Genomic DNA, 144179 nt, shown 5'->3' on the forward strand with positions numbered 1-144179 from the left:
GCCTGATTTAAAAAAAACACAAAAAAACGCGCATACGCAAATGGCGGCGCCCATGGGCGCCGCCATTTGCGTTCCTTGTTTTGGCACGTCTTAGTCTACGTAAACATTTACGTAGACTACGGTGAAAATAAGGGAAACGCAAATAGCGTAGCGTCTACTATGGCAAACCTAGACAGCATAGTAAGAAGCAGAGACATCACCTTGCTGACAAAGGTTCATATAATCAAAGCTATGGTTTTCCGAGTAGCAACGTATGGCTGTGAGAGCTGGACTATAAGGAAGGCTGAGCACCGAAGAATCAATTCTTTCGAACTGTGGTGCTGGAGAAGACTCTTACAAGTCCCCTGGACTGCAAGGAGGTCAAATCAGTCAATCCTAAAGGAAATCAACCCTGACTGCTCACTGGAAGGACAGATACTGAAGCTGAAGCTCAAATATTTGGGCCACCTAATGCGAAGAGAAAACTCCCTGGAAAAGACCCTGATGCTAGGAAAGATTGAAGGCAAAAGGAGAAGGGGACGGCAGAGGATGAGATGGCTAGATAGCATCACTGATGCAATGAATATGGACTTGAGCTCACTCTGGGAGAGAGCGCAGGACAGGAAGGCCTGGCATGCTATGGTCCATGGGGTCACGAAAAGTCGGACATGACTGAACGACTGAACAACAACATATCACAATGTATGATGATCTGAGGAAGAGGACTGAATCCAGACACACTATAGTCAGAAGGAAAATCTTGACAGAAACAGTATATGCTGAATTATGTTCAGCAATAGGGTTAGATTGCCTTGCAGACACATACCTTAGGACTAGCAAAATACATTCATTTTAAAAGAATCCCTTTTCTGTGGGTTATTAGATATTGAACATAAAAAGTGATGGGTGTCCTCCCCTTGAGAACATCAGATTGAAAGATTCTGGAATAGGGGTAGGACCGACAAGCTTTGATTGCAAATGTTCTTTGACCAAGTTGCTTTGACCAAGATCAGGTGTTGCTTTGACCAAGATCAGGTGTTGCTTTGACCAAGATCAGGTGTTGGAGTGAGAGACGGGTAAGGGTGCAGGCCACACAGGGGATCCAGTGTGAGGGACGGGCCCACATTCTCCTCAACAATCTCATTGTGCCACCAACTACCCTGCTTCACTAAGGTTCCATTGAACCAAGCAGTGGGCGAAGTCCAATGACCCAATACTCTAGTGTGGTTGTATTGGTTAACTAGTCTCAACTATGAGCACTATCCAAAAATGGGAATGGGACGTAGCTCAATGGTAGAGTACATGCATTGCGTGCAAAAGATCCCACCTTCAGTCTCTGGCATCTCCAGGTAGGGTTGGGAAAGATTCAGGTAGGGTTGGGAAAGACTCCTGGAACCCAGGAGAGCTGCTGCCAATCAGTGTAGACCAGGGGCTCCCACCCTTTTTGGGCTGGTGGGCACATTTGGCATTCTGAGAGAGTAGCATGAGTGCTCTCATGAAATGGGTGCCATGGGGGTGGGGCTTGCCCATTCATAAAATGGCTGCCATGGAGGGCATGGCCAGTCACAAAACACTCACTTCTCAGAAGGTAAACTAGTGAGACTAAAAGAAAAGTAACTTGTCTGAAGATCTAAGTACAAAGCAGAGGTGGGTGTAGTCTTCAGAACACAAAGCCACTGTTTTGAACCCAAATAAAGATGGTGCTGATGGGCAGCCTTTCACCTTACAGCATGCTAGCCTCCCAGTTAAAAAAAAAATAATTAAAAATTTAAGAAAAAATAATCAGGAGAGGCAGTGAGTCTTGTGGGCACCAAAAGATGTGTTCATGGGTACATATTGGTGCCCATGGGCACCACGCTGGACACCCCATGTGTAACTAATACTATGCTTGATGGACCAATGGCATAATTGGTCCATCAAGCTTCTATGATTATGCTAACTTTTACTCTGAAACAGAATAGGGGCAACAGAACCCAATTTTTGGCTGTTACACAACATGTCAACCCACCCAGAGGACAAAAAAACTACTCTGGCCATTTCCCCCCAGTTGGCTGTCAACCCTACCTGGCTGGACAGCGAAGGACAGAATTCTCACCTGTTGGACACAGTGCTTTTTCTGTTCTGTTGGAGAACAAGCTCCCTCTCTTACAGCCTATGTGATACATATTATTACCAGTATGAATGACATACTACTATTTTCAGGTATGAAAAGTGTGCGCAATGAATACACATGAAGGCAAGTGGGTGGGCTCCCTATTAGACCATCTGTAGAAAAATCCTCCCTCTGCCCTGCCCCAGCCACCCATATATAGCTATTCACACTTTGAATCCTTGATGAGTGTTCAAGTTTTGCATAGTGACTTATCTATCCTAAGCCCTGCTGGGAGAAGCCAGGAAGGGCAGGAGGAAAGACAGAGGTATTTTTGACTCTGTTTTAGCATTTTTAGCTAGGCAGGCCTCTGAGACCGCCTAGCTTGCTTCCCTTGCTGTGGGTGCAACTGGGAATAGAGAGCATTCTGGATCTGATGGAGCTGTCTCCTCTTCTCTCCCTGCCCACCGGCACAGCCCCTTTCCCTGCTCCTATCCTCTTCCAATGTCACAACAGTGACGGCGGTTGAGGAGGTGTTGCAGAGCAGGAAGATTGCTCTCATAATCAGAATTTGGATGAATAACTATCAAGGTAAGCTAGGAAGGGACCTAAGAGTAGGGACAGGTGAACCTGCAATGTTTGAGTTCATTCAAACTCTTCTTCAAAGCTCATTTCACTTTATTTGTGCTCCTGGACATAAGCGTCTTTTTTTTCAATTGGGAAAAATGTGCATTTTTCGATGTGCATTTTCAGAAGTGCGCATTTCCGCAAGTGCGCACTGTTGAACATGAATGCAGCTTTGGGAAATTGCAAAACATTTCCTGAGAATTGTGTTCCTGCTCACGTTCTTGTTCAGGGTTGTGAACAGGACATGTTTGCATGATTTGTGAGCAGGAGTAAAATTGTCTTACATTTTCTACCTAAGAGGGAGTAATATTCTGCATCTGGTAAGAGAGATGAAGCAACTTTGATTCTGGGCAGCACAAGAGCAATATGTTTTGAGTTTTATAGCTGGTTAGCCTTGGGGAGTTGCAAGAGTGTGCTGCTGCTTTGGGGGAACAGATGCTGGGTTAAGGACCTTCTCTGCCTGTCCGAGTGCCACCTGCTCCCCACTGTTACCTTGCATGGTTGCAGATAAAAAGCTAGTACAAAAGCTCGTGCACTGAGATCTTCGGGGGAGGCTCTTCTCGTCGTCCCACCTCCATCACAGGCACATCTGGTGGGAATGCAGGAGAGGGCCTTCATGGTGGCTGCCCCAAGTCTCTGGAACTCCCTTCCCAGGGAGGCGAGAGAGGCACCCTCCTTGATAGGCTTTCACAGGCACGTAAGAACGTCTTTGTTCTGGCAGGCCTTTGGGGATAGCTAGTCTGGACCTGTGAGAATATGACTGATGGATACTGTATTTCTTGTTGTCTTTTAACGTCGTGATATTTTACACAATTTTAATACTATTGATGATTTAATTGTATTTTTCACTTTTGTATACTTCTATTCATATTTCTATTTTTAGGTTTTAATTGTACACGTTTGAATGTTGTAAAGTCACCTTGAGTCCCAGTATTGGGAAAAAGGCAGGGTATAAATATGATGATGATAATGATGATAGTACGACCCTGCCTCCCCTCCACAAATACTCTCTCCTCAGGATGCTATAAAAGGCTGCCTGTGGAAGTTCCTACCATACAGGGAAGTGGGAAGCGTGAAACAATAGATTAAATGGAAGCACATCAGCAGATGTTATAAAATGCAGGCAGGCTAAAGAATGAATCTGCAACTAATAGAGAAGGAGTTGCTTGAATCGGTAGTCCCATCCCAATCTATCTTTTCCTGACTATTAGGCTGATAATGGGAGACGGTGCAACACAGTCATTATGCACTGTTGTCATTCTTGAGCCAGTTTTATGACCTGTGTCCAAGATGTACCCTCATTCTCATTAGAAAGCCTAAAATGATCCATTAATCTTTTACACTGTCTCAGATTGTCAGGGGTTCTTCTGTGTTTTTTTAAGCAGAGCTTTAAAATAAGTGCAGTATAGATTAATGTTAACGATGCAACCAGAGCTGCAGGCTTGAGAGAACATCTTTTCTTTCATTTCATTTTCTAGCCCACTCCTTCTCTAGGACTCAGGACAGGTAGGTGATATGTTAAAAAACCAGATAATAAAAATAAGATGCCCAATTAAAGAAATCAAAGATCTTGGGTTGGATCCAAAGCTACACATGTTATTCTCATTTAAATCGATGGGAAGGGTCAGTCAGACTAATTTAAGTCCCATTGATTTCAGTTAGGGAATTTGTCAATTTGCAGCTGATGTTGCTTTCATGTGTCTTTACCCGTAAGTGTGTTCTATTCTGTTTCCACATTACTCCGCATTTTTAAAATATGGCAACGAAGCCCAATTTTTGGCCCTTACACAAAATATTCAGTCAACTCACTTAGAGACCAGCATGTCTATTGAGGCCATTTCCTCCCTGGTTAGTTGTCAACCCTACATGGGTTGACAACCAACCAATATTTATTTACTGCATTTTTTTAATGACTCAATGAGTGAAGTTGTCTGGGTGGTCATAGATTAAAAACATAAAATACTAAATACTTAAAAAACAAAACAAAAATACAACAGCTCAGGATAAAATTAAATTAAAACCAGCAGCAAAGGCTAGGGATGGGCGGATCACTTACCCGATTCTGGGTAGGGGGGTCCGCGGGGGGGGGAAAGCAATCCGTCCCTCCCCCCTGGAATCCATCCAGGCCTGCTCTGCTCTGTGGTGATGCTGCGGAGCTGGCTGCTGGCTCCACAGTGCTGGCAATATGGCCAGCTGCCATTGCCATGCTGTATCGCTGTGCTAAGTCTGGACGCAAATGGCACCCACTATGCCATTTGTGTCCCTGTTTTCACGCGATAGGCTACGCATTTGTATTTATGTAGATATTTGCATAGCCTATCATGTGAAAACAGGGACGCAAATGGCATAGTGGACGCCATTTACGTCTAGACTTAGCACAGCGATATGGCTTGGCAATGGCAGCTGGCTGTATTGCCAGTGTTGTGGAGCTGGCAGCCAGCTCCGAAGCATCACCACATGGAGGAGCTGGCCCGGATGAATTCTGGAGGGGCATGGAGGTGAGTGCTCTGTTCCGCCACAGACCCCAATGGGGCTGGATTCTTGGAATCCGGCCTCATTGGGGTCCATGGCAGAATTCTCTGACATCCCTAGCAAAGGCACAGTTTTATCTTACACAAATAAGATTTTACAATGGTAAAAGTTAAATTTTAGTATTTCAAAAGAGCTGTCTATCAATTACTCTATGAACAAACCAGTTTCATTTCATGATCATTTGGATTTACAGTGTGTCTGTAGTAACAATGTCTGAGGATTTTGTTCTGTCCATATTTTAAAGGGAACCAAGCTGATTTGCACAACCTGGACTAATACCAGGAACAAAACACAAGTATCTTTCAGTTTTTGCTCTTCTCCTAATTTTGTGATATAGTTTTTTTACTAAAAAAAAAAGGTATTCAAATGCATATTACAATACACATTCTAGGTTAAAAAGCACACAACGATGCATATTTTAGGATAAAATGCACATTTCACGAAAAACTAATTCAAAAATAATGCAAATTTTCATTTTTAAAAAATTGTAAATTAATATGGAAACCAACCAGAAGGACCTTATGAGCATAATAACATAAGAAGAGCCATGCTGGATCAGACCAAGGGGCCATCCAGTCCAGCATTCTGTTCACACAGTGGCCAACCAGCTGCCCACAGGAAATCCACAAGCAGGACATGAGTGCAAGAGCATATTCCTGCCCATGTTTCCCAGCAACTGGTGTACAAAGGCATTATTAACGAATACATGCAAAACTAATACAAACCAGAAATAGACTGATCCTTCTATTCCTAGTCTCTAGCAATAATGTATAGAAGCCAAAGTGGTGCAGTCACTGTAATTCTTAGGGTGTTGGACTAGGACTGGGGTGAGCCAGGTTAAAATTTCCACTCAGCCATGAAGTTCAAAGGTGACCTTTGGCTAAACACTGTCTCTCGGTCTAAGCTACCCAGAGGGTAAAATGGGAGAACATAAGCCACCTTGAGCTCCTTGAAGGAAAGGCAAGACAAAAATGTAATAAATCTTTTTATTTTATATAATTTAATCATGGTGAAATAGGAGTACATTAGTAGAATAAGGGATGGACGGACTCACTGCAGTCCGTCCTCGCCAGGCTCTTGTCAAACTGCAGCCACCCCCCTCCCCACTTACTGTGCTGTGCGAACAGCTGGACTGCCCAGTGAGCACCTGGCGAGTGCCCGATGCCTGCCTGTCCCCTTAGCAAGCCACCATTTTGCGTAAAAATGGTGGCTTTTCCCCCCCCCGTAAAAATAATGTTGCATAAATGGTATCCGTAGAAGGTCCAATGGGCATTTACACCTGTAATGTTGCATGAACAGCCCCTTTACAGCTGCCATTTATACAACATTACTTTTACAGAAAAACCCGAGCCACCATTTTTACGCAAAATGGTAGGGGTGGACGAAAGTCACTTACCTGTCGTCGAAGGCCGTTCGCGGTGGGGGGGAGGTGCTTCGCTGCTCCCCCCGCGAAGTTCAGGCTGGGGGGGGGAGGCTTCCTGCCTCGCCCGGCTGAAATTCAGGCCGGGGGGAGGCTTCCCGCCTCGCGCGGCCGAAATTCAGGCCGGGGAGGAGGCGCCTCGCCTCGCCCGGCCGCGAACGCGAAAGTAAAAAAACAAACAAATGCCCCCTGATAGGCTACGTGACGATTCATGTAGCCTATCACGGCTAGATCTGAAAAGTCAGCCATGATAGGCTACGTGAATCGTCACGTAGCCTATCACGGGTGACTTTAAAAAAAAAAAAAGCGCGTACGCGAATGGCGGCCCCCATAGGGAGCCGCCATTCGCGTTCCTTATTTAGTCGCTGTAGTCTACGTAAATGTTTACGTAGACTACGGCGAAAATAAGGGCAATGCAAATAGCGTTGCCCTTATTTTCGCCGTAGTCTACGTAAACATTTACGTAGACTACAGCGACCAAATAAGGAACGGGAATGGCGGCTCCCTATGGGGGCCGCCATTATCCATACACTCTTTTTTTTTTTTAAGTCACCCGTGATAGGCTACGTGACGATTCACGTAGCCTATCATGGCTGACTTTGCAAATCTAGCCGTGATAGGCTACGTGAATCGTCATGTAGCCTATCAGGGGGCGTTTTTTTTTCTTTCTTTCATTGCAATGGCGGCGGCGGCAGCTGGTCGAAAGACCGGCTGCCGCTCCCGCCTCGCTCGAACACCTGCCGAACCGCCGGCCGGACCAGCCACCGGGAGGGACATTCGTCAAAGGTAAGTCCCGTCCCGGGGGGGGGGTGCGGGGGCGGGGGGGGTGCGGAGGATTTCTCCCCGAAACTTGTTCGGGGGGCCGAACACGTTGGCGCTCGGCCCCCCAAAGTTTCGGGGAGAAATTCTCCGCCATCCCTACAAAATTGTGGCTTGACGAGTGGGGTCTGGGAGGCCAAGCGGTGTGGGGAGTCTGCTGCACTCCCCCGCCCCAGACTCCTGCAAAATCTCTAAGTAGAATAGCAGTAGTTTCCAGTTTCATTACAGAAAAACTTTTAACAAATCAAATCTCACCATTCGTTTACAACTCATGTTTCATTCACAACATTTCAACAAAGGTAGAAGAAGATGACCACTTCACTGGCCCAGACATGACTCATTATGTTAGGCTTTTTGAGTAAAGCGACAGATATACAGTTGCTATATAAGCATCATGAATGCATATTATCCACACATGGAATTGTTCATGTGGTTGGTAGGTGATAAACACCTTTTCAAAATATACAAAGATTTTTTTTTTGTCATTTTAAACAACTACATTGTACATGAAAGATATTTGTACACAGTCAGGTAAATCTCTCATATTAGCATATGAAAACAGTTTTTTTCTAATGCCAGCACCGTATTTTAATCAACCCCTACAATTATGTTTGGAGGTTTGGGTGTGGCGCACACTTGCCTCCACTCCACGCTGAGGACAGGCCAGCTGGAAATGAGTACAGGTGGGGTGTGCAAGGCTTGTGATGGCATCTGGCACTCTTCTGCCCTCTTTACTGGGATTTAAACTCTGAGTAAAGCAAGCAGCAGCAGCAACACGGACCGGAGGTGAGGTAACTGGCCATGGTTTGTGTGCATAGAAAGAGGAGAAAGGAGGTGAGAGAGTCTGGATTCAGAGGTCCAGTGGTGAACCAAGTTTGGAAAGAGAGAAAAGATGAACATCAGCATTCCTTGGAAAGGGTGAGAAAGAGGCATAGCAGAAGCAGGTGGTTCCACATAGACCTATGGCCTGATTGGAATCCACCTGGAGAAGAGCCTTCAATGTGGTGGCCCCCTTTCTTCAGAATTCCCTGCCTCTGGAAATCAGGCAAGCGCTGACACTGTGTTGTTTCCAGGGCATCCTGAGAACATATTTATTCTAGGAAGCCTTCCTTGACTGACCAGCAGCGGTTTTTATTGGTACTCTGTCTTTAAAAATAATAATTTTGAATATGGCGTTTTATTTGTTTTATCTTTTTATCATTTTATCTTTTAATGGTCACAGCTCCAGAATCTGTTTAGATGTGGAGCAGTATATAAATGCTGTAAATAAAATAAATACATAAGTGATTGAAGGAGGAGGGGCTTTATTAAGGTTTTAGAGTTAGTTAAAATTGCTGCAGGAAAGTCCCGTTGATGAGCCAGGCTTCTGAACCCTGTGGAAGGGTGAGGACAACCTACACACACTCTCCCTAAGTTAAAGAGTGCAGGTGGGCTCTGAGGGTTTTTCTGTAAGAGTAAGAGCAGCTAACCCTCTTCCCCTTTCCACTGGGAATTTGAAACTGACATAATGTTTCAGTGTTACTGCTGTAATGTTTTAAAGACAGGAGGTGGGCTCTGAGGTTTTAAAGAGAGAAGGTGGGCTCTGAGGGTTTTTCCATAAGAGTAAGAGCATCTAAGCCCCTTCCCCACTTCCCCATTGGGAATTTGAGACTGAAATAATGTTTGTGTTAGTGCTGTAATGTTTTAAAGAGAGAAGGTGGGCTCTGAGGTTTTAAAGAGAGAAGGTGGGCTCTGAGGGTTTTTCTGTAAGAGTAACAGCATCTAACCCCCCTCCCCTTCCCCATTGGGAATTTGAGATTGACATAATGTTTCAATGTTACTGCTGTAATGTTTTTGGTAATTCATTTTTCTTTCATTGTAATCCACTTTGAGAAGAAATGCTGAGAAGCGGGCTACAAATCTACCCAAAGATAAAATAAAAAAGCCTGACAGTTCATCTGTGTTTAGAAGAGTGTGAAATTCTGGCAGAGCCATCTTAATAAATGGTGAGCAGGGGATAATATCATCGACAGGAAAAGCATGATAATTCCACAGGACCATTTTTTAAAGGGTCTCCTATGGAATGCTGGACCTTTACCCGGCAGCAGCCCAACTGCGCCGCTTGTGGTTCACTCCCTGCAAAGAATACTTAAAGGGAAAGAGGCTGTCCAGCTGGTAGGGCTGCTTTATAGCTGAACCAGTAGCCAGGTTGAAGACTGGCTGTGAAAGGGAACAGACGGTCGTAGTTTCTGGAAGCCTGGCCAAGAAAAGAATTGGGCCAGGAATTTCAGGAGCAGAAGAAATATGTCCTTTAGTGCAATCCAGATACATCATAACGGACTAATGGAAAGTCCTACTGAAGAGCACAGCAAATTGAGAGAGTCAGAATCCTGTAGGATCTTCCTTTTGATATCTTTAAATGGCCCCTTCTTTCACCAGCCCATCATCGTCATCGTCATAATTCTTTTGCCTTTTATCCCCATTGCTGTTCTCTTTTCCTCTCCCATGTCCCATTGCTGTAATAGTGAATCACTGGTAAAGCTTTTCCTGGCCTTTACCATTTCAGGATGCAGGTTCAGGGAGGTGAGGGGGATATCTCTCTCTCTCAGTGTGTTTAAACACTCCCACAGAAAATACCACCCTAACAGCATTATAGGGCTGTATGAGAAATTTGTAGGGATGTCAGAGAATTCTGCCACGGATCTCAGTGAAGCCAAATGCCAGTGCATTTGGCTAAGGATGTACGAAAGTGACTTACCTTTCGCAGATTATGTTGATGGTGGGGGGGAGGCATTCTGTCCCTCCCCCCGGAATCCTCGACGGGGGGGGAGGCGATCCGTTCCTCCCCCCCGGAATCCTCGATGGCTGGCTGTGTTCCGCGGCAGCTCCGCGGAGCAGCCGGCCAGGCCCAGCCCAGCCCAGAGCCGTCCGCAGCCGGATTTCCGGCCGAGAGGGCTCTGGGGGGAAAAAAAAAAATCGCTTATGCAAATCTGGCCAAAATGGGGAAGCAAATGGCAGCCGCCGCCACCATTTCCAGTCTTGTTTAAAAAAAAAAAAAAGACTTAATAGGCTACGTAAAGATTTACATAAGTGGTTCCCAACCTTGCAGCCCCGGATGTTGTTGAAGTAGAACTCCCATCATCCCTGACCATTGACCATGATGGCTAAAGATGATGATAGTTGTAGTCCAACAATATTTGGGGACCCAAGGTTGGAAACCACTGTTGTAGGTTAATATACAGAATCCTAACATGCATTCTGTAGCTAGAATCTAGTAGGGATGTACGAATCCCCTACCTGCCAGTCCGGGGGGGGGTCCGCAGGTCAGGGGAGGCGATCCGTTCCTCCCCCAGAATCCTTTTCAGCTAGCTCCACTCTGTGGCAATTCCACAGAGCTGCCGGCCGGCTCTGGATTGCCAGCAATATGGCTGCCATGCCGTATCACGACGTGATAGGCTACGTAAATCTTTACGTAGCCTATCATGGCTGGGTGGGTTTAAAAAAAAAACATGCATACGCAAATGGCAGCGGCTGTAGCCGCCGCCATTTGCGTTCCTTATTTTTGGCCATCTGAATCTACATAAATATTTACGTAGACTATGACGGCAAAAAATAAAGGGGAATGCAAATAGCATAGCAGGCACTATTTGTGTCTCTTTTTGGTTCACCCTTTTAGCCTACGTAAATCTTTCCGTAGGCTAAAACAGTGAATCAAAAAGGGACGCAAATAGTGCTCGCTACGCTATTTGCGTTCCCCTTTATTTTCACCGTCATAGTCTACATAGCTCTGTGGAATTGCCACAGAGTGGAGCTAGCTGAAAAGGATTCTGGGGGAAGAACGGATCGCCTCCCCTGACCTGCGGACCCCCCCCCCCCGGACTGGCAGGTAGGGGATTCGTACATCCCTACTAGATTCTAGCTACAGAATGCATGTTAGGATTCTGTATATTAACCTACAACAGTGGTTTCCAACCTTGGGTCCCCAAATATTGTTGGACTACAACTATCATCATCTTTAGCCATCATGGTCAATGGTCAGGGATGATGGGAGTTCTACTTCAACAACATCCGGGGCTGCAAGGTTGGGAACCACTTATGTAAATCTTTACGTAGCCTATTACGTCTTTTTTTTTTTTAAACAAGACTGGAAATGGTGGCGGCGGCTGCCATTCGCTTCCCCATTTTGGCCAGATCCTCCGGCTCTGGATTGCCAGCGATACGGCCGCCATGCTGTATCGCTGGATGAAGGGGACTGACTGCAGATGCAAATGGACACCATTTGCAGTCGTAAAGGCCATAGCCGCCACCGTTTGCGTCCATGTAGTCAGCCATGGTAGGCTACGTAAATCTTATGTTCCTTATTTTGGCCCGTCTTAGTCTACGTAAATATTTACGTAGACTAAGACGGCAAAAATAAGGGGAACGCAAATAGTGTAGCAGATGCTATTTGCATTCCCCCTTATTTTCGCCGTCTTAGTCTATGTAAATATTTACGTAGACTAAGATGGGCCAAAATAAGGAACGCAAATGGCGGCAGCCATAGCCGCCGCCATTTGCATACGCATGTTTTTTTTTTTTTTTAAAGTCAGACATGATAGGCTACGTAAAGATTTACGTAGCCTATCACGTCGTGTTTTTTTTTAACCTAGCCATGATAGGCTACGTAAATCTTTACATAGCCTGTACGTCTTTTTTTTTTTAACACTGGAAATGGTGGCGGCGGCAGCTGGTCAGAAGACCGGCCGCCGCCACCGCCGCACCACCGCCGCACCGCCGCCGGAGCCGCCACCGGAGCCACCCCCAGAGCCGCCGCCGCCCGGAAGAACCGCCCCAGGTAAGTCTTATCCCGGGGGGGATCTGCGGGGTGTGTGTGTGTGGCAGGCCATTCCTACGCGGAGTTCGGGGGGCCGAATGCACTGGCATTCGGCCTCACCGAGATCCGTGGTGGAATTCTCTGCCATCCCTACTCCTGGACCCCATCTACACTGGGTGTGAGTTGAGGTCCCTCAGGATAGATGACACAGTCATGACTTCGCAGCCATCTGTGGTTTTTGCCCGGAAAAAGCAGAGTTCCAACTTGTTTTACTGTGACTTGTTTTACTGCGATTTTTTGTGTTTGCTGTGGGTTCCCCTGCAATTGCGGGCCGTCTGTTCCTTCCTCAATGTGACTTCGCATCTTACAGTGGGCAGGTTGTAGGCATGCATAGTGCCTGCGTCACTCTGTGATGCCCCTTTGCAGCTGCGCAGTGACAGAGGCACAGAGGGGCGTTTTCATTTATGTAATCACACTTTCGCACCTTTTTGCAGCTTCGTATCTTCGCAACAGCTGCTTTTGGACTCAGTACTCAAGGGATGTGTGTGTGTGTGTGTGTGTGTGTGTGTCTTTGGGGAGGAACAACATCACTTTGGCCACCATTTCAGAGCAATGGCTAGGCACGTAGCGCTCACGCTTGTGAGTGCGAACCATCACGAGACTCTCAGGCTGGGGAACTGATAAAATGATGCTGCAGAAATGAAGGAGCACAAAATACCCATTTTTTTAACCTAAAACAGGGTCAGAAAGACACAGCAGAGCTCCTCAAATATAAAACAGCCACTGAAGTTTCGCACCCCCATGCTCATGGGACTGCACAGCTGTGCATTTCAGTAAAATGGCAAAAAAAGGGCACAGCGAGTCTCTTAGGGGAGTGCGCAGTAGATCACGAGGGTATCGCAGAGCATGGTATTTCGAAGCTGCATTGCTGCGCAGTTGCAATGGGGTCGGGGGTCCTAGCAGTGCCGTATAGATGGGGCTCTGGTGGCATGTCAGTGCATTGAGTATTCTAGTGCTAAACTGGACATGGAGGAAAGGTACCTCCAGGAGAAGGTATGAACTAACACAGTGTGCGTAGGCATGATTTCAGAGATGGTGCCAGCTGTGTTGATCCTAAATTAGACAGGAAATGAAACCAATTTATAGTTGAATTATTTGGCAAATCTATATAATTCAAATGGATATTCTCCTAATTTTTGATTTCCCTCAGTGGCCTCTGCTATGGATGCTATTGTATTGATGGGTTTAAGCCTCAAGACAAGATGCAGAAGTATTGCACTTGAGAAGTAGATATTTAACGTGATTGCCTCAGATATCATCAACACAAGATTTAAGGTCTCTCTTTTTAAATTCGTATCCCTTAAAGAGGATTCAAAATCAAAATTTGTATTTCTGTTCTCTCTCGGACTACCAGTGGTCACTACAGGGATCAGCACAGTGCCTCTGAGGCTTGTGGCACAGGGCAACAAAGTGACACTTGGAAGAACTCTCCATTTGGAAGCACCCTTAGATGACCTATTGGGTATATTCCAACACTATGGTTCTGTGGTTTCACTAATAGAAAAATACACTGGGATAACTGTGAGAGATGGTCAATGAGACAAAAGAATCCCACCTTTGAAACTGTTCTATGGTTCCCCTTCTATGGATTGTGATATGGTTAAATACAGAAAAAAATATAGGGCCTAGTATTTTTGTGTCTGATTGCTGGCCACAACCTGCTGACAGTGGAATTAGAAACAGCCTGCCTACCCCACTTGCTATTCAGCTGACAAAATACTAACTGAGCAAATTATAGGTTGTTATTCTTTTGCAACACGGCCCTCAGGAATTTATCTTTTGCAACATGGTCTGTCAGCCCCCAAGTCTCTTGATGGGTTGGGCATTGGTCAGTGTTCCCTCCAACATAGGCCGAGAAAAAGAAAATGAAGGAGGACAGGAAGGGAACTTTGTATCTTTCCTGACAGCTGGGTACTTAGCTTGCCATTTTCCTGGAGTGCTTGGTCATTAGGATGATCACTATCTCTAGCCCCAACATTCCTACCTGCTGGGTCTGCTGTGTGACTAAACTGGCACTCTGACTTAGGAAATTGGGCTACTTACTCTGGGCAGGGGAGGAGGGAATAGTTCATATTCTGTGAGCCAACATCAACTCTAAATAGTGAGAAACATCAGCTCTGAAGAGAAATATACATCATGCTCACTGTGCCTATTTATTTAATTTACTCAGGGCACAATCGTATGCATGTTTAGACAGAGAAAAGGCCTACAACTCCCAACATGCCCCAGCCAGCATGATTGAATGATCAGCTAGATCATGGATGGCGAACCTGTGGCCCTCTAGATGTTGTTCGACTCAAACTCCCATCAACCGCACCCAGCATGGCCAATGATCAGGAATCATGGGAGTTCTAGTCCAACAACATGTGGAGGGCTACAGGTTCCCACCCATGCGAGATTACCCAATTTTAAAGGCTTTTGATGTACTAGAAAAGGCATCTCAGATTAAATCAGGCAGCATATTGTGTGTGTAATATTTATTATAGTATATATTTCTTTTTTCATACAAGCATTTATAAAAACTGTAGTTTGCAAGCGCCATCTTAAAAGAGACATTCTCATTTCTCTCTGACACAGACACACACACACAGGAGGGAATGCTTCTTCTTCTGAGATGATGCCCTACTGCAACATGTGCGTGCATCAAAACAAAGAAAATAGACTTCTTGCATCAGAAAGATTGTTTTTACCAAGCCAGCATGGCTGGCTGGGGCATGCTGGGAGTTGTAGGCCTTTTCTCCGTCTAAACATGCACAGGATTGCACCCTTATCTGTTTAAAATTTGACCTGCAGGGCTGGTTAGCAAAACACTAAAGAAAGCAGTGCAACAAAACCAAATCAAAATGCCCCGATCTATATGTCTATCGGCAAATGTAAACTTACATTTAGATAATGTTCTGGAGTATTTTGCTGTGACAAGACACATCAAATTAAAGCACAAAACATACAGTAGACAGTAAAATAGTAGCTTGGCCAATTTACCTCCCTGAGTTAGATAATTTCAACAGCAACAAAAGTAAGTCAATGCAGGCTGCAGCCTTTGAAACCTCTGTTGTTAATCTGGTACTAAAAGGGTTAATGTTGCTTACAAAGACTGAAGATGGCCAATTTGATCTGGAATGGCTGAATGACCTGAATGAGGGTTTTGGGGAGACCTACAAGAAGAACCTCTAAAAGACCCCAGGCTTGTATTTAAGAATCAGTCTTATATTCCAGACTCTTGACCCCTGGGTGACAAGACCTTGAAGTTTTGATTCTATGCTAATTGATGTTATTTCACATTTTGTCTGTAGTGATGTTTGTCTGTTGGGATCAGCTTGGTTACCAACCAGGATGCTTTGGACCCATTTGGTGAAAGTTCTGTGGTTAAACAGCACTGAATTTACATCTGTGGTCATACTTGGCTAGAGCACAGGCTTCAGTGATTCATATGAGATAATTTATTATTTATTATATTGATATCCTGCTCCTTCTCCAATGAGTTCAGGGTAGCGTATCCTCACCACAACCCTGTGAGGTAGGCTGGGCTGAAAGGGAGAGACTGGACCAAGGTCACTCAGTGAGCTTCATGTTTGAGCAGAGATTTGTATTTGGGTCTTCCGAGTCCTAGTCTGACTATACCAGCCTTCCACAACCTGGTAACCCCCCCCCAAATGTTTTGGAGTCCAACTCCTATCATCCCCACTCAGCATGGCCATGAAAGGCACCAGGTTTGGATAGCTGGACTACACCATGTGTATGTATGTATGTATGTATGTGTGTGTGTTTATTTATTTATTACATTTATATCCTACCTTTTTTCCCTCTTGCAAGGAAAACCCAAGGCAGCTTACACGATCCTCCTAGGGATGTACGAACTGGGTAAAATCCTCTCCATCTGTGTTTTGTGGATTGTCTGGTGCCTTTTGTTCCATCATCCGCCCACAGATGGATGTGGGTATTTTTTTTTCGTCATGCAGAAAAATACATAAATAATTATGTAAGTATTTAAATAATTTACCCTAGTACATAGCATTTAGCGTATTGTCGTTCATTCCATCCAACATTTCCTCAGCAAAAACGTACGTATTTTCCTACGAATTTATATGCATAAATTTCAGGAAAGTAAAAAAAATCATGCGGAAGTCCACAGACTCCACGCAGCCTGAGGGGATTGCTCTGCAGAGGTTCCTGGAGGAGGTTGGATTCTTAGAAATCTGAGCTCATTTTAGTTCCTCTCAAATTTTTCCAGCATCCCTAGACCCTCCTCCTCTCCATTTTATCCTCACAACAACCCTGTGAGGTAGGTTAGGCTGAGAGTCAATGACTGGTCCAATGTCATGCAGTGAGCTTCATGGCTGAGTAGGGACTAGAACCTGGATACACACACACACACACACACACACACGCACACACACATACACATGCACACACTGAATGTAAGTTGATTTCCTCTTATTGAAAAACAAAGAGACAGAGTAGGGAACCTGTTCAGAACTACCCCATACCAGTTTAGCCCCAATAGGTTAAAAACCAGCCCAAGAGCCAAAATGTCTAATTGTGTTTCAGGGGAAAAAAAATATTCTGTTTCAAATTTTAATAGATTCCTCCTCAACCATTTCCCTTTCCCTGTTCCCATTGCACGTCTCTTAGATGAGCTCTTCACATGACAATTGTGTAAAGGTAAATGAAGGAAAGAGCTGTTAGCCAATACATTATAGAAACATATTACCCTGATAGGCTGTTAACATCCATTCCATCACAAAAAAAGTTACAAGACGACAGCAGCCAAAGACGTATCCTAAAGCTGGAATGAGGGCACGAGATGAAAATACTAATTTCCAGCTATCTTGAAACTATAGGTGGTCTTGGCATGAAAAAGAATCTACTGCCTCCAAATATGAATCTCTAAGGCATAGCAGGAGGCAGGTTTAACCAGTACTGTCACCATATGTGTTTGGGATTTCTCACACCATAATTAATATTCATTCTGTAGAAATGAATAATTTAATGCAACATTCTGTGCTAGGAGATACAGACGCACACTAGGAGAAACGTATTGCCGTACCAACATCAGTCTAATCCAGATCAAGTCTGAATAATCTGGAGGTAACTTCGAAACAATTGGAGTACAACTAAGACGAAAGAGAACAAGGTCCGACTTTATCAACATGTGCAATGATGATTGTGTGTGTGTGTGTGATCTCCCCTTTTTTCCTTTTGTTTCCTTCTCCCCCCACCCTCCCCACTCTCTCTGTCTTTCTCCTTCTCCCAACTTTATCTTTATAAGACTTTATTTACAATATGGTGGATGTTTGTGAGTGTTAGAAAAGCTCGCTGTTTTGCATGACCCTCCTGACTTGCCCTTTCAACCTCCTTTTTACTAGAGATGTTGCAAGCGTAGTTCGGGGTTTGGGAATTTGTTGAGCAGCCCCCGCTCGCACCTCCAAACTACGCCCGCCGAGACGCTGTCCTTGTTCGCCCCCTGCTCGTGCTTGCTCGCACTCCCCAGTACTCACAGGGGGGATTATACCTCTAATATTAGAGTGATTATACCTCTAATATTGCACTTATTTAGCTTTCCCAGCTCCAAAATGTGCATATTTGAATATGCACATTTTTAAACTTCCTGTTTTACGCAGACGTCAAAGGCACGAAAATGGCGGCGCTCACCAAATGGGTTCGTGGTGAGCCTGGGGAATTCACCAAACTCGTGGGTGGCTCGAGCACAGGTTCGGGGGGATGCGAGCAGGGGCGCTGCTTCGGCAAGTTCCCGGGGAAACTAAACTTGGGTGGGTTCCCACATCCCTACTTTTTACCAGTTCCATCATTTTACAGATGTTTCCTCTTTTGAAGTCAGATGTGACTGTGTCAGACTTCCTGGCACTTTCCCATTTAAATATAAATTAAGGGAGCAACCCTATGCCCCCTAGACAGCATCTGGGGGGCAGGGGCATAGGATAGTTCAGATTCCTGAATCTGAGACTGGAGACAGTGCTCCAACCTCAGATTTGGGAATCCGTGCTCCCCCCTTCCCCCTCCCCCTCCCTAGGGATGTACAAATCCCTTACCTGGTTCCGGTCAGGGCATCCGCTGGGGGGGGGAGGCGATCCGTTCCTCCCCCCGGAATCCTCGACGGGGGTGGGAGGCGATCCGGTCCTCCCCCCTGGAATCCTGCCTGGCTGGCTCTGCTCCACGGCCATGCCGCGGAGCCGCCGGCTGGGCCAATCTGCAGCAGGGCCTCTAGCCGCTGCCGGGCTGGTGCTAGGGATGTACGAAACCGCTTACCTGTTTTGTAAGTGGCATCCCGCAGTGGGGGGGAGGCGCTCCGTCCCTCCCCCCGAAATCCTACCCCAGCCGGCTCTGCTCTGGGGCGATTCTGCGGAGCAGCTGGCCGGGTGCATCCGCAGTGGCAGGTCTGCAGACGCAAATGGCGGCTGGCGTAGTGGCCACCATTTGCGTCCCTTCGCTGAGCCATGATAGGCTATGTAAATATTTATGTAGCCTATCACGGCTTGCCAGGGATGCAAATGGCGGCCGGTGTAGCGGCTGCCATTTGTGGCCGCAGCCTGGCAGTGGCTGGAGCTGCTGCTGTCGCCAGAGCTGCTGCGGCCGCTGGAGCCACAGCCAAGTAGGCTTTGTTTTGGGGGGCTTCCGTGGGGTGGTGGGGCAGGTTGCTCCATTCCACCATGAATTCTGGGGGGCCAAATTCAAAACTGGAATTTGGCCTCTCTGGGATCCGTGGCAGAATTCTATAACATCCCTAGCTGGTGCGGACACAAATGGCATCCTGCGTAGGGGACACCATTTGCATCCCTACGGTAGCCCGTGATAGGCTACATACAGTCAGGACCAGAAATATTGGAACAAGGATAACTGTTTTGGCAGTTGGCCTCTGTACACCACCACATTGAAGCTGAAAGGAAATACACCGAGATGGGAGCAAAGTCAGGACTTTCAGCTGTAATTCAAGGGGTTTGGCAAAAGTGGGGCACTGATCATTCAGGAAGTACAACCAGTGGCATACACACACACCCATCGTTGGTGGCTCATAAGTAATGGAACAAACCAACATCATTTCAAACTTAAGGGTCGCCTTTAATACCTGGATGAAAATCCTTTGCAGTCAATGACTGCCTGAAGTCTGGAACCCGTGGACATGACCAAATGCTGAGTGTCCTCCCTCGAGATGCTTTGCCTGGCCTTTACTGCAGCTGCCTTCAGTTGCTGCTTGTTTGTGGGTCTTTCTGCCTTCAGTCTTGTCTTCAATAAGTGAAAAGCATGCTCTATTGGGTTGAGATCAGGTGACTGATTTGGCCATTGAAGAACATCCCATTTCTTTGCCTGGAGAAACTCTTGGGTAGCTTTTGCTGTATGTTTTGGGTCATTATCCATCTGCAATATGAAGTGGCATCCTATCAGTTTGGCAGCATTTGGCTGAATCTGAGCAGAAAGTATAGCCCTATACACTTCAGAATTCATCCTGCTGCTTTGATCAGCAGTCAGGTCATCAATAAACACCAGTGAACCAGTTCCATTGGCAGCCATACCTGCCCATGCCATAACACTGCCTCCACCATGTCTGACAGATGATGTGGTATGCTTTGGATCATGAGCTGTTCCTTTCCTTCTCCATACTTTTCTCTTCCCATCATTCTGGTACAAGTTAATCTTGGTTCATCAGTCCAAAGAATCTTATTCCAGAACTGGGCAGGCTTTTTTAGGTGTTTGCTGGCAAAAGCTAATCTGCCTTTCGGTTCTTGAGCATTCCCAGTGGTTTGCACCTTGTTGTGAAGCCTCTGTACTTACATTCATAAAGCCGTCTCTTGACTGTAGATGTTGACAATGACATGCCTACCTCCTCAAGAGCATTCTTGACCTGGCTAGATGTTGTGAAAGGGTTCCTCTTCACCATGAGCAGAATTCTGCAGTCATCCACTTTAGTTGGCTTCCGTGGTCTTCCAGGCCTTTTGCTGATGCTGAGCTTGCCAGTTAATTCCTTCTTTTTCAGGATGTTCCAAACTGTTGTGTTGGCCTCTCCCAATGTTTTTGCTATCTCTCTGATGGGTTTATTTTGTTCTTCAGCCTAATGATGGCCTCCTTCACTCGCATGGACACCTCTTTGGTCCTCATGTTGGGAGTTCCAGTGAACAGCTACCAAATGCAAATGTAACCATCTCCAGAACCATCTCCAGGCCCTTTATCTGCTTGATTGGTCATGGAGTACCCAGGAAACAGGCCACATGTGGCCATGCAGCTGCTTGTCAGCTTTTCGTTCCATTACTTATGAGCCACCAACAATGGGGGTGTGTGTATGCCACTGGCTGTGCTTCCTGAATGGTTAGTGCCCCACTTTTGTCACACTCCTTGAATTACAGCTGAAAGTCCTGACTTTGCTCCCATCTGCGTGTGTTTCCTTTCAACTTCAATGTTGTGGTGTACGGAGGCCAACTGCCAAAACAGTTGTCCTTGTTCCAATATTTCTGGTCCTGACTGTAAATACTTACATATCCTATCACAGCTGCCTGCAAGCATGCAAATGGCGGCCGCTACTGTAGCCACCATTTGCGGCCGCAGCAGCCTGGCAGCAGCCAGCTGGGAGACCAGCTGGAGCCACTGCCGCCGCCGGATCCACCAGAGCCGCCACTGCCGGAGCTGCCGCCGCTGCATCCACCCCAGGTAATCTCTGTCCCGAGGGGATTCCGCAGAGTGGCGGGGGGTGGGAGGCTGTTGCACCACGGATTCTGGGGGGCTGGATTCTAAAGAATCTGGCCTCACTGGAGTCTGTGGCAGTATTCTCTGACATCCATACCCCTCCCCCTCACAGCTGGCATGGAAAGAACTGCGCTGGCTGCCTCTCTGAGGTCGGGAACTCAACCTTAGAGAGTGGGTAAAGGGGGTGGGGAGGGGGGTGGGGAGGGGAGGAGACCAGACAGGCTTGGATACGAGCTATCTTGAGACTCCTTCCTGCCCCTCCGAAGTGCCCCAGCTAGACAGGCAAAAAAGCCTGTCTTGCAAAAATGCAGATTGAGAGGATGCGGAGGTGAAGATCACTTCTGCCACTCCTCCTGCACTGCATTGGATGACATAAGCCTCCAAGTTCAGAGGCTTACAAGCATCAAGGGCAGAAGTCATAGGAATGCAGCCCAAATTTGATAGCACCATGGTCAGTGTTTCTCATTGTTCCAACAACACTCGCATCTAGATGACACCACTTAGGATTAAGTGCAGGGTGACCTCCTTTCTGCTTGGTTCCATGAACAACTGTTCTAGGGCACAGAAATGTAGGGATGTATGAAAGTCACTACCTTTTTGAAGGGTGACATTCACGGTGGGGGGGAGATCCTCCGTCCCTCCCCCTGAAATTCTCTCTGGCTGGCTTTGCTCCGTGGAGACTCTGTGGAGCCGCCGGCTGGGGCCGCCTGCAGCCGGACATCCGTCATAGGCTACGTAAATATTTACGTAAATATTAGCCATCATAGGCTATGTAAATATTTATGTAGCCTATCACGGAGAAAACGGAAACGCAAATGGTGTAGGGGACGCCATTTTCGTCCCTGCTTTAGCCATGATAGGCTATGTAAATATTTACGTAGCCTATCACGGGCTACCATAGGGACGCAAATGGCGTCCCCTACTCAGGACGCTATTTGTGTCCGCAGCAGCCCAGCAGCGGCTGGAGGCCCCGCTGTGGTTTGGCCTGGCCGGCGGCTCTGCGGCCTGGCCATGGAGCGGAGGTGGCTGGGCAGGATTCCGGGGGGAAGGAATGGATCGCCTCCCCCCACGTCGAGGATTTCGGGGGGAGGGACGGAGTGCCTCCCCCCCACCGTGGATGTCCCTGGATGAAATCATTGACATCCCCATCATTGAGACTAGAAAAAAACAAACCAAGAAGACAGAAATGCCACTGACTCCCAAGAAGAGATGAGATTAAAAAACACCACACTCATTAGATAAAGAGCCTTACTGGATGGGACCAAAGGTCCACATCGCCCACCATCCCTATTCCTTACTAGGGATGGCAGAGAATTCGCCATGGATTCCAGTGAGGCCGGATTCTAAAGAAACCCGGAATCCATTGCAGAACAGCCTCCTGCCCCCCCGCCCCCCCGTGGAATCGCCCCAGGATGGCACTTACCTGGGGCGGATGTGGCGTATTCGGTGGTGGCGGTGGCAGCTCTGGCAGCTGGTCTCCTGGCTGGCCACGGCAGGGCTGCTGCCACCACCACTGCCGTCCTTGGACCATGATAGGCTATGTAAGAATTTACGTAGCCTATCATGGCTAACCTAAAAAAAAAAAACCCAAAAAACGCAGCGTACGCAAATGGCAGTGGCTGCGGTGGCTGCCATTTGCATTCCCCATTTTTCGCCGATTTATCTTACGAAAATATTTACATAAGATAAAACGGCGGAAAAAAGGGGAATGCAAATAGCGTAGTGGACGCTATTTGCGTTCCTTTCTTTTTTGCCGTTCTAGCCTATGTAAAAATTTACGTAGGCTAGAACAGCAAAAAATAAAGGAACGCAAATAGCGTCCACTATGCTATTTGCGTTCCCCCTTTTTTCGCCGTTTTATCTTATGTAAATATTTACGTAAGATAAATTGGTGAAAAATAGGGAACGCAAATGGCGGCCGCCATAGCCGCCGCCATTTGCGTATGCTTTTTTTTTTTTTTTGAGGTTAGCCATGATAGGCTACGTAAATTCTTACGTAGCCTATCACAGCTGTCTGGCTGGATGCAAATGGTGGCCACTACGGCGGCCACCAGTTGTGTCTGCACCAGGCCATCCACGGCTGGAAATCCGGCTGCGGATGGCCCTGGCCAGCTGCTCTGCGGCCTGGCCACGGAGCGGAGCTGGCCATCGAGGATTCCGGGGGGGAGGAGCAGATTGCCTCCCCTCCATTGAGGATTCCGGGGGGAGGGATGGAGCGCCTCCCCCCCCCACAGCGAAAGATTCCGCAAAAAGGTAAGTGACTTTCGTACATCCCTATTCCTTACGCCAATGGTGGCTGCCAGATGTTCTTGGGATGGGCATTCTCTTTGGTCAGACCTCATCTAGAGTGCTGTGTTCACTTTAGCACAGTTTGAGATGCATACCGACAAACTGGAATATGATTAGAGGAGGAAAAGAAAGACGATGAGGGGCTTGAAGACCATGTTCTTGTATGAGGAAGGATTGAAGGAGTTGGTTATCTTTAACCTGGAGAAGGGATGATTAAGAGGCAATATGGAAGCTGGCTTATACTGACTGGCAGTGGTTTTCCAGGGTTTCAGAGAGGATTCTTTCCTAGCCCTACCTAGAGATTCTGGTGACTGAACCTGGAACGTTCTGCATGCAAAGCAGGTGCTCTCCACTCAGCTATGGCCCATCCCCTCATATAGCACCCATCTCCAAATACCTGAGGGGCTGTCACATAGATGATAGAATGAATACATTGCCTGTGTTTCCAGAGGGTAAGACCCAAATCAATGGGTTCAAATGACAAGAAAAGTGATTTTGACTAAACATCAAGAAGAACTTCCTGATGCTATGAGCTGTTTGACAGTACAACAGACTGCCTCAGAAGGTGGTGGGTTCTTCATAGTTAGAGGTTTCCAAGCAGAGGCTGGATGGCCACCTATGGGGGATGCTGTAGCACTGGATTTTCCTGTATCAGCAGGAAGTTGGGCTGGATGACCTTTGTGATCTCTTCCAGCGCTTCCATTCTATAAGCGGGGCATGAAGGCAAGAGAACCCCTCTTGCTGTGCAACTCCAACACCTGATATACAAGTAACCTGGCCCTGAAGGTTCCATGTAGCTATCTATGCCCTCCAGATCCTTTGTATCACAACTCCCATCAGCCCCCACCAACATGCCCAATGGTCCAGGATTATGGGACATGTAGTCCAAAACATATGGAGGGCACCTGGTTGCCCATCCTTGATATATGCTTACATCGTATATGTACCCTGTGTGTGTTGTGTGAATGTGTATCTATATCTATATCTATATGAAGTATAGAATCACCCAATTAAGCCAATATACTTGGATTAAAGTCTGTATTCAGCTGTTCATTGAGCTGAATCAAGTCAAGCCAGCTAAAGTCCAATTAGTTTGATTTAAAAGATACCCCCAGTGCTATTCCCTTACCATCTCTTGATATTTGATAATTAATGTAAGCCCTTACACAGAGAAATGCAGGGTGATATATAGTGTAACCATGGAAGGGGGGGGGGACCTTGCCATTTTGCGAGGTCTCCTATTTTTTGTACTGACTCCTGCAGATGAAGCTGCAGGCTGCTGTCTGTCCCTGGTTTCCTGTGTCTGGATTGGTTTGAGGTCGAGAGCGGTTTCCTGTTTCTTTGAAGCTCAGGGTTAGTCTAATTGAAAAGATATGTCTTGCGAATATGTGTCCAGTATGGTTAAAAAAGTAGCCCAGCTTTTGGTGTTGATAGCCATTATGTAAATGGAGAAGGCCCTGAAGGATAATTAATTAAAGGAAATGACTGAGTTAATGTCTGAGGCGAGATACAAAATTCCTCCATTTCTCTTGAGATGGCTTGGAAGCACCGCTGTCCTTTGGTAAGATGTGAGGCAAACAGGGACAAACAGAGAACATTAATAGGAGCTAAATAAAAGTAGTAATTCTTTCCATTTGTTTTTCTGGCAGACTTGGTGTGTGCGCCTACAAGGAGAATGGTGAGATTAGTGTGTAAGTTAAGGATATACATTCTTCAGTGCAGGAGGGCCTTCAAGGATATCTCCCAAGTTCAAACCATAATTGGAGAGGATTACTGTGAAAGGAGGGGAGGTCACAAGACGATTTTATTGCAAAATGGTTTCCTAAGTGCTTAAGGAAGTCATCACTGGGAGAGGGATGTGGTCTGAGTGCTAGCCCAGTGATAAGGAAGTGCACTGTTCTGGTCTGGAGGAGAACTCAGCTGAGCAGAAAATCGGTCTGAAGCATGGAGCTCTGAGAACAAAGGATGTGTACATATGCATGTTTGTGCACATGTGCTTGGGAGTAGGGAGGTACAAGAATTTTGTTACTGTTCTGAAATCATGAGAACATGTCACATTCACAAACCTGGCTGCGAACAGGAGCAGGAGTGCTGTTTTCCAAGTTTGCAAATTCCCAAATTTGCGATCGAGTTTAAAAAATGTATATTTTTAAAAATGCACACTTTAAAATGTATTAAAGTTGTTACATTTCTATACTGCCCATTAGCCAAAGCTCTCCAAAATAGACATATTTGCTTTAGTCAATAGGGGAAAAGTGCACACTTTTGAAAAATATGCTCAGAACTGTGCACTTTTCCTGTTCAAATGAGCTGAAAAAAGAGGTTGAAAATAAAAACAGGAGTGAGCCATAATGAGCTTTGAAGTGATTTTCAGAGTATTTTGGTGACCTTGAAAACCGCTAGTTCTCTCATACTTGGGAGTACTATTTATGATCTTCATTTTTCTGGGGTAACAAAGCCCATGATTCTTTCCCCATGCCTGGCACATTGTACAGCTATCCATCTCTTTTGCTGACCTAACTTTCCTGTTGTCATGTCTTAGAAAGAAATCTAACACTTGGTTCCTATGTTTTACCCCAGCCCCTTTGCTCATATTCATTCGTAGATATCGGAATGTAATGTAATGTCCTATTTATGTGCTCATTCCCTCATTTCTCCTTTCCCTGCTGCTTGAGGATTTCCTTATAACAGCGAAAGCCCTCACTCTATACTACTAAGCCTAGGAGGTCTTCCATGTTGGTGGTTATTCTCCCAGTTGCTTGGGGGATTTCCCCACTATTATTTATTTAGCAGTCAAACCAGCTGTGGTGCCTTTTTAATGAGAGATATACAGGGCAAAATGAATCATCATTCAGGAAGAAAGTTAACAGCCAACGAGGAGTTTTGGAACTCTCATGAAAAATGTAAGTAGATCAAATTTCCATGAGCAAAACATAGAGCAGGGAACTACCACAGGCTGCAATCCTGTCTTCTGTGTTTAGCCAACCCAAATGCATTTGCTAGGCCTCTTTTCTCTTCACAAGAGAGATGACAATTAACCCTTTATTTGAACAAAGACTAGTTAGTAGTATACACACTAACATTCAATAATGATTAAAAACTAAGGGATAGTGTACCACTGTTCTCTTTTTAGGGAAAGGTGCCCACTTACGCTCCCCCCCAAAGGAAATGCATAAGTGGGCACCCCCAAGAAAGAGCATAAAAGAGGACTGAGGGCTGTATAAAATTCGAATATCCATATATATATATATACATACATACATACATACATACACATACACACACACACACGCACACATACATACACACACACACACATATATACATACATACATACATACATATATACATACATACACACTCAGCTGCATATATTCTCTCAGATTTACAATTGCTTCCAATTGAACAAAGGACACCGACATGCTTGACAGAAAGGAAAACTTCTGGATTTACAGTCTCAGAACTCTTAGTCCACATGACCTTAATCTTGAGGACAATCTGTAAGGTTTACGCCAGCCATGCCTCTGTTTTTATTCTCTTTAGGTTTTTTCATCTCTCAGCATTCCAAATTGCAACGCTTGGTATTCATTCAACATCACTGCTACTGATGAGGGTGGAAGTCGAAACGTTCAGCTCTAAATTTATTTTATTTATTTTAAAATTACTGTGTTGTTAGTCAGTCTCTCTCTCTCTCTCTCTCTCTCTCTCTCTCTCACACACACACACACACACACAGAAACAATTTTAGAGAGCAATCCTATGGCCACTAGACACTGTCTAGAGAGCCATAGGATTTTTCAGTTTCCTGGCTCTGAGCTTGTAGACAGCACTCCAAGCTTGGAGCCAGGAAACTGTGCTCCCCTCCCCCTCCATCTTGTAGCCTGTGTAGGGAGATCTGTAACAGCTGCCTCTCCGTGCTCACAAAATGGAGTGCAGAGAAGGCAAAAATGGGGCATTCCCAGGGGTGGGGAGGGGAGGAGACTGTGGAAGCCCCTTTATGTTGCTTCCTATGGGGTCTCCATGCCCGTTCCTGCCCCCTCTCCGAAGCCCTGGCTAGACGCATGAATTTGCATGTCTATCCAAGAATGCAGGGTAGGCAGAGCATGGAGGAGAGTATCCCCTCTGTGCTCTGGTCAGCCTGTATTGGATAGGCATCAGCCTCTAGGTTTGGAGGCTGATGTCTGTCTCAATAGGCTTGTGCCCTTAAATAGAAATACAAGGTATATTATGGTGAGAAGACTGACAAGGTGGCCCATGTGCCTGCTCAGGTGCTAACTATTGATGGGTGACTTCAAGGCCCCTGATCTCCCTCCTTGTTGTTCTCTGAGTTCAAACCAGAGTTGGAACTGGACACCCCTTCAAATAGAGGCCTGTCCTCACACGCACACATGTTTCCAAATGGGTAGAACAAACAGGAAGCTCTTCCTTGAAAACCAAGTGTTCTGTTTTTCTATGGTAGTGAGGGGCTGTTCCAACCCACCAGGAAGTCTGCACTTAGCTTACATAAAGGAACAAACATGGAATAAAGCCAAAGGAGATCACTAGCTTGAGAGGACTGTTAGTAAAGGAACACATTCTCTAAAGGAGACCTGTACAAAGTGTGACTAAGGTTGGACAGATCAGTCTATTTCTGGTCTGTCTCAATTTCACACGTTAATTCATAAGTCCATCCCATTTCCACATTAATCTGCAAGGCTTTTTTTTTCTTTAAAAAAGATCTGCATGGAAATTTGAATAAAACTAAATACCAGTTTTGAACATAAGTTCTCACAAAGTACACATTTCTAAATTGATTTTATCCTATAATACACACTTGTATATGCACTTCGGTACACATTTTGAGCCAAGAACTGCATCACAAAATTCGAAGTGTGCAATTTATTTATTTATTATTTATTATTACATTTTTATCCCACCTTTTCCCCTCTTACAAGGAACCCAAGGTGGTGGCTTACATATTCCTTCTCCTCCTCTCAATTTTATCCTCACAACAACTCTGTGAGGTAGGTTAGGATGAGAATCAATGACTGGCACAAAGTCAGACAATGAGCGTCACGGCTGAGAGGAGACTAGAACTCAGAACTCTCAAGTCCCAGTCCAACATTCTAATGACTATACCACACTGGCTCTCATCTGAAGCATAACCATACTCCAACCCACACTTTAATCTGGGGAGCACAGATTAGTTTGGTTTGCTTCAAAAGGCAGACTGAATGAAATCTACAAGCATCCCTGCTTGTGACCCATAAAGGAAAATCAGCTCACCAGAAATGTATTGTGGCCTGGCAGCCAGTCCTTGCCAGCCTTCTGGTTTTGGGGGTCTCAGGCAGGCCACAAAGGCAAGAGGTTTATCATCCCCCTAGTGTTCCACTATATGTGTCTTCTCCCTGATGTACACATTTCTGTACACATGTTGTGATTTGAGAGCTCTATTGTAAAATTTGGAGAAGTACACATTTCAAAGGATAGCTGAGTTTCAGTTCGCATAGTGGTTCAAAAGTGCAAAATTTGGTAGATTCACATTCAAATGGAACTGAATGAATTTCTCCTTCATCCGTCAAAAGGACCACATGAAAGACACATAAGAGAAATAAGCACACATGACACGTTCTTTATATAATCTCACATGGATAGTCTGGTTGAGTTAATCTGAAACAATAATATGGGGATATTCTACATTGCTCCCCAATTGTAGCTGTACAGATCAACTAACCCCATCTTTAACTGTCCTATCCCCAGTTCTAGTATTAGGAAATAGCAGGTAGTCTGACCTATTTCCTTTAAACAAGGACATTGTTTCCTGCTCCTGCTGCAGTTTCTCTGCATCAGCCGCATTATCTTTGATTTGTTGCCTTTTTGTGGTATTCCTTAGCAAGTCCTAACATGCATGACAAGTTTTCTTTGTTTAGATGAGTACATGAAGGCACGAGTCAGACAAATGGCCCATCGAGCCAGTACTGTCTGTCTGCTCAGATTTCAGTCTGAAGTAGACAAGAATTTTGGGGCCCATAAAGCCTTTGAGGTGGGTTTAACAAACCCCTGAAGCTCATATCTGGTTGCAGAAAAGTCCAACCAAAATGATCAAGGGGCTGGAGCAACTCCCCCATGAAGAAAGGTTACAATGCCTGGACTCTTCAGCCTAGAAAAAAAAGCAACTAAGGGGAGATGCGTACAGAATTACACATCATGTGAAGGTGAATAGGGACATAATTTTCTCCCTTTCTCAAAATACTAGAACCTGGGGTCATTCCATGAAGCAGCTTGGTGGGAGATTCAGGACAGCTAAAAGGAAGTACTTCTTCACACAGCACATAGTTAAACTATGGAATTCACTATCTCAAGACATAGTGATGGCCACCAATTTGGATGGCTTTAAAAGGGGATTAGACAAACTCCTGGAGGACAAAGCTATCAATGGCTACTAATAATGATGGCTATGTGCTACCTCCACTATCAGAGGCAGTATGCCTATGTACACCAGGTGCTGGAACACAGTGGGAGTGTGCTATTGCACTCATGTCCTACTTGTGGACTTGTGGGTTTCTCACAGGCAGCTGGTTGGCCACTGTGTGAACAGAATGCTGGGCTAGATAGACCATTGGTTTGATCCTGCATGGCTCTTCTTATGTTCTTATATCTGAGCCCTGGCATCTCTAGTGTCAACTAGTGATGGACGGACTCACCCGAGTCTGTGTTGGCGGGTGCTTGAGGAGCTGCCATTGCTGCCCGCCCACCTGCAAGAGCCCCTGGAGGTATTGACGAGCAATCCAGGAGCATCCTGCAGCCATCTGCTTCTCCATGACAGCCACCATTTTAATTCAAGATGGGGGCTCTAGTTTTTTTGTATATCTAATGTTACGCACAACGGTGGCCGTAAAGAGCCATTTCTGCAACATTAGAGACCTGTAATATTATGGAAATGGCCCTTTACAGACAATGTTGTGCACAATATTAGATATATGAAAAACTAGAGCTCCCATCTTGCATTAAAACCATTAGTGCTTTGTATGGAGGATGGGCAGCCCTGAGGCGTGCTTCAGTCCCGGCTGCTTGCGTGGCATGGCGGGTGATGGTAGGGGATTGCCAAGACATTTTGGGGGAGGGCTCATGGGGGGGAGTCTGATGGACTCCCAGGCCCATTTGGGCACCCGAATATCCCTAGTGGCAACCCTACATCTCATAGCTGTGGAACCCTAAATAAGTGAGGCACTCTGAGAAAATCTAATCATTGGGAAGATAGAATTTGGAATTCCTAAGGAGTATCCAGGTCATTTAGCATATTGAGATAGTCTGAGCACATCACAATGCTTCCAAACCATTGTTACCACAATGGTACACTTTGTTACCACAATGGTACACTTGGGAGGGTATTCAAGTGAAGAATTTGCTGCTGCACCCACATTTGGTCAGACACAAATGGTGCAATTTGGTGATAAAGCTTTAAAAATGGTTCTGCGATGCACCAAATAATAGCAGCTAGTTGCTGACAGTCCTAACACCGACACTGTGCTAGAGATGTGGCTTTTTCATTTTGGCAGTGCTCGGACCTGAAGTACTTTTGCTAAAATACAAGTTTTTCATTTGCTTGGGCTGCCAGAGTTTTAATTTCCATGTCTCCATTTCTCTGTTGTGCTAAGTTCACTCTCCGCTCGCTGGACTAATGGGCTTTTGCAAATGTTCCAGAGATTTGCTGCTTATGAAAAGTGGCCTTCTGAAGGTCAGGAGAGCCCTTCTCTCTTTCCCTCTCTGTCTCTCCTTCTTTTCCATGGGAAGCGCCAAGGAGCAGGTGCAGCACTCTCAGCGTGGACTCCACAATGTTTCCACACAGTGCATCCAGAAAATGCATGCCTGCAGGGTAGTACAAAATTATCAGTGTTCCCCCTTGAGGGTCTTGCACCTCAAGAGGCTACTGTCAACTACAGAGCAGTTAGCTGCATGGCTGAGCACTGGCAGTAAATGCTTACTTCAATTGTGGCAACTGCCACTCAGAAGAGATGCATTTAATCTTGAAGGATAGATGTCTCAAGGTGTCGTCCCAGAGTGACACAGAGACTGGGGTTGTGCAGGAAGAAAGCATGACTGGAGGTTGACCATGAGAAGGAAAATTCCCTTCTCTGAAAGGGACGTGGGGGCAGTTGGGACAATTAAACAAAAGCAAAAAAACTTTTCAGTTGACTGCTTTTTGCCCCTAAAGCATCTGAGGCATTTGGAAATATTATCAACAGAAGGGGGTAGGGGGAAAATAGTTATGCCCTGGCTATGCAGCTTTCTTTTCTTTTCTTTTCTTTTCTTTTCTTTTCTTTTCTTTTCTCTTTTCTTTTCTTTTCTCTTCTCTCTTCTCTCTTCTCTCGTCTTTTCTTTTTTCTTTTCCTGTTCTATGTGTGATGGGTTGCTTTCATGGTGATTTTATACAGGAGAAATGAAGAGTTAATTTAATTTATTCACAATATTTGCATTGTAATGGTGAACATAAAAGGTAAAAAAGTAAAAGGATAAAAAGATTAAAACACCATACCATTTTAGTTTGCTGATTCCCAAGATGTCGATGTTCAATCTTGCCATCTCATGTTTGACCACCTCCAGCTTACCTTGATTCACTGATCTGACATTCCAGGTTCCTCAACAATATTGTTCTTTACAGCATCGGATTTTCTTTTCACCACCAGACACATCCACAGCTGAGTGTCCTTTCAGCTTTGGCCCAGCTGCTTCACTCTTTCTGGTGCTACTTGGAAATACCCTCTGCTCTTCCCCAGTAGTATATTGGACACCTTCCGACCTGAGGGGCTCATCTTCCGGCGTCATATCTTTTATCCTTGTGATACGTTCCATGGGGTTTTCTTGGCAAAAATACTGGAGTGGGTTGCCATTTCCTTCTCCAGTGGACCACATTTTGTCAGAACTCTCTGCCATGACCTGTCCATCTTGGGTGGCCCTGCACGGCATAGCTTATGGCTTCACTGAGTTACGCAAGCCCCTTCGCCACAACAAGGCAGTGATCCATGAAGGGGTTGGTAGCCTTATCTTCCATGAATTTGTCAAACCCCCTTTAAAGCCCCCTAAGCCCCTCTAGTTAGTACTGCCTGGTTGACATTTTGACATAGTGATGGCCACCAATTTGGGATGGCTTTAAAGGGGGTTAGACAAATTTATGGAAGATAAAGCTACTATTACTCCTGGTGGCTCTATGCTACATCCAGTATCCGAGGCAGTATGCCCATGGACACCAGTTGCTGGGGAACATGGGTGGGAGCGTGCTCTTGCGCTCATTTCCTGCTTGTGGTTTCCTGTGGGCAGCTGGCTGGCCACTGTATGAATAGAATGCTGGACTAGACGGACCCTTGCTCTGATCCAGCAGGGCTCTTCTTATGTTCTTATGTTCTTGTGCAAGTGGCTATGTGACTGGTTTTGCAAGTATCTGTGCAACCAGTTATGCAAATGGTTGAGCAAGCATACTGCACAAGCACTTCTTCTCATTACCTTTCTCAGAACTGGCATGTGCATGCTGTTGTTGTTGTTGTTGTTGTTGCTGTTATTCCTAAACCATCATATCCACCGTTCCATCTGCAACACTGACTTAATCTCGGGTATTTTAAAGATCAGAAAAGTGTTAGATATTAATTATATGCTCAAAACAATTCAAGCCAACATCGGTGTTCAGGACATTTCTAACAATGTGGTAAATACATGCTTCCAAAGGAAGAGTTGGTGCAGGAAGAGGCTAACAGAAGAAAAGCCAAGATGTTCTGAGTCCTGTCTATGCAGTCGCTTCCTGCAGGTCTGCTCTGGAAGGAAATGTGACAGCATCCCTTTTCCTTCAGTTCAATCCCTCTCCAAACCACCTGATTCTGTTGAGAGCCTTTGGCACACAGCCTCTTAGTTCCTTTACTCCACTGAAATTGAGCCTATGTAGATTTACCTGAAAGAAATGCCTATTCTTGCCCTTTAACCTGGCAACATTCCCCTCCACTTTGTTTTTTTGTCTCCCCTCTATCAAATTTTAGATTGTAAGTTCCTCAGTGGCAGGGACCTGCCCTCTTGTATTTTGGAAGGCATGGTGCACACTGATGGTACATAAAATAATATTTTGGTAACCAAAACCAAGGCTGCCAGGAAAAAATCCATGTTAACATGGCTTCCATGTCTAAGCACAGGTTGAAGTGAACTCAGGACTGCATCCATGTGTAATGCAGACATGTGTGTGTGTGTGTAGTTTCTAATGAAATCAACTAGTTGTATGAAAATGTAAAACTTGATGCATGATTGAAGCCTGTGGCTATTATCCTCAAGCCTCTTACAGACTTCATGCAAGGCAAGTTTTCTACATGAGAGTCCTGTTCAAGCTGAAAATTGCATGAATCCCACATAGTGAGCAATATCCAATGGTGTCATTCCACAAATTCAAATAGTGCTAGCGGAGCTCCGCTGAATCTTTCCATTGCTAGGGATGTATGAAACTCACTTACCTTTTCGCGGAATCTTTCATGGTGGGGGGGATGGGGGGGAGACGATCCAGTCCTTCCCCCCTGAATCCTCGACGGCTGGCTCTGCTCTGCGGCCAGGCTGCGGAGCAGCCAGCCAGGGCCGTCCGCAGCCGGATTTCTGGCTGTGGACGGGCTGCTGCAGACGCAAATGCATCCAGCCATTTGCGTCCAGCCAGGCAGCTGTGATAGGCTACGTAAGAATGTATGTAGCCTATCATGGCTACCCCCCCAAAAAACCCCAGCATACGCAAATGGCGGTGGCTACGGCGGCCGCCATTTGCGTTCCCTATTTTTCACCGATTTATCTTACGTAAATATTTATGTAAGATAAAATGGCAAAAAAAAGGGGAACACAAATAGTGTAGTGGGCGCTATTTGCATTCCTTTCCCCCCCGCCATTCTAGCCTATGTAAATATTTAAATATTCTAAAGAATCTGGCCTCACTGGAATCCGTGGCAGAATTCTCTGCCATCCCTATCCATTGCACAAGCTGTTTATTATGCTTGTGCAACTGGATGTGCAACAATTACAGTTACGTTTGTGGAAGCATAGAGCCTCGTGTGGTGCAGAGTGGTAGGTGGCAGTATTGCAACCGAAACTCCCCATGACCTGAGTTCAATCCCAGCGGAAGCCGGGTCTCGGGTATCCGGCTCAGGTCGACTCATCCTTCCATCCTTCCGAGGTTGGTAAATGAGTACCCAGCTTGCTGGGGGAAAGGTAGTCACGGCTGGGGAAGACAATGGCAAACCATCCCACTACAGTCTGCCATGAAAACGCCAGCATAAGCGGCAGCCCTCTAGGGGTCAGTAATGACCCGGTGCTTGCACAGGAGGAACCTTTCCTGTCTTTCCTTGTGGAAGCATGGTTGTGCAAGCAGTTTGCATTATTCTTTGGCAAGGCAACCCATTGTGCAGCTAGTTGGGCATAACTACTGTGCAATAGATTGCATGACGGGTTGTGCACACATAATGCACAACCGCTTGTGCAACTGTGCTTGTGCAAATGTAACGTTAATTGGAGTTTTCTCTTGTGCATAGTTAAGAATCTAGATTCCACTAATGCAACATCATTTGCGCTAATGGAATGACAGTTGGATACTGCCCATAGTTCATCATATCTGATAAAGGCCAACATTCCAAGCAAAATACAGTCCACTAGCCATGTGTTTTGAACTGGGTTTTTAAAATATATACTTATAAAGGCTATTAGCCTTTTTGTAAGCCTCTTTATGTTTATTTTAATGAACTAGTGTGTGTGTGTGTGTGTGTGTGTGTATGTATAATATATTATGGTGCCTGATGTTTTTGCCTGTTTTTGCAGTCGGAAGCTGGCAGAAAAAGGACCCCAGGAGGCTTACTGGGCCCTTCCCCTCCTGCCGTACATGGTAGCTTGTGTGTCACGACTAGTGCATACTAATGAAAAATGTTACCTTGGGATTGGTTATCCACACAACTACTTGGAGGGTGGGGGGACTCTTTGCAGAACGTGATGCAATTCAAGGTTCCCACTCATGGAAATGACCCTGGAAAAGTCACATAACTAATTTCAAATTTTCCATGTGTATTCGTGCTACAAGATCACTTCAGCTAGACATCCCCTGTGTGCCAAATATTAGGTCAGAATTGGCCTACCACTGGTTATAACAAACGAAGTAACCAGCAGAAAAGAAAAGAAAAGAAAAAGACAATGCACAGTGTCGGTTATTTAGGATTATAAAAGGCCAGTTTGAAAAAGCAATAAATGGAAGAGCTGCCTGACTTTAGATAACTTACTGTAAAGTTTCATATATATATGATTTCCCCCCTAAATATATTGGTCTATTTACTAGGGTACTTACCTGTTTAAGACCCGCAGTTATATTAAGTAAAACAGAGTGCCTGAACTAATACATTTACTGAGAGCCTATTTGTTTTACTGAAGAATTTATTGCAGCAGTAATAACTGTCAGAGAGAAAGCGTGGTTAAAGTGCTTGAGAAGGGACCAACTGCACAGGGTATCTATCACGCTATCGACTTCCTGACAGTGGTGTTGTGAACTCCTTTGTCATAAACTCAAGCACCCAGAGTCGAAACCTCGATCAATGAAAGGGGAAGCTGGTATCCAGCTTTCAGAGAGGGCATCTTTTCTCTTTGACCCATTAGGACACAAATAACAGAGGTTTCTCCCCCGGCACCCACCCCACACATCTCAGTGCAGGCTTGATTTATAACCAGCCTTCCGGATAGCTTCTAGCTACTGTTTATATTTGAAATGACAGCAGCAGTACTTAACAAGGGAAAGAGTTAATATACAGAGTTCCTCGATTACAGCCCAATAAAAAAGGCCTACCTTTGGAAGTTACAAACTGAAATTCCATTACATTGTGTAATTACTTACTATGCTGGTATTTTTCTTCCATCCTATTTCTCTTTTCCCTCACGTTCTTGGACTCTACCGTAAGGAACAGAATGCTGCCCTTGAAACGAATGTAGTGATTTTGAACTGCATTTCCCCCCTCTGGAGATAATTCATTGTGAGTATTATCAAAATGCAATTCATCCAATAAAACTTTTCCAAATCATTTTTTTCCCTTGTCTGCTCACTCTTTCATCACGTACACACAAATAATAGTAATATTAATGACAGTATAATCATGACAATTTAAATTCAAAGCCTTGGTACATATTCCTACGCCGAGAGCTAGATTTAAGTGCTTCCTTCTCATGTAGAAGTCCCTACAATACTACCTACTTCAGTCAAATCAAGTGGATCAGATGTCAAAATATTTAGATCCAAGATGGTATGAGATTGCTTTGTATTTGGTGCTAGAACAGATATACCCCAGTTGAGAACCTTTATTCTATTTTACACCGGGGCAGTTTTGCTGTCACTGGGAAGTGGTCAAAGAGAGAGACTATGAATTTCCTGGCACTTTTCACCAGTCAAGTAGTGGAGAGGGCCTGGTTCTTGTGGTAGTGGCACTGATACATTGCATGTGTAGAGTCCTACAACATTCCATGCCCAAATGTGCCTGGGCACAGGTTCAGTCACCATGACAGACCCTCCCACTCCATTTGCCTCTCAACAAAGTTGCCCCAAATGTGCAGTATGCACCCACCTGTCAGCTACAACTGTCCAATTCTTTGGTACAGTGACTGAAACCAGCACCCAATCTCACAGTTAGGGATGCATGAATGTGTAAAATCCATTCTGTCTGTCTTTCATGGGTTGTCAGGCACCTTTTGTTCATCAACGACATTTTCATTCCGAAATTTGCACAAATGCTCATTTGCACAAGTTTGCACATGCGAAAATACACAAATTCCCCCCAAATTTGCAAAATCCCTCCAAAATGTGCATTTTCACACTTTAGCCTATGGGGAAATGTGCATTTTTGGCTGTTTTTTTAAAGTTATAGAATCATAGAATCATAGAATGGTAGGGTTGGAAGGGGCCTACAAGACCATGTCCAACCCCCTGCTCAATGCAGGAATCCAAGTCAGAGCATCCCTGACAGATGGCTGTCCAGACTCATCTTGAACGCCTCCAGTGTGGGAGAGCCCACCACCTCCCTAAGTAATTGGTTCCATTGTCATATTGCTCTAACAGTCAGGACATTTTTCCAGATGTTCAGCCAGAATCTGGCTTCCTGTAACTTGAACTGATTATTCTGTGTCCTGCATTCTGGGATGATCAAGAAGAGATCCTGGCCTTCCTCTCTGTGACAACCTTTCAAGTACTTGAAGAGCGCTATCATATCTCCCCTCGGTCTTCTCTTCTCAAGGCTAAACATTCCGAGTTCTTTCAGTCGGTTCAGCGGGTGTTCAAGCGGGGCTGCTGCCGCCACCATTCCAATCAAAGAAAAAAAAAACGCCCCCGTGATAGGCTACGTGACGATTAACGTAGCCTATCACGGCTAGATTTGCAAAGTCAGCCGTGATAGGCTATGTCAATCGTCACGTAGCCTATCATGGCTAGATTTGCAAAGTCAGCCGTGATAGGCTATGTCAATCGTCACGTAGCCTATCACGGGTGACTTTAAAAAAAAAAAGCGCGTACGGATAATGGCGGCCCCCATAGGGAGCCGCCATTCCCATTCCTTATTTGGTCGCTGTAGTCTATGTAAAGATTTACGTAGACTACAGCGACCAAATAAGGAACGCGAATGGCGGCTCCCTATGGGGGCCGCCATTAGCGTACGCGCTTTTTTTTTTTTAAAGTCACCCGTGATAGGCTACGTGACGATTAACGTAGCCTATCACGGCTGACTTTGCAAATCTAGCCGTGATAGGCTACGTTAATCGTCACGTAGCCTATCACGGGGGCGTTTTTTTTTTTTTTTAAACAATGGAGTTCGCGGCCGGGCGAGGCGGGAAGCCTCCCCCCCGGCCTGAATTTCGGCCGGGGCAAGGCGGGAAGCCTCCCCCCCCAGCCTGAACTTCGTGGGGGGAGCCGCGAAGCGCCTCCCCCCCACCGTGAACAAGCTTCGACGAAAGGTAAGTGCCTTTCGTCCACCCCTAGCCACATATCCCCCATCTTGTAACTGTGTATTTTGTTTCTTTTTCCTAGGTGCAAAACTTGGTATTTATCCCTATTAAATTTCATTCTGTTATTTTCTGTCCAGTGCTCCAGTCTATCAAGATCACTTTGAATTTTGTTTTTGTCTTCCAAAGTATTAGTTATCCTGCCCAATTTTGTGTCATCTGTAAATTTGATCAGCATTCCCTGCACCTCCTCATCCAAGTCATTAATAAAAATGTTGAAGAGCACTGGCCCCAGGACTGAGCCCTGTGGTACCCCGCTCGTTACCTCTCCCCAGTTTGGGAAGCTCCCATTGATAAAGACTCTTTGAGTCTGATTCTGTAGCCAACTGTGGATGCACCTGATTGTAGGGATGTACAAAATGACTTACCTTTCGCGGATTATGTTGATGGTGGTGAGGGAGGCACTCGGTTCCTCCCCCTGGAATCCTGGCTGGCTGGCTATGCTCTGCAGGGATTCTGCTGAGCTGCCGGCCGGCTCCGCCAGCAGCCGGACATCCGGCCGCTGGCTAGCAGGGACGCAAATGGCGGCGGCTGTAGCCGCCGCCGTTTGCATCCCTGTAGTCAGCCATGATAGGCTACGTAAATCTTTACGTAGCTTATCACGTCTGACTTAAAAAAAAAGAACAACATGCGCATACACAAATGGCGGCGGCTATGGCCACTGCCAATTGCGTTCCTTTTTTTGGCCTGTCTTAGTCTACGTAAATATTTACGTGAACTAAGACGGCGAAAATAAGGGGAACGCAAATAGCGTAGCGGATGCTATTTGCGTTCCCCTTATTTTCGCCGTCTTAGTCTACGTAAATATTTACGTAGACTAAGATAGGCCAAAATAAAGAACGCAAATGGTGGCGGCCATAGCCGCCATTTGCGTATGCACGTGTTTTTTTTTTTAAGTCAGACGCGATAGGCTACATAAATATTTATGTAGCCTATCTTGTTGTTGTTTTTTTAACCTAGCCGTGATAGGCTACGTAAATCTTTACGTAGCCTATCACATTTTTTTTTTTTTTACACGGGAAATGGCAGCGGCGGCAGCCAGTCGGAAGACTGGCCACCGCCGCCGCTCCGCTGCCGCTGCCCCACCGCCGTAGCCGCCACCGTAGCCGCCACCACCAAGAAGATCCGCCCAGGTAAGTCTCGTCCCAGGGGGATCCGCGGGGTGGTGGCGGAGGGGTGGCAGGCCGTTCCGCCACAGATTTCAGGGGCTGAATGCGCTGGCATTCGGCCTCCCTGAGATCCGTGGCAGAATTCTCTGACATCCCTACTTGATTTTTGTTTCATCTAGCCCACTTTGAGCTTGTTTGCGCATCAGGCTATCATGGGGCACTTTGTCGAAAGCTTTGCTGAAGTTGAGGTATATTATGTCCACAGCATTCCCACAGTCTACAAGGGAGGTTACCTGATCAAAAAATGAGATCAGATTCATCTGGCAGGATTTGTTCTTGACAAATCCATGTTGGGTTCGAGTAATCACTGCATTTTTGTCAAGGTGCTTCCAGATGGATTGCTTTATCATCTGCTCCAGAATTTTCCCAGGGATTGATGTCAGACTGACTAGTCTGTAGTTCCTAGATTCCTCCTTTTTACCTTTTTGAAGATAGGGACAACATTAGCCCTCCTCCAGTCATCTGGCATTTCACCTGTATGAAAGTCACTTACCTTTTCGCAGCTTGGATTCGCAGTTGGGGGGAGGTGCTCCATCCCTCCCCCCGGAATCCTTGCTGGGCTGGCTCTGCTCCGTGGCGGCTCCATGGAGCTGCTGGCCAGGGCCGTCCACAGCTGAATTTCCAGCGATGGTCAGCTGCTGCGGACGCAAATGGCTGCCACCATAGTGGCTGCCATTTGCGTCCGGCCAGGCTGACGTGATAGGCTACATAAGTATTTACGTAGCCTATCACGGCAAAGAGCAGGGGCGCAAATGGCAGCCACCACCCCATTTGCGTAGCTGCCTTTGCTGTGATAGGTTACGTAAATACTACGTAAATACTTACAGCTTGGCAGGATGCAAATGGCAGCTGCTATGGCGGCTGCCATTTGCGTCTGCAGCAGCTGGCCGAGAGACCAGCCACCACCACTGCCGCTGGAGCCGCTGCCGGAGCTGCCACCAGTGGAACATCCACCCCAGGTAAGCTTTATCCCAGGGGGGATTCCACGGGGGTGCGGGGGGTGGGAGGCTGTTCCTCCACGGGTTTCAGGGGGCCAAATGCCAGTGCATTCAGACTCACTGAAATCCGTCGTGGAATTCTCCGCCATCCCTACCTGTCCTCCATGATTTCTCAAAGAGAACAGACAGTGGTTCTGAGAGTTCTTCTGCCAGTTCCTTTATTACTCTAGGGTGCCGTTCATCTGGCCCTGGAGACTTGAACTCATTCAAAGTAATTAGGTGTTCCTTGACCATATGCCTATCAATCTCAAGCTGCTATCCTGCCCCTTCAGCCTGTACTTCACCTTTGCCAGGGGGCTCATACACCCTCTTTCAGGAGAAGACTGAGCCAAAGTAGGAATTGAGGACTTCTGCCTTTTCTTTGTCATCTGTTATCATTTTGCCATCCTTATTTAATAGCTGAACCACAATTTCTTTCCTCTGTCTTTTACTATGCATGTAGCTGAAGAAAGCTTTTTTGTTGCTTTTAGCATCTCTCACTAACCTCAGCTCGTTCTCAGCTTTAGCCTTCCTGATGCCATCCTTGTACCAACTCCATCTGATAAGGTGGCTGCTTCCCTACCTTCCTGACCATCTGCTCCCATTGGTAGTACATGCCCTGGTCTCCTCTCGTTTAGACTACTGTAATGTGCTCTACATGGGGTTATCCTTGAAGACTGTTCGGAAGCTGCAGCTGGTACAGAACGCGACGGCTCACCTGATTAAAGGCAGCTGGCGGCGAGATCACATCACTCCAGTCCTGAAGGAGTTGCACTGGTTACCAGTTGTTTTCCTGGCCAAATTCAAGGCGTTGGTTTTGACCTTTAAACCCTATCTGGTTCTGGCCCAGCCTATCTTAAGGAGTGCCTCCAGCAACACCAGACAGGCCGCTTAACAAGATCAGCCTCGGATGGCCTTCTCTCTGTCCCATTAGCCAGGACAGCTAGACTGCTGAGAACGAGGGACAGGGCCTTCTCTGTGGTGGCCCCCACTCTGTAGAACTCCCTCCATAGGGAACTCCACCATGAACCCTCTTTAATGAGCTTCCACCACACATTAAAAATGTGGTTGTTCAGGCAGGCATTTGGGGTGGGTTAGGGTAATTTTAGAAATACGATGTTTTTAATGTAGAATTTTATTGTTTTAAACTGTTTCTATTATTGTACATCGCCCAGAGTGGCTGGTAACCAGCCAGATGGGCAGTTAAATAATTAAATAAATAAATAAATAAATAAATAATAAATTCTGTGCTACCTGCCTGTACTCTTCCTTTGTTGCTTGGCCTTCCTTCCACTTCCTATATGTGTACTTTTTTGTTTTCAGGCCATCATCTCTAAGCTTTTTGCGAAGCCACATTGGCTTCTTCTGTTGTCTTCCACCTTTTTTTCTTGTTGGAATTGTTTGTAATTGTGCCTTGAGAATTTCCTTTTTTCAAAACTCCCACCCATCCCAACAAGAAAAGGACTCCTTTTCTCGTTAGAGTCACTTGTCACGGGACCTTACTGATCATTGTTCTGAGTTTATTAAAATCAGCTTTCCTAAAATCCAGGGTACGGGTTTGGCTACACTTGGCTTTTGCTTCCTTTAGAACCAAGAACTCAAATATAACATGGTCGCTTTCCCCCAGAGTTCCTGTAACTGCTACTTTATCCACTAAGTCATCTCTGTTGGTTAGGATCAAGTCAAGGATAGCCAATCCTCTAGTTCCTTCCTCTACTTTCTGTAGGAGGAAGTTATCCACCACACAAGTCAGGAATTTCCTGGAGGGGCCATGTTCTGCAGAATTTGTCTCCCAACAAATATTAGGGAAATTGAAGTCCCCCTACATCATGCTTCCTTGAAACATTGGCAATTTGCTTTTCAAAAGTTTCATCCTCGTCTTCTCCTTGATTCTCCTAGACTCCAACCACTAGGTTATTTTTATTCTTTGCTCCATTTATTTTAACCCAGATGCTCTCAATGGGGCTACCAAGCTCATCCTCCTGTATTTCTGTGCAGAGATATGTATTTTTCACATATAGGGCAACCCCACCTCCCTTTCTGTTCCTCCTGTTCTTTTTGAACAGGTTATATCCTTCAATTCAATTGCTGTATTCCAGTCATGAGAGTCATCCCACCAAGTCTCAGTTACACCTATCAAGAAGTCATAATTTCCCTCCTGTATTAAGAGTTCAAGTTCATTGTTTGTTTCCCATACTCTGGGAGTTAGTATATAGACATCGAAGACCATGTGCTTCATTGTCTGGCTTTCTTCCTACAAGTTTGTGAAGACTATTATTGGGCGCTATTAGTAGGGATGGCGGAGAATTTCTCCCCGAAACTTTGGGGGGCCGAGTGCCAACGTGTTCGGCCCCCTGAAAAAGTTTCGGGGAGAAATCCTCCGCACCCCCCCGCACCCCGCACCCCCCCCGGGATGGGACTTACCTTCGCCGAATGTCCCTCCCGGCGGTGGGTCCGGCCGGCGGTTCGGCGGGTGTTCGAGCGGGGCGGGAGCGGCAGCCGGTCTTTCCACCGGCTGCCACCGCCGCCATTCCAATAAAAGAAAAAAAAAAAAAAACGCCCCCGTGATAGGCTACGTGATGATTAACGTAGCCTATCATGGCTAGATTTGCAAAGTCAGCCGTGATAGGCTACGTTAATCGCCACGTAGCCTATCACAGGTGACTTAAAAAAAAAATAAAAGTGCGTATGGATAATGGTGGCCCCCATAGGGAGCCGCCATTCCCGTTCCTTATTTGGTTGCTATAGTCTACGTAAATCTTTACATAAACTACGGCGAAAATAAGGGCACCGCTATTTGCGTTGCCCTTATTTTCGCCGTAGTCTACGTAAACATTTACATAGACTACAGTGACTAAATAAGGAACGCGAATGGCGGCTCCCTATGGGGGCCGCCATTAGCGTACGCGCTTTTTTTTTTTAAAGTCACCTGTGATAGGCTACGTGGCGATTAACGTAGCCTATCACGGCTGACTTTGCAGATCTAGCCGTGATAGGCTACGTGAATCGTCACGTAGCCTATCACGGGGGCGTTTTTTTTTTTTTAAAAAAACAACAATGGAGTTCGCGGCCGGGCGAGGCGGGAAGCCTCCTCCCCGGCCTGAATTTTGGCCGGACGAGGCGGGAAGCCTCCCCCCCGGCCTGAATTTTGGCCGGGGCGAGGCGGAAAGCCTCCCCCCCCCGGCCTGAACTTCACGGGGGGAGCCGCGAAGCGCCTCCCCCCCACCGCGAACAAGCTTCGACGAAAGGTAAGTGTCTTTCGTCCACCTCTAGCTATTAGAGCTGTTCTCTCCATTGCGGTGCATGAGTCTTTATCCATTGTTACCCCCAACTTTACATCTCCTTTCCCTGTAGGATTCAGTTTAAAGCACTCCTGATAAAGTTCTTCATGCTGTGGCCAAACACATTCTTCCCAGCCTTTGCGATGTGCTTTGTGATGATGATCCTTGCCATCAGCCCATCTTCCAGGAAGTATAGCCCGTGGTCCCAGAATCCAAATCTCTCTCGTTGGCACCACCTTCATAGCCAGTCATTCACCCAGAGTATTTTTCTTTCCTTTTCTATCCCTCTTCTGACTACTGGAAGGATGGATGAGAAAACTATCTGGGCCCCAAAATTCTTGAGTTTCCTTCCCAAAGCTTCAAAGTCTGATGTGATTTCTTCGTAGCTCTGCTTGGCGATATCATATGTTTCCTCATGGATGAGAAGAAAGGGATACCTGTCAGCCTCAGTGGGCTTTATGAGTGCTGGCAACCCTTCAGTCACATCTCTAATCCATCCTCCTGGGAGACAGCATACCTGGCAAGTCCACAGGTCTTCGTGACATACTTGGGTTTCAATCCCACGCAGCAAGGAGTCTCCCACTACTACCACTCTTCTCTTCTTGTTGTTGTAGGCCTTGGTTTCATCACCTCTGCTTGACTGACCTTCAGCCTCTTGCTCGCTCTCATGCAGGTTCCCCTGTGACTCTTCCTCTGTCCTCCAGCCTCATCCTCAAGTACCTGGAAATGGTTCCCTAGTTCCACTGCCTCCACTGGTGCAGAGTGGCTTCTAGTTCTTCTGCTCCTAACTGTCACCCTTTTCCAAGGAGTATCGTCTACTGCATTTTTCCTCACCTCAGCATTTCCCTCTTCTGCCTCAGCTTGCTGTTGCTCTTGTAACTCCTGTACTTCATTTTGCTGCTGTAGTTCCACCGTTCTGTCCAAGGACTCTTTGTGCTCTCTTATTCCCTGGAGGGTTGACACCTGCCGCTCCAGTCTTCTTACTTTTTCTTCCAGCAGCGTGATCAACTTGCACTTGTTGCAGGTGTAGGCTATGTAATGTTGTTCTCAGGCAAGAAAACAAACATGGTACACATGCTTGCAGGTCACCACCACTGGACAGTCTTGTCCTTCCATAGTCTCTTTTCCCTTTTTGTGGTTGTTCTAGAGTAGCCTGTGCCTGGTCCTCTACTCAGTGCAGGTAGGGTTGGCGGAGAATTTCTCCCCGAAACTTTGGGGGGCCGAGTGCCAACGTGTTCGGCCCCCCGAACAAGTTTTGGGGAGAAATTCTCCGCCCCCCCGCCCCCCGCGCCCCCCCCAGGACGGGACTTACCTTTGCCGAATGTCCCTCCCGGCGGCGGGTCTGGCCGGCGGTTCGGCGGGTGTTTGTCCGGGGCGGGAGCGGCAGCCGGTCTTTCGACTGGCTGCCGCCCCTGCCATTCCAATAAAAGAAAGAAAAAAAAAACGCCCCCGTGATAGGCTACGTGACGATTAACATAGCCTATCACGGCTAGATCTGCAAAGTCAGCCATGATAGGCTAGGTAAATCGTCACGTAGCCTATCACGGGTGACTTAAAAAAAAAAAGCACGTACGGATAATGGCAGCCCCCATAGGGAGCCGCCATTCCTGTTCCTTATTTGGTCGCTGTAGTCTACGTAAAGATTTACGTAGACTATGGTGAAAATAAGGGCACCGCTATTTGCGTTGCCCTTATTTTTGCCATAGTCTACGTAAATCTTTACGTAGACTACAGCGACCAAATAAGGAACGGGAATGGCAGCTCCCTATGGGGGCCGCCATTTGCGTACGCACTTTTTTTTTTTTAAAGTTACCCGTGATAGGCTACGTGACGATTAACGAAGCCTATCACGGCTGACTTTGCAGATCTAGCCGTGATAGGCTACGTTAATCGTCACGTAGCCTATCACGGGGGTGTTTAAAAAAAAAAAAAAAACTTTTGAGTTCGCGGCCGGGCGAGGCGCCTCCTCCCTGGCCTGAATTTCGGCCGGGTGAGGCGGGAAGCCTCCCCCCCGGCCTGAATTTCGGCCGGGCGAGGCGGGAAGCCTCCCCCCCCGGCCTGAACTTCGCGGGGGGAGCAGCGAAACGCCTCCCCCCCACCGTGAACAAGCTTCGAGGACAGGTAAGTGACTTTCGTCCACCCCTAACTGCAGGTTAAAAACAGAGTCCCCCTGGTATGGACTTGCGTGTAACAAGACAAATAAATTTTTAAAAAATGAAAAAAAAGTTAAAATAAAATAAAATAAATAATAATAATAAAAATGTTAGGGGCCTCCCCCTTGACCTCCCCTGCTGAACTCCCCTGGCCAACTCCTGTTTGCTCCCTCTGTTTGCTCGCTCTGGTCACCTGCTCTCTGGGAGCTTGCTTGCTTCTATAGTCCCAAGACCAGCTGGAGAAGCTTCCTCTGCTCTGCTCAGCTGGGAGGCGGGAAACAGACAGTTGTGTAGTTTCTGATGACAAAATTTGCACAAAATAAGGAAAGTTGGAAAAAATGGTCCACAAGTGGGTGGAATCCACCCAACAGGGGAAAAGCCAGTCTGCTGTGGAATCTGCTAGTTGGATTCATTAAAATCTAAACTCATTTGGTTCCATTGTCGATTTCTCCAACATCCCTACAAGGATTGGATGGACTCAGCTGCGGCCAGTTTCCTTGGGTGCTTGCTGAGCCACTGCCCGCCACTGCTTGTGGAGCTGTGCAAGTTTCTAAATGGCCCCGGGAGGCACCCAAAGGAGCCACGAGGCCACCCGCCCTTGTAGTGAGCCACCATTGTGCACAACATTGGCGGCTCTGGAACGTCTGTATTTTTAATGTTGCACAATTGGTGGCACCATAAAGGCACGATTTACCCAACATTAAAAATATGGAAATTCTGGAGCGCCATGGGTGCACACAGTGGTGGCTGCCAGAGTCCCCATTGGGGAGAACAAGGGGTTAAGGGCGACTCCTGTCTCTGCCACCTTTGAAGGCTTGCCAGGTGGGAGGGGCAGGAGTTGCACCTCCTGATCCTTCTCTGCCTCTTGCAAGGAGGGGAGAACATGCTGGACCTGCTTGCCAGGCACGGGGCTGCTTGGTGAGCAGGTCCAGGTGCACACATAGTCTCAGCAAGCTGGTCCGGGATATGCAAGTGAGGGGGAGTCTGCTGGACTCCATCTCATGACATCCCTAATCCCCACTCACAGTAGGAAAAGAGACATCCCATTTAAACGTAAGATGAAGCCTGCTGGATCTGACCAAAGGTCTATCTAGTCCAGCAACCTCTTTCCCACTGTGGTCAATCAGTTGCCAATGGGAAGCTCACAAGCAGGACATGAGGCAATAGCCCTATCTTGCTGTTGTTCCTGAGTGAGTGGCATTCAGAGACATGCTGCGCCTGATCCTATAACCATCATGAGTTGTAGCTATTCATAGCCTTCTTCTCCAAAGCTTTGTCAAACACCCTTTTAAAACCATCTAAGATCATGGTGGTCATCACACCCAGTGGCAGCGATTTCCATAGTTCAACTGTGCACTGTGTGATGAAGTACTTTCTTTTGTCTGTCCTGAATCTCCCACCAATCAGCTGCATAGGATGAATCCAGGTTCTAGTATTATGAGAGAGGGAGAAAAAGGTCTCACTATCCACTTTCTCCACACCATGCATAATTTTGTACACCTCGATCATGTCCTACTTACCATTTTTCTAAGCTAAAGAGACCCAAAGTTTGTAGCCCTTCATCACAGGGGAGTTGCTCCAGCCCCTTGATCATTTTGGTCACCCTTTTCTGCCCCCTTCCAGCTCTACAATATCTATTTTTGAGTATACCAAATGTGGTCAAACCAAACATTTGTATAAAGGCATTATGATATTGGCAGGATTCTTTATTTTTTTTTACTCTTTTCTTAATGATCCCTAACATGGAATTTGCTTTTTTCACAGTGGCTGCACAGTAGATGGATGTTTTCATTGAGTTATCCTCCATGACCCCAAGATCTTTTTCATGGTCAGTCACCCATCAGTGTGAGGGCAAAACTATACATTACATTAAATGCAGAGGGTGTAACTATGTGTAGTTTTTTTTTTTAATGCTGTGTGTGTGTGTGTGTGTGTGTGTGTGTGTGTGTGTTGGGACTGCAGCACAGAGGTAGGGAAGTTTTACTCTTCTCTCCTCAACCACAACCCCTCTGCAGAAATTAGACTTAGAAAAAAAATCTTCCATTGGCATCATTACCCATTAGGGGAGGGGGCCACCCATAGCTCAGTTGGTAGAGGCACACACTAGGCATGCAGAAGGTCCCAGGTTCGATCCTCGGCATCTCCAGGTAGGGCTAGGAAAGAATCCTGCCTGAAGCCCTGGAGAGCTGCTACCAGTCAGTGTCGGCAATGGGTGACTCAATAGTCTGACTCAGTACAAGGCAGCTTCCTGTAATCCTATGTCTACACTCATATCAATGAGAACTTTTATTCTAAAGCAAATTGCAGAGCAGGGGTGATTTTTTGCTGGGATTCCAGCTGGGGTGGGAAGGGTTAAAACAGCCCTCCCTGTGTGCTGTAGTCTCTGCGGAAATTTTCCCCACTGTGTTTAAGATTAAAAGCAAGTCCAGACCTCACTGTACACAGTACACATTTAACATAAAGTTACCAGAGCTGGCTAAGAAAACAACAATAAAAAAACCCATGTACTTTTGCTTAAGTGCAGTGCAGAAAGCATGTTGCTCTTTCCAATCTATGGGGAGACATAATCTATTTTACCTTTCCAACACAGATTATTGGGGGAGGGGAAATAGCACAAGCAGAACAGAAGGGTGGGCTCAATGGAAATGCGTTCTAATGGTGTCATAAAAACTCACTTCATTTTTATATGTTGCTATGAATGGCCACATATAAAGAATTATAAAAGCCTGAGCACCTTCCAGAAGAGTTGTTAAACAAACTTATTTGGCCTGCTCTTTTGGGCCTCCAGGTTAAGCTGGGAAAGGGCTGGGAACATTTCAGTAGATCTGGATAAAGTCAGATCAGGTACACAAAATCAAAACACCCCACTCCCTGCCAAATAGAAGGATGCTGCCTTATTTTGACCTCAAAATGTTGCATTTAGTCTGACATGTTTTCGGCATTGCCCTGTTCAGGAAGCATTGCCATCACTCTGAATTAGCTTTGCTTGTCTTCAGAGATATAGTCACATAGTCCACTCTGATTGACTATGTGATGAAGTTACTGTTCACAGTAAGAAAATGTATGTAACCCTTGGAACATTCAAGTTCTATTTCATAAGCTACAAGCAGTGTGGGTTCTAACAGGCAGATCCCCCATCGCAAACCTGGACCTGGGAACCTATCTGACTGTGCGCCTTGCCATACCATACAAGGTGTATAATATCAACCCAGTATTTACTTCAACAAATGGAGCAAAAGATAACATAGTCAAAAAAAGACGACAACAAAAAAACAAAACACCACCACCACCCAGTTCCTTTTGCCCCAGATGTGGAAGAGCCTGCTGCATTTCTTGCAAGTAAACGGTTACAGCAATCCAGGTAGTAGCTCAGTGGCTCAGCAGGCTGGGTGTTCTTACACTTTGAGTAGTTGGCCAGCCAATCTGGAGTGGGTTTGGGAGCATAGCCCAGGGTTGTTGCGGTCCTAAGATTCAAAACCTGTGCAGGTTCCATCGGGAATTCACTTTGGTCACGGTTCAGCAAATAAATAGTTTCTTTTGGGTTATCTTGTCACTTTTATCTTCTCGGTGCAAGTAGTGCACCCAATCTTTCCTGCTATCTCTTAAGAAACCAATTGACAGTTTGCAGAGCATTTTCTGAAGAAAATCCTCTTCCCTTTCTACAAATGTTTCTGGCCTTCTTTCGTCACTAGTACTGAAGATTCAGTCAGGAGCCAGGAAAAAAATAATATCCCTCCCACTCCAAAACTTCCAACAACTCTTTCTCTCTCTTGCTTCTCAGAGCTAGTTTAGTTTACAGACTGTAGGCCTCTTCAGGCAGATCCTTCTCTAGGAAACTGAGCCACATTCTGAACATCCCAAATACTGTTTACTGCAAAAAAAGAGTACAGCATGTTCTTATATGGGCCACTTGCTGTTCCGTAATCCAGCTTCAATGATATTTTTGTAATCTGTCCCAGAATGCAAATCAAGCTATTTTGGGGCTCCGTACAGTATCATTGGTTCTTGCTCCGCTAGGGTGGCTATCTGTCCCATTTCGTAGAAGACAGTCCCTTTGAAGGCACCCTCATTTTAAGGGATGCTCAGTCCAAATTTGGTTTAAAGATATAGAACAATAAGAAGGGAGAGCAAGGGCCTTGAAGCTGACCATCCATGGCACATGAAAAGAAGATTAGAGATGGGTGAGAATGTCATTTGGTTCCTTTTTTAAAAATAATAATTTAGCAAAATTTTCAGTTTTCTTCATAATGGGAAGAATTTGAGATTTTTAAAAATCTCAGGTGGAAAAAGTGCAGAAAAGGGCAACTAAAATGATCAAGGGGCTGGAGCATCTCCCCTGTGAGAGAAGGTTATAAATATAGCTGAGATTGTTTAGCTTGGAAAAAAGGAGGTAAAGGGAGACATGATAGTGGTCTGCAAAATTATGCATGGTGTAGAGAATGTGGAGAGACTCCCTCTCTCAAAATACTAGAACCCCGGGTCATCCTATGAAGCTGATTGGTGGGAGATTCAGGACAGATAAAAGGAAGGACTTCTTCACACAGCGCATAGTTAAACTATGGAATTCGCTGCCACAGCATGTGGTGATGGCCACCAATTTGGATGGCTTTAAAAGGGGGTTGGACAAATTCCTAGAGAAAAGGCTATCAATGGCTACTAGCCCTGATGGCTATGTGCTATTCCCAGTGCCAGAGGCAGTGAGCCTATGTACACCATTTGCTGGGGAATATGGGTGGGAGGGTGCTGCTGCACTCATGTCCTGCTTGTGTGTTCCTGGTCAACAGCTGGTTGGCCACTGTGTAAACAGAGTGCTGGACTAGATGGATCCTTGGTCTGATCCAGCAGGGCTCTTCTTGTGTTTGTGTCTTCTTAAAATCAAATATGGGAGAAAGCAAAACTGAGAGAGTCATCCATCCAGACAAAGAGCTTTGAGTTCTTACATCTTAAAATTCTGGCTTTGAATCCCTGTGTATCCAACCGTGTTTGTGATGCTAAATTACGGTTGCCGCCTCCTTTTCTAGGGTTGCTCCCCATCTTTAACTGCTAGGTGGCAGGCAGGCACAATGTGGTCCTCTCCATGCTGGGAACAGCCATACCTATTCCATTTGCAAATGAGTGAGAATTTTGTTCAGTCTGGTTTTTAATAAGAACTTACCAAAATGTGCATTTTTTTTTTTTCATAAACAGGATTGAAAAAAACTTGATTTTTTTAAAAAAGAAAATCGAATGCAGGAGAAAGTGAAACTGATTGATTCATTCATCCCTAGAGCAGACTGAGCAAGTACACAGGTCACCTACTCCAAATCTTCCCTACTGTGTGAAGATGCATTGTATTTCTGTTTGAATTATAAGTTTCTTTCTTTCTTTCTTTCTTTCTTTCTTTCTTTCTTTCTTTCCTTCCTTCCTTCCTTCCTTCCTTCCTTCCTTCCTTCTTTGTTTTAGTAATGTATATCTACTTTTTTTGGTGTGGCATAAGGAGCCACCCTAACCAGTGGAGGCTGGTGTCTCTGATTTTGGTGGGGCTGTGATCCATTCTGGGTTTTAATCAGAGCCAGACACAACTCTAAAGGAGCTATCCAAGGTGCTGATCCTATCCCCAAGATAGGTTCAGCATCTTGAATATCTCCTTTAGAATTCTGGCTGATTCTGATTAAAACCCAGAATGGATTCACAGCTCCACCAAAATCGGAGACACCAGTCTCCACTGGCCCTATGTAGGGATGCTGGAGAAATTCGAGATACATTAAAATGAGCTTGGATTTCTAAGAATCTCTCCTGCAGAATCCGCTGCGGAGCACCGCCCTCAGGCCGCGCAGAGTCCGGGGACTTTCGGATGTTTTTTTTTACTTTCCCGAAATTTACGCATATTAACCCGTAATAAAATATGTAAGTTTCTGCTGAGGAAATATTGAATGGATTGGGGGACAATGTACTAAATGTTATGCACTGAGGTAAATTATGTAAATACTTACATAAATACGTATGTAAATATTTACGTAATTATTTCCGTATTTTTCCGCACAACGAAAAAAAATATTCGCATCCACCTGTGGGTGGATGACAGAATGAAACAACGAAAGATGCCTGACAATCTGCGAAACACAGATGGAGCGGATTTTACACGGTCTGTACATCCCTAGCCTTAACTAATTACTCAGGCTGGTTCTTCCCTCAAATGCTTATTGTTAAGTGAAGAAAAAAAAAGTGGTGGCCGCACCACAGCTAATGGAGAGTTGCAAAGAGGATCACAACAGAGCATGGTGATGGACAAGGGACACACAGACCACCTGAGGATGTGTCTGGGGACAGACAGGGAAGCCTTCTTTCTGCAGTGCCCCAGTCATGACAAACAAGCCACTCAAAAACTCCTCAGTTGTCAAAGGGGGATGGTTTTCATGGGGAGAAGGAAGAAGAAATTCGGGATGGATAACTCTGTCAATTTCAGTTTCTCCCGGTTTCTCATTTTTCCAGTCTAAAGTTCAGTTCATTCTGAACTGTGAGTTTTTTTTTAAAGTATGCATGAAAAATCATAAGCATTTTTGTGCACATCTCTTAACACATGCAGTTTAATGCCTTTTTGCCTAATATATGCCTTTTTAAGCGATTTTCCAAATAGAATACGTTTCTGAATGTCATTTTCCCTAATATATGCATTTTTATATACACATGCTTTAATTGGAGAGCTCCATTGCAAAATTTGGAGAAACACATATTTTGAAGGATAACTGAGTAACTAGAAAAAATATTTTGCACAAACCACCCCTTATTTTGGCTCACCCCTCGTTAATTCTATTGTTCACCCCCATTCCAACCTTTTCCAAGCATTGTCCTAAACTGAGTTGTCTCATATATTCTCAAAAGTTTCAGGTTTGTTTGATTAAATATCATGTTCATTTGTATCGGACTGGGATGAAAGCAGGCAGTCTGCATCTATATTGCCAAGCCACCATGGTGGAGAGGAGAGGGGCTGTATCTCTACCACCATCACCGTGGAGTGGCACCTGAGGGACAAAATCCCACTTGGAACAGTTTGCAGGTTACTAGAGGCCTCTTAGACCTCATGAACCTGGGGAGACACCCTCCTCTTCTCAGAGGTAGCGGGATTGATGTCCATATTTTCCTGCTGGATCTCTAACCCTCTTCCTTGTGGGAAAGGGCCATAGCTTAGCCATAGAAGAGATGCTTTGCATGCAGAATGTCCCAGGATCAATCCCTGGTGTTTTTAGTGGAATGGTCAGGTGATGGGAAAATCCTGGAGAACCATTGTCAGTCAGAGTAGACAATACTGAATTAGATGGACCAGGGGTGTGATACATTCAGTATAATGTAGTTTCATATATTTATATGGCCACTTGACAGTAGTGGTGGTAAGTACATGTTTCCCCAGTTGCTACTTGGTGGTGGCAGTCTCTGGAAGTGCAGTGCACACCTCCACCCAAGCTCCTCTTGATAGCAAGGACAGTATGGGCTCCCCTTCCAGCCTGGTCCAATGGCAGCCATATTGTGCCTTCTTTTTCTGATGACTTTTCCTGAACTGTCAGTTTCATGTAAAACAATTGAACACTTGAACAACTGAGGGCCAGTGTGGTGTAGCGGATAGCATGTTGGACTCCGGAGATTCAGGTTCTTGTTCCCATTCGGCCATGAAGCTCACTGGGTGACTTTGGTTGTCAATGACTCTCAGCCAAACCTACCTCACAGGGTTGTTGTGAGGATAAAATGGAGAGGAGGAGGTCTATGTAAGCTGCCATGGGTTCCTTGCAAGAGGAAAAAAGGTGAAGTATAAATGTAATAATAATTAAAAAATAAAATAAAAACACAAAGGTGGGTTAAATTTTTATGCAAAAACTGAAGTTTCTGAGAAGGTTCCATTCCTCTACAGAAGCTGCAAACAGTTGAAGTACAGAGTAGAGCACTAAGGGATTCAGGCAAGCAGGCTTTGTTTGCTGGGGTTTGAATGTGCATGGCCATAAGCAATACCTTCTGAAATTTCAGAGAATATTAACTATCTTTGTTTGCTTGCTTTAATACAAAAATGGGTAAACTATTGCTTGTAAACTTGCATGTAATATTTTTTCCCCCGTGCACGCTTGAGGTTTTTATGGTTTGGCTTAAATGTACTCAGTTAAGAATCAATAAAATTTACTTTGGGCTCAGTAAAAACTAAAACTAATTTTAAAAATCCCATCTGTAATTCAGACTTTCTGTAAAACAGGCATCCCTTTTAACGTCTCCTCTTAAATCATTGTGGGAGAGATGGTGAAGGAAAACAATCCCATAATAATCAGAACTGCCATATATTCACGAATTTCCCTTCCTCCGCCTTGTCTGCTTAATCTGTTATAAATGAGATACATATTGGAAAGCAGTGTGCATTACAAAAAAAGGTGTGATCAGATCTCTTTTTTTCTTCTGAGTGGAAAATCAGCTAGGTAGGTGTAGTTTTGACCTTAAAATGCCTTCCAGAGCAAGGGTTAAATTTGCATCCCCCATGACTGCATTTCAGAATAAGAGAAAATAAATAAATAGGGAGATTAATTGCAGCTGTCCACATTATATACAGTTTGTGCCTAAGCTATTTTATTAACTAGGGCTGCAATCTTATGCACATTTACCTGGGAGTAAGTCCCATGCACTCAGTGGTACTTACTTCCAAGTAGACATGCAAGGATTGAGCTGTAAGATTGCAACCTTATGCACATTTACCTGGGAGTAAGTCCCATGAACTCAGTGGTACTTACTTCCAAGTAGACATACATGGGGTTGTGCTGTAAGATTGCAATCTTATGCACATTTACCTGCGAGTAAATCCCATTGAATGGAGTAGACATGTATATGATTGCATGATAAATAACACAAATTCTCCTATAATCACAATAATGTTTTCCTTTTATGAAAAAAGAATGCCATTCTTTTCAGAGTTTTGGCTGACAAAAAATAGGAAAAATAGGCAGATAAAGAGAAGAAAATCATATGATGATGAAAAGTTGTAGCTTCTATTTCCATTCTGGAACTCATAAGGGTTTTTTTTCTTTGTACAAAATTCCACATAAGTATCCTACTCTCTCATTCTGTGATTATATCCTTTGAATCAGTCATGGCTGCCAGATAAAATAAAACTATTCTATGTGTCCTTGCAGAATTATGCCAAACCTAACAATGTATGACAGTTTGGTATGCATTTCTCAGAACATATGATACTAGCCAGTTCTAGCAGACTAATGTATAATCAATACATCTTTTACCGGTGACCAGAGGCCTAGTCAGGCATGCAGAGAAGCAAGTCAATAAATAATAGCTGGAGGTCATTGTCATGACGACGCTAAGCTCTAGGGTCATATTGCCTCGCTTTGGACCTGACCATGACTCTTAGGACTTCATGACAGCTACAGGTCAGGAGTGGGTCAAGTTTATGCCCAGCGGGGTATTGGCCTCTTACATGCTGCTTCTGTCTCTTTTGCCCTGTGACCCCATCCACTTATTTTACTCTGGAGCTGAAGTTAACTCTTTCACTCCTAGCTAATGTTCTGCTTCCCCCATAAATTAAGAGCTCGAATGGTAATTATTCAGTACATTAATTTTCATAATGATGCTCCTCCTCACTTTTAAGGAAGCTATAGTCATCTTGTCAACTCAGTCTTTGTTTATGGGTTGCACTGAACAGATAGAAAAAAAAAAGAATCAGAAAAAGAAAACCAGCAAAATCATATAAAGACACCATGGATCAGTATTTAAAAGAAAAACAAAACACCTCACCAAAACTATGCACGCACAAATGATAACTCAAAGATTGTCTTTGAAGGTTTTCACGTAACCTGATCATAGGTCAGTTTACCCAGAGGTAAATCCCATTGGGCTGGATCCAGAAACAGTCAGGCTTACAGTAGACTTAGAGTGCAATCCTATGGAGGTAGTCGGCAGCCAGCCTCCGAAGTCAGAGGCTGACGAATATCCAATGCAGGGCAGCCGGAGCACAGAGGTGATTCTTGCCTCTGTGCTCAGGCTGCCCTGCATTTTCCCTGGGTGATTTCACCTGTCTAGCCACAGAGCTTCCTAGCTGGAGGGAGGGAGGCTGGGGCGCACATAAGAAGCTGCGTAATGCAGCTTCCCCTGTCTCCTCCCCTCCCTGCCCCTGGGAATACCCCCTTCTCCTAGTCTCCGCACTCCATTTCAACTCGAGCTCCTAGATGTAGCCAGCGAGGAGACAACCACATTGGCTGTGAAGGGTGGTGGCAGGGAGTGCGGCTTCTGGGCTCTCAGATCGGAGACCTGGTTCTGACCTCAGATCCCAGAAACCAAACAATATGTCCCCCCAGATGCTGTCTATGGGGCATATAGATGCTATGATGCTCTCTCCATCAAATCAATGGGACAACTTAGTAAGGCCTAACAAGTCCCATTGATTTCAAGGGTCTACTCTAAGCATAACTAAGTCTGGATCTATTCTGTTCAATGAGGCTTGTCCCCAGGTAAGTATACATAAGTCACAGCCACAATCAATGGAAGTAGTCATGGGAAACTGAGAGAAAATCCAGTGATCTCAGTTCCCACTTATTCATCTAGTCAAAATCTAACCTCCGGTATTGGAGGCATTATGCTGCTGAATACCAGTTTCTGAGGGACATGAGCAAGAGGGTGCTGTTGCACTTGTGTCCTGTTTGTGGGCATCTGGAATCCAAAGAGAATCCACACATGGCCTTGAATAGGGATGTATGAAAGTCACTTACCTTTTCGACGGGGTGATTCGCGGTGGGGGAAGGCGCTCCGCACCTCCCCCCGAAATCCTAATCCGGCCGACTCCACTTTGTGGAGATTCTACGGAGCTGCTGGCCAGGGCTGCCTGCAGCCGGACATCCAGCCACTGGGCAACCTTCCGGACCCCCCCCCCCGCGTACACAAATGGTTGCGGCTACAGAGGCCGCCATTTGCGATCCCTTTTTTTCGTTGTTTTAGCCTACGTAAATATTTACGTAAGCTATTATGGTGAAAAAAAGGGGAACGCAAATAGTGTAGTGAGCGCTATTTGCGTTCCTTCCCCCCCCCTGCTGTTTTAGCCTACGTAAATATTTACGTAAGTTATTATGGAGAAAAAAAGCGGAATGCAAATAGCGCCCACTACGCTATGTGCTTTCCCCTTTTTTTGCCGTAATAGCTTACGTAAATATTTACGTAGGCTAAAACAGCGAAAAAAAGGGAACGCAAATGGCAGCTGCCATAGCCACCGCCATTTGCGTATGCTGTTTTTTTTTTTTTAGCTTGCTGTGATAGGCTACGTAAGTATTTATGTAGCCTATCACGGCAAAGGCAGCTACACAAATGGCGTGGTGGCCGCCATTTGCGTGGCTGCCTTTGCTATGATAGGCTAGGTAAATACTTAGGTAGCCTATCATGGCAGCCTGGCTGGATGCAAATGGCGGCTGCTACGGTGGCTGCCACTTTAGTCCGCAGCAGCTGGCCGAGAGACTAGCTGCCATCGCCGCTGGAACCGCTGCCGGAGCTGCTGCCGGAGCTGCCGCTGCCAGAACATCTGCCCCAGGTAAGCTTTGTCCCAGAGGGGGGATTCCGTGGGGGGCGGGGGGTGGGAGGCCATTCCGCCATGGGTTTTGGGGGGCCAAATGCCAGTGCATTTGGCCTCACCGAAATCCATGGCGGAATTCTCCGCCATCCCTAGCCCTTGAAACTGTTTTAGGAAAGTGGAGGAGAAAGGTATTTTATACATTTTTCATCTGTATTGTTTGGATTTATTCACTAGAGTTTAGGCCCAGTGTTCTTGTAGGCCACCGATGAAGACTGAATTTGGTGCATTATGGTATAGCTTTTAGGTTTTCTATATTCAGGTTTTAATTTTTTATATATAGACATATGTGCCATTGCTATATTGTATAACATTTGTATTTATTTGTATTAAACATTATTTGGAGGTATACATTTTCCTTAACTTTGGTTTTTGTTGATGGCACTGCTGGGGGCTTCCCATAGGAATCTGGATAGCTACTATGAGAACATAATGCTGGACTAGATAGGCCTTTGGTTTGATCTAGCAGGGCTCTTGTTAATATTCTTAACCTGATCCATAACAGTTCCTTTTACAGTTGGTCACAAATACAGCAAGACATACACAAACTGACTTTTAACTGACTGCTTTAGGACTCATTGCACCACCATGTAGAAATCAACATAAATAAATGCACCACTATGTAACCACCCATTTTTCTCCAGAGTTTTACCATCTTACATTATTCCTTTTGGAATTAATGGGAAACAGAATTAAATATTGCCCATTTACATCTATTTCCATCCTTTATGAAGTTAATGCAGTGACGACTGAATGGGTACAAGTGGAAGTCTCATTCATGTCCATTCATTTCATTTGAGGGTGGGCGGGGTCACCTTTTCCGCTGATGGCAGGAACTTCCTTCAGCAACTGTTCCTGGTGGCAGCCTTTTGCTTTCCCCAGAAATTGTGTTCTTCTGCAGTATTCTGGGGCATGGGAATTGGTAGCTAACAGTGAAGACCAACGTATATTTTTAGCCTGGGCCAAATATCCCCCCCCCACATTTCAGTTCCCATTCAATGCCTGAGAAAGTATGTGTGTGTGTGGTGATATTCCGTGACTTTCAGGCAAGGACAAATTTTTACAACCTTGGGATGGGGTGGTGGTGGTGGTGGTGGTGGGGAGAGCAATTTTACCTTTAAATACAATGTGGCTGTTTCCTCCTCCTCCTCCTTCTCCTCCTCCTCCTCCTTTGACTAAAAGAAGAAGAAGCTTTGCCACTATTTCAAGCAGTGGCTTGGATGTTGGTAGGTAGCAGCTTGGCCATGTTTCTAAGACAAAATGCCCCTGGGAACAATGCTGTATCATGATGTAATGTTGTTCCCAGGAGCATTCTGGGGAAAAAAAGATGGCTGCTCCCACTAGCCACCACTTGGTCCAGTAAAGCCCCAGAATGACACAGCATTCTGGCAAACACACAATGGGGCTTTTCACACAACTCGCTAACCCATGGTTGGTGTTGAACCATGGGTTGTTTGTTGAACCATGGGTTAGCATGTCATCTGAACCCAGGACATTTTCCTTAGGGTGGCTTGTTAACCATGCAGTGTGGCTTGGTAACCACCCTGAACAACTCAACAACAAACCACAGGTTCTCAAGGTGGCTTGTTTGAGAAAAATAAGCCACACTGCATGGTTAACAAGCCACACTGTGAAAGATGTTCTAGGCAGTCACCATCAGCTACTGATGATGAGAGCTCTCCTGCCACTTCCAGAGGTGGCAGTGACAAAGAGAGATGTTTGATGACAAATGTGTGAACTGAAATAAACAAGATGTCAATGAACGAAACAAAAAACGAATAAGGCTTTCAATTAGAACAAACTGAATCCTGACATCCCCCCAAATGCATACCTTTAATACATATATTCCTGTAGGTAGGGGTGGGAGGATCAATGAGGCTTGAGTTCATTGAGGGTCTCCAAGTTCTACCTTGAAGCTTGGTCTACCTTGTTCCCATTCTGAATGTGAGCTCCACCTGCCCCATTCGAAAGGGAAAAGCACACATTTTTGTGCATTTTTTTTAGCGTGTACCCAAATGTGTACTTTCCTCTCATTGACTAAAGCGTGAACATTCATGTTTCCCCAAAATGCACATATTTAAAGCACACATTTTTGTGCATTTTTTTTTAGCGTGTACCCAAATGTGTACTTTCCTCTCATTGACTAAAGCGTGAACATTTATGTTTCCCCAAAATGCACATATTTAAAGCACACATTTTTCTAAAGTATGCATTTTGTGAGCAAGTATCACAAGCTCAGGGATGTGTGAACTTTGCACGCAAAATGCACTTGCATTCGCATTTACGTCCAGGGGTACAAACGAGGCAAGTTATGATATTAAGCAAATGGAAATGAAATTTCCATACATCCCTAACTACAGGTGTCAGTGGAGTTTTCTGAGGAAAAATGCAGTATTGGGGATAGAAATGGCCATCGCAGGGAAATCTGGCCCTTTTTAGGCTTCCTGGATTTCCCTGCCCCCCCCCCCCGGCCCGACTTGTATTTGTGAGGCAGCCTGAGGCTTTCCCCCAAAATCTGGGAACTCTTCTTGCTTTTCCTCCCCTTAAATCAACATTAAATTGCAGCTGCAATTTGTGTAATTTGCACAAACTTTGCCTGTAATTTGCTTAATTTGCACAAATTGCAGGTGCAATCTATGCAAAGAAGGCATATTGCTGATGAAATTTGCGCAAAATTACACAATTTTTGTTTTGTGTTGATTTAGGAATGTTGATTTAAATGTTGATTTAAGGAAAAAACACCCCCCGCAAAATCCATGACCCCCCCCCGATATTCATCTAATCGGGCCAAGGCACAGGTAAGTGAGCCAAAGTCCAGGGGACCAAGCGGATGAAAGCTCGGTGAACTTCACCCCCTGGATGGATTCTTTCAACATCCCTAATTGGGGAGGATAGGAGAGTGGCATTGGTAAGGACCAATTCCACCCTACCCCCTGCTGGAGTCCACTATGAAAGTACATTCACTGCTGGGTAGTAATCTTATTACTTCTCAGTTATACATTGTAAAGCCAGGAAGCTGGATATGTATGAATCTACTCTCAAATAAGCATCTGTGTGCTAGGCTATAAAATTCTACCATCTTTGTAAAAAAAAAAAAAAGTCTATTTATAGATCCTGAAATATTAGGCACGTTTCAGCTGTGTCACATGGATCCAGCCTACTGAACCCAGAACTGCAGGTGGTAATCAAGGCAAACATGTTGCTGGGATTAAACAAGGGCAGCTTAATTTTATGGTCACTAATAGCATTTTAACAGCTAATGTATTCTAAGGTAGTAAAATAATTCAGTCAGTGAGAGAAGATATTAATGACTTGGATATCCCTTCTCTTTTCCTGTTTGATCCCCAGATTTTCTCTAGCCCTGTTCAGCCACTCTGAAAGTGGGAAATGTAAACTTGTGAAAAGTGGGAATGAGCTATCCCAATCCCCTCCATTGTCATTTCTGTTGCTCTCTACATGTGGAGGGTGACTTTCTGAAGGGGAGAGCTCATGGAGGCTCTCCATGCATTTTTGAGTGCTTATTTTTCCAGCTTTTGAAATTGCATGGAGTGTCTCCACAGATACAGGAGACTTTCCCCTTCAGAAAGTTGTCCTACTTATATAGAGGGTGTGAAGAAATGCCCTTTACATAACTCTTGCTGTTACGTAATGTGTATTTGTGCCTCTGTGAGGCTACAACGTATCTGAGTAGGCCTGAGGCCTTGTTTTGTTACTGTCAAAGGCCTGTGTAGTAGTTGCTTAGTGATGTTCTGAAGGGGGAGAGAGAGACAATTTCTTTGAATATTGTTAGATGGGGCTGGGATCAGGTAAATTCAATTCTGATTGGCTAGGGATTCTAGTTACATGGAAAAAAGCAGTTGGGACATGACAGTTAAGGAGGAACAGTTGAAAGCTAGAGTTAGTCTGTGGTAGCCAGTGAGGGAATATAAGCATTTGCTAAAAATAAGAAACCCCATAGATGGGATTGCTCAGTGAAGGAGCAGTTCTTCCATAGGTGGTGGTAGTGCTGGGGAGTGAAAATCCCCCAGAAATTGTGACAGAGGGGGGTGGGCTATAGCAGTCCCCCTCCTCACATGTTTACTTTTTTTTCATTTTCAGAATCTCTAAACAGGCTTTCAATTTTCCCTGATCGCATAGGTATGGGCCAATGTCTGCACTGAGGAAGCTGGTGCTGACCACTTAATATCCATGTTTCTCAGACTTCTGATTGGTGAGGTACACTTGTTTCTGGAATTAAAATGGGTGGCATCCTGTAATCATGATAACTCGCCCCCAAAGCACACACTCTTAGGAAGTGTTGAAGAGTAAGAGAGGAGGGACTTTACCTCAGCAGTAGACCACATACTCTGCACATAGAAGGTTCCAGCTTCAATTTCTGGCATCTCTAGTTGGAAGGATCAGGCAGAAAGTGATAGAAAAGGGATCGCTTTGCCTGAGACCTTGGAGAGTCTCTGCCACTTAAAGTAGATCAACCTGCCCCAACCTGGGGCCCTCCAGATATTTTGGACTACAATTCTCATTATCCCTGATGATTGGCCATGCTTGCTGGGGCCAATGGGAGTTATAGTCCAAAACATCTGGAGGTCACCAGGTGGGGTAAGGGCTAGATGGATGGATAATCTAACCTCATATAAGGCAGCTTTCTATGTTCCTAAGTGAGACACCTTCAAAGGAGTCCAACTGCTGTGTTTCTCCATGAGTCAGTGATCTGGCAAGCCCTGACCAGAGACTCATGCAGAGGTGCAATAAGGATCTATTTTCTAGATCAGGGAATTCTGCTGCACCCATCACTACACTGAAAGTAACTGAATGATCTAGTCATACTCAATGCAAAGAGATGCAAGAAAGACTCACCCAGAACAGTGGCGGATGGGAAGAAGCAAGATTGGAGCAGTGTGTTATGCAGAGACACAATAGGCTACCTTCTCCTTGTTTAAATACTTTGTGACCACAGGAACATTTCATGATTTCATTGATTTATTTCTTATAGTGCATTAGACATTCACTCATGGATGCTCATGTACCTGAACCAATAGTTTGGGAATTACTGGTTTAGGCTCATCAGTTAAGAACATAAGAAGATCCCAGCTGGATCAGATCAAAGGTCTAGCAGTTTAGTCTAGCAGTCTCTTTCCCACAGTGGCCAACCAGATCTCTGGAAAGAAAGCCCATAAACAGGACATGAGCACATTAGCTGACTCCGGCTGATGTTCTCCATCAACTGCTATTCAGAGCCATAGTCAATCCAGGACAGAAACTCATAACAGAATTAGTGAATCTGTTTCATGCTTTTTCATGTTCCTCTTTTGATCCAAATAGATGTGCCCTTTTGATCAGGGGTGGGGCACTTGTGGCAGAAGGGTCATGTGCAGCTCTTGGCCTAATTTCATGCAGCTGGGGGAAAGCCCAGTGTGAGAGAAGAAAGGTGTGGGGGGGAAATGGAGGGAGGGCAAAAATTGATGGAATGATGGAAGGAGAGTGTGTTGGGGCTGGGGGGAAGAAGCACTCTGTAACTGATCAGTGTAGACCTCCGATAAGTGGGAGGAAAACCCCCCTGAAATGAACAAAGTGATGGAACGAGGTGGAGAGGGAAGCTTTTTTCTAGTGATCAGTTCAGACTAGGGATGTCAAAGAATTCTGCCATGGATCTTGGTGAGGGGGAATGCCAGTGGTTTCGGCCCCGCAAAATCCGTGGCGGAACGAAGCCCCCCCCCACTCTGCGAAATGGGCCCGGAATGGAGCACCTACCTACTGCAGTCCAGGCTGACTTGTGACATTCGCGTCTTCCATATAGCCGTGATAGGGTATGTAAATTCTTATGTAGCCTATCACGGCTAATGCAGGGACGCCATTTGTGTCCCTGCGGAAGCCGTGATAGGCTACGTATGTATTTATGTAGCCTATCACAGCTTAACTAAGGGCACGCAAATGGCGGCGGCTACGGCAGCCGCCATTTGTGTTCCCTTTTTTTTGCCGTTTTAGCCTACGTAAATATTTTTTTGCGTCCGCTAGGGTTTTTTTTTTGCCATGATAGGCTATGTAAATATTTATGTAGCCTATCACGGCAAAATACAGGGATGCAAATGGCGGTGGCTACGGCAGCCTCCATTTGCGTCCCTGCAGGCTGCCCAGCGGCCAGATGTCCAGCTGCGGGCGGCCCCAGCCGGCGGCTCCGTGGAATGTCAGCGGAGCGGAGCTGGCCGGACAGAATTTCAGGGGGAGGGACGGAGCATCTCCCCCCCACTGCAAATGTCACCCTTCAAAAAAGTAAGTGACTTTCGTACATCCCTAGTTCAGACCTCTGGTGAAAAATATTTGTTCCTGCCCTGGAAAGAGTGATCCAGCAGCTTGCTGGGCAGGGAGGAAGAGGGAGAGAAAGAGAGAGAGAAGGGGGAAAATGGAGTGTCAGAAAGCAAGAGAGTGATCTGTTCCTGCCCTGGCAGCTGCTGGGCAGGGAGGAAAAGAGAGAGAAAGTGTTCTGTCCCTGCCGTGGCAGGTTGCTGGACATGGAGGAAGAGAGATAGAAAAAAAGAGAGAGAAGGGGGAAAATGGAGTGTCAGAAAGAGAAGAGAGTCTGTCAGAAAGAGAGAGGGAAAAAGAGGTAACCCTACCCCCTTTTAGCTCCAGCCCCACTTGATTTTGACTCTGGTCCCACCCACCACCATCATGCAGTCCTGACAGGTTACCCCAGAAAAAAGGGTTCCCCAATCCTGCTTCAATGTAGTGTTCAAAGGGCACATGGAGGGGGAAACAAACTAGGTCTGGACAGACCAAAAGAAGTGAACGGACATATTTGTTGAAGAAAATCCTTAAAGATGGAGCTGAAGCAAATTTAAAGCATGGAGAGAAAGGAATCTCAAGTTAATTCTAACTTGCACTTGCCTTTGAAAAGAGAGAGTTTTTCTAATATGCATTTCCCTACTTTCCGAAATCATAAAAAGATGGCAAAAAGTTCTAGCAAAGTCCTCTCCCTGACATGCTCATTTTCTGCATGCAGGGTGTTTGTATGTGTGTGTGTGTGTGCGCGTGTGTGTGCATGTGTGCGTGTGTGTGTATGTGCACAGGTATGGGACAACCACACAATCTGGAATTCCTATCTACAGTCTGAAGTGGTATAGTCCCAACAGAGAAGTGCTGTACGTGATTATCCTGAATATGTAGATTGGCTCTTCAGGGCATAAAAGAAAGCTGATTTTCCATTTTCCTCATCATTAACAATTATATGTGAAAGGAAAAAAAAAAGTTATTTAACATGCCGAGCATTAACTATTTCTACAGACACATTCCATGTGGTTGGATTTCAGGTCGACTCAGTGCTTAGTTGGTAGCTGGATACCACAAGTTAGTTCCAAGAAGATAGCATTTGCAGACACTTGAACCACAAGACTGAAGGATGTAACCATGCATTCCTGTCTCCAGTTCAGCACTTAAGCATACGATTAACTTTAACATCATTAATAATCTTGTAATGGATCCTTGTCTGAAAAAGCGAAACTTCATCAGACCATTTGTCATTTGTAGCCACTAGAAATCTTAAGATCAATGTCCAAATGCAAATGTAATGTGTTAAAAAAATCCCACAAGTGTTTATACAATTTCATGTTGGTGCCTTTTTATTTTACCCACACAAGGCACACGCTGGCAGGAGATATCTCCATTTCCCAGCACAGTTGCTTTGACTTGGCAGAAAATCTGTCTCTACCAAGGGAGATTGCACCCCCTGGAGCAGAAAAACTGGGGCAGGCAAGGACTCCTGCCCACATCTCTCTGGCTCCCATCCAGGGCAGGCCCTACAATTAGGCGGAGTGAAGCAATCACCTCAGGTAGCAGATAATGGATGGTGTGGAGAGGGCAGCAGTGGCAGCCTCTTCACCATTCCCTGCTATTGGAGGACAGAGCTATGTGTTCCTGTATCCCCTAAGCTAGCCTGCTGTCCCTCAGCAGAGGTGGAGATGTTGTCCTACCACCAGTGTAAGATTCAACTGCCATTCTGGTTAGCTGCTATAAGTAGAATGGGGTGGGGCACCATCTTGTCCTTCATCTCAGGCAACAAAATATATATTATTCTTTGGCCAGAGTTGAATCCTCACCTGACTGTCAGGTGGATCTAGTATATTCCCCTTTATGAGGGCCAAAACAAATCCATATCTAGCAGCTATGTCTCCCCCTCCCCATTTTTATTCTAGAGTAGGTGCAGGGCCCTGATCCAGATTGGGACTCTAGCTTATGTGTGTGTGTGGGGGGAGGGGGCTTTTAAGATCCAGATTGGGTCCCCTACACCTACTCTAGTGTAAAAAAAGTAAGAAATACATAGCTGCTAATTTCAAAATTAAAGTAATGTATATTTTGGTCCTGAGATCCTTCTGCAAGCTTTGGGAATGGGAACTGCTTTTAGTTCTATAGGCAGAAAGGGAAAACAGAAATACATAAACATAGACAAAGATTTATATCTCGCCTTTCAGCCATAGCTCTCAAGGTAACTCACAATTTTGGTTTCTAAAAAGAAAAAAAAAAATCATAAGACCAACAGTCAGTACAATAAACAACACCATAAAATGAATTAAAACAATAGCAGTAAGTTGAAGCAGCAGCAGAATTATCATAATATCTCATCTGTATTTACACAGTGTAGGAACCACTTCCTCATGTTCTGTTCCCATAATTCTCTGCTACCATCTGTAATACGGAGGAATCCCATGCACAGGACAAATTATCGGGTTCCTTTCCATGCCAGCATAATGGAGACAGGTGGGCTCATTCACCTAGGTAGCTACTGATTGAACAACACTTGTCAATTTATTTTCTTATTTATTTGGGGCCCTGAATTTGGAGGTTGGAGGTTGGTACTTTAGGTTTGGAGGCGATGTTAATGACTGATTATTATGCCCTGCCCATCAGCATCTGGGGTGGGGCTAATCCTGGGCACATATCCTCCTTCCCACCATCTGAGAGCTCATTTGCAGCTCCATGCACAAACTCAAGAGCTGGCATAGAGAAGAGAAAAAACCTGAGCTTTTGCTTTCTCCCCTCGCCCAAGGGACAGGAGTGAAATGGATGTTTTTAGGAAATTAATTGAAGGGGAAATTAATTTGGGGTGGAACTGGGAGGGAAATATATTATAAGGGCAACCGGAAGGAAATGAATGCTTGGAGGGAATTAATCAAAGGACTAATTATTTGAGAGTGTTTGGGAAAGAAATGAATTTAGGGTGATCTGGGAGGGGGAACCTATTTGGGGGGAGATCTGGACAGGAAATGTGTATGGGAAATAAGGAAGGTTAAGACTACAACTCTATGTACGTCCAATCAGAAGAAAGTTCCAGTGAGTTCAATGGGGTAAATGTGTATGGTGTGGGCTGGGGGGGGGGCACCTCTTTCAGTCCAAGGACTGAATATTATCTTTAAGCCAGACTTGGACTGGGCAGCTCCTCAAAGAGAGGACACCTTCAGTCCTCTGGCAGCCCTAGAAATAGACTGTCTGCTGTAAATAAGAACACATGGCAAACCTATGTTGTGGTTGGCATGGCCTCTTCTTCACTGGATGTCTTCAAGCAGAGGTTGGACATCCGACTGTTGGGAATACTCTAACTCTGGATTTCCTGCATTGATCAAGCAGGAGGTAGGATAAGACCACCGACAATTCCTTTTCCAACTCTATGATTCTATAAAACAGCAGCACAAACCCTGCATCTTTACCATGGAGATTCAGGAAACGCAATAGCTAGCTGAGCATCTTGCAACCCTGCCCTTGGCTGCAAATTCAAAGTTCACTTTAATACATCTAGGCCCTTGTTCCAAACATACTTGTGACCGAGTGCCATTGATTGAAATGTGTGAGCCAAATCTGAGGCTCAAGGATTGCATTGCAGCCTAACTCTAAAAAGTCTGATGAGCATGATGTGACCTTCCATAGTTTCTGTGATAGGCAAGGGCTGTGGGAGGTACATTTAAGGCAGGAATGAGAGCTGTCTTTTAAAGTTCCATTCAGAACTTAATTGAGTACAGGAAAGAATAGGAGAAAAAAGCAGCAGAGGGTTCTTGATTTCGATCTCAAAACAGATGGGCAGTTTTATCTTAAAACTGATGACCAGGCAGTTCATCTATACACTACCAGCTATCATGCGTGATCTATATCATTCATGTTTATCCCAGCTAATCAAGTACAGGAGGTTTATTAAGATGATATCAAGGGAAGTTATCAACAGCTTAGCTCTCTAATCTCAATGCACTTTTTCTTTTATTTTTTGCAGAACAGTCTTCAAGCAGGCTGAGAGCTAACGAAGCCTAGGGATTGAAGAGTATCATTTACACAACTACAGTGACACTCTACTCAAGAACAAGCAACTTTCAAGCTCAGTTGAAATTGATGGCAATAGGTTACAGACATCCCAGATCTTACATGCTGAACCTGGATGCTCAAATTTTGTGTAGCTGATGGAAATGCCTGGAAAATGATCTGTTTGCTGTGTTTTGCAGTGACCTCTGGCACCAGGGTGACCACTGTCCTGAAGGGGCATAAAGTAGCATAGTTCCCTGGTCATTGTTGGAATTATAGAACTGGTACCAGCTGAGCAGCTGGTCAACTGTATGAGGTTGGTTTGTTCTTTCACTCTCTTTTTATTGATTTATTCGAAATATTCTAGGCTGCTTTCAGAGCAGGAGCCCCCCCAAGGCAACATTAGAAGCCCATATAATAAAAACCGATACAATAATAAAACAGAAAAATCATAAAAACAATACTAGCAATAAAAATATCTGGCCTAGACAGTAATAAAAACCTACAACACAATTGCAGCTGCAAACCAGAACAGTCCAGTAAAACATAATCAGGGGAAGGCTGGAGAAATAAGTAAGTCTTCAGGGTCTTCCTAAAAGCCAATAATGGAGTCTGACAGACTCCTGATGGCAACCCCTTCTAGAGTTGTGGGGCCACTGTGGAAAAGGCTTTCTTTATATGGGACATACAGGTACAAAAACATGTATATGTAATGTATTCTGCAGTGTGGCGTGTTGTGGTACCTGTGGTATGGAAAAAGCAACATTCAGATCAATAAAAACAGCACTGTGCTGAATTTTTCAACTATTTGTTTTTGACCATTCATTATAAGGAGGGACAAAAAGAAAATTTTGGGAAGGGGTGAGAATTTTGACAAAATGTCTCGGTGTGCAGGGCTCCAGTGTTTACCTTACTGTAAAGAGATGGCTGAGGGTGTGTGTGTGTTCACTCGTTCTTTTACCATTTTCATCACTTTCTGTCTATGATGAAATTCAGGAAAGTTAGAAAACCAGTCTGCAAGTCCACAAAATCTATCCAACAGGGGAAAAGCCGGTCTGCTGCAGAATTTGCAGGTCGGGTTCATGAAAATCCAAACTCATTTGGTTCCATTGTGGAGTTCTCCGACATCCCTTGATCAAGCTATGCATGATAGGTTTGTTTAAGTGTAAGTGCATGCTTCCCTAATTCAGATTGGGACATGATGGTCCAGGTGTGTATGGGGGGCTAAACTTTTCCCCACCCATTCTTGTCCTGAAATTCCACCCCTGCTTTTTTCTTTAACCTCCACCCCAAGAGGGGTGTGAAATTTCAGGATGAAAATGGGTGTGTGTGGGCAAGGTTTAACCCCCCACCACACACACACACACACACACACACTCCTGGAACATCATTGTCCCAATCCGAATCAGGGCTGCACGTACTTACACTGGAGTAAACATACATATCACACATAACTTCAGTATTTATTACATTTCTACACCACCCAATAGCCGAAGCTCTTCTAATCTAATGAAGTGTGATGAGAAGAATGTTTAAACTGGCCCTAGGATTACAGAGGGGATATATAGAGTTGGGCCGATGGTAGAAGCTTTACACTGCTCCAGAAGAGTTTTTGCCCAAGGATGCCATCTTCTTCCTGGTTCTTATATTCTTTCTCCAACTATGAGATCAGTTGCCCAAGCCTTCTTCTTTCACACTCTGTGTTGATACCATCTCATCACAGTGACACCAGTTCTCAGCTGGTGGTGTCTCAGGTTGTTCTTTGGTCAAAGGTCACAAAAACTGGGGTGCTAGCTGGGTGCTATTCCGTGTGGTTCTCGGGAGATCGTTGTTTAGCTGACCTTGAAGCAGAAGCTACCACCAGGCTTTCTTAGCTGGTTTTGCAATGTTTGCAGCAAATTTCCTGCCTCAGATATGCAAACTGTGCGCTGGAACAAATGTCACAGTCCTTCTTTCCCTGTGGCAGAGTATCTTTCTCAAGGTATCCATTTATTCTTCACACTCATCGGGTTTTATATTTAAATCTACTACATTGAGACAATTTTAAAAAATAGGTATACAGTACGGTAGGACTGTAAATGCAGTTTAGATAAAGCATCTTGCTTTTCATAGTGGTCAACCAGATGCCTATGGGAAGCCCAGAAGCAGAACAAGAGTACTAGAGCAGAACACCCCCCCCCCATACACACACACTGTTGTTTAACAGTGACTGGTATTTAGAGGCATGCCACCTCTAATTTTGGATATAGAGCAGTATCCAATTGGACACTAGCACTACCATAAATTACGTAAGTGTCCTGCATAGCACAGCACCTATGGCGTTAGCTGGCATGACGGGTTTTCTGAGGAATCCCATTGTGCCTGGTAACGCTATTGGCATTGCACTAGAGTTTCCTTATGCTAGTACAACAGAATTTACATTAGCGCTATTGTGCAGTTGGAAACTGCCCATAGTATATAGCCCTCATGATGCGACATTATGGATGTCGCAACTGCCCAACTTAGTTGGGGAGGCTGGCAAAATACCTCATGCACACCTACCCCCGCCCCCCCGTTTGCCAAACTCCAGGGCACTGATGGGCCTGGCCGATGAGTGCCCTGGAGCTCGGCAAGCGGCTGGGAACAGCTCGGACTTGGCTGCCCAGTCAGCTGTCCTTGACAGCTGACCAGGCAGGAGGAATAAGAGGCGACACCCCATCCACTAGCTGTCTCCTGCTTGGGAGCAAGAGACGGCTAGCGGCTGGGGTGTGCCCCGCCCCTCCTCCTGCTGTTGCCCGGGTGGCTGTCCTTGACAGCCAACCAGGCAGGAGAAAGAGGCAGAGGCACCCCATCTCAGGCACCCTCCCGGATGTAGGGAGGTACGAAAGTCACTTACCTTTTACGAAATTTGATTTGCGGTGTGGAGGAAGCACTCCGTCCCTCCCCCTGAAATTCTGGCCAGGGGGGAGGCGCCCCGTCCCTCCCGCTGCGAATCCTGGCTGGCCGGGTCTGAAAATGGGTCTGAAAACGTATGCATCCCTGCAGCCAGCCGTGATAGGCTATGTAAATGTTTATGTAGCCTATCATGGCTGAGTAAAAAAAAACAACAACTACACGTACGCAAATGGTGGCGCCCATGGGTGCCGCCATTTGCGTTCCTTATTTTGGCACGTCTAGTCTATGTAAACATTTACGAAGGCTACGGCGAAAATAAGGGGAACGCAAATAGCGTAGACACTACGCTATTTGAGTTCCCCTTATTTTCGCCGTAGTCTACGTAAATGTTTACGTAGACTAGACATGCCAAAATAAGGAATGCAAAATAAGGAACGCAAACTCAGCCTATCACTTTTTTTTTTTTTTACTGGAAATGGCAGCGGCAGCAGCCAGTCGGAAGACTGGCCGCCGCCGCACCGCCACCACACCGCCGCCGGAGCCGCCGCCGCCAGAGAGATTCGCCCAAGGTAAGTCCCATTCCAGGGGGGGCGGGGGGTGGCATACCGTTTCGCCACAGATTTCGGGGGGCCAAATGCGCTTGCATTCGGCCTCCCCGAGATTCATGGTGAAATTCTCTGACATCCCTACCTGGATGCTCCCCACACTAATCTGGGCCCCATCCAGTGAGCACCAGCCATTTTGCTGACTAGTTGTTGTCATTTTTTTAATGCAAAAAGGGAGCTAAAAGAAACTACACATATTTAAATGTGCACATTTTTTAAGTTCCCTTTATTGTTAAAAAAAACGCGGCAAAATGGTGGGCGCTCGCTGGATGGGCTGGGGTGAGTTTAGGTGACTCACCAAGCTCCTGAGGCCTTGAGCACAGGTCGGGGGAGGTGGTGAGCGGGGGTGGCACTTCAGTGGGCAGCTGAAGAACCTGGGCGGGGGTGGGTTCGCACATCCCTACTAGTAGCCTCATCCTCCATGACTTTGTCTAACCCCCTTTGAAAGCTGACTAAGTTTTTGGCCATCACTACATCCTGTGGGAATGGATCCCATAGTTTAAACTATGCGCTGTGTGGAGAAGTACTTCATTTTGTCTGTCCTGAATCTTCCACCATTCAGCTTCATAGGATAAACCTAGGTTCTAGTATTATGAGAGAGAGAGAGAGAGAGAGAGAGAGAGAGAGGGAGAGAGCGCACATGCATAATGTTATGCACCTCTATCATGTCCACTCTTACTCATCTTTTTTTTTCCTAAGCTAAAAGGCCACAAACATTGTAACCTGTCCCACCGCCTCTTATACGAGATTTACCTCAGCCCCCGATCATGCTGGTTGCCATTTTTTGGCATGTGTTTCAGCTCTACTATACCCTTTTTGAGGTGCAGCAACCAGAACTACATCCTTGCTGGCCCCTGACAGATGGGGACTTGGTTGTTACTTCTCAGTGATGGCCTGCCAGAAAAACCTGCCATCGCTGCCACCTGCCATCTCATAATTAATGATGTCACCAAACTTTGTAATTACCTGATCAAGAATATACAATGGTCCAGCTTGTAATGCCAGAGTCTATCATGAAGCAAATGCCATCCCCTTCCCCTCACCCATACATCTTCTTTCATTCAGATTTTAATCCAAACTGGTATTCCTCTCTCCCTGACAGCTAGAACGCTGCAGCATTTGAGCCGCCAGGGAATATGGAGAGGAAGAAGGGAGGCCTCCACAAAAACCTTCCTGTTGCTGTTGCTATTGTTCAGGTAAGCTTGAGGGAAAAGAAGGAGCAGCAGGGCAGAGTTAAGGAGATCACAGGAATATTGAGGGGAAAGTAGTACATCATCAGGAGTGCAACAGGTTCCAAATGTGGTGTTGGGTTATAAAAGAATGAAACTATTTTCAGATAGACATACAGACAGACAGACAGACAGCATGGTTTGCTGATCCCTATTTCAAATGGATCTTAGGGTCTTCTTCACCCACAATAGCTGTCTGATGCTTTAATGTAACAATGTAGCTTGGGAACAACATCCAGGCTGTTTCAAAGCCAGAAACATCACATGGCAGCTCATTGTGGGTTAATTAACCCTCAAGGGGTTGCTGCAGCATGTGCTGGCCAGGGTCGCTATGGCTTGTTGTGTCATGCCAACCCAGCTGCCGGGGGTTATCTGAGGGCTAAACAACCCTAGCATAACCCACAGTCTGTTGTAGGATTATCAGAGGGTTGTTTATCCCTCAAATAACCCTCGCTACCAGGTTTGCATGGCATGACAAGCCACAACAACTTCTGATCAGGGGTTGCACATTCATAATGGCATCCAGCAGCCCCTTGAGGGTTAATTAACAGATGATGGGCTGTCATATTATTCGAGCCAGCCCAATGTGTCTGCCAATGTGGATATGAACCTGGATCTGGTCCTCTTCACACCCCCAACCCCAGAATCATGGGAACTACTTTTCCATTGTGTGATCCCTTGCCACAGAGCAGCGTAAGTCAATATTCCTGCCTTGTGGGCAGGAACAAATGTGTGGGTCTTTTCCACCAGGTGAGCACTTCACTGGGAAGGAGGGTGTTAGTTGGGCAGGAAAAACCCACATGATTACTCCTGACCATCTGGTTGGAATTTCATAGGATCACATCAAGACAGGAAAAAAAGCCTGCTAACAGGGTTGCAAACAGACTAGGAAGAAATCTTGGCAACAAAACACCCAGCCGAGAAGGTTTTTTTTAAAAAATCTGTTGGACAATTTACAGAATTTGTAGTGTAAAGGCCAGAAATTTGTTCTGCTTGTTTTTTTTTTTTTTTTAATGTTTTGAATAAAAGCCAGGAGCTTTGTTTTCACTTAGGGTTGTATCCAATGTTGGTCCTACTTAGAGTAGACCCAGTGAAATAAATAGAACTTAAGCTAGACTGACATTGGATATAAACAACTGGATGCAACCCTTAGTGTGCATCCTTACATTGTTGTTGTTGTTGTTCAATCGTTCAGTCGTGTCCGACTCTTCGTGACCCCATGGACCATAGAACGCTAGGCCTTCCTGTCCTGCGCTCTCTCCCGGAGCGTGCTCAAGTTCATATTCATTGCATCGGTGATGCTATCTAGCCATCTCATCCTCTGCCGTCCCCTTCTCCTTTTGCCTTCAGTCTTTCCCAGCATCAGGGTCTTTTCCAGGGAGTTTTCTCTTCGCATTAGGTGGCCCAAATATTGGAGCTTCAGTTTCAGTATCTGTCCTTCCAATGAGCAGTCAGGATTGATTTCCTTTAGGATTGACTGATTTGACCTCCTTGCAGTCCAGGGGACTCGTAAGAGTCTTCTCCAGCACCACAGTTCGAAAGCATCAATTCTTCAGTGCTCAGCCTTCCTTATAGTCCAGCTCTCACAGCCATACATTACTACTGGGAAAACCATAGCTTTGATTAGACGGACCTTTGTCGGCAAGGTGATGTCTCTGCTTCTTACTATGCTGTCTAGGTTTGCCATAGCTTTCCTCCCAAGGAGCAAGCGTCTTTTAATTTCATGGCTACAGTCACTGTCTGCGGTGATCTTGGAGCCCAAGAAAGTAAAATCTGTCACTGCTTCCATTTCTTCCCCTTCTATATGCCAGAAAGTGATGGGGCCAAATGCCATAATCTTCGTTTTTTTAATGTTGAGTTTCAAACCAGCTTTTGCACTCTCCTCTTTCACCCTCAACAAGAGGCTCTTTAGATCCTCTTCGCTTTCTGCCATTAGGGTGGTATCGTCTGCATATCGGAGGTTGTTGATAATTCTCCCAGCAATCTTAATTCCGACCCGTGATTCATCCAACCTGGCATTTCTCATGATGTACTCTGCATATAAGTTAAATAAGCAGGGTGACAATATGCAGCCTTGTCGTACTCCTTTCCCAATTTTGAACCACTCGGTTGTTCCATGTCTGGTTCTGACTGTTGCTTCTTGACCCTCGTACAGGTTTCTCAGGAGACAGGAAGGTGGTCTGGTACTCCCATCACTTTCAGAATTTGCCACAGTTTGTTGTGATCCACACAATCAAAGGCTTTAGTGTAGTCAATGAAGCAGAAATAGACGTTTTTCTGGAATTCTCTTGCTTTCTCCATGATGCAGCGAATGTTGGCGATTTGATCTCTAGTTCCTCTGCCTCTTCGAAACCCAGCTTGTACTTCCGGTAGTTCTCGGTTCGCATACTGCTGAAGCCTAGCTTGTAGGATTTTGAGCATCACCTTGCTGGCATGTGAAATGAGCGCAATTGTGCGGTAGTTTGAACACTCTTTGGCATTGCCCTTCTTTGGAATTGGAATGTAAACTAACCTTTTCCAGTCTTGCGGCCATTGTTGAGTGTTCCAGATTTGTTGGCATATTGAATGCAGCACTTTAACAGCATCATCTTTTAGGAGTTTAAATAGCTCAGCTGGAATACTGTTATCTCCGCTAGCTTTGTTGTTACTAATGCTTCCTAAGGCCCACTTGACTTCACTCTCGAGGATGTCCGGCTCAAGTTCTGTGACCGCACTATCATGGCTATCAGGGACATTCAGATCTTTCCTGTATAGTTCTTCTGTGTATTCTTGCCACCTCTTCTTAATCTCATCTGCTTCTGTGAGGTCCCTGCCTTCTTTGTCTTTTATCATGCCCGTCTTTGCACAAAACGTTCCCTTGAAATCTCCGATTTTCTTGAAGAGATCTCTAGTCTTTCCCATTCTGTTGTTTTCCTTGATTTCTTTGCATTGTTCATTTAAGAAGGCCTTCTTGTCTCTCCTTGCTATTCTCTGGAACTCTGCATTCAGTTGGCTATATCTTCCCCTTTCTCCCTTGCTTTTTGCTTCCCTTCTTTCCTCAGCTACTTGTAAAGCCTCATCAGACAGCCACTTGGCTTTCTTGCATTTCTTTTTCTTTGGGATGGATTTCGTTGCTGCCTCCTGAACAATGTTACGGACCTCCGTCCATAGTTCCTCAGGCACTCTGTCTATCAGGTCTAATCCCTGAAATCTATTCCTCACCTCCACTGTATATTCATCAGGGATATGATTGAGGTCATACCTGAATGGTTTAGTGGTTTTCCCTACGTTCTTCAATTTAAGCCGAAATTTTGCAAGAAGCAGCTCATGATCTGAGCCACAGTCAGCTCCAGGTCTTGTTTTGACTGACTGTATAGAGCTTCTCCATCTTTGGCTGCAAAGGACATAATCAATCTGATTTCGATATTGACCATCTGGTGATGTCCATGTGTAGAGTCATCTCTTGTGCTGTTGAAAAAGAGTGTTTGCTATGATCAGCATGTTCTCTTGGCAAAACTCTATTAGCTTTTGTCCTTCTTCATTTTGTACACCAAGGCCATGCTTGCCTGTTATCCCGGTGATCTCTTGACTTCCTACTGTAGCATTCCAATCCCCTATGATGAAGAGGACATCTTTTTTTGGTGTTAGTTCTAGAAGGTGTTGCAGGTCTTCACAGAACCAATCAACCTCAGCTTCTTCAGCCTCAGTGGTTGGGGCATAGACTTGAATTACTGTGATGTTGAATGGTTTGCCCTGGATTTGTACTGAGATCATTCTATCATTTTTAAGATTGTACCCCAGGACTGCTTTTCCCACCCTTTTGTTGACTATGAGTGCTACTCCATTTGTTCTAAGGGATTCTTGCCCACAATAGTAGACATGATGGTCACCTGAATTAAATTCGCCCATGCCTGTCCATTTTAGTTTGCTGATTCCCAAGATGTCGATGTTCAGTCTTGCCATCTCATGTTTGATCACCTCCAGCTTACCTTGATTCATTGATCTGACATTCCAGGTTCCTCAACAATATTGTTCTTTACAGCATCGGATTTTCTTTTCACCACCAGACACATCCACAGCTGAGTGTCCTTTCAGCTTTGGCCCAGCCGCTTCACTCTTTCTGGTGCTTCTTGGAAATACCCTCTGCTCTTCCCCAGTAGTATATTGGACACCTTCCGACCTGAGGGGCTCATCTTCCGGCGTCATATCTTTTATCCTTGTGATACGTTCCATGGGTTTTCTTGGCAAGAATTAGGGATGGCAGAGAATTTCTCCCTGAAACTTCGGGGGGCCGAGCGCCAACATGTTCGGCCCCCCAAACAAGTTTCGGGGAGAAATTCTCTGCACCCCCCCGCACCCCGCACCCCCCTCGGGACGGGACTTATCTTTGCCGAATGTCCCTCCTGGAGCCGGGTCTGGCCGGCGGTTCGGCGGGTGTTCGTGCGGGGCGGGAGCGGCAGCCGGTCTTTCGACCGGCTGCCGCCGCCGCCATTCCAATGAAAGAAAAAAAAAAACGCCCCCGTGATAGGCTACATGATGATTAACATAGCCTATCACGGCTAGATTTGCGAAGTCAGCCGTGATAGGCTACGTAAATCGTCACGTAGCCTATCACGGGTGACTTAGAAAAAAAAAAAAGCGCGTACGGATAATGGCGGCCCCCATAGGGAGCCGCCATTCCCGTTCCTTATTTGGTCGCTGTAGTCTACGTAAATCTTTACGTAGACTACAGCGACCAAATAAGGAACGCGAATGGCGGCTCCCTATGGGGGCCGCTATTAGCGTACGCGCTTTTTTTTTTTAAAGTCACCCGTGATAGGCTACGTGATGATTAACGTAGCCTATCATGGCTGACTTTGCAGATCTAGCCGTGATAGGCTACGTTAATCGTCACGTAGCCTATCACGGGAGCGTTTTTTTAAAAAAAAAAAACTTTGGAGTTCGCGGCCGGGCGAGGCAGAAAGCCTCCTCCCCGGCCTGAATTTCGGCCGGGCGAGGTGGGAAGCCTCCCCCCCGGCCTGAATTTCGGCCGGGGTGAGGCAGGAAGCCTCCCCCCCCGGCCTGAACTTCGCGGGGGGAGCAGCGAAGCGCCTCCCCCCCACCGCGAACAAGCTTCGACGACAGGTAAATGACTTTCGTCCACCCCTAGCAAGAATACTGGAGTGGGTTGCCATTTCCTTCTCCAGTAGACCACATTTTGTCAGAACTCTCTGCCATTACCTGTCCGTCTTGGGTGGCCCTGCACGGCATAGCTTATGGCTTCACTGAGTTACGCAAGCCCCTTCGCCACAACAAGGCAGTGATCCATGAAGGGGATCCTTACATTGACCACATGTCAATGCTGCCGGAGGTAACGGACAAAATGTTGTCACTTTCCATCCATGTATAAAACCTGACTGGACCGACAGTTGTGGGACACCATCCTCCACCACACCTTAAGGCAGCAGGGTAGTTTAGGGGGCACAGGACAGGCTGTGTGGCATATAACTCTCTCCTCCAACACCTTGCTGCCATCTCCCAGCATCTGCCGCCTGAAGCAACTACCTCCCTCTGCCTAATGGGAAGGCCAGCCCTGCACATATGCATGAGGCTGCCTTCCATGGCTGCCTTCCATAGGCTTTGTTGAGCCAATGGAGGAATGGGCAGATGGTGGGAAAGCAACTTGGAGACATGGCGCCTTGTGGCCCCATCTCCTGACCTGCCACAGGGCTTGCAACTGGCCATGCCCAGAATTTTTGAAATAAAAATTGGCAACCTTGCAGTATGTGCCCTATGTCAAGGGCTCCTTGGAGGCCTCTCTCAGTCTAATCCAGTAGCCAAGTCCAGACACAGACAAATGGATTATTTTCAAAGCTTTATTCCTCTTTTACAACTTAACAACTCTACTGTTAGCAACTAGATATGAGCAGCAGAGTACCTATGCCCTATTTTGGAACAGTCCCCGTTTGAAAGGGAATTACTGGCAGACCCCTGAACTTAAGGACTAGGGATAGTCCCTTCTCTTTCCCCTTGGATCCTCTGGGCGCAGCCATTGTTTGCGCGCCAACCGGGCACTACGCCTCCTTTCTGCGCCCTCCATTTGGCGCCGCTCTCTGTGTCGGCGCCGCGCGTCCATCAAGTCTGCTTCCTGTGCTCTCTCTCTCCCAGGACTGCTATCTAAGCTAGGAATGCTGGTGGGAGGAATCTCCGTCAGCTGTTGGCCCTGGGAAAGAGGAGCATGCTCCTATCCCAGGAGCAACTCCTCTTCCTCAGAATCATAACTACTCTGGGATTCTATGGGCTCAGTGTCCACCCTGACACCCTGCTGCATGGGGAATCATGCATGCAAATTATTATCCGTTTGGGAAGCAAACAGTTTTTGGTGTTGGATTTACCCTCCCCTGTTTCTCCCCTCCTCTCCTCAGTGATTGGTGCTATTGCCAATTTTCTGCCACAGCTACCAATTGGATCAAGGCCATGCTTCCTCATGCGGTGCAGAGTGGTAGGTGGCAGTATTGAAACCGAAATTCTCCCCACGACCGGAGTTCGATCTCAGTGGAACCCGGGTCTCGGGTAGCTAGCTCAGGTCGACTCAGCCCTCCATCCTTCCGTGGTTGGTAAAATGAGTACCCAGCTTGCTGGGGGAAAGGTAGTCACGACTGGGGAAGGCAACGGCAAACCACCCTGCTATGGTCTGCCATGAAAACGCCAGCGAAAGCGGCGTCCCTCTAGAGGTCAGTAATGACCCGGTGCTTGCACTGGAGGAACCTTTCCTTTCCATGCTTCCCGCCTCGGAACTGCAAAAAACAAACAGGACCCTCCTCCATGACCACAGATCATGCTTTTTAAAGTGCCTCTTTTGTACTGATACGTTTTGGGGGGTGGGAATCAAGGCTGATTACAAGTTGTTAGCTTTGCCGCTGCTCCAGTTCTATTTAGGAAAAAAAAATATGGCTTTATATTTCCCTCCCACTGATTTTCAACTAAAACAGAACTTAGTTGCCTGCTGATCCTGCTGGCTTTTGAAAATGAAAAACTTGTTCTTCTTAAACTACTGGAAAATTATGTTTAAAAATCAGCATAATTTCATTGCCTTTTATTTCTGTCTGTCATGAAAACTGCGAGGCTGCTTTCTGGAGCAGCCCAAGGTAATTTAATGCACAAATTTAGTCATAGTTATGAATATACTGAGTGAAAAATATATTAATGATCCAAAGATATTAGTCACTCTACAGGAAAATTGGCTGTGTGCATACATTGGGAAAAAAAATCTGTTTCTATAGGTGCTTCTATCTTTATAGAAGATAATTGTGCAAGATTGAGACTTGGCAGGGTTTGTAAGGAACGGATGTGTTCAAGCAATGTACCAGCTGTAGTTCAGCCACTTAAATTGCAGAGGGGTGTAGAAATTAATTTGAAGTGATGATATCACACAACCTATTATTTTTAATTGGGGGTGGGAGGGAATTAAGCCCTTGTGCTCAAGGTCTGAGTTGGGATGACAACATTTCCAAATTTCTAGACCACGTGAACAGATTGAAATAGTTCCAACATAATTTCCTAGGGGTGTGAAAAGTGCCAGGGAAGGTGGGTTGCAGGAAAAAACAACAACTTTGAATTGGAGATCAGGTTCAAGAGAGGTAAAAATTATTCTGGTTATTTCCCAATTTCTATCCTGGAATGTTAGTGTATTTCTTTTTCAAGAACAGGTCTTCAGCAAAATACAGCAGCATTGCTGGTTCTTCTAGACTGAATCTACACATAGCAGTTATACCGTTATCATACCATTATCATAACTGTTGGTACACATGGCACCAATGGGCACCAATAGTTATGATAATGGTATAACTGCTATGTGTAGATTCAGCCTCTGTCACTTCTGAAGGTACATTTGTATGGGTTTAACTTTTCCAAAATGCTTTGGAACCATGGAACTGGTTTTGAGCATAGCTCTAACATTAATTTGTGCCACTGGGCACCAGATATTCTGGAGTTCTAGGTTTTGAGGGTCCTTCAACATGTATTAAACAGGGAGCTGATCATGTATTAGGGCTCATCCTTAAGTTACGGGAAGATCGTGATTTCCCATAACTTGCCCATAACTTTATTTTACATCACTCTTGTAATGTCTGCAAACAGCAAACCATGTGGACGTGCTGTTCAAGTGACTTCCCATATACATATGTAGTGTGGAATGGAGCCATGTGGAATTGGCAACCAGTCTACCTTGATAGACAAAAGAATGAAGGTCGATTCCCACAACCAAACTGGTGCGCTGAGAGTATAGGGTGAGTGAATCTGAGCAGAGCTGGTCGCACAGTAAAACATTTGTGCTTGCTTCATCATGCAACCACCTCACAACAAAACTCTACTGCAGATCACTAATATGGGGTTGCATAGTGAGTGTGGTGAAATTCAGACCTGTATGTTTAGGGATGCAAACCCACACCCTTTTCCATGAATGCTGATCGAACAGATGCTGAACATTTTGCACATATCTAAGGTAATGTGAATTGACCATCATTAGCTCAATCTCCCTCCAAGGTACATTAAAAAAGAATCTTGCTGATCTGAGAATATGTGAAAAACCACCCTGTTATATTATGAGGAATAGCTGTTGCTGACATTTGGGGGATGTTCCCTACCTATACCGTTAAGTAATTTTGAAATAGCCCCTTAGGGATTAGTTTAGTTTCAGGCTTTAGTTTATGTTCACTTTCTTCTCTGTTTGTTAGTTCTAGTTACAATTCTCCTAATGCAGGAACAAGGAGAAGCCTTGCCTTTTTCTCTAATGACATTCTCAACTCCTTTTCAACTGGGTGTTTGTGGAATTCTTCTACAGCCCTAATCATTTTATGTGCCTCATTCACTGGATAATGGAAAGCTACTACACTAATATGTACAGTAGCTCTAGATAAACATTATAAATGTACTATTCCTTTCCTGCCAAGTTTGTAACTCTGAAAGATGTACAAGTGAAATGCCAGAGTTATGAACTTGCCTGTTATTGCAGATGTTCCTGACATGAGGAAACATACATTTCTGGGATCTTACACATTGTTACTCTCCTGTTAAGACTTGTATGCCCTCGCATGACACATTTCAGATTTATAAATAATTTTCAGTGGCCCATTCCTCCTCCTCCTCCTCCTCCTCCTCCTCCTCCTCCTCCTCCTCCTCCTCTTCTTCTTCTCCTTCTCCTTCTCCTTCTCCTTCTCCTTCTTCCTTTTTGTCCTCACTGTCCTTGGCCTCATTTACCTTCAGTTAAACTGTTTGGCTGTGACATATCCCTCATTATTTTCTCGCTGACATCATGGCACTATGTTTGACATGGTGACATCATAAGGGTTGTCACCTGGAGCACTTCAAAATATAAAATGTAACACCATTAGGAATGGAAAGATCTCTCAGGGTTTTTCTTGTCTTCCCATTTTTTCAAGTTTTAAGTTTATTTTGTTCAATTTCCACATCCGTTTGAGGTTTTTTTTAAAGTTCATATGAAAATTCATAAAATTTCTGTACACTGTTTTGCCTAATATACTAAGTTTTTGCAAGCAATTTTCCTAATATCCTGCATTTTGCATGTTTTCATGAATATGTGCATTTTTGTGCACACTTTCCCTTCATTTGTACACAGTTTTTAATTGGAAAATTTCATCACAAAATTTGGAGAAGTGCAAATTCTGAGGGATAAATGAGTTTTGGTTCATGCTTTGGTTAAAAAAAATGCAAAATTAGGTAAGTTTGCATGAAGAGGCAACCTGCACAATTTTCTCCCTTATCCCAAGACACCAAAAGAAAATGATGTATTCCGTGAATCAGAATATTAACACTATTTATATTTATATACCATCTTTATGTTGTATTATATTAAAGTTGCCTTTTGCAGTGATGGTGCATCTCAATACTACATTTTAATACTAAATAAGGAACTGTTCCTTGAAACCAGGAAGAACTAGGGATGTATGGATTTTATTAAATCCATTCTGTCTGTGTTTTGTGGATTATCAAGCATCTTTCATTCCATCATCCACTCATTGATGGAATCAGATTTTTTAGGGATGTACGAGAATTTTGTTCCGCTTGCACAAATGTGCATTAGCACCAATGTGCGTTAACAACCCCCCTGCCCAGTAAAAAAATAAGTCCACAAGTCTGCAGAATACATACAACTCAGAAAAATCCAACTCCGTTGGATTCATAGAAATCCAAACTCAGTTGATTGCATTGTGGATTTCTCCGACTTCCCTAGGAGCAACTTGCAACCTGTCGTCATTTAACTCAGTCAATCAGACCTGGCCATGGGTGACACTTGATCAGATCTCCTCCAAGGCTCTGTCTCCAGCTTCAGAGGAATGGGTCCATAACATCCTATGGAGTCCCAGGTGCTGTCTAGCGGCCATAGAATTGATCTGCTAATGATTTCTTATATATTTTGTTGTATTTTATTGCTAGCCACCTTGGCCATTCCATATGGAAACACTGGATATGCATTCAACAAACAAACAAACAAACAAACAAATGATAAGCTGCAGAATAAATTTGTCACCACCATAGATCGGATGTTTATGGGCACTAAGAAAGAGGAGACCCTAATTTCCTTTATTATCCAAGCACCCTATACACAGAAAACTGATTCTATGAGTGTGGATACTTATGAAGCCAAAACAGCACCATTTATGTATAAGAGGGAGTAGGGGCATGTATCAGAAGTACAAAAATATATTTAAAAATTATGGGTCACATACACACACACACACACACACACACACACACACAAATAGCCCAAAGAGTACTGAGCATGTTCAGGGGCCATGTATAATGGTGGTTTGACTGTTAGAGGGGGGAACACGGAAAACCAGGGATAGGGGTTATGCAATGCAGTATCTTGAAAAGGACATGGCTGGAGCACTCCACACTACAATATATTGTTGTATGTCCTACTTGTTTCTTCTGCTGTTCAAGCATTCTTTCATATTGTTGTCTTTGCTTCCCCAAGAGAAACCTCTTTCAGCAGAAGGCTTGCTCCGTTCATCTTTCTGGTAGATGTTGTGTTTCTGCTCACCCTGTTTATGAGACAGACTTTCCTACTCACCACAGGTAAGTTCTTGAATACCTCTTTCATTACAATGCAAATCTCAATTGGACAGATCACCAGTAATGCTGATTACTGATTCACAATGCTGATTCACAACACAGGTTTGCTATGTTTCACATCAATATGCAAGAAGAAACGAAAGAAAAATTTCCATTGGGCTTTTTCTCTCACTGATTTTCTAAGATATAATTTTGAAGTTAGAAAATTTTCTGATCACATAGACATCTATTTATAGTAGGTTTCAAGGGAGAATAACTGGGCATGTTAAAACGGGTACTGTGTTACATTATGTCTTGGAGACTTATAAGTAATTTTCAATGCGCTCTTTGGTTATTATAGCAATCTAGTCTTATGTGCTTGTAGGATTGCCAACTTTCATACTGGCCATGGTATGGGTGCCTTTGAGAGCAACTTGATGTGCAGACATGAGCTGGGGATATTTATCTGCATGCTTTTTCAAAGAGATTCACAGAAGCAGGCCAAGGAAGGTTTTTCATGGGGGTGGGGGGAGTTGATCAGTTGGTGATCCCATCTAGTGCTTCTTAAAACTGTAAAGTTTACTTTTCTTAGTTGTATGTCCCTCTGCTCTGGTGCTATAGGATAACAATATTTTCTAAATGATCTTAAGAAGAATCTTAGAATAGTTATAATTAACTAGAAGCTTGTAGCTGAAGGTTTGGACGGCTATTTACTTAATCTATACCCTGCCTTTCCACTAGAATAGAATCATATTTAATGCAGCTAACAATAAATATAGAAAAATGACAAACTTTATTAGAACTTATCAGTTGAAAACACATCCACTAAAACACACATCCAATAAAACAGGGGTGGGCAGAAAGTAGATTTCCAGATATTTTGGACTTCATGCTGGCAGGGCATTCTGGGAGTTGAAGTCCAAAACGTCTGGAGCTCTGCATGAAAGCAAAAGTAAAAAAATAAAAATAAAATAAGAAATAAGAAATGCCAATCAGAAAGAAATAACCGCAACCACCAGATTAAAAGCCAATTTGGCACGTACCTTCAGACCATTATAGTAACATCCCTCTATGTACTGCCAGTGGAGCCTTGCCAAACTTTCTTTGAGTAGGTTGCCTGGGATGATGGGAGTTGTAGTCCAACACATTGGGAGGGTAGCAGGTTGGGAAAGGCTGCATTATGGCATTTTCATTACAGCACTTCTGTTGCTGCTGGATTTCTGCCTGCTGTGCAGCTGGGAGGCAGAGAAAACCTGCCAAAAAAAGCTAGTTACCCTACCTACAGATAGTAGGAGAGAAACCCAGGATGTTTGCCATCATATTTGGTCACTGTTCCTAGAGTTATATAACTGGAGACAGATACAAGTAGCCCCGAGTCTCCCTCCCTATACTTTTCTTTTTCCATCCATCATTTCAGTTCGGTCTTCTACGTGTTCTTGAGGAAGTGATGGGAAAAATAGTGGTGGGAGAGGGAGGATTGTTGTAGCACACAGATTAATAAAGAAGCAAGGTCACAGGAAGAAGGGCGGTAGGATCAAGAGGTGGGGGATAGGGAAAGACTGAAGGGATGTTGGTTGCTATGCCTTTGAAAAATAAATAAAAACAAAAAAAGGTGGGAAGGGAGAGTGGGAGTTCAGGATCAGGAGGCATGTGGACTAGTGAACTGGGGAAGAAGAGGGAAGATTTTCATATGCTTTGAAAAATGTTTGGAAACTTTAGCTGTCTCGATTTCCTGTGGCTCCTGGTATCCACTGAACATGCTCAGTCCTCATTGAGCAGTTTTCTTGGGGAGAAGGGTTGCTCCCCTTTTGGCTCTTAAATATATATCTCATATTTGTCTTTCCTCAAACAATACGCTTCCCCTAAACATGCTGATACCTCCCTCTTGGTTCTCTGTGGCCCCATTTTGGCTCCATTTTGGCTCCTGTACTCACCTCCTGGGTTCACTATTAGATTGAGGGATAACACAAACTCAGCAAAAATACAGAAAACAGTCCTGGTAGAACCAATCAAAACTAGCTGGCTGAACTAAAGGCTAAATGGAAGAGATGAATTTGATTCTGAGCACAGGAAGATAGCAGCTCAGATTCAGAAGAGGAACAGCCAGAACCGGGGGATGCATTTTCCCAAGCCAGTTCAGATATGGGTAGGCATGCTTCTCAGGTTACTAACTCCCAGATGGCCAGTCCTGAAGCCCTCCCTTGCCCCCCTCTGTGAGAAGCTGGGAGGAGGACAAAGAGGAGGAGAGTGGGGGCTGTAACCTAAGAGATGCTAGACTACGGTGCAGAGCTAAGAGGGAAACGTCAGGGGCAGAGCTCAGATGGTCGACCTGGTTAGCGAGCTATGAGAGGCAATGTAGGGAAGCATCACTGGAAGGGTGGGACATCCCTCCTTAAGTTAGTCTAGCCAGCAAGCCTCACTTCAAACTGCAGGCAACTTTGGTGTTCCCATTTGAATCCCCTGGAGGCATTCCTTGGTAGCCTGAGTGTCTTCAAGGATTTGCATCTGTAATGAACCTGTTGATAGGGAATTAAAGGCGTGAGACTGAAGCCTCTCTATTTGTGTGTATGAGTGCATAAGGAAAGAGGGCGGCCAAGGGAAACGTGACTAGGGATGTACGAAACCCCCCTTACTTGGCTCCGCTGGGTTCCCCTGGGGGGGAGGCGCTCCATCCCTCCCTCTGGAATCCTCGCTGGGGGGGAGGCGCTTTGTGCCTCCCCCCCAGAATCCTGACCGGCCGGCTCCCCTCCGCGGGGATTCCGTTGAGCCACTGGCTGGCTCCGCCAGCAGCCAGACATCCAGCCGCTGGCTAGCAGGGACGCAAATGGGAAATTTGCATCCCTGCTAGGGTCCCATTCCTATCCCGAATGCGTCCGATTCCTATCACGAATGGGAAAAAAAAACAGACTGCAAATGGCGACGGTGGCAACCGTTCGGAAGACCAGCCGCCACCGCCGAAGCCGCTGCTGGAGCTGCCGCCGTCCGGAACATCCGCCCCAGGTAAGTCTCATCCCGGGGGGGATCCGCGGGGGGCAGAGGGGGTGGCAGGCCGTTCCACCACGGAGTTCGGGGGGCCGAATGCACTGGCATTTGGCCTCACCGAGATCCGTGGCGGAATTCTCTGACATCCCTAAACGTGACACAGTCTTTCCCCATGCCATCCAGTGTTAATTTCTCTGCCTCCACTCATCAGTTGCCACTCAGTTATTTCCAACCTCTCCTTAAGTCTGAGGCAAAAAGAAAAACTGGAACAACATTTTCAATCTCCCTCCGTCCTCCCTTCCCCCCCTCTCTCACACACACAGGCCAAAGAAAACAAAGGCTAGAATCCAGTAAGAAACACACACATGCTCTGTGGCTCTATATTTGCACCTGAATTTCTCAGTCCTTGGGGGTGTCTCCATGAGTGATTTACTCTGAGCTGGCTGTGTTTGGAGGGTGTTATGGATACATGACGTTGTGGCCATCCAGCAGCCACCCTGGAGCTTATCAGGGAGGGTTGTATGAAACACTTACCTGGTTTCATCCCGGGACATCTGCAGTGGGGGGGAGGCATGCCGTCCCTCCCCCCGAAATTCTCCCCAGCCAGCTCTGCTCCGCGGTGACTCTGCAGAGCTGCCGGCTGGGGCCGCCCACAGCTGAACATCTGGCTGCTGGGCTATGCAGGGACGCAAATGGCTGCCGCCGTAGCTGCTGCCATTTGCATCCCTGTCTTTTGCCATGATAGGCTACGTATATATTTATGTAGCCTATCATGGCAAAAAAGGGAACGCAAATGGTGGCAGCTATGGCGGCCGCCATTTGTGTTCCTGTTTTTTTGCCGAGATGGGCTACGTAAATATTTACGTAGCCTATCACGGCCTCCGCAGGGACGCAAATGGCATCCCTGCATTAGCCGTGATAGGCTGCATAAGTATTTACGTAGCCTATCATGGCAATAATGAAGAAGCGAATGGCGGCCACAGACATGGCTGCTATTGGCAAAGCAGAGTGAACAGCACCAGGTTGGTGCTCCGTTTCGCATGCCTTTTGCAGGGTGGTGGGGTGGGGGGCTTTGTTCTGCCATGGATTTCGGTGGGCCGAATGCACTGGCATTCAGCCTCACTGAGATCCGTGGCAGAATTCTCCGCCATCCCTAGAAAAAATGGATTTCCTGAGACTGCTTAAACTCCATTTTTTCCTTAAGTCAGGTTCTCTTTGGTATAGTAGCTGTGTGCCCCACCCCCCCAATTTACCTCGGGTATGCTAGCCCTGCACAGGGATGTGCCTTTCACCATGACCCTGGTCAAGGGGTGTTTCCTGTCCCTCTGTTTCCCAGCACAAACCAATTGGTGTCTACTCGGAAGTAACTCCCATTGTGGTCAATGAGGCTTGTCCCCTGAATGAACACACCAGAGATCCCCCTCAGTTGAAATAACACATTTTAAAGCACTAATTCCCTAAAGGGTGGAAAGTGCTTTCTGAAGCTGTGATTCCCCATTGTTTGGTTTATTGCCTTTGGAAGTAAGTAATTCACACCTGTAATTCACACCTTCCTTCATGCACATCATTGTGTTATAAAGGGGGCTGGTTTCCCATCTCTTTATTTCTCCTTTCCCAGCACAAACATATGTGTGTCTACTCGGAAGTAACTCCCATTGTGGTCAATGAGGCTTATTCCTGAAATGTGCACTCCTGAAGTTACTGAGATCCCCGTGAATTGAAATAACACATTTAGAGAGCCTTAATCTCAAAGCATCAAAGCTTTGATGGATCACAGCAGGGCAGCAAGAACACTGTGTCCCTATAATGATTGTCACTGTAAGGAAGTAGGGAAGATGGAGGGAAAGAGAGTGATTTCTGTGGATACAGGGGAGGAAACCTCCCAGGATTTTATCAAAGGAGAAAGGGGGAGGGGAACCTAGATTGTGGGGGAGCCTCTCTTATTGGTTGAGCCGCCCCTGCCCGTCAGATGTAGGGGTGTACGGAATACTCTCCTCGGTCCGGTCTGGGTGTTCATGGGGGAGGAAGCGATCTGTCCCTCCCCCCGGAATCCTGCCCATCCGGCTCCACTCTGTGGTGAGTCCGCGGAGCCGCTGGCCGGGGCTGCCTGCAGCTGGACTTCCGTCCGCTGCCAGGCTCTGGCCGCAAATAGTGTCTGGTGTAGGGGACACCATTTGCATCCCTGCCCTTGGCTGTGATTGGCTACGTAAATATTTACATAGCCAATCACGGCAAAGGGCAGGGACGCAAATAGTGTCCACTATGCCGGTCGCCATTTTGTTCTGCAGCCAGCAGCAGATGGCTGCGGAATGAAGACGATGACCCGGACCAGCTGCTGCCAGGTATGGTCCATACTGGAGGGATTTCGGGGGGTGGCAGGAGGGGGTAGTCCGTTCCACCACAGGCTCCAGGGGGTTGAATTCTAAAGAATCCAGCCTCATTGGAGTCCATGGCAGATTTCTCTGCCATCCCTAGTCAGATGACGTTCACTCCACCCACCCCGGAAGTATGTTCTGTGAAGCGACTTTTACTGGTGTGAATGATACACTCATGGAGCTCTGTGCGGACCAAAGCCAGCTCTCTGAAAAATCCATGATTGGCTTCTCCTTCCATCTCCTTCTGTTGTCATGGAGAAACCCCCTTTGTTAGGATTAGGAAAGCAACCCTGCAGAACCCACAAGATGTTCTTTAAACTCCCCCAAGTTCCAAAAGCAGTGTGAGTTTGGGGAACGAAGAGAGATGTCAGAGCAGAGGAAAACAGCCAATGTATGCTGGTAGCATGTTCTTAAAAAGCTCTGGTGTGTGTCCAAAGCATGGACACTTGGACCTTTGGATAGCAGCCTAAAAACTGGCAGAATTTATTTATTTATTTATTTATTTATTTATTCATTCATTCATTCATTCATTCATTCAGTTCTATGCCACCCAATAGCTGGCATAACATCCCAATAACATCTAAGGCCACAAAATAACTTGGCTGGCCCTGGCTACTATGAACCTTGACGGCGTGGGCACCATTTGCTGCTCCTGCTTAGGCAACAAGATGTTTTGGGTTGAACTTGCCTAGGGAACTTGGATCTAAAGTTATTTCAATAGGCAGCTTGCACTGAACTTTAAGTCATGTCAGAGGGATTTTGAACAAGGGCCTTTGAACTTTCCCTTAAGGCAATTCGCAAAGAATGGAATTACATGGCCAGCCTGTTACATAGGGATGTTAGAGAATTCCGCCATGGATCTCGGTGAGGCCAAATTCCAGTGCATTGGCCCCCCTGAAATCTGTGGTGGAACAAAGCCCCCCCGCCCCACCACCCTGCGAAAGGCGCGTGAAACGGGTCACTTACCTGGTGCCGTTCGCGCTGCTTTGCGAATGGCGGCCACATCTGTAGCTGCCGTTCGCTAACCTATTTTTGCTGTGATAGGCTATGTAAATACTTATGTAGCCTATCACAGCTAATGCAGGGATGCCATTTCCGTCCCTGCGGAGGCTGTGATAGGCTATGTAAATAGTTACATAGCCTATCACGGTGAAAGACAGGGGCGCAAATGGTGGCCGCGAATGCACCCAGCTGGTGGCTCTGTGGAGTTGCCGCGGAGCGGAGCCGGCAGGGTTAGGATTTCGGGGGGAGGTGCAGAGCACCTCCCCCCCACTGCGAATCACCCTGTCGAAAAGGTAAGTGACTTTTGTACATCCCTAGCTGCACAGGTAAGGCATTTGCCTAGTTTTCAAGACTGGTAATGGCACTCAGCACCGCCACTCCAATAGCTCAACCATGCTTAGTAGGGTGGCTCTGTGTTCTACTTTGCAGAGGAGAGTGCTGTTTTGGATGGGCTCTCAGAGGACACCCCTCTATGAAGGTGTCCTCTATTTGAAGGGCTGTCCAGCTTGAAGATAAAGAACCAAAGGAAGGGAGAGCAGCAGGGGCCTTGAAATTGCCCCTCAACAGTTTAGCACCTGGACAGCAGAATGAACAGGCACACAGGTCATCTGGTCACAGGCTTCCTCACTATGGTGAGATGTATACATACAATTTACCAGAGATGTTATGCTCTCTGTTTTGGTGATGCATTTCCTTTTCGGGGAGAGATGTGTAAGTGATAGGGGTGAACGAAAGTCACTTACCTTTTCTCGCAGCTTTTTCGCGGTGGGGGGGAGTGCTTCGCTGCTCCCCCCGCGAAGTTCAGCCGGGGGGGAGGCTTCCCGCCTCGCCCGGCCGAAATTCAGGCCGGGGGGGGAGGCTTCCCGCCTCACCCGGCCGAAATTCAGGCCGGGGAGGAGGCTTCCCGCCTCGCCCGGCCGAAATTCAGCCTGGGGGGGGAGGCTTCCCGCCTCACCCGGCCGAAATTCAGGCTGGGGAGGAGGCTTCCCGCCTCGCCCGGCCGCGAACACGAAAGTAAAAAAAAAAAAAAAAGTCCCCTGATAGGCTACGTGACGATTCACGTAGCCTATCACGGCTAGATCTGGAAAGTCAGCCGTGATAGGCTACGTGAATCGTCACGTAGCCTATCACGGGTGACTTTAAAAAAAAAAAAAGCGCGTACGCGAATGGCGGCGCCCATAGGGAGCCGCCATTCACGTTCCTTATTTAGTTGCTGTAGTCTACGTCAATGTTTACGTAGACTACGGCGAAAATAAGGGCAATGCAAATAGTCTATGTAAACATTGACGTAGACTACAGCGACCAAATAAGGAACGGGAATGGCGGCTCCCTATGGGGGCCGCCATTATCCGTACACACTTTTTTTTTTTTTTTTAAAGTCACCCGTGATAGGCTACGTGACGATTCACGTAGCCTATCACGGCTGACTTTGCAAATCTTGCCGTGATAGGCTACGTGAATCGTCATGTAGCCTATCAGGGGACGTTTTTTTTTTTTCTTTCATTGCAATGGCGGGGGCGACAGCCGGTCGAAAGACCAGCTGCCGCTCCCGCCCCGCTCGAACACCGGACGAACCGCCAGCCGGACCCGCCGCCGGGAGGGACATTCAGGGAAGGTAAGTCCCGTCCCGGGGGGGGGGGCGGGGGGCGGGGGGCGGGGGGGCGGAGGATTTCTCCCCGAAACTTGTTCGGGGAGCCGAACACGTTGGCACTCGGCCCCCCGAAGTTTCGGGGAGAAATTCTCCGCCATCCCTAGTAAGTGACCACTCTATAGTTTGCACAGAGCAGCCCAGAAGGTCAGAGGGACTATGACAGGATTCTTGGGTTACATCATGCCCTTATTCTTCCAGGTGAAGTGGGGCCAGGCCCACTATGGGCATTTTGTCCAGAATCCTGGAGACAGTACTGTGAAATAGGTGTTGAACTTACCCTTGAGTGCTGAGAAACTTGTGGATAAGTTATTTACAAGGTTGCCATTAGGGAACAGCATGGGTGGCTTCAAGAGTGTGTGGGACAGATAGAGAAACCTAAACCAAGGAATTGGCTCTCATAGGCAGAAATGTATAAGAGTGCTATTAAATTTCGGATTCCTGCTCTAAGGAGTACTTCACTATAATTCACTTTAGAATATGCATTGAGAGAAGGCCTGGAACATTGTTCTTTAAATAAGCAAATCATTGCTGCCTGCCTTTAGTTTTTGGGACCAGGGTTTGTCAAAGTTTGCCAGAGGAAACATCAAATCCTGATGATACAAGATTCAAACTGAAGACAAGCTTGTGGAAAGTCAATGAAGTGGTGGTGATTAGCCCAAATTTCAGATTGAAAGGGGAGTGTGTGAGGGGAGAATTTGGGAAATATTTGCTTTTTCCTGCCATGGAAAATTTGAAAAGTGCAAAACCATAGGGTTTTGCCCAGTTTTAATCAATTATTTACAACACACTCATTAGTACACAGTCAAAGGGTGGTGTGTTCTAATTTGAATGTTGTATCTGTAAGGAAGTATGAAAGGAAATGTCATCTTCTAGGCTGTGTTTGCCTAGATCAAATATGTATGTGTTAGTTTTAAAGATTGGTGTCAGTGTTGCATTTATTTATTTGGGGCAAGTGGTAATAGTGTATAGGGCGTTCCCCCCCCCCCCATGAAAACAATGCACTTTGAGATTATTTGTGGAAGATATAGCAAATCTGGTTTGCTTGAGGCCTTCTCCACCCACTGTAGATGAGGGAGGGGAAAAAAAAAATCTTGGCAAACGGATGCTCTGAGGGGGCACATGGAGGCGTATGTAATCATCTTGCCAGTTTAATTAACGGTGCTTTTGACTGATATGTGTTAATGAGGATAATGTACAGCATGGAGGAAAGAACCCTGTGTGCTATATTAAAGGGACAGGTGCTGGGCGTATTGGAAAGTTCAAGCTACTAAAAGGAAATAAAGTGACAATGACTTTGAAAGATACGGTGATAGGAACATTTGCTCGGGTGTGTTGGAAAAAAGAAATCTGCTTGTGTATCTAATTCACATGCCTGAAAATGGCTATCACTTTTTGGATTAATTTATTTATCTATCTGATTGCTAGAGGCCACCACATCATATAAGCTCTGGGTGAATAATAATAACATGGGGGCAGGGAAAATCCCCAGAATATGCAGTTAATAATCCAATTAATGAACTAAAACAGAACAAATTCTAAAGACTTCTAATTCTTGTAGAATTAAAACTCTCAGCAATCCATCTGGTCCCCCCAAAGTAGGGATGAGTGAGAATTTCATTTGGTTCCTTTTTTAAAATAACAACATTCACAGATTTCTTCCTAAACAAGATGTAAAGAATCTGAGTTTTTTTTTTTTTTAAGCCAGTGGGGGGTCTCCTTCCCTTACAAATAGCACCCTCCGAGGATTGCTTTTCCTTAGGATTGCAGAAGAGTTAATTTCTCCCCTCCATACCTGCTGCAATCCAGGCAGTGGAGGCTGGTGGGTCCCATGTCAGTGGACCAGTGATTCTGCTCTGGGTTTCAGTCAGAACTACTCAGAACTCTAAAGGAGTCATCCAATGTGCCGAACCCAATTTGGGGACAGGGGTCAGCACCTTGGAGAGCTCCTCTAGAGTTTTCTGACTGGTTCTGACTGTAACTCAGAGCGGATATACTGCCCCACTGACATAGGAGTAGGGATGCTGGAGAAATTCGAGATGGACTAAAATGAGCTTGGATTTCTAAGAATCCAACCTGTGGAATCCACTGCAGAACAACCCCCTCAGGCAGTACAGATTCTGTGGACTTCTGGATGATTTCTTGACTTTCCCAAAATTTACGCATATACATTCGTTAAGAAATACATAAGTTTCTGCTGAAGAAACGTTGAATGGAATGGGGACAATACACTAAATATTGCGTCCTAAGGTAAATTATGTAAATACTTACTTAAATACTTACATAATTATTTGCATATTTTTCTGCATGATGGAAAACAAATATTTGCATCCATCTATGGGCAGTAGGGATGGACGAAAGGGACTTACCTCATCCCGCAGCTTGCTTCGCGGTGGGGGGGAGATGCTTCGCTTCTCCCCCTGAAGTTCAGGCAAGGGGGGGAGGTGCCCCGCCCGGCCAAAATTCAGGCCAGGGGGGAGGCGCCCCATCCCTCGCTGCCGAAATTCAGGCCGGGTAGGAGCGCCCCGTCTACCTGGCCACGAAAAAAAAAGTAAAAAAAACCAAAAACCACACACGCAGCCGTGATAGGCTATGTAACGATTTACATAGCCTATCATGGCTAGATTTCCAAAGTCAGCCGTGATAGGCTATGTAAATTGTCACATAGCCTATCACAGGTGACTTTGAAAAAAAAAAAGCGTGTACGCAAATGGTGGCTCCCATGGAGACCACCATTTGTGTTCCTTATTTTGGCACGTCTAGTCTACATAAAGATTTACGTAGACTACAGCGAAAATAAGGGCAACACAAATAGCGTGCCCTTATTTTCGCCGTAGTCTACGTAAATCTTTACGTAGACTAGACGTGCTAAAATAAGGAATGCAAATGGTGGTCCCCATGGGAGCCGTCATTTGCGTACGCGCTTTTTTTTTTCCAAAGTCACCCGTGATAGGCTACGTGATGATTTACGTAGCCTATCACGGCTGACTTTGGAAATCTAGCCATGATAGGCTATGTGAATCATTACGTAGCCTATCACAGGTGTGTGTGTGTGTGTGTTTTTACTTTACTTTTTTTTTTTGCAATGGCAGTGGCGGCAGCCAGTCGGGAGACCGGCCGCCCCCCCCGCCCCCGCCGAACCGCCGCCGAACCGTGGCCGGGACCCGCCGCCAAGAGGGACATTCGCCGAAGGTAAGTCCCATCCCGGGGGGGGCGGGGGGCCAGCGGAGAATTTCCCCAACACTTTCGGGGGGCCAAATGCCTTGGCACTCGGCCTCCCGAAGATTCGTGGAGAAATTCTCCGCCAACCCTAATGGGCAGACAATGGAACAAAAGGAACCTGACAATCCGTGAAACATAGACAGAGCGGATTTTACACAGTCCATACATCCCTACATAGGAGCACCAGCCTCCACTGAATCCAGATCATTATCACCTTTCCCATAGCTATGTACATTTTAAAGCACTGCAACCCTTAAATGAAAAGATGCATTTAACCTCAAGTCTACTGTGGCCCAATGAAGGAGTGACTTGCGTAGTGCCCCCAGGTAGCTTCAGCTCTGAACGTGGATTTGAATTCATCAGGTGAGACAGCCTCCCATCATCTTTCAGACCAGGTGTGATTATTTCAGCAGTGAGCCTGTTCATCCCACAGCATCATCTATATTTATGTATGTTATTATTATGAGGTATAAAAAGTAAGCACAACAACTGCTTTCCAAATACACTGCTGCTTAGTAAATATTTTTATTTATTTATTATTACATTGATATCCTGCCTTTTTCTCTCCAAGGAACCCAAGGTGGCTTACATGATCCTTCTCCTCTCCATTTTATTCTTACAACAACTGTGTGAGGCAGGTTAGGCTGAGGGTCAGTGGCTGGCCCAAAGTCACCCAGTCAGCTTCATGGCCAGGGGTGGGGGTGGCAACCTGAACCTGGATCTCCCAAATCCCAGTCCAATACTTTAACCAACATTGGCTCCTTGAAATTTAATCGTTAAAATATTAACTTTGAATCTTCTCAGGAAAATTTTCCCCACTACAACCACACAGATACTGTCAAAACGCAAACAAGTGCCCTTAGAATCTATACCTTTCCAATCTGAGGCTGGAGACAGATTAAAGCATTTTGTGTTGCTTTCATTTCATTTATAGGGATTGTGGAGAATTCTGCCATGGATTCCAGTGAGGCCGAATGCACTGGCGTTCGGCCCCCTGGAATCTGTGGCGGAATGGCCTCCTGCCCCCCCACCTGCTCTGCGGAACCCCCCGGGACGGCACTTACCTGGGGCGGATGTGGCGGATGCGGAGGTAGCTTTGGTGGCGGCAGATTTGGCGGCGGCAGCGCGGCAGTGGTGGCAAAAGGTGCGGCGGCAGAAGGGGTGGTGGCGGTGGTGGAAGGGGTGGCGGAAGGGGCAGCAGCGGCAGAAGGGGCAGGGGCGGCGGGGGCGGCAGATGTGGTGGAGCGGGGGTGGGGGCAGCAGATGTGGCAGCGGGGGTGACAGGTGCGGCGGCGGAGGTGGCAGGGGCGGCGGTGGCAGGGGCGGCGGCAGCGGAAGGGGCGGCGGTGGGGGTGGCAGGTGCGGCAGGGGTGGGGGTGGCAGTGGAAGGTGTGGCGGCAGGGGCGGCAGGGGTGGCAGGTGCAGGGGTGGAGGTGGTGGTGGGGATGGCAGTTGCAGCGGCAGCGGGGGCAGCGGGGGCGGCAGAGGCGGTGGTGGCGGCTGGTCTCCTGGCCGGCTGCGGCTAGGCGCAGCATACACAAATGGTGGTGGCTATGGCGGCTGCCATTTGTGTCCCTGCTACCCAGCAGCCGGATGTCCGGCTGCCATTTGCGTTTGCTATTTTTAGCCGTTCTAGCCTACGTAAATATTTACGTAGGCTAGAATGGCAAAAAATAGCGAACGCAAATGGCGGCCGCCGTAGCCGCTGCCATTTGCGTACTTTTTTTTTTTTTTACTTTGCTGTGATAGGCTACGTAAATATTTACGTAGCCTATCACGGTTAAATACAGGGATGCAAACGACGGCAGCTACGGCCGCCGCCATTTGCATCTAGGGATGTCAGAGAATTTCTCCACGAATCTTGGGGAGGCCGAATGCCAGCGCATTCAGCCCCCTGAAATTGGTGGAGAAACAGTCTGCCCCCCGCCAGAACGGGACTTACCTTGTTTGAATGTCCCTGGCGGCGGTGGCTCCGGCGGCGGTTCAGCGGCAGTGGCTGCGGCGGCCGGTCTTCTGACCGGCTGCCGCCACCGCCATTTCCAAGTAAAACAAACAAACAAACAAACGTGATAGGCTACATAAAGATTTACGTAGCCTATCACGGCTAGATTACGTAGATATCACGGGTATCACGTAGCCTATCACGGCAGAATCCCCGCAGAGCAGAGCAGAGCCAGCCAGGCAGGATTCTGGGGGGAGGGACAGAATGCCTCCCCCCCACCACGAAGCAGATCCGTGAAACGGTAAGTGACTTTTGTACATCCCTATTCATTTATTAGAGTTGTATACCACCCATTAGTCAAAGTTCTCCGGGTGGTTTACAGAAATTAAAAGCCTTAAAAATACAGCAATTGTACATAATATGTATAAAAAAACAGTTAACATACACACACACACTTTTAACAATCAACAGTAAGAAATCCCATAACCTGATTATAAACCTTATTATATGCTGCCAAATGACTGAAAGTAGAGGATGGTCTTAACCTGGTGCTGAAAAGATAACAGTGTTGGTGCCAGGTAGGCCTTGCTGGGGAGTTCATTTCATAATTGGGCCACTAAGAAGGGCCACTCTCTTGTTGCCACCCTCCGAGCCTCCCTCAGAGGAGGCACCTGGATGCTGAACGTAGTGTATGGGTTGGTTCATGCTAGGAGAGGCACTCCATCAGGTAGAAGGCTTTATAGGTCAAAACCAGCACCTTGAATTGGGCTTGGAAACATACAGGCAGCCAGTACAAGCAGGTCAGAAAGGGTTTTATATGTTTGGATGTTCTTGTCCCTGTTATCAATCTGACCACCACATTTTTTCCAAGCTACAGCTTCTGAAACATCTTCCAAGGCAGCCCCAGGGACAGTGCATTGCAATAATCTGACTTGGGGGTTATCAGAGTATAGATGACTGAAGCCAGGTTATCCCTGTCCAGATAGGGGCATAGTTGGGCCACCAACCAAAGTTGGTAAAAAGCACTCTGTGCCACAGAGACCCCTTGAGCCTCAAGTGATAAAGATGGCTCCAGGACAACCCAAAGCCACCAACCTGCTCTTTAAGGGGGAGTGCAGCCCCTTCCAGAACAGCTTAAGCACCCTGATCAGAAGAATTACTGACTAGCAGCATCTTGGTCTTGTCTGGATTGAGTTTCATTTTATTAGCCCTCATACATCCATTGCCACAGCCAGGCACTGACCTAGCACATCCACATCCTCACCAGATGAAGATGAAAAGAAGAAATAGAGCTGCATGTCATCAGCATACTGATGATACTGCACTCCAAAACTCTGGATGACCACACTCAACAGTTTCATGTAGTTGTTAAATAGCATGGGGGACAAAACTAACCCCTGTGGAACCCCAACTGGCGAATCCATGGGGCTGAGTGATATTCCCTAAGCACCACCTTCTGGAGCTTACCATTCAAGTATGCGTGAAACCACTGCAATGCAGTGCCTCTCACTCCAACTCAGACAATTGTCCCAGAAGGATGCTATGGTTGATGGTATCAAAAGCCACCAAGAGATCAAGGAGAATCAACAAGGTCACAATTCCCCTGTCTCTCTGCTGACATAGGTCATACAGGGCAACCAAGGCTGTTTCCATGCCAAAACCCAGCCTGAACCCCAACTGAAGTGGATCCAGATAATCAGTTTCATCCAAGAGAGTCTGGAGCTGGTGGCTGGCCACCACCTGCTCAAGGACCTTTCCTAGGGAAGGAACATTTGCCACAGGCCTAAAGTTATTAAGATTTTTTCAGGTCCAGGGAGGGTTTCTTCAGGAGTGGTCTCACCATTGCCTCTTTCAGGTAGCCTGGGACCACTCCTTATTGCAAGGAGGCATTGATCACCTCCCTGGCCCAGCCAGCTCTCTGCCAGTTTTTATAAGCCAAGAGGGGCAAAGATCTAAATGGAAGTGGTTGCATGAACCTTTCCAAGTACCTTGTCAACATCCTTGAGCTGCACCAACAGAAACTCATCCAAGAAAACAGGACATGGCTTTGCTCTGGAATCACACCTGATTCATCTGCGGTAACACTGAAGTCTATGTCCCAGTGGATGCAAGAGATTTTATCTTGGAACTGCCCAACAAGTGTATTACAGCAGGTCTCAGACAGATCCACAGCATCCCTAAGGCCAGCATGTATGTAATAAGCCCTGGACGACCCTGAAAAGCTTGGCTGGGTGGCACATAGAGGATTTAATAGAGGCAGTGAGATATTGTCTCTTTGCTGCCCTCACTGCCCCTGAATATACATGACCACAGGCACACTCCCATGTTTGTTGTTGTTGTTGTTGTTGTTCAGTCGTTCAGTCGTGTCCGACTCTTCGTGACCCCATGGACCATAGCACGCCAGGCCTTCCTGTCCTGCGCTCTCTCCCGGAGTGTGCTCAAGTTCATATTCATTGCATCCGTGATGCTATCTAGCCATCTCATCCTCTGCCGTCCCCTTCTCCTTTTGCCTTCAGTCTTTCCCAGCATCAGGGTCTTTTCCAGGGAGTTTTCTCTTCGCATTAGGTGGCCAAAATATTTGAGCTTCAGCTTCAGTATCTGTCCTTCCAATGAGCACTCAGGGTTGATTTCCTTTAGGATGGACTGATTGGACCTCCTTGCAGTCCAGGGCACTCGTAAGAGTCTTCTCCAGCACCACAGTTCGAAAGCATCAATTCTTCGGCGCTCAGCCTTCCTTATAGTCCAGCTCTCACAGCCATACATTACTACTGGGAAAACCATAGCTTTGATTAGACGGACCTTTGTCGGCAAGGTGATGTCTCTGCTTCTTACTATGCTGTCTAGGTTGGCCATAGCTTTCCTCCCAAGGAGCAAGCGTCTTTTAATTTCATGGCTACAGTCACCGTCTGCGGTGATCTTGGAACCCAAGAAAGTAAAATCTGTCACTGCTTCCATTTCTTCCCCTTCCATATGCCAGGAAGTGATGGGGCCAGATGCCATGATCTTAGTTTTTTTAATGTTGAGTTTCAAACCAGCTTTTGCACTCTCCTCTTTCACCCTCAACAAGAGGCTCTTGAGATCCTCTTCGCTTTCTGCCATTAGGGTGGTATCGTCTGCATATCGGAGGTTATTGATAATTCTCCCAGCAATCTTAATTCCGACCTCTGATTCATCCAACCCGGCATTTCTCATGATGTACTCTGCATATAAGTTAAATAAGCAGGGTGACAATATGCAGCCTTGTCGTACTCCTTTCCCAATTTTGAACCACTCGGTTGTTCCATGTCTGGTTCTTACTGTTGCTTCTTGACCCTCATACAGGTTTCTCAGGAGACAGGTAAGGTGGTCTGGTACTCCCATCACTTTAAGAATTTGCCACAGTTTGTTGTGATCCACACAATCAAAGGCTTTAGCGTAGTCAATGAAGCAGAAATAGACGTTTTTCTGGAATTCTCTTGCTTTCTCCATGATGCAGCGAATGTTGGCGATTTGATCTCTAGTTCCTCTGCCTCTTCTAAACCCAGCTTGTACTTCCGGTAATTCTCGGTTCGCATACTGCTGAAGCCTAGCTTGTAGGATTTTGAGCATCACCTTGCTGGCATGTGAAATGAGCGCAATTGTGCGGTAGTTTGAACACTCTTTGGCGTTGCCCTTCTTTGGAATTGGAATGTAAACTGACCTTTTCCAGTCTTGTGGCCACTGTTGAGTGTTCCAGATTTGTTGGCATATTGAATGCAGCACTTTAACAGCATCATCTTTTAGGATTTTAAATAGCTCGGCTGGAATACTGTCATCTCCGCTAGCTTTGTTGTTACTAATGCTTCCTAAGGCCCACTTGACTTCACTCTCGAGGATGTCCGGCTCAAGTTCAGTGACCGCACTATCATGGCTATCAGGGACATTCAGATCTTTCCTGTATAGTTCTTCTGTGTATTCTTGCCACCTCTTCTTAATCTCATCTGCTTCTGTTAGGTCCCTGCCTTCTTTGTCCTTTATCATGCCCGTCTTTGCACAAAACGTTCCCTTGAGATCTCCAATTTTCTTGAAGAGATCTCTAGTCTTTCCCATTCTGTTGTTTTCCTCGATTTCTTTGCATTGTTCATTTAAGAAGGCCTTCTTGTCTCTCCTTGCTATTCTCTGGAACTCTGCATTCAGTTGGGTATATCTTCCCCTTTCTCCCTTGCTTTTCGCTTCCCTTCTTTTGTGAGCTACTTGTAAAGCCTCATCAGACAGCCACTTTGCTTTCTTGCATTTCTTTTTCTTTGGGATGGATTTCGTTGCTGCCTCCTGAACAATGTTACGGACCTCCGTCCATAGTTCCTCAGGCACTCTGTCTATCAGGTCTAATCCCTGAAATCTATTCCTCACCTCCACTGTATATTCATCAGGGATATGATTTAGGTCATACCTGAACGGTTTAGTGGTTTTCCCGACGTTCTTCAATTTAAGCCGAAATTTTGCAAGAAGCAGCTCATGATCTGAGCCACAGTCAGCTCCAGGTCTTGTTTTTACTGACTGTATGGAGCTTCTCCATCTTTGGCTGCAAAGGACATAATCAATCTGATTTCGATATTGACCATCTGGTGATGTCCATGTGTAGAGTCGCCTCTTGTGCTGTTGGAAAAGAGTGTTTGCTATGATCAGCATGTTCTCTTGGCAAAACTCTATTAGCTTTTGTCCTGCTTCATTTTGTACACCAAGGCCATGCTTGCCTGTTATCCCGGTGATTTCTTGACTTCCTACTGTAGCATTCCAATCCCCTATGATGAAGAGGACATCTTTTTTTGGTGTTAGTTCTAGAAGGTGTTGTAGGTCTTCATAGAACCGATCAACCTCAGCTTCTTCGGCCTCAGTGGTTGGGGCATAGACTTGAATTACTGTGATGTTGAATGGTTTGCCTTGGATTCGTACTGAGATCATTCTATCATTTTTAAGATTGTACCCCAGTACTGCTTTTCCCACCCTTTTGTTGACTATGAGTGCTACTCCATTTCTTCTAAGGGATTCTTGCCCACAATAGTAGATATGATAGTCACCTGAATTAAATTCGCCCATGCCTGTCCATTTGAGTTCGCTGATTCCCAAGATGTCGATGTTCAATCCTGCCATCTCATGTTTGACCACCTCCAGCTTACCTTGATTCATTGATCTGACATTCCAGGTTCCTAAACAATATTGTTCTTTACAGCATCGGATTTTCTTTTCACCACCAGACACATCCACAGCTGAGTGTCCTTTCGGGTTTGGCCCAGCCGCTTCACTCTTTCTGGCGCTACTTGGAAATACCCTCTGCTCTTCCCCAGTAGCATATTGGACACCTTCCGACCTGAGGGGCTCATCTTCCGGCGTCATCTCGTTTAGCCTTGTGATACATTCCATGGGGTTTTCTTGGCAAGAATACTGGAGTGGGTTGCCATTTCCTTCTCCAGTGATTTGAATGCAATTTGAAATAGGGATAACTACTTGTGGTATTCCTTCGGTTCAGAGGAGGGCAACAAAGATGATCAGCAGTATGGAAAACAAGGCCTATGAGGCCAGGTTGAAAGAACTTGGTATGTTTAGCCTGGAGATAAGAAGACTGAGAGCATCTCTACACCAGCCTAAAATTAAATCCTGCATTTAAAATGCAGCTTTCTGCTTCCGTTTTAAATTTGAGATCACAACGGATTCCCTTTACATGTGTTTGCTTCCCCCCCTTCCCCTTTCCCCTCCTTCTCCCCCTTATCTGAGTCTTCCATATATATGCTCCATTGGCCTAGCTCCTCTGATTGAGGCTTTTCCTCTTTTTACAGAGGGAACTCAAGCGGAACATAAGCGGGGTAATTTGATACCTCATTGTCTCCAATATATTTAAAAACAGAATCAAGGTCATTTAGTGCAGGAGACATCCTGAAGGTTCATGATGTCATCTAAAGGGCCTGCAAACTTTTGTGTGAGCAATCTCAACAGCAGGATATAAGCTCCTTGTGAAGAAGCCCTGAGGGGGGACATGATAGTACTCTTCAGATACTCAAAGAGGGCAAAAACCTGTTCTCTGGTGCACCAGAGTGCAGGGCTAAATTGACTGGGCTTAAGTTACAGGAGGGTAGATTTCAGCTGAATGTTAGGAGAAGCTTCTGGATGGTAAGAGCAGTTTGACAATGGAACCAATTACTAGAGGAGTGGTTGTCCATTCCACACTGGAAATCTTTAAGCAGAGGTTGAAGAGCCATCTGTCTGGGGTGCTAGCTCTAGATTTCCTTTGTCATGGAAAGGGTTGGATGGCTTGCAAAACCCCCTCCAACACTGTGATTCTATGGTATGAATGCTCATCCCACTTCTGCATTTGCTAAACCTGTTTTGCGTAGGGATGGGTGGATTCCCTACCTTCGGGTCCGTGGGGAATCCACCCACAGGGGGGAAGTGATCTGTTCTTCTCCCTGGAATCCTCTTTGGCCGGATCCACTCCGCAGCGATTCTGCGGAGCTGCCAGCCAGCTCCAAAGCGCCAGCGATATGGCTGCCATGCTGTATCACTGGCTGAAGGGGACTTGACTGCGGACACAAATGGCATCCAGGATGCCATTTGCAACCGTAAAAGCCTTAGTTAAAGCTAAATGCAGCCATTTACGGCTGCATTTACCTTAAACTAAGGCCTTTATGGCCGCAAATGGTGTCCTGGATACCATTTGCGTCCACAATCAGTCCCTTCAGTCAGCGATATGACATGGCAGCTGTATCGCTGGAAATCCGGAGCCAGAGGATCCGGCCGAAGGGGATTCCACAGGGAGGCGGAGGTAAGTGTTCCATTCCACCACAGACTCGGGGAGGGGGCAGATTCTTTAGAATCCGGCCTCATCGGAGTCGGTGGCGGAATTCTCTGCCATCCCTAGTTTTGTGGGGATGTTGCATTGTCTTTAAAATAAAGCCTGTTTGACTGTAGGCAAGACAGAGGGAGAGTCAAAAGAAATATGAATGGGAAGTTATGTCTATCACAAATAATTTTGAACTATCTTAAAAACTATTGCCTGTTCAATCTCTGTCTGCTAAACTACACTGGCTTTCAGGATCGATGGTGAACACAATTCTGACTCTCTGTTCTTCCTCCAATGCAAAATCATTGACTTTCGAGAGCAATCATGACAAAATTTCCCTTCTTTGCATAAGGGCTTCCTCTTTAGACTTTCCAAGTGTGTCCTGCAAGGTGCTGGGTGCCCTCCACTCTCTCCAAAATCAATAGGATGAGGCCTTGGCATGTTACATTTGCATTCTGTGCATCTTCCTCCCTCCCTGTCTTGGCCTCCAATGGTAAGAATGTTGAAACAGCACTACACATATTCACCGGCAGCCTGAAAGAACAGATAAGGGTTTAGCATGACAAGCTTATTTATCTGGAAGATATCCTTAAAGATTGGCAGCATTCTGTCAGGACTTCTAGACACTTATAAAAATTGTTTATTTCTATGATCTTTGCTGGAACAAAGTTGGCTGAAATATCTTATTCTAGCTGGAAGCCTGCTCTTGTAGGGAAGCCGAGTATGAGTGTAGCAGCAGGTTAAATTCCTACTGAGTATTTCAAGTTGGTTTATCATATTTTTTCCCATGACCTGCATTTTTTTTTTAACTTCTGTGGTGAGCCAGTGAAAACACAGACATTTTAGGTCTGTTATCACCAGCTTTCAGAAGTGTCAAACATCTCCTTTTGAGACTGGCATTCTTCAAAGTGTTCCATCTAATAGCAAATATTAGTTTAATTTAGGTAACTAGAGGCTGTATCCCCTTCATGGATCACTGCCTTGTTGTGGTGAAGGGGCTTGCGTAACTCAGTGAAGCCATAAGCTATGCTGTGCAGGGCCACCCAAGACAGACAGGTCATGGCGGAGAGTTCTGACAAAATGTGGTCCACTGGGGAAGGAAATGGCAACCTACTCCAGCATTCTTGCCAAGAAAACCCCATGGAACGTATCACAAGGCTAAAAGATATGATGCTGGAAGATGAGCCCCTCAGGTCGGAAGGTGTCCAATATATTACTGGGGAAGAGCAGAGGGAATTTCCAAGTAGCGCCAGAAAGAGTGAAGCAGCTGGGCCAAAGCTGAAGGATACTCAGCTATAGATCTGTCTGGTGGTGAAAAGAAAATCTGATGCTGTAAAGACAATATTGTTTAGGAACCTGGAATTAGATAGCATCACGATGCAATGAATATGAATTTGAGCACACTCCGGGAAAGAGCGGAGGACAGGAAGGCCTGGCGTGCTATGGTCCATAGGGACACGAAGAGTCGGACATGACTTAACGACTGAACAACAACAAGAGGCTGTATAGCTTGAATACCTTAAAAATGTGAAAGCAATTGCATTTTATTAGACATAATCTAATAGATACAGTACGGTAAAGCTGCATACACATAAAAGAAATCAAGTCCAAGAGAAACCTAAGAGAAACCTTGGAGAAGCTCTTGGAGGGCACATTCTAGGGGTGGGCAGGAACAAAGATGAAATACTCATAATACTAGAACCTGTCCAATTTCAGCAGCTTTAAAAGGGGATTAGACAAATTCATAGAGAATGGCTATATATTATCTCCAGTACTGGAGGCACTCTATATGCCTCTATATGCCCAGTACTGGAGACTGTGAACAGGATGGTGCTGTCATACTCATGTCCTACTTCTGGGTTTCACACAGGCAGCTACTTGGCTACTGTGTGAATAGCATGCTGAACTAGGCAGACCCTTGCTGTGATCCAGCATGGCTCTTCTTATGTCCTTATATGTTTTATTTATTTATTTATTAAATTTATTAATCGCCCATCTGACTGGTCACCCAGCCACTCTGGGCGATGTACAACCCACCATAAACAATTTAAAACAATAAAATTTTACCATAATTTTTTTTTTAAAAAAATACCCTAACCCACCCCAAATGCCTGCCTGAACAACCACGTTTTTAATGCACGATGGAAGCTCATTAAAGAGGGGGCATGACGGAGTTCCCTAGGGAGGGAGTTCCACAGAGTGGGGGCCACCACAGAGAAGGCCCTCTCCCTCGTCCCCACCAGTCTAGCTGTCCTGGCTGATGGGACAGAGAGAAGGCCATCCGAGGCTGATCTTGTTAAATGGCCTGTCTGGTATTGCTGGAGGCGCTCCTTAAGATAGGCTGGGCCGGAACCATATAGGGTTTTAAAGGTCAAAACCAACACCTTGAATTTGGCCCGGAAAACAACTGGTAACCAGTGCAACTCCTTCAGCACTGGAGTGATGTGATCTCGCCGGCGGCTGCCTTTAATCAGGCGAGCCGCCGCGTTCTGTACCAGCTGCAGTTTCCGAACCGTCTTCAAGGGTAACCCCACGTAGAGCGCATTACAGTAGTCTAAACGAGAGGAGACCAGGGCATGTACTACCGATGGGAGCAGATGGTCGGGAAGGTAGGGGCGCAGCCGCCGTATCAGATGGAGTTGATACAGCGCTGTCCGGCTCACAGCTGACACCTGAGCCTCCATGGACAGCTGGGAGTCCAAAATGACCCCCAGGCTGCGGACCTGGTCTTTCAAGGGTAGCTGTACCCCATTCAACACCAGGTCAACATCCCCCAGCCTCCTCTTGTCTCCCACCAAAAGTACCTCGGTCTTGTCAGGGTTGAGCTTCAGCTTATTCCTCCCCATCCAGCCACTCACCGTCTCCAGACATTTGGACAGGGATTCTACGGCCAACCTTGGTGAAGATTTGAATGAGAGGTAGAGCTGAGTGTCATCCGCATATTGATGACACTGCACCCCAAACCTCCTGATGATAGCCCCCAGTGGCTTCACATAGATGTTAAATAGCATCGGGGAGAGGATGGAACCCTGTGGCACCCCACAAGTAAGTGGCCACGGGTCCGAAACCTCCTCTCCCAGTGCTACCCTCTGGTACCTGCCAGAGAGGAAGGACTGGAACCACCGCAATACAGTGTCCCCAATGCCCAACCCCTCCAGGCGGTCCAGGAGGATACCGTGGTCAACGGTATCAAAAGCCGCTGAGAGGTCGAGGAGAACAAGGAAGGAGCATTCACCCCTATCCAGAGCCCTCCTCATATCATCCACCAAGGCGACCAAGGCCATTTCTGTCCCATGCCCAGGCCTGAAGCCCGACTGAAATGGGTCTAGATAATCAGTTTCTTCCAAGTGTGCCTTCAACTGCACCGCCACCACCCGCTCAATCACCTTGCCCAAAAATGGCAGATTTGAGACTGGGCGAAAGTTGTTCAGAACTTGAGGATCCAAGGAGGGCTTCTTTAAGAGCGGTCTTATCACTGCCTCCTTGAGGGCTGATGGCATCACTCCCTCCTCAAGGGAGGCGTTCACCACCGCCTTGTTCTTGTGGCACCAAGCCTGGGACTTCGAGAGAGAAACATCAGCAACTTGGATGCTGGCAAGAACACTCTCATCAACAGGTTGAATTCTATTGCAAGAGGCTTCAATCAGGATAAAGGACTTTTATCACACTAAGAATGCAGTCCTATGGGGATAGGTGGCCGCCTCCGAACTTGGAGGCAATTGCCTATCTAATGCAGGGCAGGAGAAGCATGGAGGGGATTGCTCCCTCAGCACTTCTCCTGCCCTGCATTTGGAGCTAGACAGCCGATTTCTAGCTGTGGGAAGGCAGAGCAGGGGAGGAAGCTGCCTGAAAACACATAGGATGTGTCCGACTGGCATTTCCACCTTTCCCGCCCCAGAATGCTCCCCAGAATGCCCCATTTTGGCTGTTCCACACTCCTCTTCCGAGCGGGGAGTGTAGGGCCATTTCACGCTGCCTGTGAGGCAGCATGGAAGGGGTGAAGGTTGTTTCTCTGAGGTCGGTTCCTGGAAAACCACATATCCTATGGCCATCTAGCCACTGACTAGAGGCCATAGGATTGCTCCCTAAGTGGTCTGCTTAGTGCTAGGAAGTTTGTATGATGAACAGCAACTATTTGGTGAATGGCCACAGTTAATAATGTGATTAGTACATTCTGCATTTAATATTTTTCTGAGCTTACTGTTTACAATTCTCCCACCACCACCACATACACTCTGTGTGTGTGTGTGTGTGTGTACATATTTGAAACTTTTAGCAAACTAGCTCAAAGTGGGCTAGATCAAGTATCAAGTGGATCCACAGTTGGCTACAGAATCGGACTCAAAGAGTGCTTATCAATGGGAGCTTCTCCAACTGGGGAGAGATAATGAGCGGGGTACCGCAGGGCTCAGTTCTGGGCCCAGTGCCCTTCAACATTTGTATTAATGACTTGGAGGAGGAGGTGCAGGAAATGCTGATCAAATTTGCAGATGACACAAAATTGGGTGGGATAGCTTTATCCTGCAAGACAGAAATAGAATTCAAAGTGATCTTTATAGGCTGGAGTGCTGGGCAGAAAACAACAGCATGAAATTTAATAGGGATAAATGCCAAGTTCTGCACCTAGGAAAAAGAAACCAAATGCACAGTTACAAGATGGGGGATACATGGCTCAACAACACTACAAGCGAGAAGGATCTTGGAATTGTTGTCGATCACAAGCTGAATATAAGCCAACCATGTGATGTGGCTGCAAAAAAGGCAAACACTATTTTGGGCTGCATTAATAGATGTATAGCTTCCAAATCACATGAAGTACTAGTTCCCCTCTACTCAGCACTAGTTAGGCCTCATCTGGAGTACTGTGTCCAGTTCTGGGCACCACACTTTAAGAAGGATGCAGACAAACTGGAGAGGGTTCAGAGGAGGGCAACAAAGAAGATCAGGGGACTGGAAACAAAGCCCTGTGAAGAGAGATTGAAAGAACTGGGCATGTTTAGCCTTGAGAAGAGAAGACTGAGGGGAGATAGGATAGCGCTCTTCAAGTACTTGAAAGGTTGTCACAGAGAGGAAGGCCAGGATCTCTTCTTGATCATCCCAGAGTGCAGGACACGGAATAATGGGCTCAAGTGACAGGAAGCCAGATTCCAGCTGAACATCAGGAAAGATTTCCTGACTGTTAGAGCAATACGAGAATGGAACCAATTCCCACCACCTCCAACGAGAATGGAGGTGGTGGGCTCTCCCACACTGGAGGCATTCAAGACGAGGCTGGACAGCCATCTGTCAGGGATGCTTTGACTTGGATTCCTGAATTGAGCAGGGGGTTGGACTCGATGGTCTTATAGGCCCCTTCCAACCCTACTATTCTATGAATCTATGAATCTATGAAACAAGGGATGTTGGAGGAATCCGCAATGGAACCAAATGAGTTTGGATTTTTATTAATCCAGCCTGGGGATTCCACAGCAGACTGGCTTTCCCCCTGTTGGTGAGATTCTGTTCTTTTAAGTTTCTGGAATTTTCAAAGTTGAAAATTTGCAAGATTAAAAAAAAAAACCAAACACGGCCAATAATGCGCATCTCACCATAGGCTGAGGCATTAAATTGTGCACTTGGGGGGCATTTTCACATTTCCCACATGCGAATTTACACAACCAAAGTGCAAATTTGCGCAAATTTGGAAACAAAAAAATCTGAACACATTGATGGGCAGATGACGGAACAATGCCACCTGACAATCCGTGAAACACAGACAGAACAGATTTTACCCTATCCGTACATCCCTACTTAAAACTCTCAATAACACTCCATATTAGAGCTGAGCAGGGACCCCCCCGATCCAGAAGCTTTGTGGCTTCCGAGGCAGGCCCGATTCGGCTTGGGCAGATTCAGGCCCCCCCCGAGCAGACTTGGCCCCGATCCCGAACCTGCTTTGGGTTCATCCCACCCAATGCCCCGTGCAAACCCTGTCACCTTGCTGCCTCCTCTGCCTCCTCCTCCACCACTGCCGTTGTCATCGTTGCCTTCTCTGCCTCCACCGCTGCCCTCGCTGCCACTGGCACCATCCTCGCCACCACTGTCCTTGCCACCTTCTCCACCGCCATCCTCACTGCTGCCAACTGCTGAGGCCTGGATGTGTGGGGCGGCTCTTACTGCAGGGAGTCGCCATTTTTAAAATGGCAACCTCCTGGGACTTCCTGGAGGTTGCCATTTTAAACATGGCAACTCCTTGCAAGTAAGAGTCGCCACGCACGTCCAGGCCTCAGCAGTTGTTGGCAGCGAGGATGGCAGCGGAGGAGGCAGTAAGAATGGCAGTGATGAGGGCAGCGGCGGCGGCACTGAGGATGGTGGTGGTGGTGCGGCAGTGGCAGAGAACGTAGCAGAGAAGGCGGTGGCGAGGAGAAGGTGGTGGTGGCAGCGGCAGAGAAGGTGGCTCAGGTAAGGATCTGGAGGCACCGGGAGGCTGGGCCAGGGGGGCGAAGCTCCGAAGCACATGAAGTGCTTCCGAGCGCTTTGCTCCGCTTCGGCTCAGAAGGGGCACAAAGTGTCCCGAAGCAGCCCGCTTTGACGGGGTTCAGGCCTCGGGCTGAAGTGGTGCACAGCCCTACTTCATATGATAAAGTGTGCCACAAGTTGGGGTGTTGGAGAAATCCAAAATGGATACAAATGGCTTTGAATTTCTATGAATCTGAGTTGCAGATCCCACAGCAGACTGGCATCTTCTGAGTTGCACGGATTACATGGACTTTCAGACCAGTTTTTAATTTTCAGAATTGTACTCAAATGTAGTCAGATAAAAATATGAATGTTGCTTGAAAATATGCTAATATATACATTTTTTAAATAAAAAGATAACTTTTTATACATCTATGATCTCTCTTCAATATTTGCTGTGTAGCAATCTTTGTGTGTGTGTGTGTGTTCGTGCGCGCGCGCGCGCGCTCTGCTCATTGATTGTACGCTCAGCTAAGAAAAATATGCAAACTGTTATGCGCCAGCCATTTTTCTATAAATTATGCTGGACCTCTTTCTGTCATTTTCCAAAGGGGGGGGGAATCTGAATCTGTCAATGAGTGGACGATGGAATGAAAAATGCCTGACAATATGCGAAACAGAGATGGAATGGATTAAACCAAATCTATACATCCTCAACCACAAGACTCTTATTTTCCCCTGAAAAGCACTCTAAGCAGTTATAGTATTAGGAAACAAAAACCAGGGTGTTGGTTGAAAGTTTTGTTTTCACAGAGGAATGATAAGGGTGGAGATACCAGGGCCACTTTCTGAAAATGGGCAATAGATGCTGGATGGATATGTTTTGTGTTGGGGGAAATTCACAGGGCATTCAGAGCTCAGTTAAAGAGTGGCAGGCAGTTGCCCTAATCACATGCATTTGCACATCTGAGAGGTCCATAATCAAGCTTACTTCTGAGTCAAGACTGTCTCTTCTCCATTTCAATGGAAGCTAGTCCATTCAGTCCAATATCCTTGTCCGTGGTAGCCAACCCCTACCAGCCTAACCGTCATATGTATACAAGATGGAAGCTTGTGTAGTGGTGAGAGTGATGGACTGGGAGCCGGGAGATCCGGGTTCTAGTCCCCACTTGGCCATGGAAGCTCACTGGGTGACTTTGGGCCAGTCACAGACTCTCAGCCCAACCTACCTCACAGGGTTGTTGTTGTGAGGATACAACGGTGAGGAGGAGGATAATGTAAGCCGCCTTGAGTTCCTTGCGAGAGGGAGAAAGGCGGGGTATAAATGCAATAAATAAATAAATAAAATGGAAGCTGGGAGACAAAAATGGAGCTGTGGGTAGAAAATTGAGTCAAGCTGGCAACATATTATTACTGATTTTTCCAACCTGCTTTTCTCTAACATATTTACCTTCGGGGAACCCTTTTCCACATTGACTTGTCTGACAAAGAACCAGTGCCCTTCTGCCAAGGAACTCCTTTATATTGCAAAGGACTCCACATTATTATATTAGACACCTGCTCAATTCTCACAGGGAAGCAGCCTGGCATGTTTGGCCTTGCCATTGCCCTGCATGAACTTAAGAGTGTGCCCTTCCCTAGAACTCATGCAACACTCCCCTGTGGCTGTATTATGGGGAAGGCTGGGAGTAGTGAGCAAGTGGTCTTTCATAGATGCCTGTCTGCCATTATGGATCTACTCACTGAAGGATCTCAAATAAGACTCCAAGGAACCTGAGGATTCCATGGAACATTGTTTGAAACCATTGCCCTAACACAGGGATGTTGAACATCAGACCCACTGGTGAAATTTGGCCCATCTAGGGTCCCAATGACCATCCCCTTTCCCCTGGCTTCATCCCTTATCCTCTGACCACCTATCATTTGATGGTTTCTTGGCTTTTGTGCAGTTTTTCTCCATTCTACAAGGCTGAAATGCCTAGGGATGTCAGAGCATTCCGCCAAGGATTCCAGTGAGGCTGGATTCTTTAGAATCCGGGCCCCCGGAATCCGTGGCAGAATGGCCTCCGGCCCCCTGCCACCCCGCGGAATCCCCCCGGGACGGAACTTACCTGGGGTGAATGCAGTGGTGGCTCCAGCGGCAGCTCCGGCAGCAGCTCCGGCTGGTCTCCCAGCCAGCTGCGGCCGGGCTCCTGTGGCCACCATTTGTGTTCTTGCAGCTGTGATAGGCTACGTAAGTATTTACATAACCTATCACAACAAAGAGCAGGGACACAAATGGCAGCCGCTATACCATTTGCGCCCCTGCTTTTTGCCGTGATAGGCTACGTAAGTATTTGCGTAGCCTATCATGGTAAAGGCAGCCATGCAAATGGAGTAGCGGCTGCCATTTGCGTCCCTGCTCTTTGCTGTAATAGGCTACATAAATACTTACGTAGCCTATCATGGCTGCTTGCAAGGACGCAAATGGCGGCCGCAGCAGCCCGGCGGGAGGATTCCGGAGGGGAGGGACAGAGTGCCTCCCCCCCCACCGTGGATGCCCTGGCATGGAGCCAGGTAAGGGATTCGTACATCCCTAGAAATTCCTCTCCTAAAGCTCAGTTACTGGCAGTTTTAAGCAGAAATATGCTGGCATTAAGAACATAAGAAGAGCCAAGGGTGGCTGCTTGTGGGATGCCCAGAAGTAGGACATGAGTGCAACACCACCCTCCTACCCATGTTTCCCAGCAACTGGTGTACATTGGCATGCTGCCTCTGGTAGTGGGGGTAGCACATATCCATCAGGACTAGTAGTGATTGATATATTTCTCCTCCAGGAATTTGTCTAACTCCCTTTAAAAGTCATCCAAATTGGTAGACAACACTATGTCTTGTGGTAGTGAATCCCACACTTTAACTGTGCACTGTGTGTAGAAGTCCTTCCTTTTATCTGTCCTGAACCTGCCACCAATCAGCTTCATGGGATGACCCCACTGGGTTCTAGTATTATTTGGGAGAGAGGAAAATGACTCCCTATCCACATTCTCCACACCATGCATATTTTCTAGGGGAGTACGAAACATACTCACTGGTCCACTAGGGGCATCCGCGGGGCGGGGGAGGCGATTTGTCCCTCCCCCCGGAATCCTTCCCGGCTGGCTCTGCTCTGTGGCGAGTCCACGGAACCGCTGGCCGGGCCTGTCTGCAGCTGGAATTGAGTCCACTGCAGGGCTGTGGACGCAAATGGCGTCTGACTTAGCTGATGCCATTTGTGTCCCTGTGCTTTTCAGTGATAGGCTACGAATATATTTTTGTGGCCTATCATGGCAAAAAAGCAGGGACGCAAATGGTGTCAGCTACGCTGGACGCCATTTGCATCTGCAGTCCAGGGCAGTGGATAGATGGCAGTGGATGGACCCAGACGGATTGGCAGGCAGCAGGTAGGGTCCGTCGGGGAAGGATTTCGGGGGGTGGCGAGGGAGTAGTAGTCCGTTCTGCCACGGACTCTGGGGGGCTGGATTCTAAAGAATCTGGACTCATTGGAGTCCATGGTGGATTTCTCTGCCATTCCTAATAATTTTGTATACCTTTATCAGGTCTCCCCTCACTCACCTTTTTTCCCCCAGGTAAACAATCCCAGGTTGCTTTCTAAGCTAAACAATCCCTTTCTTTCTGCAACTGCATCTGCTAGTCATAAGAACATAAGAAGAGCCATGCTGGATCAGACCAAGGGTCCATCTAGTCCAGCATTCTGTTCACACAGTGGCCAATCAGCTGTTGATGGGAAACCCACAAGCCGCACATGAGTGCAACAGCACCCTCCCGCCCATGTTCCCCAGTGACTGGTGTACATAAGCTCACTGCCTCTGGTACTGGAGGGAGCATGTAGCCATCAAGACTAATAGCCATAGATAGCCTTTTCCTCCAGCAATTTGTCTAACCCCCTTTTAAAGCCATCCAAGTTGGTGGCCATCTTGTGGGAGTGAATTCCATACTTTAACTATGTGGTGTGTGAGGAAGCCCTTCCTTTTATATGCCCTGAATCTCCCACCACTCAGCTTCATGGGATGACCCCAGGTTCTCATGTATGAGTTAGATATGGGCTGTAAGTCAGTGGTAGACCATCTGCTTTGCATGCAGAAGGTCCCAGGTTCGATCCCCGGCATCTCCAGGTAGGGCTGGAAAAACTCCTGCCTGAAACCCTGGAGAGCCCCTGCCAGCCAGTGTAGACAATATTGGGACAGCTGGATCCATGGTCTGACTCAGTATAAGGCAGCTTCCTATGTTCCCATGTTGTACTTGCACCTCTGCATACAATAGTAAAAGCTCTACTTTTGGATTTATCTTGCCACGGAAGATCCCTCTCTTGGGCTCTGGCTGCCTCGGCAGATTAAGAAGTAACCCCCCCCCCCTTCAGCTGCTATTGCGTCTCTGCCATTCCCCATCTGTCCCTCAGGGATAAACTTACTGCCTTTTAATAAAACTCCTTTCTGGATTAAGTCCTGAAGTCTCAGCTTTGTTTCCCTGTGCAGGAATCTTCTGGGGCTGCTCTACAATCCAGTCTGAAGACTCCAAAAGTTAACTATGGTGTTCAGTTTAGCAAATTATGCTAGTTTCTGAGCCTGCTCGGCCTGACCTCTGGGACAAAAAGACTCTGGGACCAGACCACAGAGGAAGGAAAGAGGTTTCCCCTAGCTATGGATGGACACAGCTGTCAATTTCTCTTTTCTCTTCCCACATTCATTTTTTTAAAGAAAAATCTCAAGTTCTTTCTGTCCTATTTATGAAGAAATTTGTGAATTTTGGTAAGTTCTTATGTATGTATGTATGTACGTATGTATGTATTCTGTTGATCTCCAACCTTTCTACCAAGAAAATGGTGCTCAAGGCAGCTTATCAAACTATGAACCCAATGAAATTCTCACCCAACTGGTACAGACAAATTTAATAGGTACAGGTATTCCCAGCATGGAGAGGAGCATGTTGTCCTTGCCTGCCATATAACTAGTAAACAGGACAAGCTTGTCAGAAAAAAAGAGGCAGCAACCTTATTTCGGGATTATAAGCATGGTTGAATACACATAAACCCAGACTTTGTAAGGGCAAAGTACTCAAAGTCCTCTATGTGGATGGGCAGATCTATCTGTTTCACTTTCTCCCACATCCAAATAGTTTTGAACTCAAGTTCTTTTCATACCATTTATGGATACTTTTGTGACTTTCTCATCCTAACCCTAGCACCAGAATATATTCCCCCAGTCATCTGCTGTTACCTAGGGGCTTGCTTTCATCTAGGAAAATATGTTCACACCAGATTGATTGATTGATTGATTGTAATCTCTATGTTCTGGAGATGTGTAAGTGTAGGAACAAATACAAATACAAGCAAGTGTAGTAACAAATAGTAATAGTTATTTATTATTTATTAATAAAACCGCACACGTTAAAAATGACCACCTATCCCCAGTGTTAGAAGAATGACTAATTCAAGTTGAATGTAAAATTCAGATGACTAAATTCAGCTTTTGAGAATCATCTTTCTAAATGAAAATCAAAATCCTGAATCTTTGAATTCAGTCCCTGCCGCAGAATTTATTTCCTTTCTGTGTATATATGCTGTCAGATATGAACACATGATCCTTTTAGTACAGGATTTAAACATATCTATAAATGACTTGTTGTGTGTTTGCGTTTGTGCATGCGCATGCGAATACTGATGAAAACACTCATTGTTACACTGTTTGAAAGTGCAAAATTAGGTATGTTTCCATTAAGATGTAACCCAGATGGGTTTCTCTTAAATCTCTAGTCATGATGGCTAAGTGCTACTTCTGGGATGACAGACAGAATACCTCTGAAGACCACCAGTTGCTGGGAAAATGTCCTAATGATCAGAGCAGTCAGACAATGGAACCATCTGTCCAGGGAGGTGGTGGGCTCTCCATCACTGAAGGAATTCAAATGGACAACTGGACAGCCATGTGTGAGGGATGCTTTAAAATGGATTCCTGCAATGAGCAGGGCATTGGACCCAGTGGCCTAAATGCCCCGTTCCAACTCCATGATTCTATTGATTATGTGGGAAGTAATTAGGGCTATCCCCTTCATGGATCACTGCCTTGTTGTGGCAAAGGGGCTTGCGTAACTCAGTGAAGCCATAAGCTATGCCGTGCAGGGCCACCCAAGACGGACAGGTCATGGCAGAGAGTTCTGACAAAATGTGGTCCACTGGAGAAGGAAATGGCAACCCACTCCAGTATTCTTGCCAAGAAAACCCCATGGAACGTATCACAAGGCTAAAAGATATGACGCCGGAAGATGAGCCCCTCAGGTCGGAAGGTGTCCAATATGCTACTGGGGAAGAGCAGAGGGTATTTCCAAGTAGCGCCAGAAAGAGTGAAGCGGCTGGGCCAAAGCCGAAAGGACACTCAGCTGTGGATGTGTCTGGTGGTGAAAAGAAAATCCGATGCTGTAAAGAACAATATTGTTTAGGAACCTGGAATGTCAGATCAATGAATCAAGGTAAGCTGGAGGTGGTCAAACATGAGATGGCAAGATTGAACATCGACATCTTGGGAATCAGCGAACTCAAATGGACAGGCATGGGCGAATTTAATTCAGGTGACCATCATATCTACTATTGTGGGCAAGAATCCCTTAGAAGAAATGGAGTAGCACTGCTAGTCAACAAAAGGGTGGGAAAAGCAGTACTGGGGTACAATCTTAAAAATGATAGAATGATCTCAGTACGAATCCAAGGCAAACCATTCAACATCACAGTAATTCAAGTCTATGCCCCAACCACTGAGGCCGAAGAAGCTGAGGTTGATCGGTTCTATGAAGACCTACAACACCTTCTAGAACTAACACCAAAAAAAGATGTCCTCTTCATCATAGGGGATTGGAATGCTACAGTAGGAAGTCAAGAAATCACCGGGATAACAGGCAAGCATGGCCTTGGTGTACAAAATGAAGCAGGACAAAAGCTAATAGAGTTTTGCCAAGAGAACATGCTGATCATAGCAAACACTCTTTTCCAACAGCACAAGAGGCGACTCTACACATGGACATCACCAGATGGTCAATATCGAAATCAGATTGATTATGTCCTTTGCAGCCAAAGATGGAGAAGCTCCATACAGTCAGTCAAAACAAGACCTGGAGCTGACTGTGGCTCAGATCATGAGCTGCTTCTTGCAAAATTTCGGCTTAAATTGAAGAACGTCGGGAAAACCACTAAACCGTTCAGGTATGACCTAAATCATATCCCTGATGAATATACAGTGGAGGTGAGGAATAGATTTCAGGGATTAGACCTGATAGACAGAGTGCCTGAGGAACTATGGACGGAGGTCCGTAACATTGTTCAGGAGGCAGCAATGAAATCCATCCCAAAGAAAAAGAAATGCAAGAAAGCCAAGTGGCTGTCTGATGAGGCTTTACAAGTAGCTGAGGAAAGAAGGGAAGCGAAAAGCAAGGGAGAAAGGGGAAGATATACCCAACTGAATGCAGAGTTCCAGAGAATAGCAAGGAGAGACAAGAAGGCCTTCTTAAATGAACAATGCAAAGAAATGGAGGAAAACAACAGAATGGGAAAGACGAGAGATCTCTTCAAGAAAATTGGAGATCTCAAGGGAACGTTTTGTGCAAAGACGGGCATGATAAAGGACAAAGAAGGCAGGGACCTAACAGAAGCAGATGAGATTAAGAAGAGGTGGCAAGAATACACAGAAGAACTATACAGGAAAGATCTGAATGTCCCTGATAGCCATGATAGTGCGGTCACTGAACTTGAGCCAGACATCCTAGAGAGTGAAGTCAAGTGGGCCTTAGGAAGCATTAGTAACAACAAAGCTAGCGGAGATGACAGTATTCCAGCTGAGTTATTTAAAATCCTAAAAGATGATGCTGTTAAAGTGCTGCATTCAATATGCCAACAAATCTGGAACACTCAACAGTGGCCACAAGACTGGAAAAGGTCAGTTTACATTCCAATTCCAAAGAAGGGCAACGCCAAAGAGTGTTCAAACTACCGCACAATTGCACTCATTTCACATGCCAGCAAGGTGATGCTCAAAATCCTACAAGCTAGGCTTCAGCAGTATGCGAACCGAGAACTACCGGAAGTACAAGCTGGGTTTCGAAGAGGCAGAGGAACTAGAGATCAAATCGCCAACATTCGCTGCATCATGGAGAAAGCAAGAGAATTCCAGAAAAACGTCTATTTCTGCTTCATTGACTACGCTAAAGCCTTTGATTGTGTGGATCACAACAAACTGTGGCAAATTCTTAAAGTGATGGGAGTACCAGACCACCTTACCTGTCTCCTGAGAAACCTGTATGAGGGTCAAGAAGCAACAGTAAGAACCAGATAAGGAACAACCGATTGGTTCAAAATTGGGAAAGGAGTACGACAAGGCTGCATATTGTCACCCTGCTTATTTAACTTATATGCAGAGTACATCATGAGAAATGCCGGGTTGGATGAATCAGAGGTCGGAATTAAGATTGCTGGGAGAATTATCAACAACCTCCGATATGCAGACGATACCACCCTAATGGCAGAAAGCGAAGAGGATCTAAAGAGCCTCTTGTTGAGGGTGAAAGAGGAGAGTGCAAAAGCTGCTTTGAAACCCAACATTAAAAAAACTCAGATCATGGCATCTGGCCCCATCACTTCCTGGCATATAGAAGGGGAAGAAATGGAAGCAGTGACAGATTTTACTTTCTTGGGCTCCAAGATCACCGCAGACGGTGACTGTAGCCATGAAATTAAAAGACGCTTGCTCCTTGGGAGGAAAGCTATGGCCAACCTAGACAGCATAGTAAGAAGCAGAGACATCACCTTGCCGACAAAGGTCCGTCTAATCAAAGCTATGGTTTTCCCAGTAGTAATGTATGGCTGTGAGAGCTGGACTATAAGGAAGGCTGAGCACCGAAGAATTGATGCTTTTGAACTGTGGTGCTGGAGAAGACTCTTACGAGTCCCCTGGACTGCAAGCAGGTCAAATCAGTCCATCCTAAAGGAAATCAACCCTGAGTGCTCATTGGAAGGACAGATAATGAAGCTGAAGCTCCAATATTTTGGCCACCTAATGCGAAGAGAAAACTCCCTGGAAAAGACCCTGATGCTGGGAAAGACTGAAGGCAAAAGGAGAAGGGGACGGCACAGGATGAGATGGCTAGATAGCATCACGGATGCAATGAATATGAACTTGAGCACGCTCCGGGAGAGAGCGCAGGACAGGAAGGCCTCGCGTGCTATGGTCCATGGGGTCACGACGAGTCGGACACGACTGAACGACTGAACAACAACAACAACAACAATTAGGGCTATTGCCCTCTTGCCCTGCTTCTGAGCTTCCAATAGGCATGTGGTTGGCCCTCATGGGAAACAGGATATTGGACTAGATAGACCATTGGTTTGACCCAGCAGGGCTTTTCTCGCCTTCTGATCCACACAGTAGTGTGCTGAAAATAAAATGTTCCTGCAATACATAGTTTAAGCATGTTGAATGTATCTAATGTATATTTATGTATTCTTTCATGCATAGGCTGCCTTATGTATTTTGATCCAAGAACTGTGTCGTAAAGTTGTGGATAACTTTGTTTTGATATGTGCATTAGTCTTGGAGGTGGAAATCAGGTCAGTTAGCTGAAAAAAATGCAGATCAAACAAAATCCTTGAGCATCCCTCTAGGTGATGCATTGAGGTTGGATTGTATGCATTGGAATCTACCTGACAAAACACTGATTGCAGCCCTCTAGTCTTACCTTAATATTGCCAGTTTCTAGATTCTGATTCTTTTGTTTACTGGAAATAGGGAAGTTTTTTTTTTAATGCTCTGTTATTACTTTTAGCTTTCTCTCTCTCTCCCCCCCGCTTTCTCTCACCAGTTTTGACTGGTGTCTATTTTCTGAAACATTTGTGATCAAGTTTTGAAACAGCAGGTGTCAAATGCTTAGACTGAGTATAATAATCATAATGATTTGAAGAAAAACATTGAGCTCAGTGGAAGTGGCAGTAATGTGGGGAAACTAAGTATGCTCTCTCTCCTAGGACGATGCTATTTAGAAATGCTTAATAAAGCTAGATCTTGTATTCTTCCATGCCACCTGGAAATAGCACCATTAAAGTTTGCATTTTAAAAACACACCATGGCTCCAATCCAGGTAAACTTACAGAGGCTTTAGCTGCATTCCAATCAATGTAACGTGTTAGTTGTATTTGATCTTGATTTCAATGGGGATTCATTACAGCTAACTTTAGTTAGATCAGGGCTCATACAACAACATACAACAAAGTTATTACAGACTAGGGATGCTGGAGAAATTCAAGACAGACTAAGATGAGCTCAGATTTTTAAGAATTCAACCTGCAAAATCCACTGTGGACCAGCTCCTCCGGCTGCACGGAGTCCATGGACTTTTGGATCTTTTTCTTTTTTTACTTCCCCAAAATTTTTGTAAATTTATTTGTAGGAAAATATGCATGTTTCTGCTGAGACTGGTGAATATACACAGGGAAAAGTTGAATGGAATGGGGGACAATACACTAAATGTTACATACTAACATAAATTATATAAATAGTTGCAAAACCTCTTATGAAATTATTTGGCTAATTTTCCGCGTAACAAAAAAAACTGAATCCGTCTGTGAACAGACACTGAAATGAATGACACTGCACAATCCACAAAACACATGTGGGACAGGTTTCACAAAATCCAGACATCCCTACTACAGACTGACTTGGAGTTATGGAATAAACCCACTTAGGTTGGAATTCTATATACACTTATCTGGGAGTAAGGCTCAGTGAAAACAATGAGACTTACTTAGGAACAGAAGACGTTGCCTTGCACTGAGTAAGACCACTGGTCCATCTACCCCAATATTGTTGACACTTACTGGTAGTGACTCTCCTGGGTTTCAGGCAGGAGTTTTTCCTGCCCTTGTCTGGAGATGCCGGGGATCAAACCTGGGACCTTTTGCATGCCAAGCAGGTGCTCTACGACTGAGACATAGCTCCTCCCCCTTCTGAGTAATGTATAGGATTACACTGTTAAAGTGATCATGTTTTAGATATACACTGCCTGAATTATAACACCAGTATTTGCTAGGGATGGAGTTTGAACAGCAGTGTTGTTGGTCATCCTTTGGAGGACTCTTCTGTAAGTAGACAAGGCCTGTATTTTAGGGCCAGGGCTGGCCCAAGATATTTTGCTGCCTGAGGCAGACCAACATATGGTGCCACTCACCTAGTGCACTCCAGTGCAGATCATTTCCAAACCCCAAGTAGTGCTATAGGTGATTACACTGCTGCAAAACTCTTTGATCTAAGATTTAAAGATAGCAGTATAAGTGATTGTTTCTGCATTTGTTTGGATTGCTAAATACATTTCAACATTTCACAGACACAGATGGGGACATGCTTGTAACACTCCAATTTCACCACATTCTCACACATACTGAAGGCTCTGCTCGACCCAATATTTAGTATTTGTTTGCCCTTCACTGATTTAAAGTCCAAGAAGGTGTTTGCTGTAGTGTTGCCAGTGTAGTTAGTGTCACACTAGGATAGCAGGGATCCAGGTTCAAATCCCTGCTCATTTATGAAGCTCACTTAGGCTTACAGATCATGGATTTTCAAACCTTTGCTGTTGTTCAGTCGTTAAGTCGTGTCCGACTCTTCATGACCCCATGGACCATAGCACACCAGGCCTTCCTGTCCTCCGCTGTCTCCCGGAGTGTGCTCAAGTTCATATTCATTGCATCAGTGATGCTATCTAGCAATCTCATCCTCTGCCACCCCCTTCTCCTTTTGCCTTCAGTCTTTCCCAGCATCAGGGTCTTTTCCAATGAGATTTCTCTTCGCATTAGGTGGCCCAAATATTTGAGCTTCAGCTTCAGTATCTGTCCTTCCAGTGAGCAGTCAGGGTTGATTTCCTTTAGGATGGGCTGATTTGACCTCCTCGCAGTCCAGGGGACTCGTAAGAGTCTTCTCCAGCACCACAGTTCGAAAGCATCGATTCTTCGACGCTCAGCCTTCCTTATAGTCCAGCTCTCACAGCCATACGTTGCTACTGAGAAAACCATAGCTTTGATTATACGAATCTTTGTTGGCAAGGTGATGTCTCTGCTTCTTACTATGCTGTCTAGGTGTGCCATAGCTTTCCTCCCAAGGAGCAAGCGTCTTTTAATTTCATGGCTACAGTCACCGTCTGCGATGATCTTGGAGCCCAAGAAAATAAAATCTGTCACTGCTTCCATTTCTTCCCCTTCTATATGCCAGGAAGTGATGGGGCCAGATGCCATGATCTTTGTTTTTTTAATGTTGAGTTTCAAACCAGCTTTTGCACTCTCCACTTTCACCCTCCACAAGAGGCTTTTTAGATCCTCTTCGCTTTCTGCCATTAGGGTGGTATCATCTGCATATCGGAGGTTGTTGATAATTCTCCCGGCAATCTTAATTCTGACCTGTGATTCATCCAACCCGGCATTTCTCATGATGTACTCTGCATATAAATTAAATAAGCAGGGTGACAATATACATCCTTGTTGTACTCCTTTCCCAATTTTGAACCACTCAGTTGTTCCATATCTGGTTTTTACTGTTGCTTCTTGACCCTCGTACAGGTTTCTCAGGAAACAGGTAAGGTGGTCTGATACTCCCATCTCTTTAAGAATTTGCCACAGTTTGTTGTGATCCACACAATCAAAGGCTTTAGCATAGTCAATGAAGCAGAAATAGATGTTTTTCTAGAATTCTCTTGCTTTCTCCATGATCCAGTGAATGTTGGTGATTTGATCTCTAGTTCCTCTGCCTCTTCGAAACCCAGCTTGTACTTCTGGTCGTTCTTGGTTCACATATTTCTGAAGCCTAGCTTGTAGGATTTTGAGCATCACCTTGCTGGCATGTGAAATGAGCGCAATTGTGCGGTAGTTTGAACACTCTTTGGCATTGCCCTTCTTTGGAACTGGAATGTAAACTGACCTTTTCCAGTCTTGTGGGCATGGCCACTGTTGAGTGTTCCATATTTGTTGGCATAGTGAGTGCAGTACCTTAACAGCATCATCTTTTAGGATTTTAAATAGCTTTTCAAACCTACCTCAAAAGTTATTGTGAGGATAAAAATACAGGTGTGGAGGGGTGGGGGTGGGAAAAGGCACATAGAGTACCTTTGGTATCTGGAAGGAAGGTTGAATTTTAAATGTACTAAAATAAAATAAAAATATAGCCATACTTGCAGGGTGTGGGTAGAGTATTTATCTTACAATATGTTATAACAGTTCAAAGCTAGACTCCATTGCATGTTAAATGGTCTGCTCTGCATTGCATGGCTCCTTGCTGTATGCACGCATCACATACATGTGCACTTGAGTCAAGATGCATCTATTATACCACTTGGAGATTAAACTTACAGAAACCCTAGGGAGACAGCTAAGGCTGCAACCTTATGCACACTTACTTACTGAACATAGTGACACTTAGTTCCGAGTAAACACGCTTAAGATTGTAAATCCTGAAGTTCCTTAGAAGACATACTAATAACTAGGGCTGTGCACAGACCCCCCGATCCACTTCGGATACCGCTTTGGATCATCCAAAGCAACCCTGATCTGCCTCGGACCAATCTGGACCCCTTCCGATCTGACTCGGATATGACTCCGAAGCGAGATTCGGATATTCGGATCGCATATTTTGGGTGTTTTCCCATTGACTTGCATGGGAAAACACAAATGATCTTTTTTTTTTAGTTTTTACAATACAGGCATGAAATTTGGGGACCACTCCACACCCCTGGAGAGAAGGCCACCTGCAGAATTTCAGACAGTTTACCCCAGCAGTTTTTGAGCTAGGTGGAGTTGAAATCTGATGTTTTCCACAGAAACTCTCGAAGCAAAGAGCTGTAACTTTTCCCTGTTTCCACACACACACACACACACGTGACACCTTGGTCTCTCCCAGCCCTCCTCTAGGGCATTGCACCCCCGAAAGCCCAGGCAGTCTTGCCCACTGGCTTGTGTGCTAGGCGCTGGTGAAATTTGATTTTTTCCAGGAAAATTCCCAAAGACAATAACTGTAACTTCTCCCTATTTCCATGGAAGTGTGTGAAACCTGGGCTTCTCCCAGCCCCCCTTCAGGGCATTGCACCTGCCAAAGCCCAGGTAGCTTGGCCCACCAGCTTGGGTGCTAGGTGCAGGTGAAATTTGAGTTTTTCCAGGAAAGCTCCCAAAGCAAAGAGCTGTAACTTCTCCCCACCTCTGCCACTGCCAACATTCTGAAGATGCCTCATATTGCGCTGAACTGCTTTCCACACAATGGACTGTTATTGGAATAAGAAGGTAATTAATATAAATACTATGTGTTTCATGATTTTTCAACACTGCCTTGAAATTTGGATATATAGTGTTGATGGAGCTACAACCTAGCACGCACACGTACATGGACACAGACACACAAGAGCTAAAGAAAAGCAGAACTACATTAGCAAATGATGGGTGTCTTTTATTTATTGTTTTATATTTCATGTTCTTTTATAGAAGGCCAGATAACTTCAAGAAAAACAGGGCGATAGCGCAGGTGACTAGATAACAGCCAAATCAAACCCTAATTAAAAACAACACCTTCTTTAATTTCTGTTTTGGGGGGATCAACACAGAGAAGACACAGATGGTTCAGTTCAGCACGGGGGTGGGGGGACAAACACTACACACATAGGCTGCTATAATATGTCTTTCTTCAAGGATTTAGAAAGAAAGGAAAAACTGAATGCTTGAATACGACTTAAAAGGGTGGTGGGGAGGAACATGCCCAGAAGACAATGTTTGTTTTTAAAATTCTAAATAAGAGTGGGTTGACTGACACAGTTGACTGACAAAAATGACAAGAACATAGAACAGAGAAAACCGAAGTAAGGCGCGACATTACACAACAAACACAGCCTTTTCCAGTGTCCAAAATTGAGATAAAGTTAAACAAACAAACACAGGAATGGTGGGGAGGGGAAGCATGGCAGCAATTCGCAAGGAAAAGCTATGTTAGGACACAATCCTATCTAGATAGGCAGCTGCCTCCGAACTCAGAGGCGACCGCCTATCCAAAGCAAGGCAGGAGAAGCATGGGGGGGATTGTTCCCTCTGCACCTCTCCTGCCCTGCTTTTTCTGCTAGAGAGCCATTTTGGGCTGTCTAGTCACAGGGGTGCCGAACAGGAGGGAAGGCTGCTGTATGACACATAGGATGTGTCGTACAGGCAGATCTGCTCTCCCCAGCCCGGAACGCCCCCAGCCCCACCCCTTTTCAGCCACTTCACACTCCACTTCTGAGCATGGAGGATGGGGCTTCTCCACGCTGCCTCCGAGGAAGCGCAGACATGGGGGAGGTCGGTTTTCCGGGAACTGACCTCAGAGTGCGGGCTCTGAGGTCGGTCCCCAGAAAACAGCATATCCTATGGCCATCTAGCTGCTGTCTAGCGGCCATAGGATTGCTCCCTTAGTTTGAAAAAATATGGAAAGGAGAGATAGAATCTAATCAAACACAAATAACAAATGAGTTGGAGGTACAAAGAAATAGGAGAAAGCAACTGGAAGAGGTGCTGCAAAAGATACTGTCGCAATGGGGATGGATGATCAAGGAGCGAGAGAAGGGAACGCTCCCAGTACAACCAAGCTGTTTCCTTTTAATGTAAATTCTGAGGAAAGCCTAATAGCAGTTAAAAATGAATGAATTGAAGGAACAACTCCTAGGAATGCACACGCACACACATGCACAAACAATCATCTACCCACACCAGCCCTCTCTCCCAAAGACACAGCTAGTGCAATGACCGAACGCAGCCTTTCGCCCAAGTGTATACCCTCTTCCTCCAACGCTCTCTCTGACTGGAGACTGCTAATGTCGGTTCTGGCTGAGGGTTCCTATTCGCCAAAGTACACTCCCTCCTCCTCCTGCGCTCGCCTTCCTGCCACCCTGTACCTTCCCGCATCCACTCGCCTCGCCCCTCCCTCCCTCCTCCTTCTTATGCACCTCCACATGAGTGTTGAGAAGTTGATACATTTTGGAGACAGCCTGTGTGGACTGCTGAGGCATTCAGTAGAGCTCCGAATATATGAGGTGGAGGAGGCGCTTTGTTGGGCATGCCCTTCACCCTCGGGCACCTTGGTACTGCTCTGAACTGCCTCACATCACGAAGCTTTTGTTTCAAAACAGCTCGCTTCGCCTCATTATTCGGACCTTGTAACAAGGCGGCGCACAGCCCTACTAATAACTCCATAGAATTCAAAGCTTGTTTTCATTTCCCTCACCCATATGCCCATTGTTTTGCATGATGATAATCAAGAAGTCAAAGAATAACTTGAAAATTACACTCCTCCCTTCACACCCTTCGGGGCGCTGTAAGTCATAGGAAGGCTGCAATTCTGAACACTTTACTTAGGGAGCTGCTGTATTGTTGCTGCTGCCAGTGGTGCAGTTAGGTAATTTTAGAGTCTGGTCTTAATGGTTTTCTAGCCTCCCCTCCCCTTTTAGAAGGTAATGTGCAGGGCTGGATTCATTTTTTGGTGGGCCCTTGGGCAACAAAATATCACTGGGGCCCCTTTGGCACTGCCATACAGATTCAGCTTCAAATCCTCACTCATGTACAAAGTTGACTGGTGACTTTAGGCCAGTCTCTCTCTCAGCCTAGAATACTTTACAGGGTTGTTGTGATGATAAAATAGGAGCATCCCGAGCTACTTAGAAAAAGGGTGGGATAAAAATGTACTTAAAAAGCCCTTGTATTTCTATGCTTGTCCCAGACCACATCAGGTGGGTAGATCCAAACAATGGTGCTTCTTGGAGTATACCTCACCGAATTCCATGGGAGTGGCTTCTGAATAAATTTGCAGTGCTGTCACAATCTCTCACTCACTGTCACATGCACACCATCACACAGAGTCTATCTCATAATCATCCCCCTTTGTCCCTTCCCCATTCTCTCTCTCTCTCTCTCACACACACACACACACGTGTGCATGCACACTAGGGATGTATGAGAATTTCAGTTTTACTTGCACAACATGTGAGCAGGCCTCGTTCGAAGCACCAGACATGAGCACGAGGACGTGTCCACTGAAAATATTCACAAAGTGTCGAACACATGCTCGTGTTCATCTTGTTCCCAGTCCTTGGTTCAATTTGTGCAAATCCCCTCAGTAGAATGAATAAGCCCCACCTAAGCCTATGGAGAAAATGTGCGCAAATTTGGAGAGATTTGTGCAAATCTCCTTGTTCAATTGCTGCTCCATTTGCACATTCACGCAGCACGAGCAGCAAGCACAAATGTGAACATGAATCGGGAATGAGATTCTTGCTCATCTCTGTTAAAAGTATGTGATGTGACACGATCACTGATCAAAATCCCCCTAAGTTGTCCTCCCCAGCCCCTGGCCTCGCTCCATTGACTGCTGTCAGCTGATGTAGAAGAATTTGATGGCATCATATCATATATTTCTTGCTTGCTATGCACTGGTAGCCATACCTCTCTTCTCTTAGCCACTACACTACACTGTCTCTCATTAACTCAACAGCAGTTTTTCTTGGGGTGAACCTAACTGTCAAGTGAGGCACTGCATTTCAATGCTGCTTTGGGGTGGAATAATAGGAGGATATCACTTCCAGTGTGAAGCACCTCCTAAAGTGAGAAATCACTAAGCAGTCATGCTACATATTGACAATAAGAACCATTTTAATGAAATGCATTAATATTTTATATGGCATCCTCTTCACACAAAGTACAATAACACAGAAACATCTTAGGTTTATATAATGCTTCTCGTCCTGAAGACTGCGAGGTATACATGGGAATTGTTCCACTTGCACAGATATTTATTGAACTTGCTACAATCACGGGGCACTGAAAATACCACTTCAGGGAGGAAGATGAGATTAAACACAGGTGGCATGTCAGCCTATATGTATGCAAATATCTTTAGCTGCCACATGTGTTAAGCAGTGATTATATTATCACTGCAAATATTTAAGAAACAATCGAGCAAGTTTTCCCAAATGACTATTGTCCTTTGCGCTATTGTAGGAGGTTGTCCCAGGTGGAGGCTACTACTGTGGCAATCCAATGCACTATCTCTGTGTTAGAGAGGTAGGTCAGAGAAAACCTTTCCACTCCCAATGGGAAAAGGCCATTCATGGCCAGCATTATAACATAATTGGCTAGCTCATTGCCCCAGTCCCATATCAAGGTGTCCAGGGCAGACACATCCTGGATTAGTCAAACTCATAGAATCATAGAATCATAGAATAGTAGGGTTGGAAGAGGCCTACAAGGCCATCGAGTCCAACCCCCTACTCAATGCAGGAATCCAAGTCAGAGCATCCCTGACAGATGGCTGTCCAGCCTCGTCTTGAATGCTTCCAGTGTGGGAGAGCCCACCACCTCCCTAGGTCATTGGTTCCATTCTCGTATTGCTCTAAAAGTCAGGAAGTTTTTCCTGATGTTCAGCCGGAATCTGGCTTCCTGTCACTTGAGCCCATTATTCCGTGTCCTGCACTCTGGGATGATCAAGAAGAGATCCTGGCCTTCCTCTCTGTGACAACCTTTCAAGTACTTGAAGAGCGCTATCCTATCTCCCCTCAGTCTTCTCTTCTCAAGGCTAAACATTCCCAGTTCTTGCAGTCTCTCCTCATAGGGCTTTGTTTCAAGTCCCCTGATAATCTTTGTTGCCCTCCTCTGAACCCTCTCCAGTTTGTCTGCATCCTTCTTCAATTGTGGTGCCCAGAACTGGACACAGTATTCCAGATGAGGCCTAACCAGTGCTGAGTAGAGGGGAACTAGTACTTTCAGGGATTTGGAAGCTATGCTTCTATGACTGCAGCCCAAGAGAGCATTTGCCTTTTTTGCAGCCACATCACATTGTTGGCTCATATTCAGCTTGTGATTGACAACAATTCCAAGATCCTTCTTGCTTGTCATGTTGTTGAGCCACATATCCCCCATCTTGTAACTGTGCATTTGGTTTCTTTTTCCTAGGTGCAGAACTTGGCATTGATCCCTATTAAATGTCATTCTGTTGTTTTCTGCCCAGCGCTCCAGTCTATCCAGATCACTTTGAATTTTGTTTCTGTCTTCCAAAGTATTAGCTATCCCACCCAATTTTGTGTCATCTGCAAATTTGATCAGCATTCCCTGCACTTCCTCCTCCAAGTCATTAATAAAAATGTTGAAGAACACTGGGCCCAGGACTGAGCCCTGCGGTACCCCACTCATTACTTCTCCCCAGTTTGAGAAGGTCCCATTGATAAGCACTCTTTGAGTCCGATTCTGTAGCCAACTGTGGATCCACCAGATCATTGTTTCATGTAGCCCACTTTGAGCTAGTTTGCTCATCAGGATATCATGGGGCACTTTGTCGAAAGCTTTGCTGAAGTCAAGGTATATGATGTCTACAGCATTCCCACGGTCTACAAGGGAGGTGACTTGATCAAAAAATGAGATCAGATTAATCTGGCAGGACTTGTTTTTGACAAATCCATGTTGGTTTCGAGTAATCACTGCATTGTTTTCAAGGTGCTTCCAGATGGATTGCTTTATCATCTGCTCCAGAATTTTCCCAGGGATTGATGTCAGACTGACTGGACTGTAGTTCCCAGATTCCTCCTGTTTACCCTTTTTGAAGATAGGGACAACGTTAGCCCTCCTCCAGTCATTTGGCACTTCACCCATCCTCCATGATTTCTCAAAGAGAATAGACAGCAGTTCTGAGAGTTCTTCTGCCAGTTCCTTTATGACTCTAGGATGCAGTTCATCTGGCCCTGGAGATCTGAACTCATTCCAAGTAATTAGGTGTTCCTTGACCATATGCCTATCTATCTCAAGCTGCAATCCTGCCCCTTCAGCCTGTACTTCGCCTTTGCTAGGGGGGTCATAGTCCCTCTTTTGGGAGAACCCTCTTTTGGGAGCCAAAGCAGGAATTTCTCACCTCTGCTTTTTCTTTGTCATCTGTTATCATTTTGCCATCCTTATTTAATAGCTGAACCACCATTTCTTTCCTCTGTCTTTTACTATGCACGTAGCTGAAGAAAGCCTTTTTGTTGTTTTTAGCATCCCTCGCTAACCTCAGCTCGTTCTCAGCTTTAGCCTTCCTGACGCCATCCCTGCAATTCTGTACTACCTGCCTGTACTCTTCCTTTGTTATCTGGCCTTCTTTCCACTTCCTATATGTGTCCTTTTTTGTTTTCAGGTCATCCCTAAGCTTTTTGTGAAGCCACATTGGCTTCTTCTGTTGTCTTCCACCTTTTCTTCTTGTTGGAATGGTTTGCAATTGTGCCTTGAGAATTTCCTTTTTTAAAAGCTCCCACCCATCTTGGACTCCTTTTCTTGTTAGCATCGCTTGCCATGGGACCTTACTGATTATTGTTCTGAGTTTATTAAAATCAGCTTTCCTAAAATCCAGGGTACACATTTGACTACACTCGGCTTTTGCTTCCCTTAGAACCAAGAACTCAACTACAACATGGTCACTTTCCCCCAGGGTTCCTGTAACTGCTACTTTATCCACTAAGTCATCTCTGTTGGTTAGGATCAAGTCAAGGATAGCCGATCCTCTAGTTCCTTCCTCTACTTTCTGTAGGAGGAAGTTATCCACCACACAAGTCAGGAATTTCCTGGAGGGAAGTTGTGAAGCTTCACAGCTTTGAATCTTCAAAGATCATGCCTGAATTAGAAAACATCGCGGAGAAGCCCCGATTCTGCAAGGATAATGCCTTAATTTTAAAAATAAACATCCAGAGCGGGGGATAGGAGGGGGTAAAACTTAGTCTCATTTGAAGGGATAGAACAACTAGGGTTGGCGGAGAATTTCTCCCCGAAACTTCGGGGGGCCGAGCGCCAACATGTTCGGCCCCCCGAACAAGTTTCGGGGAGAAATCCTCTGCACCCCCCCGCCCCCGCACCCCCCCGGGACGGGACTTACCTTCGCCGAATGTCCCTCCCGGCGGCGGGTCCGGCCGGCGGTTCGGCGGGTGTTCGAGCGGGGCGGGAGCGGCAGCCGGTCTTTCGACTGGCTGCCGCTGCCGCCGCCATTGCAATAAAAGAAAAAAAAATGCCCCCTGATAGGCTACGTGACGATTAACGTAGCCTATCACGGCTAGATTTGCAAAGTCAGCCGTGATAGGCTACGTAAATCGTCACGTAGCCTATCACGGGTGACTTTAAAAAAAAAAAAAGCGCGTACGGATAATGGCAGCCCCCATAGGGAGCCGCCATTCCCATTCCTTATTTGGTCGCTGTTGTCTACGTAAAGATTTATGTAGACTACGGCGAAAATAAGGGCAACGCTATTTGCGTTGCCCTTATTTTCACCGTAGTCTACGTAAACATTTCCATTCCATGAGGAATGAGGTGGAATTCAGACTTGTAAATAATAAAATTGTGACCAATACGTAATCCCATATGCTTTCGGTATCTTCATTCTGTGGGTGTGGGAGGCATGCTTCTCATCCTGAACATAACAAAACAAGAGCCCTGCTGGATCAGACCAAGGGTCCATCTAGTCCAGCATTCTGCTCACACACCGGCCAACCAGCTGCCCACAGGAAACCCACAAGCAGGACACAAATGCAACAGCACCCTCCTGACCATGTTCAACTGGTATACATAGTCATAGTGCCTCTGATACTGACTGGAGGGAGTAAATTAGGGATGGTGGAGAATTCCGCCATGGATCTCGGTAAGGCCAAATGCCAGTGCATTCGGCCCCCCGAAACCCATGGCAGAATGAAGCCCCCCGCTCTCCCACCCCGCGAAAGGCACATGAAATGGAGCACTAACCTGCTGCTGTTCACGCTGCTCTGCGAATGGCAGCTGTGTCTGCGGGTGCCATTCGCTTCACCATTTTAACCGTGATAGGCTATGTAAATACTTACATAGCCTATCACAGCTAACGCAGGGATGCCATTTGCGTCCCTGTGGAGGCAGTGATAGACTACGTAAATATTTACGTAGCCTATCACGGCAAAAAAAAAAAAAGGAACGCAAATGGCGGCGGCTATGGTGGCCACCATTTGCGTTCCCTTTTTTTTTTGGCCGTGATAGGCTACGTAAATATTTATGTAGCCTATCACGGCAAAAAAAAGGGACGCAAATGGCAGCGGCTACGGCGGTCACAATTTGCGTCCCTGTGCAGCCCAGCAGCGGCCGGATGTTACTGTGGGCTGCCCCGGCAGGTGGCTCCACAGAGTCACCACAGAGTGGAACCGGCCATCGAGGATTTCGGGGGGAGGGACGGAGCGTCTCCCCCCCCATGGATGTATGAAATGAAACAGGTAAGTCGTTTCGTACATCCATAGAGTAAATAGCCATCGGGACTAGCAGCTGTTGATAGACTTCTCTTCCAGGAATTTGTCTAACCCCCTTTTAAAGCCACCCAACTTGATGGCCATCACTACATCTTGTGGTAGCAAATTCTATAGTTTAAGTATGTGCTGTGTGAAGAAGTCCTTCCTTTTATCTGTTCTGGATCTCCTACCAATCAGCTTTAATGGCCTTGGATTCCAGTATTATGAGAGAGGGAGAAAAAAGTCTCCCTATCCACATTCGCCACATCATGCATAATTGTGAACACCTCATTCATGTCTCTCCTTACTCACTTTTTTTTCCAAGCTAAACAATCCCTGCTTAGGTATTCATGAGAGTCTTTGCACTTTCACAGATATTTATTAAGCTGGTTACAGTGCTGGGGCATTGAAATACCATTCATTTCATTTCATTTCTATACCACCCTATAGCCAAAGCTCTCTGTACATGGCCCATACCTTATACATGGCCTTGGTGCAAACTTTGGCTATGGATGGTATGATGATGAAACAGTGTCTCTTGGCCATGTTATCATCTCTGTTTGGCCCAAGGGCTTGAACTGGGAACCCAAAGATTAGTCACTGGTTCCCTGCTCATTTCTGCCACTGGGATGCTGGTCAAAGGGTGGAAGTTCAGGCAATTCCAGCAGGGAACCTCACATTAGCCCATCATCCTTCTGCTTTGGGAAGTCAGCTAATATTGGAGAGCCAATTGGATGCCACCAGTAAGCATGAAGCAGGGGTGGGGAACCTCTTTCAGCCTGAATTCAGTTTAGAAGAAGTTGTTGGGGGCTGCATTCCAGTGGTGGGCAGGGCCAAAGGTGAAGGAGGTGCAGCCAAAAATACAAAAAATACCAGAATATTGTAGCTTACAGCTCTTTTAGAAAGGGGAAAAAAGCTACACAAAAGCTGGGTACCTACCAAATGATCAGTGATTGGGAGAAAAAGGATGGGGCATAGCTATGTGGGGAACCACAGAGGGCTGCATTGGGACTCCAGAGGGCCAGATTGGGACCATGAGTCTGAGGCTCCCACTCCTGGGAAAAATGCCCTTAGGCCTGTGGAGTTCCTCAGAATGGGCAATTCATCACTAGGGAAAGCTACACGATTCTCTCTCAGCGCAGGACTACTGGCCTTGACTTTCCCATCTCCAGGCTCTCTCTCTCCCTTCTGGCCAAGCAGCTGACAATCTGAGAATTCTCAGGTCAAGGTAGAGCTGAAAATTGGATACAAAGCCTAATAGACATTTAGGGTAAAATGCAACACAAGTCCTACTTAGAGTAGACCCATTGAAATGAATGGGGCTTGAGTCCCATGACTACCTTAAGTCCCATTCATTTCAATGGGTCTACTGTAAGTAGGACTTGTGTTGCATTTTTCCCTTAGAGCCCAGGTTTTTGTGTAAGTCCTACTATTAACTTCATTTTAATAATACATACTTCAACGTATGCCTAACTTTAAGAATATAAGTCTCTCTCTCTCTCTCTCTCTCTCTCTCTCAAAGTTTAGCACATGCTAACTCAGCTGGGACTAACAAATGAAATGCTGGCCCTTCGGCTCAGTGGGATATCGGTAGTTAAATGAAAATGCTGTAATCATAGTGTGGCGTATATAACATGTGTTTGTTTCTATATCCTTCTGTCCTCTTGCTTCATAGATATCATTTGATGCTAATTGGATTGCATTTGGCAAACTTGATATAACTTGTTATCTTGCCTGATTGACCTAAGAGACATCTATGACATGTTTTGAAGCAAACAAGGATCAGGATTTGTTTGGCTTTCCTAATCAGGCTAATGAAGAAGAAGGTCTCCACTCTGTATGGTGGGAGATATTGTAACCAGAGATGGTCTTTAGCATTCCTTAAAGATCTATAATTGACTGCAATTAAGAATAGTTTATTACACTGAAAGATCTGTAATTACCAAGCAAGAATGAAAGCAAAAACAAAACAAAAAAGATGCATCTTCCATCATCTTATCATGGAGGACAACTCCACCACTGTCTCATCTCTTCTGGTTGATTGCAATTTTGAGGAATTGAAGCCTGGTGGCAGGAAACCTAGCAGGATTAGGACAAAAGGAATTAATCAACCAGATGCTGAGAAACCAGAGCTTCACCCAGTAAAGAATATATCACTTGTGTAAGGCTCAGTACACAGAATACGTTACTCAGTATATTCTTGAGTTATTTCAACTGACGTACCAGAGTAAGACTCATGAGGACTCTTTGCCTTTGAGGAAGATTTTGGTCAAAACACATTAGACAGTCTTCATATAATAAATGGCTACTTTGAAGCAACAGGTTGAGACCTACTTCCAACTTTTCTTTTCTTTTTAATATTGATTTATATAACAAAGAAATAAACACAATACACAACAGCTTGAGTACAGTTTGAGTACAGGTTATGGATTGGAGCCAGACTTAGTCATGCTTAGGGTAGAAACGTTGAAATCAGTGGGATATAAGCTAGTTAGGACTTACTTGTTCCATTGATTTAAATGGGTCTCATAATGTCTAAATCTGGATCCAACTCATAGAGTCCGATGGGACTTAATTTATCATTTTGTTGTTGTTGTTGTTGTTGTTCAGTCGTTCAGTTGTGTCCGACTCTTCGTGACCCCATGGACCATAGCACGCCAGGCCTTCCTGTCCTGCGCTCTCTCCCGGAGTGAGCTCAAGTCCGTATTCATTGCATCTGTGATGCTATCTAGCCATCTCATCCTCTGCCGTCCCCTTCTCCTTTTGCCTTCAGTCTTTCCCAGTATCAGGGTCTTTTCCAGAGAGTTTTCTTTTCGCATTAGGTGGCCAAAATATTTGAGCTTCAGCTTCAGTATCTGTCCTTCCTTCCAATGAGCACTCAGGGTTGACTTCCTTTAGGATTGACTGATTTGACCTCCTTGCAGTCCAGGGGACTCGTAAGAGTCTTCTCCAGCACCACAGTTCGAAAGCATCAGTTCTTCGGTGCTCAGCCTTCCTTATAGTCCAGCTCTCACAGCCATACATTACTACTGGGAAAACCATAGCTTTGATTAGACGGACCTTTGTCGGCAAGGTGATGTCTCTGCTTCTTACTATGCTGTCTAGGTTTGCCTAATTTATCATAGCTACTACTAAAACAAAAATACAGAAAAATATCTGGAGGAAACTTTACTGCTGGGGTCTCCAGTGTGGTGCCTGTGAACACCATGCTGTGTGTTTTTCTCGTAGGGGCAAAAAGTCAGTTTGAGGGCATAGCTAAGTTCCCCTTTGTCCAATCTGCCCCAAACTTTTCATGTAGATAGCTCCATAATTTTCTAGTGGATTAGCTAGGTTTGGTGCATAACAAAGCTTATTATTGGATGTTATAGGGGAAAAAGGATTCACCCCTCATGTAGGGCCTCAGGGACAGAAGTTATCCTTGCCCTTTGAGACAGAAGTCTGTGGGGAGTTCTTCTAGTGCGTTGGCTAAGGTAGGATGCTTTTTTTGAGTGTGAAAATTTGAGAACAAAGAGTGAAAAGGCATGACCAACTGCCTGTCACACAAAATATGGATGGAAAGCCACGAAAGTTGCCGGGCTGGGAGTGAATGGGCTAACTAGCAGTGAGGTCAAAATCTAGCAAGATCGGTCAAGGATTGGGGGAGATATGAACTCCCTCCCCCCCAAAAAAAATTCCATTTATTTTTATTGAGGGAAGTCAGTTGGAGGCTTCAGAACTTTGGTGCTGAGCTGTGGCATGCAGCTTGGGGAGGGGAGTTAAAGGGGCCCTCTGGAGCCCATGGCAGAGCAACTTGGTCCAGGTCAATCAATCAAGACAGGCAGAGGGAATGACAAGGGCTGAGCCCTGCCCCTGCAGAAGGGTGGTTCATTTACCTTTTTGGTTTCCATGGGCTTGTGACAGAATAAACTTTGCATGTAGATAGGTCTGTGCTGTCACGTTGTGTAAACATGAATTGGGGCTTGGTTTGTCTCTATTCTTTTGTCTCTTGAGATTTTTAAAGTTGAAAACATTTTTTTTTTTAAACTGGGAGGCTGGCATGCTGGAAAGTGTGCTACTTTCCAGCACCATCTTCATCGGGGTTGAAAAGAGTGTGTTTGTGTTTTGGAGCTCAGCAGCCCTATCCTCTGCCTCATACTTAGGTTCTTGGGCAAGTTCCTTTTTTTCCACCAGTTTTCCTTCTGGGAAATGAGTGTTTTTTGTGACTGGTCATGCCAACCATGGCAGCCATTTGTGAATGGCCGAGCCCCCATGGCAGTCATTATTTTGAGGGCACCCATTAGCCTCCCTTAAAATTCAAAATGTGCCCACCAACCCAAAAAGGTTGGGGATCCCTGCTTTACTATAATTGTGGAGTGAACTGGGGCCCTATCAATTCTACTCCCGTGTTGACAGGGAAGGTCTGCAAAGGGTGCACTAACTGCCCTGGCGGGGTGGGAACTCTGATAATCCAGGGTTCCCAGTCACATGGAGCAGTGTAAATGTATTCAGCTGAACACACTTACAGTGTCTTTGCCAACCTCACACATGAGCACAGAGAGGTCAGGGGGTGGAGCTGTAGTGCGTGTCCTTAGGGCCCTCCAGAGTTTCAGTAAAGCCCTCTGTAGCAAACCCCTGAAGAGGATAGGGATGTCAGAGAATTCCGTGACGGATCTTGGTGAGGCTGAATGCCAGTGCATTCACCCCCCCAAAATCAGTCGCAGAATGAAGCCCCCACCCCCCAACCCACGAAAGGCGCGTGAAACGGAGCACTTACCTGCTCCCGTCCACGCTGCTTTGCGAATGGCGGCCGTCCACGCCATTTGCGTCCCTGCGGAGGCCGTGATAGGCTACACAAGTAGTTACGTAGCCTATTACGGCAGAGGGGGGGAACCCCCAGTGTATGCAAATGGCGGCGGCTACCTCCATTTGCGTACACTGGGTTCCCCCCCCCCCGCAGAGATAGGCAACGTAAATATTTACGTAGCCTATCACGGCTCAATACAGGGACTCAAATGGCGGCGGCTACGACTGCCTCCATTTGCGTCCCTGCAGGGCTGCCCAGCGGCCGGATGTCCGGCTGTGGGCAGCTGGAGCTGGCTGGTGGCTCCGCGGCTTGGCCGCGGAGCAGAGCTGGCTGGGGAGGATTCCGGGTGGAGGGACGGAGCGCCTCCCCCCCACTGGAGATTGCCCAGCGCGGAGCCAGGTAGGTGTTTCCTACATCCCTAGGAGAGGACCAGTCCATTTCCAGGCCTGATTCAAAGTGCTGGCATTAACATTAAAAGCCCTAAACAGCTTGGGGCCAGGTTATCTGAAGGACTGCCTCTTCCAATATGTGCCTGCCTGGACCTTATGATCATCCTCAGCAGCCCTTCTTCATGAGCCCTTGCCAAAGGAAGTGAGGCAGGTGGCTACTAGGAGAAGGGCCTTTTGTGCTGTGGCACCCCAGCTGTGGAATGAGCTCCCTAGTCAGGATTGCCTCACGCCTAAGTTGTATTCCTTCTGGCGTCAGGTGAAGACCTTTTTATTTTCCAAGGCATTTTAGCATTTTGGCATTTTAGCATTTTAGCTTTGCTGTTTTAAATCTGTATTTTAAATCTTTGCATCGCTGCTAGGTTTTCTGCTAGTTTTATTCTGGTTGTATTGTTATAATGTGGTTTTAATGTTTTTATATTTTATATTGTTTTACTGTGTGCTTGTTGGTTTTCATTTTTGTGAACCGCCCAGAGAGCTTCAGCTATTGTGCCGTACAGAAACAAACAAACAAACAAACAAACAAACAAACAAACAGTGTCAATGCTGACGCTAAGGGCGAGTCTCTCCAAAAGGAGTTCTGAGAGATGAGAGGTCAAAAAGATTATTCAGGACAGCTAGACTTGTGGGGGACGAGGGAGAGGGCCTTCTCTGTAGTGGCCCCCACTCTGTGGAACTCCCTCCCTAGGGAGCTCCGCCATGCACCCTCTTTAATGAGCTTCTGTCGCACATTAAAACATGGTTGTTCAGGCAGGCATTTGGGGTGGGTTAGGATATTTTTAGAAATATGTTTTTACTCATTTACTGTGGAATTTTATTGTTTTAAACTTTTTTATTATATACTCTGTACATCGCCCAGAGTGGCTGGGTGATCAGCCAGATGGGCGATTAATAAAATAACTAACTAACTAACTAACTAACTAACTAACTAACTAACCATGACCATGGTTTGCTTAGGAGAGAAAGCAAAACCATACTTCTAAGAAACAGACCTGTTTAGATGTTCTTCTGGCTAACCTGCTTTGATGAGTTAGTAGAGGCCACAATCCAACACAGAGTTAGATGTGCTTAACAGTGCAGTCTTAAGCATGTTTATTTGAATGTAAGTCCAGTTGTATTCAGTCAGGCTTTCTCCCTAGTAAGCACGCTTAGGATTACAGCCTAAAACAATGAAAATCAACAGATTTGATCCAGGCAAAGTTCTGCCCAATATGAGCACATGCTTTCATTTGCCCATTGAAATCAATGGTAAGAACATACATAAGAACATAAAAAAGTAGGGATGTACGAAAGTCACTTACCTTTTGTTGAAATGTGATACAAGGTGGGGGGGAGGCGCCCCGCCCCTCCCCCCAAAATTCTGGCCGGGGGAGAGGCACCGTGTCCCTCCCCCAAAAAATTCTGGCTGGGGGGGAGGCGCCCCGAATCCTGGCCGTTTGGGTCTGCAAATGGCGGCAGCCATGATAGGCTACATAAATGTTTACGTAGCCTATCACGGCTGAATAAAACAAAAACCAAAAACCCGCGCGAACGCAAATGGTGGCGCCCATGGGCGCCACCATTTGCATTCCTTATTTTGGCACATCTAGTCTACGTAAACATTTACGCAGACTATGGCAAAAATAAGGGGAACGCAAATAGCATAGACGCTACGCTATTTGCATTCCCTTTATTTTCGCCGTAGTCTACATAAATGTTTACGTAGACTAGATGTGCCAAAATAAGGAACGCAAATGGCAGCGCCCATGAGCACCGCCATTTGCGTACGCGCGGTTTTTTTTTTACTCAGCCATGATAGGCTACATAAACATTTACGTAGCCTATCACGGTATTTTTTAAAAATCTAGCCGTGATAGGCTACGTAAATCTTTACGTAGCCTATCACTTTTTTTTTTTTAAACTGGAAATGGCGGCGGCGGCAGCCGGTCGGAAGACTGGCCGCTGCAGCCGCCGCCACCGCCGCCGCCACCGCCGCCAGGGAGATTTGCCCAAGGTAAGTCCCATCCCAGGGAGGGCGGCGGGGGGGGGGCAGACCGTTTCGCCACTGATTTCAAGGGGCCGAATGCGCTGGCATTCAGCCTCCCCAAGATTCATGGTGAAATTCTCTGACATCCCTAAAAAAAAGCCACAGTGGCTGACCAGCTGTCAACCAGGGACCCACAAGCAGGATATGAGCGCAACAGCACCCTCCCACCCATGTTCCCCAGCATCTGGTGTACATAAGCTCACTGCCTCTGGTACTGGAGGTAGCACATAGCAGCCACCGATAGCCTTTTTCTCCAGGAATTTGTCTAACCCCCCTTTAAAGCTATCCAAACTGGTGGCCATCACTACTTCCTGTGGTAGCTAATTCCATAATTTAACTATGTGCTGCGTGAGGAAGTCCTTCCTTTTATCTGTGAGGATAAAAAGTGTTTAATGTATTTGCTAGGATCAGGCCCAGTAAGTTTTAAAACACCTAACATCAATGTTAGTCCTATATAGAATAGGGCCATTGAAAAGAATAGGACTTAAACTAGACAAAATTGGATACAACCCCTAATGCAGTCTTAGATTGTAGCCAGGTGTTGTTTTGAGCAAAGTCATTTTGCAAAATGAAGGATCTGAAGGGACCTGCATGTTTTCTACTCAAAGTTCCTGTTCAAAAATCTCTTCCACTTACATTCTTGCCACTCATTAGCCAACACTACCCTCTACACATTCATTCTCTTCATCCAGATTAGCATATCACTAGCAGAGACAAAGAGAGAAAAAACAACAACATTTAATTAGAGAATAAAATCAATGAATGCATTGGACCCAATTCTGCTGTCTCTGAAGAATGAACCCAGCAAAGCTATGTAGAGTAGGGATGTACGGATCCCCTTACCTCGCGTCCGCGGTGGGGTCCACCGGGGGGGGAAGCAATCCATTCCTCCCCCCAGAATCCCCAATCTGTTCCTCCCCCCCCCCGGAAACCGAGCTGGCCGGCTTCGCTCTGTGGAGCCGCCGGCCGGCTTCCTCCTGGCTCCTATCTGCAGGAACAGTGCTCTCCGGACACAAATGGTGTCAGCTATGCCATTTGCATCCCGTTTCTTCTATGCGTCTCTATGTACATAGATAGTTACTTAGCCTATCGTGTGAAAAATGGGACGCAAATGGTGTCCACTACGCTGTTTGCATCCCTGTGTTTTCACGCGATAGGCTACGTAAGTATCTATGTAAATAGAGATGCGTAGCCTATCATGAGGAAAAACGGGGACGCAAATAGTGTAGCAGACACCATTTGTGTCCGATCACTTACTTCCGGGTTCCGCACAGACGGCGGAACGTAACTGGCCGGGGGCGGATATTCAGTCCGGAGAAGCACAGGTAAGTGCGTTCATTCTTCTGCGGACTTCGGGGGGCCGAATTCACTGGAATTCGGCCTCATTGGAGTCACCGGGGGATTCCGTGGACATCCCTAATGTAGAGAGAAAAATTCATTTGTTTCTAATAACATGGCATTATTGCTAAGAAAGGAAATAGTCACATATCTTAGCTGTTTTAGTGTACATGATTTATAAAGTTGAAAAAGATGCCATGATTCTACAGCACACAGCACCTACATACTGAGGGAGATTTTTTTTCCCCACGTCTAAGAGCAGACAGGGTTTGTTTCAGCCCCTGTGCCTTTTGATCTATCTATCTATCTATCTATCTATCTATCTATCTATCTATCTATCTATCTATCATCACCTTAGGCTATTAGATGCATGCAATTTCACTACCTCCACCCGCACAGGTGTCCCTCGAGGTGCATTGTTACGTTACAGTCTCACACTCCTTGTCATATCTTATTGTTTCCTTGTTGATTGGGCTAGGATTTTGAATCCTGACAGAGCAGGATCAGCCTCAGTGTATCAGCACCAGTTGGTGCTAATGAAGAATGCCAGGGCATCATTTCTGTGGGCAAATAAAAGAAATATCTAAATATATACACATGTATGTTGGAGGCCCTCTTCATGAAACCAGGGGCAGCTTTCTATTCGATACCACCACTAACATAAATCACATTGTGCTAGCATAAGTGACTTCTAGTGCAATGCCCATGGTGTTTGTTGGTGTGGTCTGTTTCCCCAGAAATCCCCTTGTGCCAGCAAATGCTATTGGTGTTGCACTAGAGGTTGCTTACACGAGCACAACACAATTTACATTAGCAGTAGTGCTGAATAGGATATTGCCCCTATAATGTATCACCAGAAAATGGTTGAGACAGAAATATCACTCTGTTTTTAATATGGATAATGCAGTGCGTCCCTAGAGCAACATTCAGGCAACACCATCTCTAAGGCCAACCAAGAAGAACACCTTCATGACTACACTGGGTCGTATCCAATAGTGGCCATTCTCCTGATGGGAGATGTCCACCAGTAGAATGGGGAGGGGGTAATTATTGAAGATTTCTCCCTCACCTTGCAGCCCACCATGCACCCCCAAATCTGTTCCAGAGGGTCTCCCACTCCTCCAGAAATGGCTTGGAGGATGAGGGAGGCTACAGAGAAGAGAGAAAATGGCTTAAATTGCTAAGTTGTCTAAGTGTTGAACCACAGAACTCCCCACCCCACCCCACCCCCCAAATCATATATAGTTTGGCACTTAAAGTGCTATATAGTTCAGGGTTGATTTAATTCAAATTGATTTAAATCGCTTCTCTGAAGGTCTTAAGTTTAATTATTTAAATCACAGTTTAAATCACTAGTGAGGAAGATTCTATTTAATCATCATTTTTTAGTAGAAGGACATTATGGTTTAATATAACCTTAATATATATTCAGAGACGGTGGTCTCATTAGAAGGTAGGTACATACTAAGCAATTATTCTGAATTGTTTTCGGATTAATTTTCATCAAAAATGGGATGATAATTTGGTCATTTTAGAACGAAAGCAGAATGAACTTGTTGTGAAGCCATTCAGGAGATGAACCAGTTCCAACAGTTCCATTAATCATGATAGTTTGGTACCAGAATCACCACCACCAAACAGACTTTTAAATTGTACCAATAAGATTGTTTATTCTTCTGGTTAGTTTTCTTCTTCAACAAACAACAATGTTAACAAAACACGCATGGATTTTTGTGGAGGATATATGCAGCAGAAGTTTCCCAGGAGTCAGGACTGGATGAATATGTTCAGTTCAGTTTTGCTTTCACTCCTATTCCCCTCCCCTGTCCCCTGCATTTATATCCAGACTCCTCCTCCTTGTCCAGATCTACTCCAACTCCCCCAATTCTCTATTCACTGACCTTCTCTGTCTTTGCGTTTAGAAAGATGCAAGACCGAGAAAGGGGGGGGGGAGAGAGACAGAGAGAGAGAGACAGACAGAGAGAGAGAGAGAGAGAGAATTCTGTATACACCTGCAGTGCAGAATAGAACTGATCAGGTTATCTCCCATCTCCATAAACGGCAGTTAACATATTTATAGAATATAATTAGAAGTTGTATAATTAGTACTCATGATGATATCTTTGACCTAGTATCTTGTTTGTTACTGATTGTTTTAGGAGAATTTCAAAATCTGATTTAAATTTTTAAAAATCCAATTTAAATTAAAAAATCAATGATTTTTTAAAAAATATTTTTTAAAAATCATTGATTTTTATCAGCCCTGATGTAGTGCAACCTGTTTCTTCAAATCTTTCCTCAAAACTCTCCTCTTCCTTGAAGGCTTTGGTTTAACCCCTGAAATGGAGCCTAACTCTACATAACTGTATTTGTATATATCCATCCTTCCCTGTTACTCTTGCCTTTCACTCTCCTTCAATACACTGCTAAAATTTGCAGGGGTGGTTAAAAAAACTAGTGTTGTGCCAAAAATTTCTCCCATATTTTTTTGACCATTCTCATTCCATTTGATAGAAGAGAGATTGCTTTCAAAAAGAAATACAAAGGAGGATAAATTTTGGAGAAATTCTCATGGGTTGGGTTTGGGGTTCTTGGGCTTACCTGAGGTGACTCAGGAGTGTGCATGAGTGTCCTGTCTGTCATTGTACAGTAATCTCTGTGGCAGCCTGTAGTCTCCTCGGCTTCTTGCACTTTGTTAAAGTCAGCATGGGGAAGACATCATGAGGCAATGCCTCTCATGGGGCTTTTTCAGTTCTGGAAGTTAGAGGTGTATGAAACATACTCAATGGTCCGCTGGGGGTGTCCACGGGGGGTGAGGAGATCCATCCTTCCCCCCGGAATCCTCCCCGGCCAGCTTCGCTCCGCAGCGAGTCTGTGGAGCTGCCTGCTGGGCCTGTCCACAGCTGGACTTGCATCCGCTGCAGGGCTGCAGACGCAAATGGTTTCCAGTGTAGCTGATGCCATTTGCATCCCTGCTCTTTGTCGTGATAGGCTATGTAAATATTTACGTAGCCTATCACCGAAAAGTAGGGATGGCGGAGAATTTCTCCCCAAAACTTCGGGGGGCCGAGCGCCAACGTGTTCGGCCCCCCGAACAAGTTTTGGGGAGAAATTCTCCGCACCCCCCTGCCCCCCCCCGGGACGGGACTTACCTTTGGCGAATGTTCGTCCTGGGCGGGAGCAGCAGCCGGTCTTTTGATCGGCTGCCGCCGCCGCCATTGCAATAAAAGAAAAAAAAAAACGCCCCCGTGATAGGCTACGTGACGATTAACGTAGCCTATCATGGCTAGATTTGCAAAGTCAGCCATGATAGGCTACATAAATCGTCACGTAGCCTATCACGGGTGACTTAAAAAAAAAAAAGGGCGTACGGATAATGGCAGCCCCCATA

The sequence above is a fragment of the Heloderma suspectum genome, chromosome 1, assembly GCF_057233095.1.
Source record: "Heloderma suspectum isolate Gila_16-S chromosome 1, 16-S_ref, whole genome shotgun sequence".
Lineage (NCBI taxonomy): Eukaryota > Metazoa > Chordata > Lepidosauria > Squamata > Helodermatidae > Heloderma > Heloderma suspectum.